This window comes from Spea bombifrons, chromosome 12 (assembly GCF_027358695.1).
Source record: "Spea bombifrons isolate aSpeBom1 chromosome 12, aSpeBom1.2.pri, whole genome shotgun sequence".
Lineage (NCBI taxonomy): Eukaryota > Metazoa > Chordata > Amphibia > Anura > Pelobatidae > Spea > Spea bombifrons.
Window position 1 is genome coordinate 34,034,837 of NC_071098.1, and position 144,179 is coordinate 34,179,015.

A 144,179-nucleotide genomic window follows, 5' to 3' on the forward strand; every position below is an offset into this window, starting at 1 on the left:
CTGGCCAAACCCCTCGAAGACATAGTCAAACGTTCCATCTGACACACTAATGACATGCTACTGAGCCACGCCCCGATAGGGGGAGAACAGGGCTGTCTCCAGAACCTGGGTATGACCGACTTAGCCGTACTTATTATATGGAAGGTGAGTGAGCCTTTATAACTGCCATACGATATATTGTTATGATGGAGGATAAAAGCAGCAGGAGAAGCCTGGAAACCTGGGTCCCCAACAATACGGATAACTCGTAAAATCACATCCCAGAACACCTGGATAAGAGGGCACGACCACCAAAGGTGCACGTAGGTGCCTGGAGCAGAACCACAACTCCAACAGAGAGGTGACACCTGCGGGAGGTAGTGATGTAATTCAGCCGGAACCTTGTACCATCGAACCAGTAGTTTAAAGGCAGATTCCTGAATTTTACTGGAAATTGACCCTTTATGCGTCAGTAAAAGAATCTTATCCCAATCCTCCGGTTCTAATGCAATTCCCAGATCCCTCTCCCACAGGCTCATATAATACGGTTTAGTATCCGCAGAGGCGAGTATCAGGGAAGCATATAGTTGTGACAAAAGATGTTGAGGTTCATCGGTAGCGACACACAACCGCTCCAGAGGGGAAAGAGACCTGGTCATGTTAGGGTCAAAGAGTAAAGGAGAGACAAAATGTTTGAGTTGATGGAAAAGAAAGCGGAGACTAAACGTAGCAGATACGGAGACGACAAGTCCTCGAGAGATCGAAGCACACCAAGGTCGACAATGTGATAAAACCGGAGTGTCCGTTGTCCAGCTGGAACAAGAGGGCGCAAGGAGTTAAGGCCCATGCCCGGAGCAAAGTCGGGGTTATCAGTCAGGGGCAGAAGCGGGCCAGGGCAGGGCACAACGGGCTGACCTCGGATTGTTCTCCGCAGAACCTTCAAAGTCGGGGCAATCAAAGGATGACCAGGCTTTAAGGGACGACGATGGCATGCGGGTAGCCAGGGGACATTGGGAAGAGGCAGCTGGAAAAATTGACTTTCGATGGACAACCACGGTTTGGGTAAAGAACGGGACCACTCCACCACTCTCCGCAAATGGGCCGCGATCCAATACAATTCAATGTCTGGGAGACCCATACCTCCCCACCTACGCGAACGAGTCAAATGGGCAAAAGCCAGCCTAGCCGGCTTACCACCCCATATATAAGTGCGGAACACTTTATGGCAGGCTTTAAAGAAGGATTTCGGCAAGTATATGGGTAAGGATTGTAGTAGATACAAAAGTTTAGGAAGGATAGTCATTTTGACTACACCCATCCTACCGAACCACGAGATGTGTGGATATGCCCACTTACGAAGGTCAGCAGCGATCGACGAGAGGAGGGGCCAATAATTCAATGAGGCGAGTTGGGAGGAGTCGGGAGAAAGATGCAATCCCAGGTATCGGATGGAGGACCACTATTTCCTATTAACCAACCATTATTCCACCCCACCTTACACTGACGAGCCCCGGCACTGTGACACTGAGGAGAAGACCCTCAATCATCCTACTAATAACGGGGGGGGGGAGATTCAGGTCACAAAATGGAGGGACCCATTTATACGGGACCTCCCAAAGTCCCCTAACCAATATCCCTTGACCCCATTATCCTCAGCCAATCTCCTCACCCAGTCAAGGCCCCGTCCACCCGGTTCCATGGGCTACAATAACACAAAGAGTTAAAGCAGAATAAAACTTTAATACGGATTTTATTCATATAAGAATTATTCCAGGATTTAACAGTAAAAGTCAGTTCAGCGCTAGCGCCCTCTGCTGGCAGAGCTGCTGATTGCACATTTCATTATAGGATATTTTCAAAAACAAATGTTAAACAATTTTAAAATGTAGCTGCCTGGGCCGATAGTCCTGTCCGTGACAGCAGCCGTGTCTCTTTATATCTGTTAATATCTGTTAATACGTCAGGATGCGATTCCCTTCACCGAGAAAGCTCAACCGTTGAGTGGGGCTTGGAATGCCTTGAAAACTGTTGACCTCTCCCAGGATGGAGTGGCCACGGGGTCTCTGAGTTTGAGTGTCCGGACCCCCTGCTTCTGTCATACATCAGGTTACCTGACTGTCTGACACCAACCGTCTGATTTCAGGGTCAGTAACCACTCTCCGTCCCAAACACTCCGGTCTCAGGGCTGCTCATTTCTTGCCAAATCCGAAAACCGCAAGTGTCCTGAAATGAATTGTGAGCTTTTCTAAAGCACGGTCGCCGAGCGCAGGCAGAGAAACGAATGATTTATTTACTAGGTTTTCCCTTCTCCGCAGTCGTTCCCTGAGTTAGTGCTCTGCGCTCTGCGTGAATATCCTGAGCTAGTACTCCACTTATATCCCGAAGTAATGCTCTGCGGACTCTCTGTAAGCACTGAAAGAGAAACCTCTGAGGACATGTATGGCAGCTTCTCTCATTGCCTCGTGGGCTCAGTGAGTGGCCCCAGGTGTTGGCTTTCATGGTTTTGTGGGCTCTTCGTGGCGTTTTTTGGTTGCAGTTGGTTGAGGGTCACGGAGGACTCTTTCCTGCCACCACCAGATAAGTGGAGCTGCAGGTGGACGCTCCGCTAGGAAGAAGAAACCTCAATAGACGCGGCACCCGCCATGAATCCTCACGTGACCTGAGCGCTGATTAGAGATTTGGTTGAAAATCCACCATGAGTTTGGAAAGAGGCTAATATCTCAGGACTAAAGGGTTAATCATTGTAGAAAAGAATAAGGTTGGACCCCTAGTAAGGTGTTCTGTGTGGGCTGGGGTTAGGGCTCTTTGCCCTGAGTGGGTGTCGAGGAACAGGGTTACCCCATCATGGTTCTTAAAGTTTATTGTGTCTCATTGGTAATGGAGGACTGGGCCGTGAACGCTCAGTAATCATCCAGGGCACAGAGACTAACGCTTCGAATCCCCCCCCCACACACACATGGAGGGGCTTTTCATTTTAGAGGACCCCAGGAATTTCCAATTCGCAGAAAGTGCGAGTTGTGGGGTTCGTGCTAACGGCTCATTGTCTATAATCATCAGATTCATTTCAATAAACCGGATTTAGTGCAGATTATAAGAAGTATTCTCAACATTTTCTATTCAACTTCAGCTTTTGCCCCAGCAGCTCCTTACTGCCCTAGTTTAAGGATCTCTGTGGGGTAGGATCTCTGTGGGGTAGGATCTCTGTGGGGTAGGATCTCTGTAGGGTAGGATCTCTGTGGGGTGGGATCTCTGTGGCGTAGGATCTCTGTGGGGTAGGATCTCTGTAGGGTGGGATCTCTGTGGGGTAGGATCTCTGTGGGGTAGGATCTCTGTGGGGTAGGATCTCTGTAGGGTAGGATCTCTGTAGGGTAGGATCTCTGTAGGGTGGGATCTCTGTGGCGTAGGATCTCTGTGGGGTAGGATCTCTGTGGGGTAGGATCTCTGTAGGGTGGGATCTCTGTGGGGTAGGATCTCTGTGGGGTAGGATCTCTGTGGGGTAGGATCTCTGTGGGGTATGTGACACAGGCATCTCTGAGGTGACGGGGCAGGTGGGTTATACATCAGGGAAATTAGGTGCCTCTCAGCTTTAGGGAGCTTTAGGTTTGGGGGCCAAATAAAACTATTTAGGGGCCCATCTCTCAAACAAGCAAACATGTATTGGATCAAAGTGGGTATCACTCGTCTCTCGCCCTGAGATCGGACCCTGTATACTCGTCTCTCGCCCTGAGATCGGACCCCGTATACTTGTCTCTCGCCCTGAGATCGGACCCCGTATACTTGTCTCTCGCCCTGAGATCGGACCCTGTATACTCGTCTCTCGCCCTGAGATTGGACCCCGTATACTTGTCTCCTCGCCCTGAGATCGGACCCCGTATACTTGTCTCTCGCCCTGAGATCGGACCCCGTATACTTGTCTCTCGCCCTGAGATCGGACCCCGTATACTTGTCTCTCGCCCTGAGATCGGACCCCGTATACTTGTCTCTCGCCCTGAGATCGGACCCCGTATACTTGTCTCTCGCCCTGAGATCGGACCCCGTATACTTGTCTCTCGCCCTGAGATGGGACCCCATATACTTGTCTCTCGCCCTGAGATCGGACCCCGTATACTTGTCTCTGGCCCTGAGATCGGACCCTGTATACTTGTCTCTCGCCCTGAGATCGGACCCCGTATACTTGTCTCTCGCCCTGAGATCGGACCCCGTGTGCTTGTCTCTCGCCCTGAGATCGGACCCCGTGTGCTTGTCTCTCGCCCTGAGATCGGACCCCGTGTGCTTGTCTCTCGCCCTGAGATCGGACCCCGTGTGCTTGTCTCTCGCCCTGAGATCGGACCCCGTATACTTGTCTCTCGCCCTGAGATCGGACCCCGTATACTTGTCTCTCGTCCTGAGATCGGACCCCGTATACTTGTCTCTCGCCCTGAGATTGGACCCCGTGTGCTTGTCTCTCGCCCTGAGATCGGACCCCGTATGCTTGTCTCTCGCCCTGAGAAGCTGTGATTATGGCGCCAGCGCCCTGTTTAGTGAGTCTTGGTCTCACGCCCTGTTTAGGAATGATGTGTGTTTATCAGACCATCGTTTAATACCCCTTCGTTATTGCTACTATCGTGTCTTAATCTCTGGTGATTTCACATTGATAAATAATGGAACCCGAATGACAATAACTCCTGACGTTTAATACAACGCAAAGTGCTTTAATGGATCCAATTATGTCATGGAGTGAATGGCTGGGATCCTTTCCAGACCGTGCCGTGTTTTCTTATTACTCCCTGGCTTCACTCGCTCTGAAAAGACCTTTTTTTGCTGTCTCGCTATGACTTTCTTCTGCACTTTCCTCCGACCCGCAGCGCAGACGGGCCGGCATCCTCGCACGCTATATACGTTACAGCCGCCCCAATGGACCGGGAGACACAAGGTCCTGGATGCTGTAATAAAAATATAGGGCCAATACAAACTTCAAATAATCGGAACAACACATAAATATGTATGTGCGTCAAAAATAGGCAGTCACTTAGATGCAAACAAAGGTGAAACATTTAATACGAACAAAAATAGAAGAAGAATATAAAAAGAAGATAACAAAAATAATACGAAACAAGTCTTACAAAACCTTGGAGAGGAATTTAGTTGATGACATCTGTCCTATGCGTTCCTGAGGATGGAGGGAGGGAGTGTTTGGGACGTGAAGAGTCCGTGGATGGCAAGTACATCTTCTCTCTACATCTCCTCCATGCATCTCTAATGCCTAACTTATATACGGTTTGGATAATGATGTCAGTCTATTGGTCTTCAAACAGCTTACTAAGGTCTTTATACGTCTAAACCCTATTTCAGGTGGTCGCTGTGCGCATGCTGTAATGCCCTTTTACAGTTGCAACTTTACCATGCATTAACAAGTTACTATCCTATCTATAGAATGCCTGTTCAGCAAATCCTTCATTCCATATTTAAGGTCAAGGAAACCCTGAAGCCCATTAATATATCTTAATGATCATTTATTTATGAACAATGGTTACATCTTTGACTATTGCCTGTACTAATAATTATATATGGTCCTTTTCTTAATTGAGGTTAGAAGAGATGTTAAATGTTTTAGAAACGTTTACAGATGCGAATGGCGCAGTTCACACGGCTGCCTCTAGGCGTCGCCAGACACAAAGGAACCTCGTTTTCTTCTTTCGGATGAGGCTCCATCGTGCTCATCTTTCTTGGCTTTTAATATAGCACCAACATAATCCGTAGTGTAGTACGACAACATGGAATGCTCGTTTCCACTGGTGTTATCTTTCACATGAGAGAGTGAAGCTGACAAAGGATGAAATCAATAAGACGCTCCACGCTGATTAATAAGCGGATCGGGGAAGGTGAAACCTGGCAAATCATTGAGCTGATCATTAGTCTGCGAGTATCACATTAACCTTCAGAGTCGGAGACGTTCCCGGCCTGAGATGAAGGTCACGAATGCAGAATGAGTATGAAGGGCAATATCCCCCACTTGAAGCAAGAACATTGGGGAGCAGTTTAACCCCGCGCATGGTGTTGTCACCAATCACCATGGTAAATATAATGTGTGTAATTGGTTGGGAATCACAGTCTGGTGACCGCGTGCCGAGGAGTAAATGGTCGTCCTTAGCGTGTTCTAGGTCTGGAATCAACTTTGTACTAAACATCCATTTGTGAAAAGGACTTGGCTAGTTTTTTGCAGAAAGCCAGTCACAATCAGGGTTTTTCCTGGTAGGGGCAATGTTTATAACTAAAGTGTAATAATAATAAAACAGTGTCCGGGGTTACGCTCATACAAAGGGTGTATTGTTTGTTATTTAACCCTCTCTAAAGGTTAAGCTAAACCGTTTTCTTTGGAAAGCTGATGGACATCTTGATTCTGCATTTGGAATTGTACAAGAAGCCAGAGCCCTAATTTGTATTCTGTGAGTGGATTTGTCTTCCCCCACAATCCAGAAAGTTGAGTATAGAAATCGAAGTTGACTTTCCTCATGCTGAGTGTAACAGAACCAGGGTGACATCCCTGGTCGTCGTTGCCGTCGTCCTCTTGCTAGTACCCAGCTACAAGATGGGTGGCCGGTCTGGTCCTCAGAGACAATATGCTTCTCTGGGAAAAATCTCCATACCGCCAAACATACAGCAGTCCAAAAGCAGGGAAAACACACACTTTATTTAGGTAACACAGGGCTTTCAGAACAGACAAAAGAAATAAAAGGACAATAACATTGATAAGCTTTCTAATTGGGTTTCTAAACAGGGAATAATGAGAAGGACGAGAGTAGAACAGGGAACCGATTATAACACTCACAGACAAACTCTGGAACCAATTAGAAGACACAAAAATGTCGGATGAAGCTTGGTCTGTCTGGGCTACTGGGCCTCACACCTGGTCTACCCTCGGACACGCAGGACTTCTTGTTCCTCCTTACTTTGAATCATCTCCAACCCAACGCTCTGAAATGTTCACAGGCCTTGCCATCTGTAATCTGTAAATGAAACCTTCTCTAGGGTCGCTGTGCAATGCCAAGGAGGTAGGGGAAAGAAGTGAACAATTTATATCATCTCCCATTGGCTGGACAAAGTGTCCATCTTTATAATATTCTAATATGGATGGACAAACATTTAACGTACACATCTGGAAGTTTAGGCCCCATGAGTGTACTTCTCTCAGGACTCCGGAACCATCCAATTCCCAGGGACAGAGGGCATGTTCCATGATGTAGCGGAGAAATGGAGGTGATTATTGCTTATGGAACTGGAATTCTGGGATACGACCTTTGACTCCCTGCTGGGTGACTTCGGTGCTGAGTCTCCTTCTACCGTTTGTGGTCACCCTGACTTTTACCTTCAAACTCAAAGGCAACAGTCGGCAGAACGCTTAAAATGAGTAAAAATCCTAAAAGCCAGCAGACAGAAAACTACAGAAACGTGGAAAAGAAGGACCCACGGATCGGAGGCCAGGAATCTGACACGCATGGATCTTCCTGAATTCCCCCTCTGCTTTGAGAGAGAAAGGTCTTTAATGTGGAACGACGACACTCGAAGAAGCTTAATCAATGAACGGCTGCATCACGCTGCACATCACGCTCACCTTCCTGCGCTCACCATATTTTTATGCATCCGAATATCCTGCGGGTGTCAGTACCGATCACATCAATCACCCCGTCATGTTTATCTTGCAGTATAGCTGCTCGTCACATCCATCAGCGGCTCTGTTTATCTCCGATCATCACCATAACTCCTGTAATCGATCAGCATGATTATTGTTCTCCGTGTCTCTCGTCCGCAGAGCGTCGCCAAGACATGTTAACAGAACCAGAACCGTTTGCACGCTCTATAGACTGGGAACGCGCAATTAACTACATGTGTGATTCCACGGCTTTCTAGCAGATTATTCGATCTTCCTAAATCCTAGCCATAAATATTACCCAAGTCATCTACTCGGTGCTCATTAACTCCAAATCAGCCAAAGGGCGGTGGGGACCTTCTTTACGTAATGAATAATCGGACATTTCTAGAATCACACCCTCTATCACCTTTCAGCCCAATTCGTGTGGTACTGTCCCCGATATATTTCTGTTAAAGTATTCTATGAAATATATTTACTTAATCAGACTTTCACTGGGAACCAGAGCCCAAAACATGTATCAGTTTAAAATATTTATATATATATGTATGTATGTATGTATATATATGTATATATATGTGTATATAGCACTTGTGGGGTGGCTGGGGGTCTGCAGAAAGGTACGTCTGAGACAGCAGGTGGCCGGAGATCACAGAAACTCATTGTACTGCAATTCAGCCGCAGTTCCCCCTTTTGTGATGGAGGTTAGAGGGTATGTGATGGCGGGCAGCTTTATATATATATATTTGTATATGAAAAAGCTGTTAATCTGATGCCCAGAAGATTCTATGCAGCGTCCAATAGTTCCACAACTACATAATAACTAGTTATATCACTAAAGTTATGTCCTAATTAAAGCACAAGGGCCCAAATAATCCTCTTGATCAGGCCACAAACACACATGTAATATCGCCATGATTTACTCAATGTCCAGATCAACATTGAATCTGGAAACACGTGGTGATGGTCTGCCTCCCCGCTCCACTGAACTCCCAGACCTCCCGATGGAGCAGATAGTGGAGAAAACTAATATTTTTTCTAAAGTTTTAGCATCAAGATCTTACCGTGAGATGTTCCATAAAATCCTGCATAGAGACCAAATGTCGCCTAAACTGTGGTTTGATATTGGATAGAAGAGTCACTCATGTAATGACTATTCGGCGCACAGGTCTCTCCTCCTTTGGTTTGTTGATTCAGATACCTGAGTGAGTGAGCTCCTGGATGCAGCCGCTGGATACTCGGGTGCGCTGCTTCTGAAGACACGTAGGTCCTCCAGCGGACTTTTGCTCACAGTGTATAAAACCCCAACAACTAGTGCTGGGAAACTGGATTGAGGCTTCCATGCCCAGGGAGGCTTAAGCAAAATCCCTTTTCATAGATGGGCCCCATTTATAGACAACCTCAATTAAGGGTCAACATCTCTATCCCACATCATACGGGTTGGTTCTCCTTACAGGTGTTAAGGGCTGACCATTGACATTGACATTAGGTGTGACCACGTACAACCTTTGCATTGCAAAGAGCAAAGGGATTCAATGTTTACGTGTTCAAGTATATTTGTATTATGTGGTGTCTCTTTGGAACCGCATTACTCTCGCCCAATGTATGCAGATGGCTTTTGCTGTTTGTGACTGAGATATCTGATGCTAAAAATCTCTTCATTCCCTCTTCAAGTAAAAATGATATTTAAAAAAGTATACGTTGTAATCGAAATCTGTAAACAAAATACTTTTCCAGTATTTGTTTACGGACTTTTTTTCCCAAAACATCTGATTATCTCCCATGGCCAAGTAAACGTAAGTCCATGCGGTGAACAGAAGTGACAGCACGTTGCTGGGAGCAGAGATTCAGCGGCGCTACAGCACTGACCTTTTTAACGCCAGCGGGACTAGCAAAGAACGAGCTCGGTCACACAGACCCCGCCATGCGCCAGCGGCACGGTCTAGTTACATGGAACTTAAAATGTCTGAGGAAAGAAGAACCCAAAATGTTAAAGAATAACAGCTGACGTTGTTCACAAGCAGCCGAGGGTAACGCCGAAGTACGAAGCGCTCGCTACGATTCCGGGTCGGGAAATAACACATTTCAGAAAGTGAGGTTTTTGACCTTTCCTCTTATTACATTCTGAGTACTTTTCTACATTCGTTAAAAATACATTATCACAAAAAGGCTGTTTCTCGCTAGATTAATAGGTTAGTAGACCTGGGACATACAAGTCAATATTTACAAGGTGCAAACAGCCTATATAAATAAGAGGTGAGTTCAGGGCCGAGGGGGCAAAAAAACACCAGGGAATGTAGCTTTGCAGGGGCAAAATGATATGTTTAGTAAAAAAAAGTTGAAATCAAAAAACCGAAACTAATTGGGAAAAAAGTCAACTGTGGGTAAGTGAAATAAATCCATTTAATGCTATCAGGTCCTTTAAATATAAAAACATACAACTCCCTGCTAGATAAGGGCATTTCAGAGCATTTCAGGGCATTTTGCTGTTAATGTAACTACCCCGGCACAGAACGCGTTTACTCAGCCGTGCCCCGGCATGCCGACAGCCAGCATGTGACGCAGGATGACGTGATCTGAGCAAATAATGTGTTTTATGGGTTAAATGATCTGTCTTTGAATTTACTTTGGTCTTTTTGTTCTTAATTAATTGTAGAAACAGCCAGCACTTCTTATCCCTCATTATCAGTCTCTATGAGTTCAGGTTAACGAACCTACAGTAACGATCAATTAGATAAAAACATCAAATGTTTCTTCTTGACCTTTTCCGCTGGAGCTGAAGATAATTAGTCCCTCGGAATCATCCTAAAAAATATTGTTACGAAAATCCCCACTTTATCCTGGGTATCGAGGCGGACGAACTGTGGGAAGGCCAGTGTGGGAGAGGCATGATGGAAGCAGGACGTTTACAGAATAATCGGTGAATGGAAATAGCCGTGCGGCTCCGAGCAAAGATGGAGTCTGCTAGTCCAATAAAATGTAGAAACTTAAAGACTACAGCAAATTAGGAAAGCCTCCTAATCCCCATCACCACGAAACAGCTAAATATGTCATACTGAAGGTTTTAGCTTTGTTAAAACAAACTTCGACAATCCCTGACAATCAAATGACACAAAAAGTTGGATGCGGAGACCACTGAGGCTCATGGGAAGGAACTTTCTGAACAACTAAATTGCGCAGAGAATTCTTCTGGATTTGGCCCTTGGATCTGATCCTGGGCTTTGCTGAATTCTATGCCGTTTGCTACGACTGATCTGTGTCACATCCCAATCTCCATGTGGCCAAGCCCTGGCACCATTCTACTTTCCGGGTGGGGAAGCTGGGTCACCATCCCAATCTCCATGTGGCCAAGCCCTGGCACCATTCTACTTTCCGTGTGGGAAGCTGGGTCACCATCCCAATCTCCATGTGTCACCCTCTCTTTCTACTGAATCTCACATTCGATGCCCCGACAAGCAGACAGTTCCACGAAAGTGGAACAGAAACCTGTTTATCTTGATTTAAGTTCAGAAATGTTCGTTTTCAGTGGAGTCTCGGTCTGTATATTTCAGAGCTGAAATTGCTCATTCGTTCATACAAAGTTTACCTTTCATTCACCTTTAAATGTGTAATATGCCTGAAGCTTGCAATCTATTACACTTCAGGCATGACCTTTACTGGATCTGCCCTTTGTCTTCCCAAGGCTAACGCAGTTCAGTCCCATAATTTTCCATGAGGACTTCGTTTTATTCCAGAGCCTGGTAACAAATGGCTGCCGGATGAGCTCATTTGTTTTACTTCAGAATAATGAAATGTTTAATAATGTAATTTCTTGAGCTATTTTCGCCTGTCCTTATTTCTTTTACTTAATTAAATCGGTAAGGACTGTGGAAAAAATATCTTATCGGCTTTCAATCAGCTGCTTCCTACTTTAGGCAATAACCCTCAGCTGACCATATCATACCAACCCCTGCGGGCTATGGTCCTTTCTAGAATGCCCTCCTTCCCTGGCTGGATGGGAGTGATAGGGTTGGGATATCGCCAGACCACAGATGGCTTGCTCCTGCTCTAGAACCCGGTGAGCTGATGACGGACTCCTCGTGATCTTTATTCATTTTATTTTTAACAATGTGTATCAGTAGTTACTTTCGGCAGGCTTTTAATTATTTTTTCTGGTGAATTTTTCAGGTTTGTGTTATTTTGTGCATTTATTCTGCCTCATTATCTTTTCTGTTTGAGGTGTCTTCGCCATCAGACAGCCTTAAATGCCAACATAATATACTATATTACAGAGCCAGATACCCTGTCCGGGGGGCATTTTTTGAATGCGTTTTTAATTATTATTAATTCTTTGAGATCCTCATTCCTATCCTAAGCTCTCCTGGAATCCTGTGCTGTGTTTGCCTGCACTGTTTCCACTAAAAGTCTATTCCGGGCATCTACTACCCTTCCTGTAGAATTGTCCCATGTTCCGTATTCCAACCTCTTCTTCTGGGCTCCTCTTTGAATGAAATTCTTCCCTCTTTAAACCCTCGACAATCCAAACGCCCAGCACCTTCACTACCAATTGAAGAGGTTTTTTTACCCTAGGATGGGGTAAAAAGGTTCAGCAGAGGCTGACATTGCCTCCGCGAGGCTGAGGGAATGTGAGGAGGCCCCATGTGACAGGCAGCCGTCCCCTCCTACCAAGCGCTGGTCCATGTGCACATGCTCATAACGAACATGCTCTTCAAACCGGCCACTTAATTACAATGCAGATGGAACCCAAGGATCAATGAATCAATGAGAACGTTGGCCACATCTGCATTCTTGGAGCCCTCGGGATGAGCGACCGCAGCAATCTCTCGAAGGGTAAATTCCTTTCTTCGTTTGGAGCCTGCTCTCTGTCTCTATGGCTTCTTCCATGTTCATATTCCTCCCTCTCGCCTCCTCTTCTCCGCTTTTATATTTTAACCCATCCACATGCTTCCTTCTCCGTATTCCGCATCCTCTTCGCTTCGGTTCTGGTTTTGTGCTCTTGGTTTTGGTGAATCACTGCTGCTGCTGCTGAAGGCTTTCTGCTTTTCGCATTAATTCCTCGCTGGCCGTTGATGTATTAGCATTCAGCTCATGTCCATCCTTCCTTTACAAATTCTCTGCACCATCAAAAGAGCTGAAAGGGCTGGAGAGGAAAGAGCTCGCCTGCAGCAGCTTCCACCTCCAGCCCTGTTTGAGATCCAGACCATGTGCTAATTAGGAAGATTTTCCTCTCTGTGTCAGAGCAGATCTCTTTGTGTCTGAGGGTGAACAATAATTAAAATAGGAAGGGAGCCCAATGTGCAACACAATTCCCCATCTCTCTGGCCGTGTCCTAAGCCTCTCTGCTTCTTCATCCTGTGAACTCTTTTCAGCCAGAAAATGAATCCTGTGAAAAGTCAAAGCTGCATCCGAAATATTGCAGAGGGAGAGCGGTGATGTTACTCCGCCGGCAGTGGGACAGCAACCTAAACCTCTATAAACGGTAAGTAGACATTCCCGTCCCGTTATAGCATGCGCAAGGTGGGCGCTCTCATATTGATGTGTTACAAGAGGGGACACAAAATGTCACTGCGTGGCTACAAGAAGGGGTAATATCTGGATGATGTCAGGAGGAGGATAATATCTGGATGATGTCAGGAGGAGGATAATATCTGGATGATGTCAGGAGGAGGATAATATCTGGATGATGTCAGGAGGAGGATAATTTCTGGATGATGTCAGGAGAAAGATGCTTCAAGCTACATTACAAAACATAACATTTATTTATATAGCGCCAGCAGATTCCTTTGCGCTTTACAATCAGTAATTTCACATCACAAACAATAACAAACTGGTACAGGTACAGGCCCTGTTCCTGCGGGCTGACAATCTAGTTGTAGCTTCTTACAACAAGCTACAAAGTCAGTCCCATCGCTTCATCTCCTGATGGAACGTGGGAGCGACTTGCTCCATGGATCTTCTCTGTGGGGTCGTGTTATGTTATTGATAATAATCCAGTTTTGGGAAGGCTGACAGTTGGGTCTGTGGAATGTCTGTTATAACGTTACACACAGGATGGGGACATGAAAGAAAGCATTGTTAAGATCTAATATTTAGCAAAATTCCAGGACATGTATTAATAAAGCAGTAAAGCATGAACAGTCCGATTTTAGGCCCGGAGATCTGCTCATAACACCCGCCTGTTACAGATCTGCCCCAGGACAAGAGAGACCGCAAACACTGTAAAACATCTGTATGACCGTTACATGTAGGCGGCCATCTTAAACTTTCGTCCAATCCAAAGCGGTCACCCAATGCCCGCATGTACCCGCTCTGGCAGTTCACTCACACTTTTACATGAATAGATTTTATCGATGGCTGTATTTATGCATTAATGCTTTCTAATTACATAAAAAAAACAAATTAATGACAACATAAAGAGTGTTGAAAAGCTGTGTAATTTTATTTGTGTAGTAGTAGTTACCGAGGCTGTAATATCCAACGCCTCGGTTTGTTAAGTGGGAGTGTGTTGTTCTAATCAGAGTTATCAGAAACGTGTCATTCCTACAGGCTCCCTAGGAGTCCTCCCATGGATGCGCATGCACAGCACAGGGTACTTCTTATCTTTTAATAGAGATACCAGCATAAGCATAGCACTTCCATTAAAAGATAAGCGCATCTGCTCTCTGCATTAAGACGTTATAAATCTAAAGAGTCCTTACCGGTCATCACTTGACCAGCGTAGACCATCTCGGCAAATAAAGGGTGTGAAAGAAATTCAGTAAACTCAATAATAAAATCATTTCATTGAATTCTAAGGGTCCGTGACCCACCTACTTCCCTCCATCCATTTCCAGACACAATCTGCTCCCCCCCAAAAAAAGATAGAAAAGAAGCATTAGAATTCTTTCTGATTGAAAATCAGCGAAAATATGAAATCTGAACACTTTGTGTTTGTCGGTGCGCTGGCGGCAGCAATGAGAACCGCAAACCAGACCAAGCTTTTCAGTCTCTAAACTGTTATTACATTAGGCCTGTTACGCGGTTAGGGTGACATGCCTGTTACACAGTTAGGGTGACATGCCTGTTACACGGTTAGGGTGACATGCCTGTTACACGGTTAGGGTGACATGCCTGTTACACGGTTAGGGTTACATACCTGTTACACGGTTAGGGTGACATGCCTGTTACACGGTTAGGGTGACATACCTGTTACACGGTTAGGGTGACATGCCTGTTAAACTGTTAGGGTTACATACCTGTTACGCGGTTAGGGTTACATACCTGTTACGCGGTTAGGGTTACATGCCTGTTACACGGTTAGGGTGACATGCCTGTTACACGGTTAGGGTTACATGCCTGTTACATGGTAAGGGTTACATACCGGTTACACAGTAAGGTTACATGTCTGTTACACGGTTAGGGTTACATGTCTGTTACACGGTTAGGGTTACATGTCTGTTACATGATTAGGATTATATGCCTTTACATGGTTAGAGTTACATGTCTGTTACATGGTTAGAGTTACATGTCTGTTACATGGTTAGAGTTACACTCATGTCACATGCTCTGACGCTGTATATACTGTCCTGACGCTGTATATACTGTCCTGACGCTGTATATAATGCTCTGACACTGTATATACTGTCCTGACACTGTATATAATGCTCTAACACTGTATATACTGTCCTGACACTGTATATAATGCTCTGACACTGTATATACTGTCCTGACACTGTGTATAATGCTCTGACACTGTATATAATGTGCTGACACTGTATATACCATCCTGACACTGTATATAATGCTCTGACACTGTATATACTGTCCTGAGACTCTATATAATACGCTGACGCTCTATATAATGCTCTGGCACTGTATATACTGTCCTGACGCTCTATATAATGCTCTGACACTGTATATACTGTCCTGACACTCTATATAATACGCTCACACTGTATGTAATGCTCTGACACTGTATATACCATCCTGACGCTCTATATAATGCTCTGACGCTGTATATAATGCTCTGACACTGTATATACCATCCTGACACTGTATTTCATGCTCTGACACTGTATATAATGTTCTGACACTGTATATACAGTCCTGACACTCTATATAATGCTCTGACACTGTATATAATGCTCTGACACTGTATATACTGCCATGACACTGTATATAATGCGCTGACACTGTATATAATGCCCTGTCACTGTATATACCACCTTGACACTCTATATAATGCCCTGACAATGCATTTATTGTCCTTATACTGTATATAATGCACTGACACTGTACATAATGCACTGATACTGTATATACTGTCCTGACACTGTATATAATGTTCTGACACTGTATATACCGTCCTGACACATTATAATGCCCTGACACTGTATATAATGCTCTGACACTGTATACAATGCGCTGACACTGTATATAACGTCCTGACACTGTATACAATGCGCTGACACTGTATATAACGTCCTGACACTGTATATAATGCTCTGACACTGTATATAATGCTCTGACACTGTATATACTGTCCTGACACTGTATATACTGTCCTGACACTCTATATAATATGCTGACACTATATATAATGCTCTGGCACTGTATATACCGTCCTGACGCTCTATATAATGCTCTGACACTGTATATACTGTCCTGACACTCTATATAATACGCTGACACTGTATGCAATGCTCTGACACTGTATATACCGTCCTGACGCTCTATATAATGATCTGACGCTGTATACAATGCGCTGACACTGTATATAACGTCCTGACACTGTATATAATGCTCTGACACTGTATATAATGCTCTGACACTGTATATACCGTCCTGACACTTTATATGCTGTCCTGACACTCTATATAATACGCTGACACTATATATAATGCTCTGGCACTGTATATACCGTCCTGACGCTCTATATAATGCTCTGACACTGTATATACTGTCCTGACACTCTATATAATATGCTGACACTGTATGCAATGCTCTGACACTGTATATACCGTCCTGACGCTCTATATAATGCTCTGACGCTATATATTCTCTCCTGACACTGTATATAATGATCTGACACTGTATATATTGTTCTGACACTGTATATACAGTCCTGACACTCTATATAATGCTCTGACACTGTATATAATGCTCTGACACTGTATATACTGCCATGACACTGTATATAATGCGCTGACACTGTATATAATGCCCTGACACTGTATATACCACCTTGACACTCTATATAATGCCCTGACAATGCATTTATTGTCCTTATACTGTATATAATGCACTGACACTGTACATAATGCACTGATACTGTATATACTGTCCTGACACTGTATATAATGTTCTGACACTGTATATACCGTCCTGACACATTATAATGCCCTGACACTGTATATAATGCGCTGACATTGTATATAATGCCCTGACACTGTATATACCACCTTGACACTCTATATAATGCCCTGACAATGCATTTATTGTCCTTATACTGTATATAATGCACTGACACTGTACATAATGCACTGATACTGTATATACTGTCTTGACACTGTATATAATGTTCTGACACTGTATATACCGTCCTGACACTGTATATAATGTTCTGACACTGTATATACCGTCCTGACACTCTATATAATGATCTGACACTGTATATACTGTCCTGATACTGGATATACCGTACTTACATGGTATATAATGCTCTGACACTGTATATAATGCTCTGACACTGTATATACTGTCCTAATACTGTATATACCGTCCTGACACTGTATATAATGCTCTGAGACTGTGTGGACTGTCCTGACACTGTATGTATTGCGCTGACACTTTTGTATACTGTCCTGACACTGTATATACTGTCCTGACACTGTATATAATGCACTGACATTGTATATACTGCCTTGACACTGTATATAATATTCTGACAATGTATATAATGCTCTGACACTGTATATACTGTCCTGATGCTCTATATAATGCTCTGACACTGTATATAATGCTCTGACACTATATATTCTGTCCTGACACTGTATATAATTTTCAGACACTATATATACCATCCTGACACTCTATATAATGATCTGACACTGTATATACTGTCCTGATACTGTATATACCGTACTTACATGGTATATAATGCTCTGAGACTATATAGTCTGTCCTGACACTGTATATAATGATCTGACACTGTATATACTGTCCTGATACTTTATACATCGTACTAACATGGTATATAATGCTCTGAGACGGCAGACTGTCCTGACACTGTATGTATTGCGCTGACACTGTATGTAATGTGCTGACACTGTATATACTGTCCTGATACTGTATATACCGTACTTACATGGTATATAATGCTCTGAGACTATATAGTCTGTCCTGACACTGTATATAATGATCTGACACTGTATATGCTGTCCTGATACTTTATACATCGTACTAACATGGTATATAATGCTCTGAGACGGCAGACTGTCCTGACACTGTATGTAATGCTTTGACACTGTATATACTGCCCTGACACATTATATAATGTGCTGCTCCTGTATATACCATCCTGACACTCTATATAATGCACTGATACTGTATATACTGTCCTGACACTGTATATAATGTCCTGACACTGTACATAATGCTCTGACACTGTATGTACTGTCCTGGCACTGTATATAATGCTCTCACACTGTATATACCGTCCTGACACTCTATACAATGCGCTGACACTGTATATACTGTCCTGACACTGTATATAATGTTCTGACACTGTATATAATGCTCTGACAATATATATTCTGTCCTGACACTGTATATAATGTTCAGACACTCTATATACTGTCCTGACATTGTATATAATACTCTGACACTGTACATACTGTCCTGACACTGTATATAATGCTCTGACACTGTATATACTGTCCTGACACTCTATATAATGCTCTGACACTGTATATACTGTCCTGACACTATATATAATGCTCTGACACTGTATATACTGTCCTGACACTCTATATAATGCTCTGACACTGTATATAATGCTCTGACGCTGTGTATAATGCACTGACACTGTATATGCCGTCCTGACACTTTATATACTGCACTGATACTGTATATACTGTCCTAATACTGTATATACCGTCCTGACACTGTATATAATGCTCTGAGACTGTGTGGACTGTCGTGACACTGTATACACTGCTCTGACTGACATGGTATATACTGCCTTGTCTGTCACAGTATTTACTGTCCTAACATTGTATATATTGCTTTGAGACACTGTATAGTGCCTTGGATTTGGGGGGGGGGGTCCCGCATGCAGGGTTAGGACTGCTCCCCATATGGTGGGGGACACTGAGGTACATACCACATAATCCCATTGTGAATTAGTAAGAGGTTCTGTCCATGGTGAAATGATTTAGTGTTTTGCACTACTTGTTATGTCCTGCTTACCCACAGACTGCGGAATATGATGGCGCCGTATAAATCAACCAATAATGTGTCCGCAAAATATGTTATCTGAGCTATAAGGATAAAAAAGAGAATCTGGCTTTGTTGTCTATTAAGAAATTGTAAGTAGAAAGCAAAAGCCCCAACAGGGGCAGTAGTATTTGCTAAGCAGCCCAGGAGTAAAGTCCATGCGGCACGGGGAAAACGGGTACAAAGGAGCAGCGTTTCCCATTGATCACCTAATTTCACTGTCAGTGAGGCGAGTGGTCCTTGATGGTGGGTTCTCCCCTATGGCCGGTAGACCGCCTTTCCGTGTATAATCTATCTGATAATGGCGGGCCACGTTATGTTATGGGTGCTTGGGGGGCTTTCTAAACCTGACCAGCCATTCAGGGCAATCGGAAGGAGTAACATGGTGGTTATTCTGCCATCATTGTGCAGTCCTTGGGCAGCTGAGCAGTGGCTGAGTATCTGCAGCCTGCATCACAAGGACCTTTCACCAGGAGCACGGAGGACAGGACACGGAGTGCTGGTGAGCAATGGTTGCCATGGATACAGCAACGAGTGCTGGGAAATTCTCGTGCAAATAAGTAGCAACAGGCAGGGTGATGACGGGGGTGAAGGGGCTGAGGCTGAAGGTTATAACATCGAATCTGCCCAATGCAGTTGCTGTGAGGTGTAACCTGGTGTCTGAGGCTGACGGTCACGGCAGCAAATTGGTCCAATGCAGCTCCTGCAAGGTGTAACCTATAATAATACTATATACTATGTGTATTATATAACATACTTTAATAATGATATACCCTGTGTATTGTATCACATACTTTAATAATACTATACACTATGTATACTATATAAAATAATGTAGTAATAATAATACTAAAACAGTGTATACTATAATACTATATACTATGTATACTATATAAAATACTGTAATAATAAAATCACTATAATAGTGTATACTATAATACTATATACTATGTATACTATATAAAATACTATAATACTATATGCTATGAATACTATGTAAAATAATATAAGAATAATAATAATAATACTATGTATACTATATACAATACTATAATAATACTATATATTATGTATACTATATATATAACTATAATAATACTATATACTATGCATACTATGTAAAATACTATAATACTATATACTATGTATACTATATAAAATACTATAACAATACTATATACTATGAATACTATGTAAAATACTATAACAATAATACTATGTATACTGTATAAAATACTATATTAATACTATATACTATGTATACTATATACAATACTATAATAATACTATATTCTATGTATACTATATAAAATACAGTAATAATAATACTATATACTAGGTATACTATGTAAAATACTATAATAATAACAACTGTATACTAAAGTACTATATTCTATGCATACTATATAAAATACTATAATAATACTATATACAATGTATACTATATAAAACACTGTAGTAGTAATAATAATTATACTATAATAGTGTATGCTATAATACTATATACTATGTATACTATATAAAATACTATAACAATACTATATACTATGTATACTATATAAAATACTGTAATGGTAATGATAATAATAATAATACTATAATAGTATATACTATAAAATACTATAATAATACTATATACTATAAAATACTATAATACTAAATGCTATGTATACTATATAAAATACTGTAATGGTAATTCTAATAATAATACTATAATAGTATATACTAAAATACTATATACTATAAAATACTATAATAATACTATATACTATAAAATAATATAATAATACTATATACTATTTATATTATGTAACATACTATAATAATAATACTGTGTATACTATATAACATACTATAATAATAATAATACTATGTATACTATATAAAATACTGTAGTAATAATAATACTATGATAGTGTATACTATAATACTATATACTGTAAAATACTATATACTATGTATATTATGTAAAATACTATAATAATAATACTATGTATACTATATAAAACACTGTAGGAATAATAATAATACTATAATAGTGTATACTATAATACTATATACTATAAAATACTATAATACTATATACTATGTATATTATGTAAAATACTATAATAATAATACTATGTATACTATATAAAATACAATAATAATAATATGTATACTATATAAAATACTATATTAATACTATATACTATATGTACTATATAAAATACTATAATAGTACTCTATACTATGTATACTATATAAAATACTGTAATAATACTATTATAGTGTATACTATAATGCTATATACTATGTATGCTATATAAAATACTATAATAATACTATATACTAGGTATACTATGTTAAATACTTTAATAATATTAACACTATAATAATGTATATTATGATACTATGTATACTATATAAAAATATTTGGCCCATGAGAGGGACCGAGTTGCTTCTGTAAAAAGCGGCTGAGAGGAAATGCTACAGTTTAGTGAATTAACTTCAGCCCCATGAAGGAGCTCTGATGGACGATAAATACAACTATTCCCCTTTGCTTCACAGTTTCCTCTCCATCACCGGAATGTTAAACTCCAATCCCTGTCCTTGGATGCCATTGTCAGTTTCGTGGCTTTTTTGTGCCCCAAAGAAATACTTTCTCTCTAGCCAATTCCTCCAGTTGTATTAAACCAACAGTAATTTTATTTATGCTTCTTTCGAGGTTGAGCGCCCACATAAACAATCTCTCTCTAATTTATATATTGAACAAAAGAGACATTCTTCATTTCCCTGAATAGACTCCATCAGCCGTGACACATGTCCGCTCCCATTTAACAGTCTTTTTATCAATTAAACTGGCTTTTCCTCCGGTCCCCATATATCCGCTGTATGGATTAGTCAGACTCACAGGTCTGTAATGCCTTGTGACCAGGGCCGGACTAGGGGATTAAATCAGCCCTGGCACTTGAAGGCCATCGGCTACGCTCTTACACGTATGTAAGCTTGTGAATCCAGCCGACAGCCACTTATTACAGGTCGGGATCTGCCGCATTAGGGTTAGCATATGAAGGTTCATTGGCGAAGTCATAGTGCACCGGCCCACTAAGCCATTGCCTGATGGCCAGTCCCGGCCTGCTTGTGATATAAAGCAGAATCCAGTAATCGTGGACACCCACAGTAATAAGCTGAAATAAAATCTACTACCAAAAGTACAACAATCACAAATAAGTTACTAAAAGGTGAATAAACTTTCCCAAAAACCTGGCTGGGAAATCTGGATCTAATGACTGGCAAACCAGAGCCATGAGTAGGAAGTAAAGTAGGTGAAAACTGATCAGTCTGACCCAGAATAATCTTGATGCATGTGCTGGGAGCAGGGTCCCGGTGGTTGCCATACCCTGAGGGTCCCTTTTTTTCTTGAAGAAGATAATGTTTGCAGACATTCATCTTCAGCGTCGGGCACGTGTGTTGATCTAAACTGAACTGTCAACCAAATAATGTGTTTTCTGCAGATTTTGGTTAACCTTCTCTATCATTTTTTAGCAGTCCAATTTCACAGGTAGGGTTCATCTGCAAACATGTCCTCACTCGCCTAATATAATTACTGACTTTTCTGTCATAGTTCTTTTTCTGGTCTATCTGGTCTATTCCAGTAAAACATTACGGGCCATAGTTTGCCAAATGTTAAAATAATGATGTCAGCACCCAGAAGTGGTTTGAATCTCCTAAAGTGGCCGATTGTAGTGGGTTCCTTGGAGAAAATTCCCCTTTATTAGGCCATGTTCTCAGTTCATGTCCTGTGTTGAGACTCTTACTGATGACCCCGTCAGCTTGGCCTCAGAAAATGTTTGGAAAGATGGCCCTGTGGCCCTGCCGATAGATGCCTTTCTTTCTTTTTTATCTCTTTGTTGCAGGAAATGTTATTTGGAGCCGTAAAGGTGCCGGCCGTCTGTCTTTGTTCACCCTGAGCGGTGAAAACGTTATTTCAATGTATAGAGAACATATTGATAACGCGCTGCCTCTATAATACTCCTCTGTGTAAGGTTTGAATTGGTTCGATGGGTGCGATTACTGGATGAGCAGAGAGGAGTATTTTTGCACCGTGAAGGATTCGGTGTAATGGGGCGAGTCTGAGCGCTCTGCCAGTAATGGGGAAGACAAATAATCACCCAGTGTTGGCTTATACTTCATGCTGTCAAAACTCTTCTGATCATAACCTTGTAGAAGATTGAGGATGAATTTCCTTCACCCAAAAGACTTCTCAATGTATAAGACTCATCCAGAAACATTCCCGCAAGTATGCACACTGAAACATGCAGGTAGGGGCAATTCCCGCTGACAGACATCCTTTTGTCCAACTTTGCGTATATATGTCCCTTGTTGGTTTTCTCGAAGAGTAGGTGTTGTCTTCCATTGCTAAATATTGAAGTCAATGTGTCGTTCCTACCATGTTCCGCCAACATTCACATCAACCTCATTTGTTGACTTCTGCTGCTCCACACGTGGACACATGTCTTCTGGGAAGCACCCGCCACAGACTATCACATAATGATGAGGAAAGCTATTGCCCTCATGGTGTAATATTTTACAGGCTCTTCCATGCCAAGGATGTCGCCCTCTGATCAGAGCAGATGCTTTCCAGACTTCTCTGTGATTTTATGATTAAAAGCGGAAGCGTCGGTTTCAAATATTTTGACAGGTGGAATCACTCATTGTTTAAAGGTAATTAGGCCTAATGCACTTTGTGTAATTTACCCTCCTGCAAGGTGTCAGCACTCCGCGAGCTCTATTATGTCAGATTATATTGGTGGTGGAATCAGGAATCGGACCAGACCTCTCTAACCATAAAAAAAATCACAAAAGACACTTTTCTAGTGTTATTTGTTTAATTGTGCCATATGTTATATATAGGAGTGTGCGTATGCACAGAGCCATAACTAGGAACCTTGCAGTACATGGGCAGGGCCGGCCCTACAATGGAGCCGAGTGGGGCAATTGCCCCAGGCGGCACTTTTGAAGGGGCGGCCCCAAGCGCTTTTTTTTTATTTATTTTTTTGAAGCGGAGGAGAGAGAGGGGCGCCGAGTGGTTTTCGCTTACCCGCTCAGCGCCCCTCTAGCTCGGTCTCGGTGCCGGCTTGTAATGCTGAGCACCGGAAGTGACGTCAATTTCCGGCGCTCAGCATTACAAGCCAAACCGGCCAGAAAAATTCTGGATTCTCCATAAAGTTATTACGGCAAAGCAGTGGATGCCAAGTGGAGATGTTTGTTGATTTGTTTGACCCTGGGGCAAAATCTTTAAAGAGTCTCATCACATATTCCAGGGTACACCTTGACAAATTATAACTTGATCAGTAAATATTGATTGTTTATTGAAATAAATACAGTATTCAATAGATTCATCTGATAACCATAACAAAAGCTAATTTTCTGCCATAAGCGTTATAACATGTAGTAAAGCTGCCCCGGAGGATTTGAAATATACTGCAACCTGCTAACTGTTTTTATCAAAAATGTATCAACCACTCACCAATAACAGCAGGAGAAACACCAAGAGAGATAACACAAGGACCAATGGAATAGTCAGATCAGGGGTCACAATACGGCTGACGGTCATCAGCTAATGGTAGTTATCCCGCCATCAGCTGTCTAGTGGCAGTCATCCCGCAATTAGCCTGTTGCCAGCTTTCTATTGGCAGCAATCCCATCGTCAGCTGTCTAATAGCACTTATCCCACCATCAGCTGTGTAAAGGCAGTCATCCCACCATCACCTGTCTAGTGGCTGTTATCCTGCCGTCACCTGTCAAGTTGTAGTTATCCCACCGTCACCAGTCTAGTGGCAGTCATCCCGTCACCAGTCTAGTGGCAGTCATCCCGTCATCAGCTGTGTAATGGCAGTCATCCCAAGGCAGCCCATAGTTATATTTTGCCATTCCTGGGGATAGATAATATATCAGAGCGATAGAATTCAGACGATGGCTTCTTACTGTGATTAATATTGATTTAATCAGCAGAATATGGTAAAACCACTGAACGTTAACAACCAGCCATGATTTACATACACATGAAAGGTATGTATGTAGTTTCTACTCAGTGAAGTCTTGCTTTGGCTGCAGACATTATCTGCCTCCTCGGCTTCATGTTATTGAAATGCAGATCTGTCCACCCTCAATGGCGATCAGTGGCAGCCATAAGCCACAACCTCAAAATCCACTCATCATTGATCTAGCAAGATCCAATTTTAGCATGGCTGCCCCAACCTGAGAGTCAAGTCTGAGGAACTGTAGGGTGGTCTAAAGGTGATCTACAGGATGCCAGCAATTTATCAGGAAAATATTTAGTAAAGGACTGGTTTCAATTTAGAGAGGTCACAGGAGGCAATCTTGGGGCATGATGGCTACGTGTCGATTTCTTCAATACTTCAGCATTTTGCTTAAATAATAATTTGACAGTCTGTGAGTTTTAGTTTATTGCTGGCGGCAGCTTCAATATGACCTGAGAGTCTCCTTTCTGCAGTTGTTGCCCCTTTAGCACATTCTGCTGCCATCTAGTGTTGAGGATGGGCTCTAACTGGTCATGGGACATGCGTGGCAAACACCCGCTGGGACATGGACCTTTGTCCGGTTCTGTATGTTTTCATCACACGCCCATCTTTTTGACAGATTGATATGCTGACCTTTAGAGCTATAGTTTACATACAGGATCTGATGCCAAGTCCATATGTTGGCATGAATGAAACCCTTAATATGTATTTTATACAAAGCTTCATCCAGATGTACGAGTCCTGCCCATGCCCAGCTATACACGTGTTCAGTCTATCCATGGGTGGTAACTCTGGGCATCCTTTTATTTGCCCTGTGATACCCTGTCAGCCCGTCTTGTTAGCTCGTTGGTCACATGAAGCACTGGGGTATATTTTATGAAGGTCATATCTCATTAGTCATCCCCGCTATGATCAATATGCCTTTAAGATTTGGGATCCAGCATTCTAGAGGTTAATATCTACATCCCAGAGCGCACTCGGCGGTTGCTAGGCAACTAGAGTTGCAGAAAGTATTACTCTGACACATATATTTATGTTAAATCACAGAGTGGAGAGAAAAGGCTTCTGCATGACGCGTCTCGTAAATATTTCTTTAAACTGTTTCCAGGGTCTGTGTCGCCGGTGAAGCCACTGGTGGGGAGGGGAATCGCGATAAAAAATAAAAAATTAGACTTGCAGAGACAGAGCAGGAATATCTTTCCATCAATACGTGAAGTGGGTCATCAAATAATCAGAACATTCACAGGTCCTGCTGTTTTGGGCCAGTTGTGGGCCAGTGGTTTCCCTCCTCACTGTATCTACTAGCTTCACATCCAGGGAGCCGCTGCTATAGCGTATCACTCCCCGGATTGTATCTCTCCTCCTTATGTAGATGATGGCTGTGCTTCCAAGGCACGGGGTACAGGGGGTCACTAGGCAAAGTAGGGTCGTGCATTCAGGATATGGCTGGGTGCTCCATGGACGATGAATAAATGTCTCAGCCGTGTGAAAGATACAAAGGGTTAGTCAAAGGCTTTATCGGATGCCCTTAGAGAGTGCGTGTAACCATGGGAATTAGAGTGAGTCTCATCAACCGACTCATATAATCCAGGATGGATGCTGCCCTAGGGTAATCTCTTGATCATAAAACATTAAATGATAACACGTGATGATGTTAGATGTTAACATATGATGACGTTAGATGATAACATAGCCATGAAATGATTTGAAATCTTTGCAATTTTCATTTAAATCCACCCAGTTCCTTCATCCAGAGCCCAGCGATGTAGGTGGAACAGGAATCATGGTCACTGTTTACGCTGCATGCAGTACGGAGGGGGATTTCATTTAACGCGCCCCCGCCGAATAGCGAGGGATATTCAGGGACGCAAAGAAACAGAGGAGGGTCTGACGTTAACCCCAGATGAATCACTCTCTCCGTGGAACGCGGTCACACCGAATAATAACCTTTTACACACACGCAGGAAACGTGAGCCTCAATACAAGAAAATCCCAATTCCATACACCGTCCCCAGAAGTCACATCCACTTTGCGTGTTTTTTCACCCTTTTTTATAACGCTAGAGTTCTATGTGACAATTCCCGTGGGTCCGAATAACATACATGTAAAATGAGTAGAGCCAACCATGGAGTATATTAAAGTAATCATTTTCTAATTATCCAGGTAATCATGGACAGAACTGCTTAAAACCCAAGCAGACCGAGCACAGCTACGACGATTCAGAAAAAGTGGTAAAGATTGGGGATGAACATACTGGAAAATCACCTTCAACATAACCCCCAGTGGAAATGACACGTTACTCTTTTGCTACAAATGAAGAAAAACTAGGTTAGCGATTTCTTAGGTTCTGTGGCGCAGGATGATAGATTAGTGATTCTATGTTTAAAATTAATGTAAGGATCTTGCTTCCGCTGCGTGGCCTAGCATCATGCGCATAGTGCAGTTCCCTATAGTTTAACGATGTTTGCAGTCCGTGGCCCCCTATATCAAGTAGGAAGAAAAAGTCTTGCTCAATGCTTTTGAGTTCTACCATGAGACTAAAGGGTTCAGTTGCTGTGGCCTGTGTCTGGAGGGCAGTAACTGGCAGCCAGGCAATATGATCTAAGATCAAAGCCATTGGGCAGCACCCATCACACCAGGATCTTTCTGGAGTGCGCACACTGTTGCTTGGTTGTACATGGAGTGTGTATGTTGAACGTTCCTCGGTGGCATAGGCATCCAGATAGGGCCAAGAGGGGGCAATTGGCCCCTCCTGGAAGTTCAAAGAGGCCAACTAGAGCAGCAGCAGGCGAGGGAGAAGCAGTAGGTTGTTTAGAGTAGGCTAACTAGCGCTTTTGTTTGATTCTGTACACCCCCTCTGTGGTTTGATCTGATATCTTCCTCTCCCTCTAGCTAGGCTCCACCCCTTTATTCTGGTAGCTGCTCCTTCACAGGCGCAGAGTCCCCACCTGGGCAGACACAGTTTGCAGGCTGCAGACACAAGGTAGTTTCAAACATGTATGGCAGCTAGAATTAGTTACAACTCCAGCTCCCATGGCTGTCAGCCAGTCTAGTATTTTAAGCATCATGTGAAAGTGAGTACAAGAGGGGTGCCAAAGGTTACTTTGTATTTCATTATGGATGGGCACTGTAGCTGCTGTGGAATGCACGTCTTGTGATTCTGACCAGTCCATTTAGTTGGCTGAACATCATGACAAATGTAATAACAGCACTTTGAGTGCCAAATGTTACCAACTGCTAGAAAACTACCAACTGTCCTGTTTTGGTTCCAACCCTTTATGTCCCATTTTTACTCCCCTCTAACTACCCTTTTTTGGAATAACGCAGAATGTAGCATTCTGCATTGTTCCAAAAAAGGGTAGTTAGAGGGGAGTAAAAATGGGACAACACAAAATTAGCTTTTCTTGACTGCCATCAACTCCCATGATGTAGGAATTATATCTGCTAACTGTAGGCCTGGAAAAGGGGCTACAATAAGTCTTCAGGACAAACACTAACTGTTGTTGACCGCATCTACAATAATACTCAGCAGCCGTATTGCTAGCTGATCTTCATGGGAATTGTAGTTATGAACTGGTGTTGTCGTGGCTGCCACACCACACGTAACTGCAGTTCCTATCATATCCAGTCATATACAATCATCTCCCTCTTCAGAAATGGGCAAGTAGTGGAAACATGGGATTTATGGGAGTGTGACAAGTCGTGGTACTGTAGGCCTTGTTAATATATGATCAGTATGTTGACTTCTAATGACGGTTTGAAGCTGTCCGCACATAAAGGGAGACTGCTCTAGAATGCGAGTTCCGTGGACTGTTTATTGCATTTCATTCTGTGTCTTTTCAGTGACATAGAAGAGATTGCCTTCATTTGACAAAGTGCGTTAGAAACAAAATGTAACCCGTGGGTTTTTTCTGTGTTTTTAGAGCTTATTCTGTTAACTGATGAGATTTGACATCAAGCCACGGAGCGGCCGGTCACAGGCGGCACGCGGTTACTCTTTACAAGTGACTTTTACTGCCAAAACCACATTAAATAGGTCAAACCTCCCTTTCCATAACAGCACAGAACAGAGGTGCTAATATCGGAATATTTAAGGCGGCCCTTGTGGCCCTCGCTGGTGGAAGGTCCCATTTTCTCTCTGAGCATTGGGACCCGAGCAATGAACATGTTAATGGCTCCAAAATAAACCTGTTAAAAGCTTTCCTGTCCCAACTTCATTTCAAATACCACATTTATGAGACACGCTGAAGCCACAATGAATAATGGAGGGGCTTTTAAATAACACAACACATCGTAAGAGTCGGGTCTGGTTATTGTCGCCCCGATTAACCATTTCGACAAACAAACCTTTCTTATGCCTCACGTCCTCAGACCTAAATTCAAGCACAAGGACAGAGGGTCTCATAGACCACCTATACAGTCTCCACTACCACCAGACAAAAGTTGGCTCCTCCGGATGCTGGGTGAGCGAACCTATAGAAAAATTCTTGTTAGAGGGATAACAGTCGGATACAACCTCAGAAAAGCCATACAACAGAACGGATTCGTACATTTATTGTAATCGGGTGTATTTTTATGTGAAATTCTAAAGTTTGGAGAGTAGAGGAAAGCTTGGTCACAATTAGAATTTGGCGGCGGCAGAAAGTTCGTTCTCATTTTCATGGGAAAAATGTCTTTGTATTCGAAATTCATTCGTCTCCATCTTCTTTTCCAACGAAATTCATCCAACATTTTCATTTTCACTGCGATGATGTCATGCGGGGGATCGTGTGTGGGACTCTATAACTATTGGCACTGCACAGAAACCCTATGTCTGTAGTAACCCCCACGGTGAGTATGACAGCAGCCTAAACTCTCCACGTGATGAAAACCACCGCAAGATCTCAGCCGCGGAAACTGCTAATTTCTACCAAATCGAGCTCTCGTCCAACTGCAATAATTCTATCTGTCCTCCAAATGTCTCAGCTTCTGCCATCAGACCCAGTATCAGCAGAACCAAGTCCTGAGCAGGTAGCAGACAGTCCATCTAGTGTATAATGTAGCGTTTATCCAGCATGAAAAACTAGTAGTTAACGTATTTTCCAAGATATCAATAATGTTGACAAAATATGATGCAAGTTCTAAAAAAGAACATTTGTTGAGTGGTGGAAAGTGATCTCAGCCAACGTGCGCTCAGCGGATGCCTCCGGTGTCGTGGCCGGATTGCAGTAATGCTAAGTTATGTGGGTGTTTATTGGAAAGGAATTAAAAGGCAGAACATGGCGTTGCTGCGCATTAATCCCTCTGCTTGTTGCTGTAAAATGGTACCACACCAGATGGGTTATCCTTGGATAATCTGATTGAATCCCACGTCTTGCTGGGCTGTGTTTATACGAGAGAGACGTGGAGTATCAGCAGAGAACTAGGCCAAGTGTATAGAGCAGTAAGTGGGGTAAGGGTTTATTTTCTTGTACAAATGACCCAGGAAACGTCTGTCTGGAAGGCCTACTGCTTCGGATCACTCCCTCTTATCCCACGAGACCTTTCTCAATGATGTAAATGATTTGTCAGATGCCTTTCTTTAGCTGCTTCTCTTGGTCTGTGGAGCCTGGTGGCTTCGTCAGGCCTGTGCAGTGGGTTATGTGGATCCGGGGCAGCTCATTGTCATTTGTAAGCCGGTCAGATGCCCCAACAGCTGAGGAAGACACTGATGCAGAGACCTTTATTAATCAAAGTGCGTGCGGGAAATGCTGCTACTGCAGGAACGTGGCTGATTTATGGAGCATTAGCTGGTGAAGATTTCCTGTTCACATATATCTTCTGCCTCCGTGTGCCACAGTCTACGTGTTCAGCCAAGAAGCCCTGAACCTCCTGCCCAGGTCTGCTCGTGGTTATCTAGAAATGCAGAGAAATAGAGAACTATTCAACTCACCTTCTTGGTGACAGAAGGTATATGGAGCAGCTTTCCATTAGGAAGGAAAAAAGGTGCGTGTGGTGCATTATAGGAGCCTTGTCGGGAAGGTTGAGTGAACATTTGAAAATGACCCCAAACTGCCCTGTAATGCAAAAGTAACACCATCAAACAACTCTGGAATGAATTGAAACTGCGGACTGCCTGACCCAGCTGCCCAACACCGTGTCGGGCTTACTAATGGCGGAAGGGAGACAAAGGCCTAATGTCAGAGCCCTTCTATGTCTGCAAACGGAGATGCCTCGGGTCTTGGTTTTACTCCCACTTCATCCCTAAGCCCCTGACTAACTGCATGAATTACTTAGACTAATGGTGTGTGACTTGGCCTGGACGCCTCTTCTTGCCGGTTTGGCTTCTTCTCTTCCTCTGGTGAAATCGTCCCGTGGCAACGCTCTTTCTCTGTCCCGAGTGCCCCCACGCAAGGCGTTAATATGAAAGTAATTAGTGTTGATGTGTGATTGATTCCAAGTAGCCAAGCCCCACAGATTCATCTCATTTGGGAAACCTGTATTGATAATTCTGTCACCTCTATGTCCTTTCCATCTTTCCTGGAAACGTCACCTGAACTGAGCAGCTGCTGGGAATGAGAGAACTCGACTGCAGTGGGTTTAACTCTAAACTATCCACTCAACTGGAGTAGGGTCAACCCCAAACTATCTTCCTGAGTGCGTTCCACGTTAGCCATAATGGGGGCCGTTACTGCTAATTATTGAATGCATTCAATCTAATTATTATTATTATCACTAATCTGGCATTTGTGCAAATTCTGCTAAGAGGTCCAGGTTCTCCGAATATTGAACACATCAAGGAAGTGTCGCTATTTAATAAAAGAGGATGTGAGATCCTGGTCTGGTCTGTCTGGACTGTGCATATTTGTTTATGAAATGTCTTCCTCTTATGAAATGATTAATCCTGCCCTTGGTTGTGTCTTCTTGTAGTTGACATTTTAGAGCGAAGCGTGTGTCTCCAGGGCCGCGGCGCCTCGTAAGGCGGGCATCATTTTTTTGTTCTGCGGCTTCAGGTGAAAGGGAGGTAGCTCATAGTGCTCAAAACAGTATTGTGAAGTGAACGGGCTAATACAATGACAATGTTAGTTTAAGGGTTAATTGTTGGAGAAAAGGTTAACGTAGACGTATGTTTATTTCGGCAAAGCAGTATCTGAAAAATGAAATGCCCCAGCCCAGCTTGGAGCGGGTAAAAGATTTCTAGATAAGCGTTAAAGAGATCATTAGGGATTGTGAGAGAAGGTCTCCGTGTCTGTGACATCGTTACTCTGCTTAACATTATGAAGAAATAACCTGCTTTGTAATTCAGCTTAAAAGATCAGAAGAGGCAAGTAACAATCTGGCATCCCCAACAACTTACCTCGGGACCATGCAGATGAGGCTCAAACATCCTCAAACCAGCACCACGAGAGAGGATCATGGACAACGACTGGGAGGAATGGAAGAGAAATCCCCAACGTTCCGCCATGTTTTATTGTATACTTTGTCATGGAATCCATTGCTGACCGGATGATCGGGGATCAGTCACAGAGAAGAACTTTCCTTCCCAGACTTGTAGCATCCCTGGGTTCTCCACGTGTCTTCTTTACACAGACGCTGCAATGTCTTCTTCCTGGCTCCTGTCCGAAGCTTTCCTGCCCCTTTACAATACATCATTGTAACGCAGCTCCCCAGGCAGCTGAGAACACGACAATAAACATTCAAATGGCAAAGATATGAATGGGAATGCGCTAACCTCCTCGGCCTCACTAGGGAGGCCCAGTTTGTGCCATTTCTTGCCACATGGGAGATGTTTGATTGTGTCCCATGGCTCCACAGAATGTATGATGTGTGATGATTAAACATGTTATGTGTAAATCCTGATGTGTATGAATGTCTAATGCAGACTATGATCCCATGATGTATGAGAAATACAGCAAGAATCATTGCTGTACCCTGGGAAACATCGCGGGTACTGATGGGCAATTCTCTACAATCAGAAGAGAAAGAGGCAGCAAATGAGACATTTCACAGCAGAGCCAGACGTGGTCTTCATCATGTAACCTGGACCGTCTGATGGGTCCCGCCATACAGGTTCATCTCATACAGTAAATTTGTGCTCTCCTTCAAACCTTCTCTTTAGTAAATAGACTGCTCGTGGACTCTCATACATACCTGTAATAGCAAGTCCATCTTTACCACCATAATCCAGTTAGTTCCAGGTAACAGGCGCTGTAATAGCTACACAGTCACACACACAAAGCTACACTACGGACACACAAAGATACATCACATAGTCACACACAAAGCTACACAGAGAAGCACAAAGCTACACTACAGACAGACACATAAAGCTACACTACACACACACACACACACACACACACACACACACAAGCTGTGTCGCCTGCACTAATGACTCTCTGTGAAATACACTACACACACAGTGTGAAACAGGTGTGAGGAGGCTGCTGGCCTCCATCCCTCTGCCGCAGGATCTCCATGACTGTGATTGGGGCTCTTGGGTATCTTAGCAACGCAAAGCTTTTTATTCTGATTCTATGTGGTCGCCAGGGCTCTTTTCATGTGTTTTCCAGTCATTTAATGCATCGCTGAGAAACTGGGGAACTACTTAGAACCCGGGATGACACAGAATAGAGAGAGTCCAGAGTGAGGATACAGAATAGAGACAGCCACTCTATTCACAGAGACATCTGAGGCAGCGATTAGTGACGGCACCAAGGTGCGGAGCTGGTCACTGACGGGAAAGGGTATTATTACAACTGTTATGATCGTTATTGCCCCATTGTCAGTGCCTTGGCTTTTCTTTAAATGGCTTTGTGTCCCAGAACGTGGGCTCGGTGGGTATAGAGGAGGCTTCCATGTTCATGAGTAAGTCGCATGTTATGGAGACTCTAAGGAGATGGTCGTCTCCTTCCTTTCCCAAAACAAAAACCTTTGCAGAGTTAATACTCAGTTCACGAATTAATACGATCCACAAGCCAAAAGTACAAAAAAAACCAGCATAAGAAGAACCCACAGAAATCCTTGTGAGACTTCTCAGTATGTCTCATACCATTTGACAAAACCTTTATGTGAAATTGTTGGTGGGGGCAGTTATCCAAAAGACCCCTCCAGTACAAATTTCAGTAATAAATCAGTAGAAATGTATGTTTAGTGTTATTTTATCGCATGCTTTTCCTCTCTCGGAGGCTCGCGTTCGCCCGGAATTGCTAGGAACGTTCGTAAATCTAGCCCCTCGTTATCACGTTTCAGTTAATGAAGGAGGAAATGGATTTATTCCATTGATCGTCCGATACTCGCACATTAGCCGCGCTCACTGGGCTGTTTGCACGGATTCAATGGTTTTTGCTCTTGTTTTTTTTTTTTAATATTTTTTTTAAACAATCCCCCTCATTAACACAACAAGTCGCCCCCAAGACATATTTTCTTGACTCTGAAGATCTTTATGGAACAGACTCACGACTGTTTACTCATTATTCTGTTGAACCTTCCAGTCTCCCGTTAATCACCTTTTGGAATTCTTTGTCCAGAATTATCTAGTTTATTTACTAATAAAAGGCTCTCTGAATCAGAATAAAGTCATTTAATGAAGGACTCTGACCCAGCCATATTTTTACATTTGGCTCAGAAACTTTTGAGTTCCTTCCCGTTAATGGCCTCATTTAACCTGGTGATCCGATATCCTTCGAACAAATTATTTCTCTGAAATCATTGGAGCAAAGTCTACTCTGCATCATTTTAGACCAAACATATTGAATAATTATCTGTCCAACAGGACTCTGGAAAAAGAGAACTCCAAGTACTAAAATATAACCTCAAATCTCTCTTTATACTTGGACTAGAAATGTAAAATTAGTGTCCCCACATAACAGCAGCATGGAAAAAGGGGATTGAAAATAGAAAGAAACTAAAATAAATGAAGAGCTCTGAAGATCTGAAAAGGATTTCTCTCATGGGAACATACTGACGGAGCGTATATATATATATATGTGTGTATATATATATATGTATTTATGTATATATATATATATATATATGTATATATATATATATATATATACGCTCCGTCAGTATGTTCCCATGAGAGAAATCCTTTTCAGATCTTCAGAGTATATATACACATACACAGTATATACAGTAAACACAATGTAATGTCTATATATAATGAGGATCCTTTATTGGTGGAGAGATAACTGGAAGAGTTTAGATTTTTGGCAGAACAGATTTTGAAAAAACAAATCGAGATTTTGTTTTTATTGGTACTATTATTTGTATTTTTTATTTTGTATTTTATAAAAAGTATTATTATTATTATCGCATTGTTATAAATGTCCTAACAGGATCACCTAAAATGCCATGTTCTCAAGCTAACTGCATTGTTTAGGTGTATTGTAATATGAATGTATGAATCTATGTATGGACATATGGTGTGTATATGTTTATATATACTGTATAAATACAGTATATAGTGGATTTATAAATATGTTTATGATTCTTACATTTATGAGGAAAGTCTAAGGGATCTCAATTTGTACAGGAAGAAGGAAGAGAGAGAGAAAGAGGGAGGATGTGTTGAGTACATTTAAATACATAAAGAGATTTAACAAAATACAAAAAGGGGAGGATAAATGGATACAGTGAGAGGATTTAAAGATGACCAAGAATAAAGACAAGACCAAGGAATGAATAAGGTTCAAGCCCTATGTTGGTCACTAAAATGGTAAACAAAAGAATGACATCTTCACCACAAACACAAGAACTAACTTTTTATTTCAGTAAGCTCAGAGTTTGATCATTTGTCTCCAATTCCTCATATACAAAACTATAAAAAATGAAATGTGGTGTTCATCAAAAAAGAACGGGATTTATTCCTAAAGACTGTTTGTTCCGGAATCTGTAATTGATGAACCCCTTGTTTTTTCTTTATGTACCCTTCGTGTCTGAGGCTGTAGAAATACTCAATGTTTTTATGGTTTTTTTTTTAAATTATTTTGCAAGTTATAGGGCAATAAGTACAATTTCAAAACCATTTTTCAAATCTGGTAATCCTGCTCCATGTCCTATTTAGGACATCTTTGAAGCCGGCCAGTACTACTTTTTGGTATTAATTTATTTTGTGTTTTCTTTTTTTAACACAAATTGTACTTCAGGTATGAATTTACAGCCTGGTATATGTCACTGTGAAACCCCCCCAATATGGGTTCAACAACATCCATGCATATTTTTGTCTGGCTGTTTGGGGGTAAAAGGTCACGTTTGGTGTGGATTTTTCAATTAAGAATTTTACCATCTGGTCATACTGCCTCCATGTCCTATTAGGGACACCTTTGAACTGGCCAATTTAAATTTATCCCTTTAAACCATGTATTTTTGAAAACTAGATACCCCATGGGTATTTCGTAAAGCAATTTCTCGAGGCTATGGCTGACCTAGACAGACACAGCTCCCCAAACACATCTATATACCAGTTCCTACGGCACAAAAATAACGCTAATTCTACATCCAAAACTATAGCAACCAAGCAAATTTTTTCTTAACATTTCAAATTTTATCAAATGTGAATTAAACAAAAATCTATTTGACGAAGAATTGAAGAAAAGCTGAGGGATTCTTCCCGCATGGATTTAGCCGCCTGACCATCCAAGGAGAGAGTGTTACCAAAGTACTTGTCCCAGTCCTGAAGGCGGATGATTATTGTCTCATTACGTATGATGAGCTGAAAACAAGTAGTGGCTTTTGAACAGCCCATATCATTAGCCCACACGCCTGTTATATTTAGCCTCTGAAAGCAGCTACAGATCCACACAGGGTCTCAAACATTGTGAGCTTCATATCCCGAGCAGCGGGGGGACGCTATGAAGTGCAAATTATTCAGGGCTCCATTACTCATGTCCCCAGCGCTGTATACAGTAATATAACCCCCAGTGATGTATACAGTAATAATAACCCCCAGCGCTGTATACAGTAATAACCCCCCAGCACTGTATACAGTAATATAACCGCCAGTGCTGTATACAGTAATAATAACCCCCAGCGCTGTATGCAGTAATATAACCCCAGCGCTGTATACAGTAATATAACCCCCCAGCGCTGTATACAGTAATATCCCCTCAGCGCTGTATACAGTAATATAACCCCCAAGCGCTGTATCCAGTAATATAATCCCCAGCACTGTATACAGTAATATACCCCCAGCGCTGTATACAGTAATATAACCCCCCAGCGCTGTATACAGTAATATAACCCCCCAGCGCTGTATACAGTAATATCCCCTCAGAGCTGTATATAGTAATAAAAACCCCAGCACTGTATACAGCAATACACACCAGCGCTGTATACAACCCCCCAGCGCTGTATACAGTAATATAACCTCTAGTGCTGTATACAGCAATATACCACAGCGCTGTATACAATAGCAAACCCCCTAGCGCTGTATAAAATAATAACCCACAGCGCTGTGTATAATAATAAACCTCCAGATTTGTATACAGTAAAAACCCCCAGCACTGTATACAGTAATATACCCTAGCGCTGTATAAAGTAATATACCCTCCAAAGCTGTATACAGTAATATAACCCCCCAGCACTGTATATAATAAACCTCCAGAGCTGCATACAGTAATATAACCCCCAGCGCTGTATACAGTAATATAACCTCCAGTGCTGTATACAGTAATATAACCCCCAGTGCTGTATACAGTAATATAACCCCAGCGCTGTATACAGTAATATAACCCCCCCAGCACTGTATACAGTAATATACCACAGCGCTGTATACAATAAAAATCCCTTAGCGCTGTATAAAGTAATAACCCACAGCACTGTAAACAGTAATATCCCCTAGCGCTGTATAAAGTAATATACCCTCCAGAGCTGTATACAGTAATATAACCCCCCAGCGCTGTATATAATAAACCTCCAGAGCTGTATACAGTAATATAACCCCCAGCACTGTATATAATAAACCTCCAGAGCTGTATACAGTAATAATAACCCCCCAACGCTGTATACAGTAATATAACCCCCCAACGCTATATACAGTAATATAACCCCCCAGCGCTGTATACAGTAATATAACCGCCCAGAGCTGTGTACAGTAATATACCATCCCAGCGCTGTATACAGTAATAAAATAATAAGTGTGATATTATTACAACAATAAAAGCTTCCGTTCATTAGTTGGTGATAAACTGTTTAACCCTCCAGCTGCTGGTATTAAGGAGCGTGCGGGAGGCCCCGCGGGACACGTATCTGAGTGGACGCTTCTTAAGAAGATTTGAAAATGTAAAGTGAAAAGGTTGCCCCCAAAGGGCTGATGCGTTCGCTGGAACAGAACGGGCTTCCATGCAGGGAACATAAAGGCTCCTCCCGGGATTCCTCCCCATTCTCTGCTTTAATGTCCCAGACGTGTACTTAATATGTTACATGTTTATCCCATAGAGTCTGCACATGTTAGTACCTGTCTCTGGATGTATGTTTCTATAGGGATTTTGCTATAATGTTCCATAGATTTTTGTGCGTCGGCTTCATATCTATAACTTGCTGGGTTCCAGGGCAATAAGTAATATACTACCAAGGCCTGGTTTTCCGGTTGGGAATAGGGAGTATTAACCCCGTTATCTCGCTCCCACGTGGGGACGGTGCTGTTATTGGTGGCCTTTACCCGGACTTTTTGTATTTACACCCCAGCTCGTTCTGGTTTGTTGGTTGTTCTTGGACTGGATTGTCTTTCAGCTCCGGGATTTTGGAATTGTGCTCTCCCTGCTCTCTGAATTACTCTGAACCACGCACAACCTAAGGGTTAATAAGTGCTTGCATGGTGGTAATTGCGGAGATATTCATCGCATGAGCCTCGGGTAAAGAACCTTTTATCTGCTTCAGCTGCCTGTATTCATCGCTGTCTGATGATCGGTGATGTTTGCTGTCGGTGTAGGGCGCGTGGCTTTATTTGGGGGGCTATTTCAGCAGCCCTGCATCACACATCTATAAGAGTTCCCTGTGTGCTGGCATACGATCGGGAGCGTTCTAGAGTTAAATGATCTGAATGCGGGGTAAAGAATTGGGTATCCCCCCACCCATCAAGGCAAAGAAAATGCATAATAATATCCTCACTGTATAACCCTCTACCACTTCTGCTGGGAGTCTGTTCCACTTTTCTACTTTCAATGCACATGGTTACTGAGTTCGCACATGATTTTTAAAGTTATTTATTATATTTGGTAAGTATTTGAGTCCCTGGGTTCCATGAACCTGAAGCGCGATCCAGTGTTACCCTGCAGAATGTATCACTTAGAAGGTTTTCTAGAAAGGTATAGAGTTCTACCGTATTAACCATAAAATGAGAGCAAGCACTTATGGTAACGATGTTACTTTTATTGGCTGACGTATAATGGATTGCAAGCTTTCAAGACTATTTCGATCTCTTCTTCAGGGATATTCTCTAAGACCCAGACCGTCTCGAAAGCTTGCAATCCGTTATGCCTCAGTCAGCCAATAACGGTATCATCTATCACCGAATGAGGCTGTCCGTAGATAATCGGCACTGTGGACCGATGACTGTTGTGGAATGATGTGCGCTTCCCACATCCATGTTCTGCCGCAGCTTTCACATACATGTCCCGACTCCTAGTCATGTAAGCGTTCCCTTTGCGTCATCGGCGTAGCGCTTGCTCCATACACGTTTGCCGTGCTTCGCTCTCCTCGTCCATCGCTGCGTGTCATCCTGGAACCTGCCTTCTTCTCCTCTCGGGTAGGAGGAGCACAGAAGCGGCTGAGGGCTTCCGCTCCGGCTCGTCTCTGCATCTTCACGTAAAACACGAACCAATCGCCGCGGCGACACCAGCCGAGGATAATCAGATAATTGGGCTTTATTTCTTCAATCAAGTGGACAGAAGACGAAGGGGACAAACGCAGCGGGGTGACGAGGAAATCGCATATCAATGGAGAGAACGGGGAGCTCTGACCCCTCCAGGCCTTTTCTGGGAGACGTCGGGGCATCATGCAGCTAAAATTATTGCACCCGATTCGCAGAGTGGGACATCTTGAGATGAAACCCCTAGACTAATCCGAGAGGCTTTTGTGGGGGTGCGGTGAGAGCCGCCGGGGCAGGTCACATAAAGCATCTTCTATTTATTTTTTTCTCGTCCATTCCGAGGCTTGGAAAAGAGGATGATGTGCGTCCCCAACAAGATGGAATCCGAGAGCTGCTGCACAGACAGACGCCTCTGACAGAAGAACAGCAAGAGGACGCCGACCGAGGAGAAGCAGAGGGAAGGATGGACGGGAAGCTCCCTGCACTGCTGTGTGACTAGAAAACATAATTACATCACAAAGGAGAAATTATTTCACTCGGAAAACAGAGCGGAGAGGAGGGGGAGCCCGGGGCGGGGAGGGGAGCGATCGCCTGCAGCCTGCAGGGCATCAGCCTGCGAGAAGGGACAAGACGCTCCTTACAGCAAAATGTCAGGGATCCTTTAGGCGACATACACCGGATGCTTTGTGGGATGGACCTGCAGCCGCATCTGTCCGCGTATCCACTACCTGTGCGCAGGCAGAGAGTCCTGTGAGAGGGAGCAGATCTGCCGCACTCAGCCGTGGGCCCTGCGGGTGTTGATGGAAAATTGCAGATTGTGATATTACTGATTTCCGTCCCTTTGCTCGCGGGCTGAGGAATTGGCGGGTCGGCCGCTCGCAGCTCCTCTATTAATCTGCGGTATAAATATATCTATTTTGTTTTTTTTGTGGACACGGAGGGGGTTTTGGTGGTGATTAAATCCCCTCGGAGATGCGGGAGAGAGGAGGAGGAGGATAAGGAGGAGGATGCGAGGCAGACCTGGAGATGGGTGAGTGGTAACCATAGAAATGGTTCCAGCGGAGCGAGCAGGCGCGGAGGCGATGGGGCAACTTTCTCCAGCCTTTGTCCATCTTTTTGCTGCATTAGAAAAGCCTTTGCCCTTTTTGTGTGAATTTGCCACAGACGTGGCCTGTGAGAGAGGAGCGTATCCTTCTGGCAGAGTGCCCCCCGCTCTGTGTGCTGCCCCAGGTTGGGCAACTAGCAAGACAGACTGACAGACCCCACAGTAAATGGCTGTCAACCCCCAATAAATGCATAAAGACGTAAACTAAACAGCAAATCAGATGAGGCTTGGTGGCAGTGCACTGCGGGGCTTCAGAGAAACCCTCACCCCCCCCCGTCTCACTGCATTTAACCCTTCACTGCCAGAAAGACCTGCACCCCCCTGTTCCACTGCATTTAACCCTTCACTGCCAGAGAGACCCTCACCCCCCTGTTCCACTGCATTTACCTATTCACTGCCAGATAAACCTGCATCCCACTACTCCACTGCATGTACCCATTTACTGCCAGAGAGACCCTCACCCCCCCTGTCCCACTGCATTTAACCCTTCACTGCCAGAGAGGCCCTCACCCCCCTGTTCCACTGCATTTACCTATTCACTGCCAGATAAACCTGCATCCCACTACTCCACTGCATGTACCCATTTACTGCCAGAGAGACCCTCACCCCCCCTGTCCCACTGCATTTAACCCTTCACTGCCAGAGAGGCCCTCACCCCCCTGTTCCACTGCATTTACCTATTCACTGCCAGATAAACCTGCATCCCACTACTCCACTGCATGTACCCATTTACTGCCAGAGAGACCCTCACCCCCCCTGTCCCACTGCATTTAACCCTTCACTGCCAGAGAGGCCCTCACCCCCCTGTTCCACTGCATTTACCTATTCACTGCCAGATAAACCTGCATCCCACTACTCCACTGCATGTACCCATTTACTGCCAGAGAGACCCTCACCCCCCTGTCCCACTGCATTTAACCCTTCACTGCCAGAGAGGCCCTCACCCCCCTGTTCTACTGCATTTAACCCTTCACTGCCAGAAAGACCTGCGCCCCCCTGTTACGCTGCATTTAACCCTTCACTACCAGAGAGACCTGCTGTCCCCAGCTCCACTGCATTTACCTATTCGCTGCCAGATAAACCTGCATCCCACTACTCCACTGCATTTAACCCTTGACTGCTAGAGACCTAAACCTCCCTGTTAAACTGCATTAACTTCTTCACTGCCAGGGAGACTAAAATCACCATGCTTTGTTGTATATAACCCATTCATCCGCTGTTAGTATGTCCAGAATTCTGAGATCTGAGTCCGTTCACTACTCATATATTATTAGTATCCTGCATTCTGTGCCATGACATCGTATGCCCCCACCTGCTCTTTGTGTATATATGTATATATATATATATATATATATATATATTTATCGCTAACATAATGTATAATACATATTTTGTATAGTGTCATTTAATGTATCATATATATATATATATTTATCTCTAACATAATGTATAATACATATTTTGTATAGTGTCATTTAATGTATCATATATATATATATTTATCTCTAACATAATGTATAATACATATTTTGTATAGTGTCATTTAATGTATCATATATATATATATATATATTTATCTCTAACATAATGTATAATACATATTTTGTATAGTGTCATTTAATGTATCATATATATATATATATATATATATATATATATATAATGTATATTGTAACTTAATATACATTTGAGAGAAAATGTTACCGCGGCACTGCAGATTGTCAGCATGCTAATTAGCATGGCTGATGCTGTGGCTTCTTTGCTGGAACCAGTATTTTAGGCCTAATTCGGATGGTGGTACATTGCAGCATGGGGGCTTCTTCTGACTTTAAGGGGGGGTTTTAAGAGTCAGGGAGGTAGTGAGTCTTACATTATCCCAAATGACTGGACCAGTAAACTATGTGTTCTGGGAAAGATTATGTTTCAGTTCCATTTAATAATGGATTAGTAAATGACGGGTTGAATACTCGTGGCAGAAGAGCTACTTGTAGTCAGTTCCACGACAGGTGGCTCAGGAATGGGCTCCATACAATAATATGAGAAACAGGCATTTCTGTCTCTTTTAACAAGGCCCCCAAGGATCAGCGGCAGGCTAGGTGTCTGCATTCACACCAAAATCCACAATGAGCCTATGGGATATTTAGTGGAATGTCAGCCACAAAGCATTTGTCCTCTCCAATGGGACACGGCTCCTCGTGGCATTAATGTGCTCGTCAGAGCAGAATACATCATTCTCAGCCCCAGGCTCTTTCTGCAGGGGGGATTTGAAGAACGTTGTACATTTTTTTACTCTAATTCTTCCTTAAAGCTCTTATTTTGGAAGCTGAGTATTGCAGGGAGAATAATAACACACATAGAGCGCAGTAGCCATCACCGCATGTGCCACGCGCTTTGGACAATATTCCCTGCGTACATCTCTTAAGTAATCTGACAAAATAAACAGTTAACCCCTCATTTAGTCGAGAAAGTTGTAATAATGCTGTCAGGGGCCACATTTCAGCTCAGTTTGACCAACTTCTGTGAGATGTTTATTTGGAGGTATGTCAGAGGTAGGAGGAGAGGTCTTGTTAGGTCACGTAGGCGTGGGGTATAATAAGATTGGTGTCAGGGTGCTATTAACGGTATAATTGGTGTCCCCTCTATGGAAAAATCCTCTTTTGTGTGCATTGTGTAATTACTTTGTCTTTAAATGAAACAGGTTCCAGGGCACTCTCCCCATGTGGGCCCCAACCCAGTGGCCCCTGCATGGTGGTCTGTGCAGCTACTGGCAGAGGCATTTCCACTAATGCTTCCACTATTTCTGCAGCTGTTGATGAGGTGTGATGGTCAGAGGCCAAGGGCACCCAAAGTAAGTCTGGGCCTAATGCAGCCACCCTTTTGCCCCATGTTAGGGCCAGACTTGCAGCCGAAACGTCTGTCACTGGCGTTATCTGTACCATGTCCGGCTCTAGGGGCCACAGCTGCCTCCTGCCTGCACCTTCGTATAAACATAGCAGCAACAACAACAAGTATTTATATATTACAGGTAGCATGTGGTGGTACCGCGGCCTGGTGGCCCCAATGGCAGGACCGGCTCTGTCTGTACTGTATGCAAAGGGTGCATTTTTCCAAAAAATGAATACTCCGGGTTCTGCCCCGTCTCCTCTGTATAAAATCCATTCAAACAGCTTGATGCATCATATTCATGTCTAATGGCAAACAGCCCCAGTACAACTCCCAGTGTGTCCAGTTTAGGACATATTGCTTCATTATACAGAGCGGCCACTAAAACTGCAAAACGCTGTCATGTGAATAGCATGCAAGAGTAATGTAGGCCTCTCATTGGGGCTGTATGGGGCCACACAGAGACATAGCTAGCTCCTTTTGCGCCCGAGGTCAGGAACGGAAAATTGTGCTCCCCACCTGTTTTTTTTTTACAGAGGTTATTTTATTTACACTGCCTTTACACATACATATACACATACACTGCCCTTACACACCCCTACCTTTACACACACATAGACCAGCTTACAAACACACATACCTACACTGCTCCTACACACACCTGACCGTACACACTGCTGTTACACACACTTACCCATACACACACCTGCCCATTAACACGCAAAAATACATACACTGCCCTTACACACACTTTACCATACACACTGCCTTTAGACACACCTGCCCATTAACACGCATATACACATACATTGCCATTACACACACCTATGCACATACATACACACATACACTTATTCTAAAGAATGTCTAATATGTGGAATGGAACTCTGTGGAGTCTGGCTACATGTGTATCATTGTCCTACAAAGAAAATTACACGGGGAACCATGCTGCAGCTCCGAAGTGTTAACATAATAGAAATGTGCTCAAAGTTCTGCTCTTACACACATCTGCCCATACAAACACACACACAGGCCCACAAACACACATATACTGTAGTGGTTAGGGAGGACGGAAGCCAAGGTCTGATTTGACAGCCCTGCAGGCTGCTGATCCAGCAGCTGTGCGCCCCCTTTTAGCTGGGCCTAAGACGAGTGCCTCTCTCGCCTCACCCTTCCTATGGCCCTGGGGCCACAGGTGGAGCCCTGAACCTGGGCATAGGAGAGTAGGGCCTGGACCAAATGGATTATCTGGTGTGTTTCACAAGGTTTCCAATCACATTTGGCTAATGCGGATGGTTCTGCATGTTATTGTCTATCAGTTATATGCACTGTTATTGTTATTAGTATTAGGATTATTACTACTATAAGTATTATCACTATTAGTATTAGTATTTGTTAGACTCCTCGTTAAGATATAGCCTTGCAATGGGTTCTTTTAGACTCGTTCAGATAATTTCTTGGAGGCTGAAAATGGTCACAGGGTTCTCATTAACCACTTTTGATATGGAAGACAGGGGCGATTTAGATACTTGGATACTTAAATGATGTCCTGAATACTTAGCATTAAGAAACTAAAGTCAGATGTTAGCGGTGGCACAGGGTGTCAGAGCTATAGAGTGTTAGCGGTGCTAAGGAGAGCATCAGAGCGATAGAGTGTTAGCGGTGCACAGGGTGTCAGAGTAATAGAGTGTTAGTGGTGCTAAGGAGAGTATCAGAGCGATAGAGTGTTAGTGGTGCTAAGGAGAGTTTCAGAGCGATAGAGTGTTAGTGGTGCTAAGGAGAGTATCAGAGCGATAGAGTGTTAGCGGTGCTAAGGAGAGTATCAGAGCGATAGAGTGTTAGCGGTGCTAAGGAGAGCATCAGAGCGATAGAGTGTTAGCGGTGCTAAGGAGAGTATCAGAGCGATAGAGTGTTAGTGGTGCTAAGGAGAGTATCAGAGCGATAGAGTGTTAGCAGTGCTAAGGAGAGTATCAGAGCGATAGAGTGTTAGTGGTGCTAAGGAGAGTATCAGAGCGATAGAGTGTTAGCGATGCTAAGGAGAGTATCAGAGCGATAGAGTGTTAGCGGTGCTAAGGAGAGCATCAGAGCGATAGAGTGTTAGCGGTGCTAAGGAGAGTATCAGAGCGAAAGAGTGTTAGCGGTGCTAAGGAGAGTATCAGAGCGATAGAGTGTTAGCGGTGCTAAGGAGAGTATCAGAGCGATAGAGTGTTAGCGGTGCTAAGGAGAGTATCAGAGCGATAGAGTGTTAGCGATGCTAAGGAGAGTATCAGAGCGATAGAGTGTTAGCGGTGCTAAGGAGAGCATCAGAGCGATAGAGTGTTAGCGGTGCTAAGGAGAGTATCAGAGCGATAGAGTGTTAGCGGTGCTAAGGAGAGTATCAGAGCGATAGAGTGTTAGCGGTGCTAAGGAGAGTATCAGAGCGATAGAGTGTTAGCGGTGCTAAGGAGAGTATCAGAGCGATAGAGTGTTAGCGGTGCTAAGGAGAGTATCAGAGCGATAGAGTGTTAGCGGTGCTAAGGAGAGTGTCAGAGTAATAGAGTGTTAGCGGTACTAAGGAGAGGGCCGGCCCTGCTTATTATATTAATATAATATTATATTCAGAAAACCAAAACTCTCCAGGGGCTTCACTCGATGAGAACCTTATTCCTACCTGCCCAGTCCACCTCAGTCCACGTGTTCACCACGAACACTAGAAATGAATGAAACATACAGACCACAGGAACACGTCAAGGTTAATTGAAGGACAATTTAACAGACAAAAGAATACTTTCCTGTACAATGTATAGATAAATTAGTCAGGTGGCCAGGTATAATGTAAAGATAAATCCGCAACCCAGCCCCTTATGATGTATCAGTGAGATACCCTGTATAATGTATTGTTAAAACAGTGATGTGGCCCCTGTATAATCTATAGTTATAGTCCTCTATAGTGTGCCGCACATTAAAGATCTGAAACCATCAGCAGGGATATTTCATATATGGGGGGGGGTAAGTTTTGTAAACCCCCCACCCCCCCCCCCCCATGTACATTTGAGTCTCGGCCTAAAGGGTTCATCTGCATCATCCCAGTTGGGGTTTTCATGAAGATGTTGGACTCCATTGAGTGGCCATTTGTGTCGCTGAATCAGTCATTTATTAGAAGAATAATGAGTTCATTTATAAAGCCGTTTCCTGCTGTTCCTAAACACATTATCGGGGCCTTTAGGGCTGTAGAACCCTGCGATCCCCTCATACCCAGCAAACATCCCGGCCTCCTAGAAAAGAGGGGCATCAAGGGAAGGAGAGAGGGACTGGACAAACTACAGTTGGACACTTCGCATGTATGCATTCTTGAACTTTTGATCAAGTAGTGTTGAATTTGATGTTTTCTGCAAGGGATTGTGTTTCTACACAAGCAGATCATTATGAAAGGAAAACAAGCTGAAAATATCTTTAATTCCTTTTTTCTACTCCCATTTCAGGGTATTCCTTCCCTTAAAGGGGTCGGTGTGAGAGCAGGAGGGGGGCAGTGAGAGCGGGAGGGGGCAGTGAGAGCAGGAGGGGGCTATAATGTGTAAGCGACAAACCCCCAAAATGTTCCAGCCTCTGGAGCTGTGAAGTGCGCGGGGAGATTTGCCACCTACACGCCTTCTCTCTGCTTCTAGATATATTTAAATGGAATAAAGGAGCCCCTGCTGCCATCTCCAACATGCCTGTATCTATGGAGATCACCATGGCAACCCACAAGTCATGCAAAAGGAAAGCGTTGCTACATATTGTCGATACCATTGCTTGATTCTGTTGCGTTACCCGCAGAATGTATGCAGCCTGCGTGTTTCCATGTCTGAAGTGTCTCCACGGACGTTGTTTTACCTTAATATTTAATTTTTACTTTAAATGTTTCTAACGTCCACAGAAGCAAATGTCTGTCCCGGACAGTGCCCCCTACAGTCCTCACGGATGCATTACACACAGTTACTAGCGTACAGGACACACACGGTGCTTGGGAGATTAGGATGACATCGTTACACTTTAACATCACAAAAGTCCATTAAAAGTCTGTCCTTTCCAGGATATCTATTTGTAGCTAGGAGGGTTTATGACATGACCTAGAATGTCAATTGATTGAGCGTGAAATGAAATAATGTTACTCGACTCACATGTCTCCTGAGTGCAGACCTGGGATTTGTCATTGAAGACATTTTGAGGGCCAAATGGCATTACGGTTTATTCAAGCGCCCGGATCTCGGACAAAACACGCCTTTCCATTTGTCTGCGTTTGGAATACATAGGGTTTGGTGTAGACACAAGCAGCGGCCGTACGATCCAATAGCCCGGGAATGAGAGGCATTTCGCTCTGACATCATTTCGCTCTGACATCACCGCGTCAGTTCTAGCTCACAATCTCAGTACTTTGCTGTGAGCATAAACTCAGCATCTAATATATAATGTGCCTGAACAGGAGACCTAAATAGTACTTATTACGCGTTAGCCAATAAAGGAATCGTCTTTACCAAACTTCCTTATTATCTTTTATTACCCAACAACACGTGTGTGTGTGTATGCCTGTGTGTGTAAGTGTATATGTGTGTGTGTGCCTGTGTGTATGTGTGTGTGCCTGTGTGTATATGTGTGTATGTGCCAGGTGTGTGTCTGTGTGTTTGTGTGCATGTATATGTGTGTGTGTGTATGTATGTGTGTGTGTATGTGTGTGTCTATGTGTGTGTGAGTGTATACGTGTTTGTGTGTATATGTGTGTCTGTGTGTGTGTATATATGTGTGTCTGTGAGTGTGTATGTGTGTGTATGTGTGTGTGTGTGTAATATATGTGTGTATGTGCGTGTATATGTATGTGTGAGTATGTATGTGTGTATATGTATTTATGTGTGTCTGTGTGTGTATATGTGTGTCTGTGAGTGTGTATGTGCGTGTATATGTCTGTGTGAGTGTGTATATGTGTATGTGTGTCTGTGAGTGTGTATGTGCGTGTATAAGTGTGTGTGTGTAATATATGTGTGTATGTGCGTGAGTGTGTGTAATATATGTGTGTTATGTGCGTGTGTGTGTGTAATATATGTGTGTATGTGCGTGAGTGTGTGTAATATATGTGTGTTATGTGCGTGAGTGTGTGTAATATATGTGTGTATGTGCGTGAGTGTGTGTAATATATGTGTGTGTTATGTGCGTGTATATGTGTGTATGTGCGTGAGTGTGTGTAATATATGTGTGTATGTGCGTGCATATGTGTGTGTGTGTAATATATGAGTGTGTGTAATATATGTGTGTTATGTGTGTGTGTGTGTGTAAAATGGCTCACCTTTTTCTATATTACTTGCGTGGCGAGGCATCATTTTGAGCTGCAGGCCTGGGCTAGAAATGTGGCGCCAGTGGATTTCTGTGATGCGTTTCATTTAATACAGGGATTTATGTCTCCGTACGTCTTTTCTAGCAGCCGAGGACAGCAGACTTGGTACGGATACGTTGTTAATTCCCTCATTAATCCCTTTGGATTATCGGTGCAATTACACTGTTTAGGTGATAGGTTTTATATTGGGCTTTGACCTTTTTTCCGGGCGACACAGATGAGATGCTCTGCTTGTGATGCCAGTAGGTTGGGCGTCAGGGGCATGGCGGGGATTACGTGATCTAGAAATGAGACGCATGAGATTAACAATTGGCATTCTTATTACCCACTGACCACTCCGACTCTGATGTACTAAACATGCCCAATAATGCCCCAATAATGCCCCATTCATCCACCTTCTGCTGAAAGAAGCAGCAAGGGCTTGTATTACGTGACGTATATCTCAAGGCTCAATGTTTCATGTGGGTTGAGTCAGGGATCTCCTTTTTTGCTGCAGGCAAAAGATGCCTTAAACCACTTTTTACAGGACAGAGAATCGTGAACTCGAAATACCCAGTAAAAACGTCATTTGGGGCAAAAGCCTATATTTTGAGCAGATGAAAGTGACTGGCGCTTCACCATCTGGTGTGGATTTAACGCGAGTCCTTGTTCTTTTTAGAGCCACCATGTTCAGTCTAAGGCAGTGGTGCGTACAGGGTCATTACTAATTAGTGCTTCAACCCCAAAGGAAACCCCAAAATATAACGTCTTCAACCCAAAAAACTTTACTTAACAAACCCACTTTCATCTATATTCCTGCATAAAATGTGCTGCAATGCAGCTGCCGACGCGTTATTATTATATTATAACACCGGATCGTAATGTGGGCCCGTAATACCGGCGTTCCATTCCAGGTCAGGGGGTTCTGCCGGTACATGTCCTGCGGAATAATATTTTGGGAGATTTTAGTCAAACTGGGCAAATGACTGTAACATATTGATGGCTTCTCGTGTGCACCTTGTGCTGTCCGTCACGGACTCCCGCAGGTCAGCCACGGACCCCCGCAGGTCAGCCACGGACTCCCGCAGGTCAGCCACGGACCCCCGCAGGTCAGCCACAGACTCCCGCATGTCAGCCACGTACACCACGAGGAATGACCTAACGATACGGAAGAGAGGAACCCTGGGATCGGCGAACTGCACTCTATTTATTCATTTTGGCCAGTGACGTATGTTTCTGTAGATATGTGGACAGACCGTAACCATGACAACCCGTAGTTTCAGGTTCCACAGTCCCTGTTATGCAGTTTTTTAAGGATCAAATGAGAACGTAAAGAAGTATCAGCCAAAGTCACTGACTGGTCGCTGGTATCCATTCTAAGTCAGAGAGGAGATCTCTTTACAGCGAAGGGACAAGTAGTATTTATTAGAGAGGACGCTCCAGTCTTAATAATGATTAATAATCTTCCGCAGGATGTATTGTTGCAGGTAAAGTGGCTGTGCCCTAGTTACATGTTCTAGTTAAGGAATCAAGCAAGCCTTTCAAGCTGATCCTTTCTGTGATCCATCTGTAACGGAGCGGTCCCAGCCGAATATATCTTTTCTGCAGTCTTTTATTGAATGGAGTTCCCAACTCCTCTTCTCAGCATACAAAGCATGCAAAAGTGATGCATTCACAGTGATATAAAATATACAGGTTACACATATAACAAAACCCCACCGCCACTTACTGATCCCTCCACGCAAGGGCAAAATAAAAGGCTTCCAAACAACATACATCCCGGCTGCTTAGTGCCGTCGCTGCCTCCGTCAGATCCCCAAATGGAGCGAAGGTGAGATTCAGTAACTGCTACAGCAGCAGCCGATACCTCAACTAGACTGCAGTACCGGCCTTAGACCCTTTCTTCATCACGCCATCCCCTCGGCGGTTACATACATGATTATATCCCTGTCCTTTTCAGCCAAAAAGTTTCAGATTAGCCCTTGGGCCAACTTTTTCCTTCTACTTAAAATAGAAAATGTTTGTGTTGCCAAATAAATCCAGTCCTTCCATAAAAGTGCCTACCACCCAGCGGATTATTTCTGAGAAGTGGAGTAAAACAAATCTAACTGTGTTCATTATCCCAGAGGAAGTTAAGAGGCTTTCTTTGCAGGAGACATGTCTTCAATCCATTATTATTAGTATTAGCTATTGGCTTGTATAGCAGCATACTGTTATCTATTGCCGTTCATGAAACGTTGATATTATTTAGCGGCAGTGACGTTGGGTAAATATGTAAATGTGCTAAAAACTGTAGAACACAGAAATGCATGAAGATGTATTCTTGTTAAACTGAGTTGTTTTTTTTTACTCTCGTTTAGATATTTGCCACTGAAAGGAAAAGGAATTTTCTGCAAGCATCCCCACTGAAGTATGAACATTGAAAATGGTTACCCCCCATTGCACCCGCCCGATGCTTGGTTTGAAGATCTTTAGAATGATTTGGAAGCAAGCTTTACTCCTCTCATGGGTCACGTCCCTGACCCTTGGTGGAACTTCTCCGACTTCGTGTCCTGCCGCCTGCATCTGTAGCAATCAGGCCAGCCGTGTTGCATGCACCCGCAGAGATCTAGTAGAGGTGCCGGATAGCATCTCAGTCAATACGCGATATCTGAATCTTCAGGAGAACATAATTCAGGTCATTAAGACAGACACCTTCAAGCACCTTCGCCACTTGGAGATTCTCCAGCTCAGCAAAAACCTGATCCGTAAGATTGAGGTGGGAGCATTTAATGGACTCCCTAACCTGAGCACTCTGGAGCTGTTTGACAACCGCTTGACCACGGTTCCTACTCAAGCATTTGAGTACCTTTCCAAGTTGAGGGAACTCTGGTTAAGGAACAATCCGATTGAAAGCATACCATCTTATGCGTTTAACAGAGTACCTTCTTTGCGTAGACTGGACTTAGGGGAACTCAAAAAGTTGGAATACATCTCAGAAGCAGCATTTGAAGGTCTTGTAAACTTAAGATATCTCAATCTCGGTATGTGCAACTTAAAGGATATTCCTAACCTTACAGCACTGGTCAGGCTGGAAGAACTGGAATTGTCTGGAAATCGTCTAGAAATGATTCGTCCTGGTTCCTTTCAAGGACTGACCAGTCTAAGAAAGCTCTGGCTGATGCATGCTCATGTCGCCACCATAGAACGTAATGCATTTGATGACTTAAAATCTTTAGAGGAACTCAATCTCTCCCACAACAACTTGATGTCCTTACCCCATGACCTTTTCACGCCACTACACCGTTTAGAGAGGGTGCACCTTAATCACAATCCTTGGCACTGTAATTGTGATGTCTTGTGGTTAAGCTGGTGGTTAAAAGAGACAGTACCCAACAATACAACTTGTTGTGCACGTTGCCATTCACCTCCAAATCTGAAAACAAGGTATATAGGGGAGCTGGATCAGAGCCATTTCACGTGCTATGCCCCAGTTATAGTGGAGCCGCCGACTGATCTCAATGTTACTGAGGGTATGGCGGCTGAGCTCAAGTGCCGAACTGGTACCTCCATGACTTCAGTAAACTGGTTGACACCAAATGGCACTCTAATGACCCATGGTTCTTATAGAGTTCGCATTTCGGTTCTTCATGATGGTACGCTAAATTTTACAAACGTAACAATGCAAGATACTGGGCAGTACACTTGTATGGTCACAAATTCAGCCGGGAATACTACAGCTTCTGCGACGCTCAACGTTTCCGCAGTTGTTGACCCGGCCACTACCGATTATACTTATTTTACTACAGTAACTGTGGAAACAATGGATTCATCTCCAGAAGAGACAAAACCTACTGAGAAGGAGCCAGGCCCAACACCAACTGTCCGCTGGGGAATAACATACTCCACTACATCCCTTACACCACGCAGTACACGATCTACAGAAAAGACCTTCACAATTCCCATCACAGATGTGACAGGGAATATCATGAAGGACCTGGATGATGTCATGAAGACTACAAAGATCATTATAGGTTGCTTTGTGGCGATTACATTCATGGCAGCAGTAATGTTGATTGCATTTTACAAGCTGCGAAAGCAACATCAGCTTCATAAGCACCATGGGCCAACACGAACTATTGAAATAATTAACGTGGAAGACGAGATACCTGCCAGCGCCCCAGGAGACAACCACATGGCCCTACCAGCTATTGAGCATGACCATCTCAACCACTACACTGCATTTAAGGCCCACTATAATAACAATACAGGAACCCTTAACTGTGCCAAAAACCCCATGCTCAATTCCATCCATGAACCCCTTTTGTTCAAGAGCAGCTCAAAGGAAAATGTGCAAGAGACACAGATCTAGGTAGATAATATAGAGAAAAGCTTGAGAAACTCAACAGACAGAATCGTTTTCACTGCAAAAACTGCATCCGGTGTACAGCTGCTCTACGCGAAAGGACTCTCTCTGGGTTAGTGCTCGACACCTTATTCAGCTTACAGTTTTGCAACAAAATACAATTAGCACTGACGTGAACTGAAGAATCTTTTGATAATTTCAATGGGATGTTTCATTCTCCGACTACCTGATGTATTACTAAAAAAAAAAAAAAAATATTAAAAAAGGTTAAAAAAACAAACAAACAAAAGCTATGAAAGAGGGAAAATGTAAAGAAAAGCGAAACAATATGTAAGGGGGGAAAGCTTATTTTGTGGTACAGCTCTTTATGTGTAAATTCTATTTCAGATCTATTTTCATCAAGGAAAGGTGTTACGGAACAGGAAAATCAATCAAGGGGTTAGCCGGGCAGAAAATTGCATTTTTTATTATTATTATTATCACTGAGGAGTTTCTGTTGAATAATTCTGGTCTGTGACAGAGACGCATCGATGAGTTCTCTGCACTTAGATCACTTTAAAAGAGGTCTTTTTTAATCTGTTCGTTGCCACGGGTGCCTGCAACGGTCAAAATAGCAAAGTGGTTCAGGCCCCACGGACTCTTAAGGAGGCCAGTCTGGGACGATGTTATTGAAACGATGACAGGTGGACGGCGTAGAGCGAGGAGACGGGGTGGAAAGGCACTCTTTTAAGCATCACCTTCTTCTGATGATTTTCTTTGGACTTTTTTTTAATAACAGAAATACCGTAAGGTGTTTTCAAGCAACCTCTGAGAAAAGACTTTATTTTCAAAGATACTGTGCCATATAACCCTTTACAAATGTGCCAATTATCTCCGGACCTTTACAGAAAAAAAGACGACTGTAAGAAAAAGGAAAAAAAGGTTTTTACTAAATATTTTAGTTTTTGGGAAAGGGGTGCAGAGGAATCTTCTGCCACCGCAGTTATTTTTCTCTGGATTTCTATCTAAAAGTGTAAGGTGTGTGAAACATGAGTTGATATGAACTTTTTCAGTTTTATTTTTGTTGTTTTTCTTTTTGAGGTACAATTTAGTTGATCTGGAAATTGATTTGGCGATTTTGAATGGGTGGAAGACAGGTAGAAAGAAGGTTATATGACACGCATGGCCTTCTAGACAGTGAAAGAGGTGTTGGGGTGACGTCGCCAAGTGTCTAAAAGAGAGAATAATAAAAAAAAAATGAAAACACCGAGTGTTTGACGATTAATGTTCAGAACGCATTGTCTGCATGTTTGGGAAATCTCCCCAGTCTCTCTGCTCCTACTGGCAGCAGTCAAAGCCAAGCGATGGAGGGAGAATGATGTCAGACGTGCATCATCATTACGTGAAATCTTACCGTGTATTAATGGCCAAGGAGTCATCGATGGACAAGTAAGTGCGCTCTCACCACTCGCTTTATGTACAGCGACACATCTGTTTCTCCAGAGCTTTGGACTGAGTGGGTTGAAAACTAGAAAACCTGTGTCCGACTCGACATTACAATTTTGGTCTTTTTCCTCTTTCCTTTTTCTCATAGTCACACATATAGCCAGCTAGTCACAAGCAGAGCCATAGTCACACATAGCCAGCTAGTCACAAGCCGAGCCATAGTCACACATAGCCAGCTAGTCACAAGCCGAGCCATAGTCACACATAGCCAGCTAGTCACAAGCCGAGCCATAGTCACACATATAGCCAGCTAGTCACAAGCCGAGCCATAGTCACACATATAGCCAGCTAGTCACAAGCAGAGCCATAGTCACACATAGCCAGCTAGTCACATGCCGAGCCATAGTCACACATAGCCAGCTAGTCACAAGCCGAGCCATAGTCACACGTAGCCAGCTAGTCACAAGCCGAGCCATAGTCACACGTAGCCAGCTAGTCACAAGCCGAGTCATAGTCACACATATAGTCAGCTAGTCACAAGCCGAGCCATAGTCACACATATAGCCAGCTAGTCACAAGCAGAGCCATAGTCACACATAGCCAGCTAGTCACATGCTAGGATGTAGTCACACGTAGCCAGCTAGTCACAAGCAGAGCCATAGTCACACATAGCCAGCTAGTCACATGCCGAGCCATAGTCTCACATAGCCATCTAGTCACAAGCCGAGCCATAGTCACACATATAGCCAGCTAGTCACAAGCAGAGCCATAGTCACACATATAGCCAGCTAGTCACATGCCGAGCCATAGTCACACATATAGCCAGCTAGTCACATGCCGAGCCATAGTCACACATATAGCCAGCTAGTCACAAGCAGAGCCATAGTCACACATAGCCAGCTAGTCACATGCCGAGCCATAGTCACACATAGCCATCTAGTCACAAGCCGAGCCATAGTCACACATAGCCAGCTAGTCACATGATAGGATGTAGTCACACGTAGCCAGCTAGTCACAAGCCGAGCCATAGTCACACATAGCCAGCTAGTCACAAGCCGAGCCATAGTCACACATAGCCAGCTAGTCACAAGCAGAGCCATAGTCACACATAGCCAGCTAGTCACAAGCCGAGCCATAGTCACACATATAGCCAGCTAGTCACATGCCGAGCCATAGTCACACATAGCCAGCTAGTCACATGCCGAGCCATAGTCACACATAGCCAGCTAGTCACATGCTAGGATATAGTCACACGTAGCCAGCTAGTCACAAGCCGAGCCATAGTCACACATAGCCAGCTAGTCACAAGCCGAGCCATAGTCACACATAGCCAGCTAGTCACATGCTAGGATGTAGTCACACACAGCTCACTAGTCACACAGACAACCTCATAGAATGTCAGAAGGAGCCCACTGAAAAGGGGGAGAATGTGCCTTATTGAAACTTTGTAACCGATTAATTTTAAAGACAATGTGAATGAAAAGGTTTGTGGTGAATACGGGTCAAACTTTATAGAATGTTGGCCACCCAGCATGCACCACGTCGGGCTCACCTAATTTAGATAATCATTCCATGATTACAGTTATGTCTCTATTTGCAATTCTAGAGGTTTGAGATTTTCCAGAGAGGTTATCAGGAGCGTTTATGAATGATCTCGCGATTCATACGTCTTACCCCATCTGTCTGGGAGTCCTTTCCCCTCCCCCGCTTCATGTCTCCTGCCTGCAGCTGCACACTCTAAATATGTGTGGCTACCTCACTATGCTCCGTTTCCATAGAAACAGCCAACCCTGCAATTTTAATTATTCAATGCAGAACAAAAAGAAAAGAAGAAGAAAAGGATCTAGAAGAATAAACTGTTTTACGGCGACGAGGCCGGTGCAGGAGGGCTCAGGACACGGGAATGATCGCCGGTCCAGGTGGCAATTCATTAGAAGGTGATAATTAATGTGAAATAGAGCGAGGACACAAAGTGTCTGTAAAGCAGATTTAGCAAGATTTGTCAGATAACCTGTGTAGTAAGTATTTATTTATTAAAGGCCAGTGATAATCTCGTAACACATAAAATGGTACTTTTTGGGATGTTAAAGTTTTTTTTTTCTTATGCCAACTATTTTACATAGATGTGTATGTGTAAGAATCTGTGAGCATGTATGTGTGAGAGGAGTGTGTTAGCATGAGTGGTGTAAAGGAGGGAGTGTGTCTGTGCGTTAGTGAGTATGAGTAGGTATGTGTGTTAATATATGTGTGTCATAGTGTATGTTGGAGGGGGCACGTGGCAATGATGGCACAAACAAGCTGTTTGGGGTGCAAAGATAGCACAGATATGCAGTTTGGAGGAAGTGACATGCTGGAGCAAAGATGGCAGGCTGTGTGGGGAGACTGATAAGCTGCTTGGGGCAAATGTGGCATTCACAAGCTGTCTAGGGGCAAAGTAGGTACTCATAAGCTGTTTGGGGGCAAAGATAGCACTCTGTGACATAGTGCTTGGTAAAGTTGGGGGCCTCAGGGGTAACTTTTGCACAGGTGCCCTGCAGTTCCTAGTTATGCCCCTGTTGACATCATATCTAGCTAAACAGTCTAAATCCAGGATCGTGCCTCCAACATCTATGAGACGAGGCACGAGGCTGACAGCCGGCACCAGCAGCTTGTTAGAGTTTTGTTTTGCTTCACTATGAAAGTCTCATCTAAACACCTTCGTATTCTTCAATGTCACAGGAACCACATACAATGTGCGGTAGTTTGGTAGAACACCGAGGCACTACAAATATTCTTGCACCAAAGTGGCCAATACTCCCGGCTAAGCCCGGAAGCACGCTATACCTCTCAGAAACTTTTGGGCCACATTGCGGAGTCCAGGTCGGCTACCTTGAGTCTAGTAGTCCTAAAATAAAGTGTGTGATACCGTTAAGTGGTCAAAGATGCAGTCACATACGTTTTAGAGGACTCAACGGTCCTGTCGTCAAATTATTTCATAGGAGTGTTTTATTTAACTGTTTAGTAAATTTACCAATTTCTTCTTTCCAACCCAATTGTCTCTCGAGTGGTGCTTTGCACCAAAAACTAGAATGTTCAGATATTTGCTGCCTTATACGTGATATCAGAGCTAATAATGACTTCAATGTCTGGACTTGTTGGGTTTGTGGGTCAGACAAACATTGTATGTGAATGAGATACTAGACTTGCCTCGAGATAAAGGCAGAGGCTATCAATATTTCTTGTTACTGTTAACCCTCTTTGGTTTATTTCCATCTATGCGAATCGTGCACATCGGCTTTTAATGTTATAAAGTTCTTTTCACTAAACTTCTGTGTTTTGAATGAAATGCATCAAATCTGCAAAATGTAGTTTTGTCATTTCTTGGGAACAGAAGATTTTTTTCCGTAATCTGCCCGGGGAGACGGGATCTCTAACAGCGTTTCTGCTCCGAGCTGGATTTGGAAAGATATGCATCTTTTATGGAGGGCGATAAAGGTGACGGTAAAGATTGGAGAAGTGCTTTAAGTCGTATCTATGACAGGGTAAGAGTTTTTATACATCGAAAAAAAAATACATGCAATGGTAATACCAACAAATAATAACAAACAAGTCAAATTGTGGTGGACAGCCATGAGTGGCTTCTCGTAAATATATATATATACAGGGGCAGGGGTGCATCCTGTCCAACTTCTTCAACCAGGGCCGGTCTCCATCGGGAAGCATTAGCCTAGCGGGCCGTGTAAAAAATGTGACCCCACAGTGATAGGGAGCGTGGCTGAAGACTGAGCATTTGACTTCTTAGTGAATAGATCCCAATGTCATTCATTACCTGTTGCATTTATTAGCCCACACTTCTGCACCATGTAAACATACACTTGAAATTGTTCTTTTCATTTGTTTAAATTGATATTTAATTTTTGGAAAATATTATGTTAACATAGATAAACTCGCCCTCCGTGACCTTTGCAAACTGTGGAGAAAGAGCAGAAAATGTTACGTTAATGAGGTAAATTGTAAATAACATTTCCAGGTAAAGAAAGGTTTGTTTGTTTCACAATTAATATGAAATGCTTTGTATAAAAACTTAACATTAATGCTAAATTTTGAATGATGAGCAGTCAATGAAATTGAAATGTCTGCAAGGTTAATATACGCTACCGAGTAAGCTGCTCCAGAAGGAAAGGAAAGTGGCGCTTCCGGTGACGCTGCTGGGTTCTGCTGGGTTCCATCTACTTGTTTTAACAGCAAACGTTTGTCCACTTTTCTCATTTGTAGGTCCCGTCACTTCGATCTCCACGTGGTGCCAGTCTGGGATGCTGGGAAAAACATTAGTCACAATGCTCATTTGAGACCTTTGAAGAGCCACGCTAAGGGCCAGTAATTCAGGGATAAATGTTTATGGCAGTGAAGACCACGAAAGGCAAAACTAGAACCCACTGCATACCCTCTTAACGTGCAGAGTTTAATGCTTCTTAAGGGTTTACCGCCGTCATCGAAAAACCCATTCGGTGCCTGCTGGGGCTAACAGTCTATTTTATATTCTATATGGATGAAATTAGGTCATGCAAGAAACCACAAGGCCCAGGAGTTGTCTGAGCGCCAACCAAACATTATGAATATGGGTGATGTCTTACCATAGAGTAGATTATATATTGTATGTAAAGTGGAGGGTGGTAACTATAATACTTGCTGGGAGTGCAACAGTTCAATATGGTAAATGTAAAAGAATATAATAAAAAATGGCATATGAAGGACAGAGAAAAGTTATCTGTTTTAACTACCAACAAAAATGATTGTATTGGTTTTGTTTTTATCGAATACATCGTTCAAGCATTCACTTGAATGTGAACTCAGAGGCTAATCACTTCAACAAAAGCCAGTTGCAGTCAGGAGTTATCAGACCTGGATCAATCAATGACATGGGATTGGAGATCAATTTTAGAGCTACTTTGACATCCAAAAACTGCCCAAACATTTTGAGTTTGCCGTTCTCAAGAAGCATCTGCCGCTCTGAACCATGCCACACATGACTACTCTCCCTAGAAGTGATCGCCAAGCCAAGAGGACTCCAAGGGCACGATTGCTTAAGGAGGTAAAAAAAAGAATCCAAGACTAACGGCTGAAGGCTTGAAGGAATCATTGGAACTGGTTAACATCTCTGTTCATAAGTCTACCATACGCAAAATATTGAACAGGCATGGAGTTGGCAGCAGGACACCGCGGAGGAAGCTGCTGCTCACCAACTTAACATCACTGTTCGCCCTGAAGTTTGCCAAATAGCACCTTGACACTCTACAACGCTACTGGGAAAATGTTTTGTGGACAGATGAAACTAAGGTTGAATTATTTGGGAAGAACATGCAACATGACGTATGGCGTATAAAGGGCACCGCATACCATCATGAAAACATCATCCCAATGGTGAAGCACATTGGAGAGAGAGCATCAGGACTTGGGGCTGCTTTGGGTGCTTAGGAATGTGGCTGAGCTCAAGCAGTTCTAAAACTGCAGAATCTAAAACTCCTCCTGGAAGGTGTGCGGGCTGATCCGCAGCTACCAGAAGCACTTGCTTGAGGTTCAACCAGTTACTAAACTCAAGGGATCACTTACTGTGAGTGTTTAATGATTATCACTGTTTGTGTTTGTTTATACGCGTGACTTAGATGTGGATCCGATCACATTTTGTGAACAATTAATTTAGAAAACCAGGTAATTCCAAAGGGTTCATTTACTATTTCTTGTCACTTGAATAAGAGAAAAACTGAACGGAGATTACGCCTCTAGGACCAGAACAGAGTTCCCACCTGTGGATAAGCAGACACCCTGCTCACTAAACAGGTTGCACCCATTACAACTTAGTCAGGCATTAGGTTTGGGCGGTTTTGATTTTAATACATATTTTTCATGTCCTCACCTTGGATCTGCCACCAAGACTCCAACCACGTTGTCAAAGCCAAGTGTATGAGCGGCCACGCAAGCTGCGGCCATCGTGTTGACATTGTTGGGTGCGAGAGCACACAGGCTACGCACCGGGCCCTCAAAGAGAATGGTTCGCTCATTTACCACTTGATTATTCTTCTCTACCAACTCGCCTACAAGCCTAAAGCTTTTGGGGTGCTTTGCCATGGTGATTTTAAGACCCTGTGAAAATATGATAATATATGGCGGACGTCAATCACTTACCTCCTGACTGATGCAAACACGGTCAACTGAAAATACTTGTTTACTGCTATTACATGCATACATAAAGGAAGTAAATATCATTGTAATATTTGCAATATGGACATTGGTCCCACAGATGTTTTTATGGGACAGCTGTGTAGTTGGTAGGACTAATATTGTGTGCTTATCGCACTAGTGTTAGGTGACGCCATTTGTAGAACAACGTATGTGAAGCTTTCCGTGGGTGTCCAGTCTGCTCTATCTTCACAGCTCTCCAGTCTCACCTCTTCCAGCCTGACAAAAGACTAAATGGGGTGACAATATCCCACACAGACTTCAGATACCTCATACATGAAACGGCTGCCTTTTCGTGGATTCTGCTTGGGACAATGGACACCTTTTGTTCCATGCCAAGATTTGCTACATTGGGTGCAACTTGACCTCCATGAGGCTTTGAGGGCAGAGGTCTGAGAATGCAGGAGGACCATCATCATCAGCCGGGCACATGCGTGGAACATTTGTAAGAAATATCCAATAACTATGGCTATGGCCCTTTTAAAAAGCATTGGACAAGGTGAGGAGAGTTCCCCTCTAAGCTGACTGCATGTCCACAAGTGAAAGTAAAACAAAGTTTGACTTCAAAACATCTAGAAGTACTGTGAGAGTGATGAACATTCTGCCGATTTAATCCTGAACTACTATTCATCCACACCGCCGCTCTTTCGCGGTAACTACCCCTGGAAGCTTCACTGTGACCTTAAGGTTTATTCGCAATAGGAATATTTTATAGGGGAGGTCAGCGAGATGCCCTGTATAACATATTATTAAATGCGTGAGATTTCTTGAAATTACACATTAGACGGGGCCATCTTGCCATTCACAATGAAGAAACTTTCCATAATATAGTGAATAAAGTAAGGGACCTAAGCAAAGTCTCTTTTTGATCAGTGCAACTGCTTTATGGGAACGTTTCTACTTGTGCACTTAGCGATAGAAATAACTTTCATTCATTACCTGTAGGGTGCCCCTTTCCGCCATTCTCTGGATATCTTCTCCTCCCCAGAAGGCCCCGCTGGGAACGTATAGTGTGTGCCCCGAACGCCCGGCCATCTCTCTCAGTTTGCTTTCTGTAGTTTGGTCAGCGAGAGCAGTGGGAGAACCAACCTGCGCGAAATACGTTAGAAACCCTTCAGACGTGTAATGCAATCGACCAACACAAGCAGCTTCCTAAAATTGAGAGTCTATGTCAGGATTCTGTCCTGACTGCAGGATTTTTGATGTCAAACCCTACTTTTGTTCTGTTTTACTTATTTTTACTCTACATGGGAATTGTCCGGTCTGACTTCCACCTGGCCTTACCTAATCAGGTAAGGCCAGGTGGAAGTCAGACCGGACAATTCCCATGTAGAGTAAAAATAAGTAAAACAGAACAAAAGTAGGGTTTGACATCAAAAATATCCTATATCTTATCCTATATCTGGGATATCTATATCCTATATCTGGACACTGCCCTGTGAATCTCGTGTCCGTCGCGTCTTACTGTGAATCTCGTGTCCGTCGCGTCTTACTGTGAATCTCGTGTCCGTCGCGTCTTATTGTGAGTCTCGTGTCCGTCGCGTCTTATTGTGAGTCTCGTGTCCGTCGCGTCTTATTGTGAGTCTCGTGTCCGTCGCGTCTTATTGTGAGTCTCGTGTCCGTCGCGTCTTATTGTGAATCTCCTGTCCGTCGCGTCTTATTGTGAGTCTCGTGTCCGTCGCGTCTTATTGTGAGTCTCGTGTCCGTCGCGTCTTATTGTGAATCTCGTGTCCGTCGCGTCTTATTGTGAGTCTCGTGTCCGTCGCGTCTTATTGTGAGTCTCGTGTCCGTCGCGTCTCGTGTCCGTCTCGTCTTATTGTGAGTCTCGTGTCCGTCGCGTCTTATTGTGAGTCTCGTGTCCGTCGCGTCTTATTGTGAGTCTCGTGTCCGTTGCGTCTTATTGTGAGTCTCGTGTCCGTTGCGTCTTATTGTGAGTCTCGTGTCCGTCGCGTCTTATTGTGAGTCTCGTGTCCGTCGCGTCTTATTGTGAGTCTCGTGTCCGTCGCGTCTTATTGTGAGTCTCGTGTCCGTCGCGTCTTATTGTGAGTCTCGTGTCCGTCGCGTCTTATTGTGAGTCTCGTGTCCGTCCCGTCTTACTGTGAGTCTCGTGTCCGTCCCGTCTTACTGTGAGTCTCGTGTCCGTCCCGTCTTATTGTGAATCTCGTGTCCGTCGCGTCTTATTGTGAGTCTCGTGTCCGTCGCGTCTTATTGTGAGTCTCGTGTCCGTCGCGTCTTATTGTGAGTCTCGTGTCCGTCCCGTCTTACTGTGAGTCTCGTGTCCGTTGCATCTTATTGTGAGTCTCGTGTCCGTCGCCTCTTATTGTGAGTCTCGTGTCCGTCGCGTCTTATTGTGAGTCTCGTGTCCGTCCCGTCTTACTGTGAGTCTCGTGTCCGTTGCATCTTATTGTGAGTCTCGTGTCCGTCGCGTCTTATTGTGAGTCTCGTGTCCGTCCCGTCTTACTGTGAGTCTCGTGTCCGTCCCGTCTTACTGTGAGTCTCGTGTCCGTCGCGTCTTATTGTGAATCTTGTGTCCGTCGCGTCTTATTGTGAGTCTCGTGTCCGTCGCCTCTTATTGTGAGTCTCGTGTCCGTCGCGTCTTATTGTGAGTCTCGTGTCCGTCCCGTCTTACTGTGAGTCTGGTGTCCGTTGCATCTTATTGTGAGTCTCGTGTCCGTCGCGTCTTATTGTGAGTCTCGTGTCCGTCGCGTCTTATTGTGAGTCTCGTGTCCGTCCCGTCTTACTGTGAGTCTCGTGTCCGTTGCATCTTATTGTGAGTCTCGTGTCCGTCGCGTCTTACTGTGAGTCTCATGTCCGTCGCGTCTTACTGTGAGTCTCGTGTCCGTCGCGTCTTACTGTGAGTCTCGTGTCCGTCCCGTCTTACTGTGAGTCTCGTGTCCGTCCCGTCTTACTGTGAGTCTCGTGTCCGTTGCATCTTATTGTGAGTCTCGTGTCCGTCGCGTCTTACTGTGAGTCTCGTGTCCGTCGCGTCTTACTGTGAGTTTCGTGTCCGTCGCGTCTTACTGTGAGTCTCGTGTCCGTCGCGTCTTACTGTGAATCTACTTGGTGCCTCCATGCGTTAGAGACTAAACCCTAATAATAAGGGTTCCAGGTGAAAAAAATGAATGTTTTTGTAAAGAACAATTCTCTGCGCTTTCCTCTGCATTATTATGCATCCATGTAAGATGGGCCTGGTCATAATATCAGTGCAAACACCGTATATTACTGCCACTAAACTCAAATGTTCTGCTAGCGGCCATTTTCTTGCACGCAGTCCGTTGTCTCTGCGTTTCACCAAACCACGCGCTTGGTGAAGTTTGGTAGACATTGTTTAAGGACAATCACCAGGAAGTCTGCGGCCCGAAGAAATCTTTCTCCGAAGTCTCTTGTTATGCACGGATCGGCCACTTCGATGATCAGATCCGCTTTGCTGAAAAGAAAACATGGTTATATCGGAGTAAATCATCTCCCGCTTGGTGTATCTTCTGCGGCCACGTGCTGGCCAGAGGGATGTATATGTGAAATATTACAGCAAAAATTACGTATTAAGGCATTCTTCATTATTAGAGGTGTAAACGTGGCTTTAAAACTATGAAACATTCAGCTAAGAAAGCAGCACAGAGTTATGTGACAGTATCGGTTTCCAGGCATGGCATATGGTTTCCGCATGTATATAAATACACATATAGGGGACAGTAATTATATTAATATACATATAGAGGGTGGTAACAGAGGCGTATCTAGGGTATGGCATCTATGGCTCGTGCCATAGGCGCCATTTGAAGGGGGCGCTAGTGAGCAGCTTTTAAAAGCCGTCTTTTTTTTTTTTTTTTTTAATATGACGTCATATTTTGGCGCTCAGCAGTGAAGCAGCGGGCACCACAGAGCAACTTTTAAATTCTGTCATTTTTTTTTTTTTGATGCGGAGGAGAGAGAGGGGCGCCTAGCAACCGCTCGGCGCCCCTCGTTCTCCCCCGCATCCAAAAAAAAAAATGACAGAATTTAAAAGCCGCTCTGTGGTGCCCGCTGCTTCACTGCTGAGCGCTGAAATATGACGTCATATCTATGTGTATCATAGATGTATAATTGTGGAAGGGCAAAGATGGCACTAGCAGGAGGTTTGAGCCTTGGGGACCAAGATGGCACAGGCAGGGTGTATATGGGACAAAGATGGCACAGGCCGGACTGTTTGGGGACAAAGTTGACTAATGCTGGGCTGTTTGGGGACAAAGATGGCAAGTCCTATGTGTGTAATCTGGGTGCTGGCCAGGTTCTATGTGGGCAGTGTGGACGCCGGGCTGGCTTTGGGGTGTGTGACCAGTGATCTATGCCTGTAGTTTACGGGGTTTTAAATATACCTTTAATGCCGTGTTTTTATGTGAATTATAATTGATCTATACCTGCAAAGCTGTTTTTTGTGTTATTCTGTAGATCCATATCTGCTGTGCTATGTTTCCATACATTATTTATGTATACCTGCAAATACAGGGTTAATATGTCTTATTCAGTTGATTAATACCTGCAATGCTGTTTCCATGTATTTAATTGATCTATACCTGCGATGCTACGTTTCATATATTAATGTATACCTGCAAATACAGGATTTGTATGTCTGATTCTGTTTATTTGATCTATACCTTCAGTGCTGAGATCACAAGTCAATTTCAATTGATCTGGGTTTGTGTGTTGATCGATACCTGCTATCGGCAGCAGGGACTAATATTTATATATATATATATGGGCAGCAGGGGCTAATATTTATATATATATATATGGGCAGCAGGGGCTAGTAAATGGGTTTTAGATATTTGGACAGGGGCGCAATTTCAGTGCTTGCCATAGGCGCTATTTTCAGTAGATACGCCTCTGGGTGGTAATTATATAAATATACAGATATGGGATGTGATTATAAATATATCTATAGGCAATTGTAATTATATAAGTGATTTACCGTATTTACCGGCGTATAACATGCACTTATTTCCCAAAACTTCAGGGCTGCAATTGTAGCTGCGTGCTATACGCTGATATGCGCGGTCCGGCACTCACATTCACTACTACACACCAGACTGCGTGGGTGATGTCACCGAAGTACCGCGAGCGTTCCGGCACTCAGACTCATTACTACACGCCAGACTGCGCGGGTGATGTCACCGAAGTACCGCGAGCGTATCATCTCATCATCGGCTGAGGGGATTATCTCCGGCAGACAGCCAGGATCTGCCACCAGGGAGAGACCGCCATTGTTTCAGTTTAATGTCAGTCCGGCCCACCCCCCGTCCCCCCCCCTCGCCCATGGTGTATTACTATGTTGTATGTTGACTACACTGAGTCTCGGCCAGTGACTGGGGAACCGGGGAAAGACTGTGAGTGCCAGGCTAAGGGAGTACAGCGGAGGTAGTCGCTCGGACTATCCGGATCCGTGACAATAATATATACATATAAGGAACAGATAATTATGTGACTATGCATCCAGGGGGTGGTAATTATAACACAGTTACCATTCATCAAAGTCAAGGAGATCTAGCAGCTGTAGATGACCGGGGACCCTCCCCTGCAAACCCTCCGCACTCCTGTTCCAGACAAAGGCCAGTTCCAGGTCATGCTTGTAACCTTCTTCTTCTATCCGCTGCACCAAATACCTACCTGTGAGCAAAAAAAAAACACAGCAGTATTAATTCATCACATTTATTTAGATAGTGCTGGCAGGTGCCGTAGCGCTGTTACAATAGAGAGAGACAAAATTACCAAAAACAGTAAAATTCACAATATACAAAATTACAAATAACTTTAACACATGTTAAGGCAGATAGAGGGCCCTGCTCCTAGGAGCTTACAATCTATTAGGAGGTAGGGGGATGTAGGGAAGTTAGTGGCTGGAGCTCTCGAAGGGTTTGTTCCGGATGCAGGTTGGGGGATAGTAAGTGAATGGATTGGCATCTCCGGACAGGTGGGTTTATGACGGGTAAGTAAAGTCACAGAGACGTTCCGGTATCGCATTATAGGCTTTGTTTTACCTCCGGTTTAGATCACGATCTGAAACAACGAATGTTAATGAACCCACCAGGATCTGGGGGAGCCGCCAGGAGCGAAGGCTCGGCTCGTGATGGGTCTGACTCTCACACCCCAGACAGTCTCACACTGACAGCAATCATCACACCCAAACACCTCTTCTACCCCAGCAGGGTAAATAAGGAAACAACCCCAACCTCCAACCAACGTTATAACGTCTTACCTATGCGACCAAAACCTACAATGCCGATTCTCCTCTTTCTTTCTCCAGACATCTTCATTTCCTTGGCTCAAGTGTTTGTTAAGCTGTGCCAGATCTTTGCCTAGAATAGAAAACATTTGAAGTACATCGATCAGCCATAACATGATGACTACCGGCCTAATATTGTGCAGGTCCCCCTTTTGCCGCCAAACAGTCCTGACCCATCAAGGCACGGACTCCACTAGACCTCTGAAGGTCCCCTGTGGTATCCGGCACCGAGATGTAAGCAGCAGGTCCTGTGAGTCCTTGTTTGTCCTGCGCATCCCACAGACACTCGATTGGATTGAGATCTGGATGTGACCGCGTTATCAGGACTGGTCAGACAGCGGCAGGTCTGTATGTAATGTAGGGGATGTGACTGCGTTATCAGGACTGGTCAGGCAGCGGCGGGTCTGTATGTAATGTAGGGGATGTGACTGCGTTATCAGGACTGGTCAGACAGCGGCGGGTCTGTATGTAATGTAGGGGATGTGACTGCGTTATCAGGACTGGTCAGACAGCGGCGGGTCTGTATGTAATGTAGGGGATGTGACTGCGTTATCAGGACTGGTCAGACAGCGGCAGGTCTGTATGTAATGTAGGGGATGTGACTGCGTTATCAGGACTGGTCAGACAGCGGCGGGTCTGTATGTAATGTAGGGGATGTGACTGCGTTATCAGGACTGGTCAGACAGCGGCAGGTCTGTATGTAATGTAGGGGATGTGACTGCGTTATCAGGACTGGTCAGACAGCGGCAGGTCTGTATGTAATGTAGGGGATGTGACTGCGTTATCAGGACTGGTCAGACAGCGGCGGGTCTGTATGTAATGTAGGGGATGTGACTGCGTTATCAGGACTGGTCAGACAGCGGCGGGTCTGTATGTAATGTAGGGGATGTGACTGCGTTATCAGGACTGGTCAGACAGCGGCGGGTCTGTATGTAATGTAGGGGATGTGACTGCGTTATCAGGACTGGCCAGACAGCGGCGGGTCTGTATGTAATGTAGGGGATGTGACTGCGTTATCAGGACTGGCAGACAGTGGCGGGTCTGTATGTAATGTAGGGGATGTGACTGCGTTATCAGGACTGGTCAGACAGCGGCGGGTCTGTATGTAATGTAGGGGATGTGACTGCGTTATCAGGACTGGTCAGACAGCGGCGGGTCTGTATGTAATGTAGGGGATGTGACTGCGTTATCAGGACTGGTCAGACAGCGGCGGGTCTGTATGTAATGTAGGGGATGTGACTGCGTTATCAGGACTGGTCAGACAGCGGCGGGCCTGTATGTAATGTAGGGGATGTGACCGCGTTATCAGGACTGGTCAGACAGCGGCAGGTCTGTATGTAATGTAGGGGATGTGACTGCGTTATCAGGACTGGTCAGACAGCGGCGGGTCTGTATGTAATGTAGGGGATGTGACTGCGTTATCAGGACTGGTCAGACAGCGCGGGTCTGTATGTAATGTAGGGGATGTGACTGCGTTATCAGGACTGGTCAGACAGCGGTGGGTCTGTATGTAATGTAGGGGATGTGACTGCGTTATCAGGACTGGTCAGACAGCGGCGGGTCTGTATGTAATGTAGGGGATGTGACTGCGTTATCAGGACTGGTCAGACAGCAGCGGGTCTGTATGTAATGTAGGGGATGTGACTGCGTTATCAGGACTGGTCAGACAGCGGCAGGTCTGTATGTAATGTAGGGGATGTGACTGCGTTATCAGGACTGGTCAGACAGCGGCGGGTCTGTATGTAATGTAGGGGATGTGACTGCGTTATCAGGACTGGTCAGACAGCGCGGGGTCTGTATGTAATGTAGGGGATGCGACCGCGTTATCAGGACTGGTCAGAGAGCGGCGGGTCTGTATGTAATGTAGGGGATGTGACTGCGGTATCAGGACTGGTCAGACAGCGGTGGGTCTGTATGTAATGTAGGGGATGTGACTGCGTTATCAGGACTGGTCAGAGAGCGGCGGGTCTGTATGTAATGTAGGGGATGTGACTGCATTATCAGGACTGGTCAGACAGCGCGGGGTCTGTATGTAATGTAGGGGATGCGACCGCGTTATCAGGACTGGTCAGAGAGCGGCGGGTCTGTATGTAATGTAGGGGATGTGACTGCGGTATCAGGACTGGTCAGACAGCGGTGGGTCTGTATGTAATGTAGGGGATGCGACCGCGTTATCAGGACTGGTCAGAGAGCGGCGGGTCTGTATGTAATGTAGGGGATGTGACTGCGGTATCAGGACTGGTCAGACAGCGGTGGGTCTGTATGTAATGTAGGGGATGTGACTGCGTTATCAGGACTGGCAGACAGTGGCGGGTCTGTATGTAATGTAGGGGATGTGACTGCGTTATCAGGACTGGTCAGACAGCGCGGGGTCTGTATGTAATGTAGGGGATGCGACCGCGTTATCAGGACTGGTCAGAGAGCGGCGGGTCTGTATGTAATGTAGGGGATGTGACTGCGGTATCAGGACTGGTCAGACAGCGGTGGGTCTGTATGTAATGTAGGGGATGTGACTGCGTTATCAGGACTGGTCAGAGAGCGGCGGGTCTGTATCTGAGTGGATATTGTGGGAGCGTTTAGTCTGGAATGGATATGTTTTGGCGCAGGAATTGTAGCCATGTAAATGTTTTTATGTAAATGTTTTTAATGTAAATGTTTTTAATGTAAATGCTGATTGATCAATCCCCTTAATCTGGCCCTGGGAGTCCTGCATTAACCCCAAAATGTGTCCCGGGACCAACTCACCGCTCAGGGAGAATCTGCCGGAGGTTTGGAGGCTTAAACTCGGGAAACGGCGGATTCTTTTGGTCTGTAAACTTTGTACTTTTAGTTAATGATTATAAGAAAACATTCAGGATGACAGCAAAGTGAATTTCCTTCTGACTACAAAACCTCTGAAAAGCATTTCATAAAAAGCACATCAAATTCCTGACACTAAAGTATTAATTAAACTAAAATAATAATAAACCAAATGAATAATACGTCAACATGACTTAAAATGCAAAGCCCAGAAAAGCAGCAAGAGTCTGAAGCATTGAGTCTGAAAGCCGAGGGGCTGTTATTCCTGTGCAGCTAAACAGCCGCTGTTACCCCATCTACACCCCGTGGGGCGTTATCCCAATGCCTTTATTACATATGAAGCCATGAAATCATTGCTGGCCTCTCGGAGAAACCCACAGAAGATCCTAACAGGCCGAGCTATTAAAGGACACAACGTCGCCATCATGGATCCCCAAAAAAGTGTAGATTCATAGAATTCACTGGCCAGGTCTTTCTTCTTTAAAAGCCGCATCAGGTCCATGGCCTTGTCCTTTATTCCAGATAGCCTTATGTCTGGCACATGAACACAAAAATTTCCTCTGGGATAACTTCTACCATCTCTGTTTCAAGGCAGTTCCATGCATCTACCACCCTCTCAGTGAATAGCTTCTTATATCAAATATAAGTCGTTGGCTCTTTTTTAATTTTAAATAATGGTCTGCTGTCCTGGTATTTCTCGTATAAAATATATTTCCCTTTATGTATTTAAATAGGTATGCAAGCGGCCTTTATCATGGCGTTTAAAGAGACCGCGTGACCGACGTACTTAATTATTATTAATTTACATAGTTTCTTGATATATATTTTTCAGCTGTTCCTTTACACAATATTGGGAGTTTTGCACCTTTAAGGACAGAAGGACCTGAATCTCATTTAGGGATGCTTGGGAGGTATGAGAATGTAGGTTGGGAGGTAAATCTTCTTTCTTCTAATCCCATATTTAATTCTAAAGTGAAGCGTTGAGACGTCACGTGTTATCCTGTGCCTCTGGATAGTAGATTCATTTCCATGTTTCAGTTGTTAAATCGTAGCACCATCTTGTGGCCGCACTCTATAACTGCAGGTGTAGTCTTCCCTCAATTGATCTGGGGTTATTGTTGTGGATGCATCATGTGATTGCAGTTACATTTTTAAAGTTAGTTAAATAAGCTGTGCCTACTTTGGTTCGGCTTTTAATCACATAAGCTGTGACTAAAAGAAAGTAACATTATCCCCGAGAAACTATTCTAGTATCTATGAATAGGGCCTAAATGATGAGGGGTAATCTATCAGTACGTGCTATTCTGTAGTGTGCCATATCATGTATTTCTCTTTTGCAGGGGGCTATCACCAAACATTCAAAAGACCATCTATGTGACAGTCCTGTTTATCCCAAAACTCCAAGTGCTTTCAATTATGTTGTCTCTTGAAGGTGTTGGGTGGGGTTGAGGTCAGGGCGTTTTGAGCCACTCCTGTCTCTCCACATTAAGTTCACCAAACCATGTCTGTATAGACCTTGCTTTGCTGGAACAGGAAAGGGCATTCCCTAAACTGGGACCACAAAGATGAAAAGCCTGAAAAGTAGCTCCCCACCCAACTTTACAGGCACTATGCATTGTAGTAGGCAGCGTTACTCTGGCATCTGCCAAACCCCCATCTATCCATCAGACTTCCAGATAGTGAAGCGTGATTTATCACTCCGGAGAACACGTTTCCACTGCTCCAGAACCCAGTGTTGCTGGCTTTACACCACTGCAGCCCACGCTTTGCATTGCGCATGGTGATCTTCGGCTTGTATTCTGTTGCTCCACCATGGAAAGTCATCTCATGAAGCTATCGGTGCATGGTGCTTGTGCTGCTTCCACAGGCAATCTGGATCTCTGACGTGAGTAATGCTATAGGGGACAGGTCGTTTTTACTGGCCACGCACTTCAGCAACCCTGCTCTGTGAGTGCGCGTGATGTACCCCTTCATTACTGAGCTGTTGTTACTAGACGCTTCCACGTCACAATAATAGCACTTAAATTGTTCCACATATAAAGACACTGAGTTCTTCAATGTGGCCCATTCTACTGCCAATGTCTATGAAGATGGCTGCCTATGGGCTTGATTTTATACTACTGTTTGCCATGGTCTAGATTTTTCCAGGTTATCAGCCAATTGGTTCTCTCAGATTCCTTCTAAAGCAGGCCTCCCACACCACTCATTCATCTTAGTCCGGCAGTGTGTAGAGCTCTACACGAATCGCGTAGAGCTCTACACGCTGCCGGATTAAGCACCGAGGACTCAGAAGCACCGGTAAGTTTGGAGGAGGGAGGGGGAGGGAGTGTTAAATGGGGGGCATAAGGCATTTCTGGAGGCAGAGTGCTCTGTGAAATACCTTTTAACCCCCTTAATGCCACTCTGCCTCCAGAAATGCCTTTTAACCCTCTATACGCCACTCTGCCTCCTGAAATGCTTTTACCTCCCTATATGCCACTCTGCCCCATAAAATGCATTTTAACCCCCTAAATGCCAGAGTGGCATATAGGGGTATAAGGCATTTCTGGAGGCAGAGTGGCACATAGGGGGTCAGAAGGCATATCATGGGGCACAGTGGCATATAGAGGGTTAAAAGGCATATCATGGGGCACAGTGGCATTTAGAGGGTTAAAAGGCATATCATGGGGCACAGTGGCATATAGGGGGTATAAGGCATTTCTGGGGCAGAGTGGCAAGCCTGGGGGCAGATGTCCATAACTGGGGGGGCAGGTTGAAAAAAAAGGAAATAAAAACAAAATATTTTTCTCAATCATATTTTACAATTGTTCACATAGTTTACATGAATTAACATTTACCGGTAAAACTTTTTTCCTATCGGGTTGTCTTATATTCAGGCTTTTTCTTTTTTTCAGAAACTAATATTCAGATTTTGGGGGGGGTCGTCTTATAATTGAGCAAATACGGTACTCTGTAAAAAGAATAAAAATCACAAAAGGCTTAAAACGGCCCCCACTGGTTGTGCCAAACTCACAGGATTATAGTAGGTTCTGCGCCTGTGAGATAACCGGGATCGTGGGAATCCGGGATCCGAGGAATCCTGGAGGTTTGCTGGAACTTTGAAAACCACCTCAAAGTTTTAAAAACCGGCCATCTGCTGAATACAAACTATTGGCAGACAGGGAATCTTCCAGAAGCTCTTTATTTACAATAGCCCATTAAAACACTTCAAGTCCAACGCGTTTCGTCATATACTTATACGTCGTAATTTGGAGTTTAATTTTAAATTGGCCAATTTTTGATATTATATCATTACATTAACATTATAAGGATGGTTAGTATTGTCCAATATATACCTGTATAATTATTTATTTATATTATCATAAACACTTTATTCGGCATACACACACATTATAAATATAAACACACATTTTTCGTATATTAATAGTAATTATATATGATATATTTGGGCCTTGCTGCCCTCTGGTGGGGATGGATGATTATTGCACCGAGAGAAGCTTCTGGTAAAAGAAATAGTGAGTGTGTTCTTCATGCAGCATACAGATTATGGAAACAATAACATCACAGGGTAAATCAGACTCCATTAAATATATATGTATTCATAGGTTGTCATGCAGTATATGGTGTAATACAGTACACGATGATGCCAAAGGATAACAAATCCTAACTTCACACCAATTAACCTGACATGTAATTACATAGTATGTCCACACGACGGCGCCAAAGTGTAACAAATTTCAACTTAATATTGTTAATGGGACCGTCATGCACACCAGTGACCAGCAGGGGTCAGCATTTTCATGACACACAAATATGATATATTTGGGCAGTTCTGCCCTCTGGTGTGGATGGATGATCATTGCACCGAGAGAAGCAGCTGGTAAATGAAATGGTGAGTGTGTTCTTTATGCAGCATACTGAATATGGAAACAATAACATCACAGGGTAAATCAGACTCCATATATGTATATAGGTTCATATGTATATATGTATATGTATACATATCATAGGTTCATTGCTGCTCTGTGGTGGGGTTGGATAATCATTGCACAGAGAGAAGCTGCTGGTTAATGGAATGCATCTGCAACAAATGCAATAAACGCCACTGCAGGTGACATGAAGGGTCCTGATGTCGGTTTATATGATTATTATCATCTTGTATTTATATAGCGCAAACACTGTATGCAGCGTTTCTTACAATGCATATATTCAAGGGGTCTGACAAGACTAGAAATGACAGACTGAGACAAACCCATACATTTGGTGGAGAGCCCTGCCCATATTACCTGCCATGGAGAAAGGTCACTTCTCTAGCGGGGTTAACTCTTAAATCCAGAGTTAAGCTCAGGATTGCCCCTGCTGTTACTCAGATTCTCAGAGTACCTCTTTATTAAGGAGTCCCACATGAACATGCACTCAGTAACACAGAAGACACCGTGACGTTGCATGATTTTTATTTTACATGAATGATTTTCTACAACATACAATACTTAGAATGTTAGCACTGAGCCCGAACAGCGACGGCGGTACAGATTTTAACAGAGGGAGCCGGGTTCGAGCGGGGATGGGCTGATTTTTGCAATGTCTCAATAGGAGGGATGGATTCGGCTCAATGTATCCGTCACATTTCTAGAGACGCGTGTAATCTGGTGTAAACCAGTGGAAGTAGTCACACTCCATGTATTGGAAGAAACTGGTCTGCCAAAGCAGCATTTGACTACCATGCTGAAACAAGAGATCCACGGAATCAACCCCTTCACTGCTGGACGGAACCCCTGCTGTATATTACTGGAGGTGGTGAGTGGGGTTGATGTGGAGATGAGTATCTGACATTCAGTTCTTCATCGACAGTTTCAGTTTAGCAAAGTCTTCAGCCAGCCTCAGCACCTCAGAGAGCCTACATTCTTTCCCGTGGCCTGCGCCGATGTGTCCTTCCCTCCTCCTTTCCCATCCATCAATTCACATACCTGCTGCACCCATTCGCTGGCCTTTAGACCCTTATCTGCCGCTTCCTGCAAATAGACACAACGCACGTTAAAGAAGCCCCAGAAAGCTCGCTGCTTGGCAAGCCCATAAGGCTAATAAATGCCTTATAGTAGAACCCGGAAAAGAGATGAGAATTCAAAGAGATGAGCCTATAACCTGAGGCACCTGACACAAACACCTAATCTTCCCGGCATCATTATCTACAGTAAAGATAATGGCTGCAGTGTTTGGCTACTGAGGGGGGGTTTAAAACAGGAGCATCCAGGTCCCCTGCATCGCTGTGGGGGTTCTGGATCTTAGTCTCATAGTCAGACCTTTATATTATAAGACGACCCCGATTTTAAGACGAGGGGTGTTTTTCAGAGCATTTGCTGTGGAAAAAACCTCGTCTCATAATCGAGCAAATACGGGTAGTTTTTTTTTAAATACAAACTGGGCCGAAAGGGTTAAACCCTGTGTTTTATGCTGTTGTGATGCAGCATCTGAGATGTTTGCCGCTCGCTTATATGTCTTTAACGATACGATTGTGTTTGCCTTGCGATGGGCCGCACGCCGCTGTGGCACACAGAGGGTTAATATTGTAGCGCTCCAGAGTTTATGTCCATGTTCTGGGGTTTGATTCGCTCGCTGGGCCACGGCGTGCCGGTTACCCTCTCATGTGTGTAAAGCTGATCGTTCCAAGTTCTTGGTGCTGATACGTTGTATGTATTGTGTATATAAGTAATAATAATAATAGTAATAACGCCGTCTGCCATTTTTGTTTGCTATGTGTTATTTAAAGCCTCCCGCACGCCCCTAGATGCCCCTCGGTTCTCTGCCATGTTCTGGACGTTCCGTGTTTAATTGCCTGGATAATTCAGACTTCGTGCAACAAATGTGATAAGGATTTGGCTCTTTATATTATAACTTTATATCTGCATATCTGCGTCTTTATATTATACCTTTATATTTGCGTCTTTATATTATAACTTTTGCATCTTTATGTTGCATCATTGAATATGTTGATTGACAATGAACCCCATTAATTTTCCGGTACCCCCTGAGACTGGGGTGAGGATGAACAGACGCCATGTTTGAAACCTTATATAGCACATACTATAGTCCAATCTTATAGCATAAAGTGCAGATATTGCCCCGTTATACATCGTTCATATAATAATGATTATTATTGCCCCTCTCCATGCTGTAGGTGCCCTGTTACAGCTCCTGTAGCTGTCCTCCGATGAATATCACGGTTTATTCACGTATTGTTACTGCGAGGTCTGCCCCCCGCAGGCTGTCAGGATCTCCTGGTAGGAATGGAGGTGGATCTTGCAGGTAGAGGGCGGCCCTGATTGATCCACCTGGGTCAGGACTGCTGGGCTGTTCAGTGATTTCCAAAGAGCTGCTTTGATGTTGCCTCTTAATCCACTCTTTCTATTAGCAAATGGAAACCCAAAAGACCCCACAAGTTTGCGTGGGGGGCTGCTGTCAATTTTCTGCCCCCCAGAAAAGCCTGTTTGGGGTGAATTGGGGAATTATCTGCTCAATCAAGCAGCAGGCCAAAGCCCTGGAATATAATATTGGTTGCAGATCGGCGGAGCTCTGGGGTCTGGATTATTACACCCAAATCTACCCCCTGGAGGGATTGTTTGGACTCCGGCTGAACTGTTACAGTAAAGAAACGGAGGGCCGGTGAGTGGCTTGTTTATAAGACAAGCATGTGGTTTTATTTATCAATAAATAGTTTTTTTGGGGTTTTTTTTACAAACTGGGCCGAAAGGGTTAAACCCTGTGTTTTATGCTGTTGTGATGCAGCATCTGAGATGTTTGCCGCTCGCTTATATGTCTTTAACGATACAATTGTGTTTGCCTGGCGATGGGCCGCACGCCGCTGTGGCACACAGAGGGTTAATATTGTAGCGCTGTTTACTCTTTGTGCAGAGTTTATGTCCATGTTCTGGGGTTTGATTCGCTCGCTGGGCCCGGCGTGCCGGTTACCCTCTCATGTGTGTAAAGCTGATCGTTCCAAGTTCTTGGTGCTGATACGTTGTATATATTGTGTATATCAGTAATAATAATAATAGTAATAACGCCGTCTGCCATTTTTGTTTGCTATGTGTTATTTAAAGCCTCCCGCACGCCCCTAGATGCCCCTCGTTTCTCTGCCATGTTCTGGACGTTCCGTGTTTAATTGCCCGGATAATTCTGACTTCGTGCAACAAATGTGATATTAATGGCTGTGGGTAGTTGGCTCGGCCACGCGTTACTTTCACTGGATGTGGCTCTTTATATCGTAACTTTATATCTGCAGATCTTCTTTGGAAGCTAAGAGGTTGATGGCAGCAGTGGGCTACAAGTTTGGGTTCTTAAGGGTTCCTATTGTTCCACCGCATACATGTTGGGTTCTAAAGCATTTATCCTGCTGGCTGTTGAGTTTGTAATGCTGTACCAGACAAACCCTACAGCTGCTGCAGATCTTCTTTGGAAGCTAAGAGGTTGATGGCGGCAGTGGGCTACAAGTCGGGTTTCTCAGGATCTGCAGCAGTTATGAGCTTTACAAAGAGGATGGTTGATGACGGACAGTTCTGCTTGAGTTTGCATGAGCTCTGAGGTCTTTATGGATACCCCACGTTGATCTCGCCGAGTGGGATTGTAGATTTCATTGCCGTAGATATCATCGGATCTATTTGCACGCAGAGGAAAGATGAGGGTTATCTAAAAGCTGGCAGCCAATCTCAATGTGTAGCCCATTTGGAGAGGTAATAAACTGTAATGCCCCTCAATAAATAGTGCTTGAGAATAACTCCCCGGGTATCATACACCAAAGACTGCATCGTACAAATGACATCGTAAGCGGCTTCCGGCTCTACGAGTCATTACGTTTGCCACACGTTATTTAGCTGAATGCTCACAGATCTTGCTAAGCTCCTATAGAAGCAGATGCGCTATGTCACTCTTCCTCGGAATCTCTCACACTGACAGCCGGCCTCCAGATCTTTCCTTTGATCCATTAGGATTCCTTTGGTCCAGTAGGTTTCTGCGTAGAAATATCTGCTAATGTTTCCAAAGGTCACTTAAAGAATAAAAATGTTACTGGGGGGAAAAAATGGTCTTAAGGAAAAAACCCGACGCGTAACATTTGAAATACCTTCTAGAACAGAACAAAACGTCTCAAATTCACTTTTTTATGCCTACGGGCAGAAAAATATATATATTTTTTTCGATGGGTGTTTTTTTAGGACTCCCCCTCAAATTTTTTATGACTTTCTGGTTTGAGGATGTGCAATAATATCAGATAATATCACTGATACACGTAAATATACGGTAATTCTGAGCGTTCTTTGTGCCCCGTCTCACGCATCGCTTAGTATATCAAAGGCTTGTTTTGGTAACTGAAATGCCCCCCCTCCCCTCCTCTCCCTTCCCATCACATCCTAGCAGACCCCTTGATGTCTCTGCCACACACACATAGAGCGGGCTGAAGGTCTCCTTCTCCACCCATAGGGGGTGCCCTAAACGCCTCCAACTTGACCAAATCTCTGGCTTTCTGCATCAAGCTGCCGTCAGCTCCAGGAGGATCGCAGATGTTGCTGGGTTTTGATACATTGTATCTTCTCGTTTCCATTGAATCCCTTTTTCCTAGCCTGCTCGGGGTGATAAGGACCCGGCTCAGGGGCTGCCTGCTCTGCATCTTCCTTTCCAGGTGGGCTCTGGTGTCTCTGGCCACCTGGACCGATGAAGGACCTAAACTCAGAAGACGTGTCTTCTCTGGGTCGGTGCAGGAGAACTGGCCCATAGGGACTAAAGTGAATGGGTTAAAAATCCCCCTGAACAGGATCAGCCCCCAGCCTTGGTGCTCCGGGGTAACAGGTCGCCAGCTGCATCTGGAGCTGCTCGGGGACAGGGGGTCTCTGTTTGAGGTCTATTTCCACCACAGGTATGCCCAGCTGTCTCTGAAGACCACCCAGGTGCTGGACAGGGAGGAGAACTCCCAGGAATGTGTTCAGGCTGGGGGCTGTGCTTCCAGCGGTGCTCCTCTCCGGGGCATACCGTCAGCGAGCTGGCCGTGCTCACCGTGCACGTGTTGGATGAGAATGATAATGCCCCCCGGAGTCTCTGCCCACGATCCGGATCAAGGGACCAACGCCAAGCTGGTGTACTTTGCCGAGCCCATCAACGACTACTTCTTCTTCATTGTCCCGAAGACCGGCCAGGTGGTCCTGGTGGGGTCCCTTCTGAAGGTCAGAAGCCCCTTAACCTGACTGTGTATGCCCGGGACCACGGCCAGCCCCCGTTCCGCCCCCCCACCCCTACAGCTGCGGATTTGCCCCAGGGCCAAGGCGTTTTCGGTGCCCAGTAAAGAGGAGGCTTCTCCGGGCTTCTTCAGGCGGAAGAGGGCATCCCCCGTGCCCCAGGCGTTCTATGCCATCTCCATAGCAGAAGACGCCGCCCTGGGCTCTGCTGTGAGCGCCCTGGAACCTGGAGAACTCAATGTCTCCTCATTCCAGCCGGTGTCCCCCGGGGACTGTGCTGTTGGGGTGAACTGGGAGACTGGCGCCGTGACCCTCTTCAGGACCCTGGACAGAGAGTCCGCTGCCAAACACTGCTGTCTCTTCAGAGTGCTGGACGGCACCGGTAAGGGGTCCATTCGGAACTCTGGGACAAAGTGCTACATGGCAAACATCACACTGGTCTCCATGGTGACTGCACTACATTTAACACCCTACTGGTCTCCATGGTGACTGCCCCACATGTAAAATCTTGCTGTGTGTTCTGCTTTTAAACAATTAATAGAGAAATCTGTGGGAGTCTATGGAGCGATCCCTGTTATAACCTGCGGTGATCAGAGCCCACGGATATGTATTGCCATGCACTCTCTCTCTGTAAGCTCTGTGAATCTGATTTAGGGGCAATGCAGGGACCTCAAAGCAGAACTCCACGATATTCTGTGATCCGAACAACATCATAAGAAACTGTCTGGATTTAAGGAGTTCCCACAGTCTGGCTTATTGGAGAAACTCGTGAGTGAGGGTCCGGCTTATTGGAGAAACTCGTGAGTGAGGGTCCGGCTTATTGGAGAAACTCGTGAGTGAGGGTCCGGCTTATTGGAGAAACTCGTGAGTGAGGGTCCTGCGTATTGGAGAAACGAGGTATTCCCCAATAATCTCCTCTCCGGTCTCCTTGGAATTGCAGCCGTGTGATCCGGACAGAGCAGGCGTCTCGGCGTAATGGCCGCTGGTTACCCTTTTTTTCTCATTCAGGGTTTTCTCATTTCATATTTCTTCCGCTTGCACAAATTCATTTATCATAAAGTCATGCCATTTTTTTTTCTTTTTTAACCTATTATCATCGATGACATGTCTGTAATTCCCGCGATTCTTTGGAGACGAGAGCGCTTTACGTTTTAAAGCCGGGCATAGAACGTCTATAACGTCTCTGCCGGGGAAAAGGTCACCTTTCGGTCTTTTTTTTTTTCATGGTGTAAAATATTACAGCCGGCGTATCAGCTTCACTCCTATAACCTAATGCTTTGTAATACATTGTGGTTCATCGGGTCTCTCCCAATGAAGGCTCGAGAGTTTGTCCCAACACGATCCATAAATGAAAGGCGACTGCATAGACTGTATTCTATAACGTCTCACAAGTGGTTTGCTGGGGCCGGCCGGACTGGGATGAGTTTTCGGCTCAGAAGACCTATAGGTTTGGTGTTGGACGAGCCTCGGGGTAGGAGGTAGCACTGAATGGTTCTATGGCAGCGTTTCTCTGCGGAGGGACTTGATTTTGTACTCTGGGGACTGTTTTACAGATACAGAACGTTTGTATCGGAGGAAGCGGCTCCCAACACCCTGGTTGCCACCGTACATGGCTTTGATCCAGATGGAGATCATGTGACTTACAACATTTTGGAAGGAAATAGAGAAGGAAACTTTATTATTGACTCCGAGAAAGGTACGTAGAGCTCTCTTTTGTAAAATACCACCGATGCTTTTTACAGATACCGGACGATTTCTTGCATATTCTGGTACCTTAAGAAGAAAATTCAGATAAAATCGAGTTCCTCCCCAGAATTCCGTCACAGTAACTATAACTTGACATTCCTAAGTAGTTGAGTAGGGGGTATCACTTAACCTGGGTTAAGGATTTGTAACAATGGGACTGATTTATCCTCAAACCATTTAACAGGAATAATCCGTCTTGGTTCTAACCTGCTTCCAAAGCATCATGGAGCCGAGTATGTTCTGTATGTGACCGCCACAGATGACAACGCTTCGGGGGGTCCTCACAGCCTCACCAGCACGACTACGGTCGTCGTGAGAGTCGATGACGTCAACCAGAACAAGCCTGTCTTCCATCAGGTACCTCATACATTAAGTCAAACTCCAGAAAACCGCTTAGGAGAATAATCCCTTACTGAACGCCAATGAACTAAAGCCGTGTTAGAACTGTCCTTGGCTCCAAGGTGTAGCCAGATCCTAAAAGAAATGTGTGGATTTAACGTTATTTCCAGTGTGCCCAGTACCGTCACCACGCCGTAGTCCTGGCGAAGCAGCCCCCAGGAACGTTTGTGCTGCAGGTGGAGGCGAAAGACGCAGACGTTGGCGTCAACGGTCAAGTGAAGTACGGGATCGTTCATCGCGAGGGCTCTCTTCCTGCATTCAGCATCCATCCGGACACAGGTGCCACCGCCTCCTATACCTTAAAGCCCTTTAAACATTGCATGGAGAGACGGGCTCAAAAGCTTATGAGAAAATGTTCTTCACGTGTTATAGCAGGAATTGCCAGTCGCAGGGTCTGTCCGCGGATTGTCTGCATATTAGTTTTCATTTAACATGCGGGCGGACAGTTTAAGGAATTGCGGCTGACAGAAGTGCCTCTGTGAAGTATTTTAATCTCCTGCCTCTCGTCTCTGCAGACTCGGCGTACGTGCGCGTTTTCATCAGCGATGTTAATGATAACCAGCCGGCCTTCGCTCAGCGCGTTTACCACGTTAACGTGCAGGAAGACCAGGACGTGGGATCCATTGCTGCCCTTGTCAGTGCCACTGATCCAGAAGAAGGTGAAATAAGTGTGACCGAGTTGTAAGAGAGTTACAGAGCTCTGCCCCCAAAGAGTTATAAATGTAGGAATGTGACCAAGGATAGTTCAACTGGGTCTAGGAATGTGACCAAGGATAGTTCAACTGATACCCCTAGACCAGGGGTTTCCACCCCTAGTTCTCAAAAGAGTAAAGAATGGTAATAAACTGATTTTTTGTACCAAGAAGAAATTGCTAATCTACATAAAGTCCATGTTACGGAAGTTTGGTGAGCAAAGGAATTATCAGTAACTAGTAATATCTCATTCCTGTGCTTATCAGTAATGCGGATCATTCATTTGACTCGACATACAAGTCATTCCGTTTAAAGGGAAGCTGTTTGGTTTGGAAGAAGCTCTCGGAATGTTTGTTTATGTTACAGGGATGAATGCAAAGATCCGCTATCAGATCACAGCTGGGAATAACGGGGGAGCCCTGGATGTAGACCCAGAAACCGGCGCTGTCTTCATTTTCCAGCCACTGAATTACGAGGAGGTGCCGGTCTATGAACTCACTGTGCTGGCGTCGGACGGGAATTGGGAAGATTATACCACGGTTATGATCAACGTGTTAAACAAAAATGATGAGGCTCCGGTTTTCTCGCAGAACGAGTACCAAGGTCACATAATGGAAGAACTGTCACACTTACCGGTTTTGGTACTGCAGGTATCCCTGTCTACACCACTTGTCTCTTGTACTTTGAACATGTTTCCAGAATTTGTTTGACTTCATCTTCCTTATAACTCTCAGAACAAGGGGGTTAGGGGTATTCTTCAAATGTTCTTGGCCAATAATAACAATACTACTGTGTTTACTCTTTGACGTATGTAAAGGTTTCTGCTGTAGACCCAGATGACCGAGAACAAGGAACCATGAAGTATTCTCTGCATGGAAGCGGAGCAGGTAATGTTTTTACCATAAATGAAAGGACAGGAGGAATATTTGCCCAAAAGCCTCTGGATCGCGAGGAACACGCTCTCTGGAGGTTTGTGGTTCTTGTCACAGATGAAGAAGGAGATGGCCTCTTTGCCGATGTGATCATTTATGTAGATTTATAAATATGAATTTTAGATTTGTACATAAAATGAATGAATAATTTAAGCATATGAGAGATCGAAACAAAGGAAAAAAATAATTAATCTCCTTGCCAAGGACAGACACGCATGCACACTCTTATGTTTTTTTTTTTTTTTTACATTTTTTAAGTAGGCTAATGACATGTAAAATATAAGAGTTGATATTTATTAGATCGCTTTAAATCTGCACAATGAGTTTACATCCGAAAATCCATCCTGGCAAACGCCGCCAAGTGAAAGTGAGCAGAAAGTGAACAGTGAACGAATGATCTTTAGCCAACGTTAATGGCTGTCAGTTATTTTCATTCCGCGGTTAACTGAGCTAAACAGGAGGGACGTATTGGAAATTAGTCCGAGTTAATTCTCCGGCAGGGCATGCTGATCGTATATTGTACAGTTCCTGACAGCAGAATGTAGGACAAATGATTAAAAATACAGATGGGCGCTGATGCGTACGTACTTATGAATGTCTTACCATTTTTTCTTGTTTAAAACAGCCGGGTGGTCAGATACCTTCTCTACTATCAAAATTTATGTACAAGAGATTGGAAGTGACGCCTTCCGCAGCTCGGTGTCTCTGAGACTCACAAGTAAGTAATAAGTCGTGCGGAGGGGTCTCAGGTAGATTCTTGTAGGACTCCGCTGGGACATTTGATGAGAAGACTGCCTGGTTTGACCATCATAGAGTTTGCACTAGATAAAGAAGTGATGTACAGGTCACCATAGCTACATATATATGTAACCATTTCCCTGGACTCCTGTACATTGTACCATAAAGACATTAAAATGATGTAGTATCCCTGCATAGGGATGGAAGGAAATGGTGGGACAGAAACTCTCTTGGCATTAAGTGACCCCTGTCCTACTCAGTGCGTGACCCCAATTCCCTTCCCTGCTCCTCTCTGGGTAAATACGTTACTATCTCTGCTTCTCAGCCACAACTTTTTAACCCGCATTTTAGGCATTACAGCAGAGGAATTCATAGAGAAGGATGAGTTTGGAGTCAGCAGACGTGACCAGCTCCAGGCCGTCCTGGCAGACATGGCAGCTGCCCATCCCAGCCATATCCACATCTTCAGTGTGGTGAACGCAGAGGATAACGCGACCGACGTGACATTTTCAGTATGCGGAGCTGCCTCCTGCCACAAACCCGAGATCTTACGGAGCTTATTGACAGCCCAGAGAGAGAAGGTATGGACAGAGTGTTTATGGCGTTATTACTGAGTAAGAATAACGTCGGCTGTCTCTTAAAATTAATGATATTACAAAACGCAGAATATTTATCAGTCTCGTGATATCTAGATGTATCCGGTTTGTCTTTCAGAGTTTTGTGGAAATAATTCCCTTGATTTTGAATCTCTGAGGGTACAGCCGGGGGTTTATTACTTTATAACAAAAGTAAAGATCTAAGAGCGATGCGTTTTAATCATCTTTATCTGCATTTGTTGTGGGAGGGAGCTGGTCCTGGGGTGCCTAATGGCCACAGAACTGGGATGGGGTCTAGATAAGTTTTTGGTGCCGTCTTAACCGAGTTTTTTTTGCATTCTTCTCAATGACAGATCCGATCAGTGCTGAAGGAAAGGAATTCCCAAGTATTCATTGATTTCTGTTCACGGATGGGCTGTTTGCAGGATGGCGGGTGCACAATCCATAGCGCAGTCAGCAGATCCCCACCTCTCATGGATGGAGGTAGCGCATCTATAGTTTCAATTCCCCAAGTTGGAAACGTGTCCTGCAGATGTCCGGTACAGAAACACTTTTACCAGAATTGTTATTCTCTGCCCCAAAACCCTTGCCTGAATGGTGGGACTTGCACGTCGACTCTCACTGGTTACAGGTAGGCAGATTCTCTGGACCATGTTCCTGTGTGACTTATCCCTTACATCACCAACTTCTTTGACACTAAAATATTTCCATTTGTCTTTCTAGGTGCCACTGTTTGACTTGGTTCCTTGGGCCACGCTCCCAGCAGACTCAGAGGTAACGGCTATGCATGTTTTCATCCTATCGGCCACTGCTCGGACCGCCATCTATCGCTGGAGTTCGTGAGCGACAGCACAGATTGGTTATTACTACACAGCAGAGCGTCAAGAGACAGTAAGAACTTCATCGCAGTTGGTGAGTATCAGGAACGGGTGTAGCGTGGAGGAGCAGCATCAACTAGAGAGCAGAGGCAGAGCACCTTTTCTCCCTTATATTTTATACTTATGTAGGGTTATTAAGTAATTATATACCCCCAGTGCATCATTTTATGTTTCTTTAGGAGGAAGATAATGGTGTATGTTTCTTTTTGTACTTTAATTGATTCAAACTGAGAAGAACTCAAGAACTAAACCACTTTTATTGAATGTCTACACTGTACAATACAGAGAATCAAATCACAAGTACAATGCAGAGAGTAACAAGTAAAGAAAAAGTAACAAGGCAAAAAGTAACAAGGCAAAAAGTAACAAGGCAAAAAGTAACAAGGCAAAAAGTAACAAGGCAAAAAGTAACAAGGCAAAAAGTAACAAGTACAGTGCAATGAATTACAAGTCACAAGGCAAGGAGTAACAAATACAATGAGTTAAAAATCAATGCAAAGAATCACAAGTACAGTGCAATGAGTTACAAATTACAAGGCATAGCGTTATAAATACAATTATGAAGTCACGAGTAACATAAAGCGAGAGTAATAGTAAATCTACATTGACAATAATCACAATTTAATTACATTCTTAGTCTGCACCGGGTCCAGCTGCACTGCTGTTAATGTGGTTTTATTTCCATTCCCAAAGAGATTACGAGCGGCCGGCTCCTTCTCATCTTCAGACAAGACCTGACCACGCTGAGGCTCGGCTTTCGAGAGCAGGAGAACGTTACAGACAGAACAGCATCAGATAGACCTGCGCCTAAAAGATAAAGTAAGTTAATCACATCGTGAGCCAGACATGTAATTAATGCAGTCACAGGAAAGCTTAAATATTCTCCTTTACTCACAGAAGTAGAATGAAGACGAATCTTTAAGAGCAGACACAGAGCTGCATTATACGCAACTAACTGACCCTCAGCTAACTCTACATGGAACATATAACCAAGACAAGTCACACCAAATACACAACGATTCGAGTCGCACACAGTCACATTTACTTAAAGGAAATGTCAACGTTGGGCAGCCAGGGAAGATGAATTACTGACTTCATTTACTTCGGTGCAAGGAGTCAGCCTGACTCTGGATCGCTGCCGCACGGTTTTGATAAATGAGACAGAGGGGATCGGAGGAAAGCTACTTACAGAGGATCGAATGAGTTGTGAAGTCCACGGAGTCATCATGCAGGACAGAAGGTATGGAGCACACGGACGGCTGGGGCTGGAGATCAGGGCTGACTTTACTGAAGTCAAAGACAATAAACTGGGATTAATGCCTAGCGGCTGCTCCACTGGGTTTGCAGTCTATGTGGATGAAAAGAAAGGAAGTGTTGAAGAGTCATGACAGTTTTTATGCATGTTTATTATCTGCAGTAGTAAAGCCCCACACCACGTGTTACTGTGACCCGTGTCTGATATGCATGCCATTCTCTGCAGGTTTTGGGAGCCGGATACCGTTCTGCAGCTCGGAGGCGTTAAGCAGTCATCTACTCGTTCCCACAATCTCCTTCCACACAAACCCTTTAATGGCAGTCTCCGCAACGTCGTTCTTAATAAGCAGGTAATGACTTTCTATCACGCAGAGCATCGCTTACCTCTTACTGCAGACGGCTGCTCTGTAGTGGACGTGGGAGCTGCGGATGGATCCGGTAAACTGGATCAGCTTCGGTACTTTGGGGGTCTCTGAGCAGAGGGATGCGGTATGACCAGATGGGTTAGCAGGATAGTCCCGGCTGGTATCATGTAGGACAGAGGTTGGTAATGATTCCTATAAGACACAAATACATTAGAAAGTTCTTTGATTAGTAATGTGTATTATTACCAATATTCACTAACATACAACTCGCAGATATGCAGCCAAACTGTGTGAGGAGCCGGGTCAATAGACATTCTAAGGGTAACAAAGGGTAACTGAACCGTGAGAACGTAACAGGTAGGTCCATATCAAAGCTTTCCACCAAGTTATCTGAGCTACTTTGTGCTGACCTGCAGAATGATATCTAATAATTTTCCTGATGCACTGTGTGTTTCCTTTAACACAGGTGTATGATCTAGCAGCCCCACTGGAGGCCATTAATAGCTCCCCAGGCTGTGCGAGGAAGGGTACAGCTTGCTCATCACCTGTACCCTGCGACTTTCCTTGCATCAGTGACCCCTGGACCCCCAGCTGTGATTGCCCACCCGCTCACCAGGACTGCAGAAAAGGTACAGGCTTGGCTTACACCAATGCGCTCAGGGGTAATAACTCTACAACATTAAAGGAGACCCAAACCTGAATGAATGGTTCCACCACCTTGCTGATATCAGAATGTCTCCCACTATAAAGTGTGTTTTATATTAAGCCAGTTAGAAGAAGTGCTATTTTTCATGCCAATATTTATGTTATATTAAAGAGACTCACCTGAACCGGGACATCTTTGTGAATGCGCAGAGTATAGTGTAGATTGGAAAATGGGGAGTCGAGGTGCGATCATCAAGGAATCCATTCGAATGTTTGTGGCCAAAGCTCTGCCAGAAAGGACTCTTCATACATCACATCTGAACGCTCTGCCACCGCCTGGTGCTCTGCTGGGCGATCATTTCTGTATCATAGTGAATAGCGTAATCCACATTATATACTCATCCTTTTGCAGATGTCCACAAACTTCTTCCATCCTGGAGGCCACATCCGGTACCTGCTCCCTCATTCTCCATCCGCAGCGGACACATTTTCAGGCAACGTTAAGAACACGCAACGCCGACAGCATCATCCTGCGTTTGTCTTCTAAGGACCGGAGCGAATCCATCCACCTGCAGGTACCAAACAGTATGAAGTCCATACCTTGACACGCGCCATGCTGCACGTTGGGTAGAGTCGCGTCCACATCTGAAGCTCCCGATTCAGAGCAGCCGGTAGATGGGACAGCTTTAGGGTCATTGTATTTCAGCCTGTAGATCATAGCAATGGTTCAGCATGACCCAGGGATCTAACAGCACCGTTTGTTTTGTCGAGGTGAGGCATGGGCTTCTAACAGTCTGCTACAATCTCGGTGATGGTCCCAACACAGTCACACTTCCCGACCATAAAATAGACACTGGAGAGTGGAATGACGTTGGCTTGGAAAGGATGCAGAACGAGTTCACGCTTCGCTTTAATGGAGGAGGGGAGCACAGAGAGATAACAGCAGCTCACGGGACCTACAAAGAAATTAAAGTCGATCCAAGAGGCGCGATTCTGGGAAGCATCAACCAGTCGGGTTATCAAGGTAAAAAAACAATAGTTACCGATAATAAGATAAGCGTTTACGCTTTCACAACAATGGGCTTCAATAAAACTGAAAGCAATTCTAGTGAATGTAAGATTAGAAGCCGTCTGTAAATCCATGGGGTATAAAGACTCTCCCTGCCCGTCATTACCTGGAATACACCATACGATGCTGAATTCTCACTGTCCCATCATGCGCTGATCTCCAATTCCTTCTGTGTAATCAGGATGCATAAAGAACGCGAGACTGAACGGCTGCCGCCTGCCCATGGAGAACACGACGGCCTCGCCGGTGTCAGTTATAAGCCGGGAAGGAGCGACCGAAGGCTGCGTCTCAGACGTCTGTAGCAGCAGCCCCTGCAGCCGCCGCTTTGTCTGCATTGATCTATGGATGAACCATGAATGCAGGTATCAAACAACGCGTGCTGGGGTCACAAGACTTCAGAAGACATTAGAGCTTTGGGAAATTACCTTGTGCTTTCTAAGCATTCCCAGTTAAGCTGCACTCCATACACCGCATTCACTCCACTCGATTGTTAAAGCACCACTCCCGTGTGTCGAGGGATAATGAGAATCTTTGTCCTGTATGAAAGAGAAAAACATTTTGAAACACTTTACATGATTTCGTTTTACTGGCTTAAAATGTATCTGATCTTCCGCTGTTATGGTAGATTTAACCCCTTCTCTCCCTGTAACTCAACAGGTGCCCCCCCGGATACCTGCTTACAGAGAACAGCACAGAGGCTCACTGCGTCTACACGGTATGTGCCAGCCACCCCTGCAAACACGGCACGTGCCACGCTCGCCAGCCCAATTCACCCACCTCTGCGCAGAGGGGTACGTCGGGAGCGGATGTCACGTCTTCAGCCCCGGACTCTGGATCAGCAATCCTTATATCATCTTGATTTGCCTCCTGACGATCATAGGTAAATTTAACACAGTCTCCCTCATTACCTCCCATGTAACCCGGGAGGGGGGGCGCTCACCGGATCGGTCATTCATTAACCCAAGGGCATTGGTTTATACAGCGCTGGAAGTCCTACCAAGGGTGGATCAGGGCAAGTTAAGATTGGTAGCAACCCTGTTATTCATGATGGATCATGAAAAAGCATTAAAATATAAAAAATATTCAGTACCTTGCATGCGTCAAGAGGATAATTCTTGTGTCTCCATTCGCAGCGCTGATCGCCGGAATTCTGTTGTGGTCTCGCTGCAAGAGGAGTAAGACCATAAACCAAAGAGTTTATCACGGATCTGGGCATAGCCAGGACCTTGAGGACACCAGAAAAAACATCTTCCATTACAACGAAGACCACATGAGTAAAGCGTTTGTGGGATACAATGTTATGTTTTTTATATGTAGTTTGTAGCAAGTTTAAGACTTTGGTCCACTCACCAGCTGCTGCTGATCCTGGAATTCTGATACAATCCGTACTCTATACGCCTTAAGCCGCTTCATACACAGCTGAAAAGTTAAAGAGATAAAGGCCTTGTGTAACGAGATGGAATGTTTTAATTACCCAAATCACACTCAAAATACATTTATGGGGGGGGGATTTTCCATTTTCTGCAGTAGTAGCTCTGACTCCGGACAGAGTAGGGAAGCCTACATCCAGCAAGCGCTTTCATGCGACAGCTTAAAGGTCTATCACGTGGAAGGAGACGGCTCCCCGGCGGGCAGCCTCAGCACGCTGGCATCATCCGGAGCCGAGGGGGACGTGGAGTAAGAGGAGGAGATGAGACAGTGGGGGCCAAAGTTTGTGACTCTCTCTAAACTCTACTCTTACACGGCCGCCGAGGATCTGCAGTGAAAGAGCGATGATCGGGAGAGACATCCTATGTTTTTGGCAGAGACTTGCGGTGATAACATTGAGGATTGTGCAGCCGAAGCAACAATGGTTTGATCCAGGAGAAGCTGCAGAAATAAAGGAGAGAAACCGGACCAAAGAGCTTACAGTCTAACCCGTGGTATCCCCTCGCTCACCTTGGGACCAAGTCCGCCGAGTCTGAAGATGTCCGGAACAGCAGCAAACAGGTCTGCAAACCTAGAGCCGGGACAAGAAGCTTGCATTAGTTCTCTAGTTACCCTTTATACCCCCCCCCGTGACTCCAATTAACTTCTAATCACCGCACCCCTATCAAAGCTTTAACGACTCCATTTAACGAGCTCCACCCGGGACTGGGATTCCATTTCCTTACGAGGGCCCAATAAGGATACAGGATTTATTTCATTTTAACATTACGGGGCTCACTCGGCCCACCCACGTGACCCCCCCCCGTTCATGCCTTACCGCCGGCATGCATTCACCTGTGCCAAAGCCCCAGCTCCCTCTTCTGTTTTCACCTTTAACGTTTGAAATAAACTCAGTAAAACGATTATTCGGCTCTTTGTCCTCAGTTTGTAGTAAAACATTGTCAGGGGCCGGCGATTAAAACAAAATATGGAGACCAGCCCAAAACCTCATGAGGCCATTTTTGCTGCACGTGGTGAGTTCCACCCCAATATTTGTTTTATATAGCGCCATCATATTTAGTAGCGCTGTACAATGGCTAGACAGGGCATAAGCCGTATGTAACATAATTTGACTTAAAACACAGGTGAGGAGGGCCCGCTTGTGTTCATAGGGGGTAAACCCTGCATTTTCAAACACATTATTTCAAATAAAAGATATATATAGAAAACCGCTTCTAACAGGATTATGGCCCACGGGAGCTCCTGTATACTGCGAAAAAGCATCTAAAAGTATGAAGTTAACCATTTAAGTGTAACCAAACTACTGAAAAACTTGTGTAAAACAAAGAAATTACTTTCACAGTATTAACAAACACGCAAATAAACTCCACAACAAACTATGCACACCCCGACCATGCGAGACACTCTGTGACTGAAAGAAACGATCTCTGCTTCTGGAGGGTAGATCTAGAGGGCTGCATTCATTTCAAAATCACAGAATTCACAAACCTTTGCCGGTCCTTCTCCAAGCTCAAGACCAGAGAATCCGCTCCACAGGACCAACACGCAGCACCAAGAAACACAAAGTTCTGGCTAGAAGACTGGAGAAACGCCCGGGTTAAATAGACTTTTGATTGATTGAGGAAATGAGGTGCAGGTGTGAGTCAGGAGCAGGCAGCCATCTTATGTCCATGGAGAGGTAAATAGTACAAAATATAGTAAAATACATGCATATAGCTGTCTCGTGGCAAAACAGCAAAAAGTCTAGTTGTCTTGTGGCGTAATGGTGATTCTATTCCTGGTAAATATATATTATTATAGCGGCTGCGCGTATATCTAAGTCTTCAGAGTAGGTGAATTTGAGTTTATCTATTATGGACGAATGCGCTTGGGATGTAGAAATAGTGAGGCAAACTATAGCATTGGGAATGCCGTTCTGCCAGTGACAGCAGACGAGAGGGATTTAGAGTAATAATTACTGATGATTAAAGGTAAGCAGACAATGCCGTAAAGCGTTGGAAAAAGCAAGCAGGGTGCTGGGTTGTATAACGAGGCGTTGGTAGCAGGAAGAGTTTCTGCCTTGTATTGTAAATTATAAATCATCCAAAATGTTATACAAGGAAACATGCTTCTCTACTTATATATTTTGTGCTGTTTCAATAGCATGAGCATCCCGCCATCGTGTACTATTCACCATACTTCAATGGGCCCATCAGGAAATACTACTTTACAGAAAGGGTAGTGGATGCATGCAATCACCTTACAGCAGAAGTGGTAGATGTTAATACAGTGAAGACATTTAAGCAAGCATGGGATAGGCATAGGGCTAAGCTAGATATAGGATAAGGCCAGATACTAAGGAAAGGATTCAGAGGTTGGGCAGACCGGATGGGCCGAATGCTTCTTATCTGCCGTCACTTTCTATGTTTAACACAGGCAGGCAGAAGGGACCCTTGCGCTCTCTCGGAAACTTTACTAAAGGAGCCAGTCGACGTTGGGTGCTCGTTGACTCTTACTATTAGGTCCCTCAACTTTGACATTGACGGCTCACTGAGTGTCACCCCGTGGCTGCAGCATGTATGTGTTATAACGGCTCGCTGAGTGTCACCCCGTGGCTGCAGCATGTATGTGTTATAACCCGAATGAGCTCATCCCTAAAAAATACTTATACTCACAAAACATAACATACACCGAGACAGATGCTCTAATGAGATTGGAACCTGTAACTTTCCGCACGGCGAGTAACGCAACTTACCTGCGCGCCACACTTCCAACGAATGGATCTGCTCGTCCGTAATACAAATACTCAAATTCGCCCAATCTGAAAACATAATTTTACGTACAGGGAGCAACGGGATTAGAACCAGGACCAACCTGCATGGGATGTAACTAACACTGCCGCTGCGCCACCCTTGCAACAGACAAAGCTGCTCGTCCGTAATACAAATACTCAAATTGGCCCCCCCCCCGAAACCATAATTCTACACACTAAGCAGTTAGACACACTAAGCAATAGGTAGTGCACCTTTTAGATTGTGTGCATTATGTTAGATGGTATAAGTATTGGTGCATCACACGCAGGCGTCATATGTTCATGGCGACGAAGAGCCTTCAATCATCCGATGGCGTAATGGTTAGGTGCACTGCCTGCCATATGTTGCGGTCCCGGTTCGATTCCCTGTAGCTCTGTGGGGAGCATCCAGCCATGTGGTGGTTTGAAGGTTCGGTGTGTTGCGTACTCGATGCTGTGGTCCCAGTCTGGTTTCCCTTGAAGGTTCGGTGTGTTGCCTACGAGATGATGCGCTGATAGCTCGCTTCTGTGTGGCTCGGTACAGCTACTGACAATGTCTCTGTGCGTACAGCGGTCTTACCCTGAAAAAAAAAACGTGCGCTGCAGTATTATTATTATTTTTTTTAGCATTTATAGAAAAAAAGCATAAAAGGTGTTGTGTACTACCGACTGGCTCTAACCTCCAATCATCCTGACCCGCACATACGCACAGCACTTTCACACACCACCGAACATACTCATACGTCTTACACACCGCACCGAACATACCCATACGCCTTACACACCGCACCGACCATACCGCACCGCAACCACTCGCCAGGCCTCACGGGGATTAGAACCAGAAACCAAACCGCTTGGTAAGTAAGTACACTTGACACCTGCGCCACCCTTGTGGCAGACTGAATTTGCTCGTCCGTAATACTTATACTCAAATTCACAGAGTCTAAAAACATAACTTAATGTCTCTAGTCGCAGGACTTCCTGGGACCCGAACCCAGAACTCACAGCACAGTGTGCGATACACGCACCACACGCGCCACCTTCGAGATGGAGAAGAGCTGCTCATCCCTAATACAAATACACAAATTCACCCACTGGAAAAACATAATGTTACAAACATCCACCCTTAAACGCAGGCCGCACAGGGATTAGAACCAGGAGCCTCACGCATGGCGAGCGATACACCTAACACACGTGCCACGCACACGGCTGGATGGCCACCCTCGTCCCATCCACATATACTCAAATTTACCTACTCCAAAAAACATAAAATCATACATTATATAGGAATCACAGAGATTAGAACCAGGGGCCAGGAGCACGGTGATGAACACAGATAAGACATGCGCCACCAGTACCATGGGGCAAAAGGGCCTTGTCTGTTATACAAATACTCAGATTCACCGACTCTGAAAACATAACATTAGTCTATATACAGGATACATGGAGAATAGAACCTGCATCCACTTGTATCGAGGGGGGGGTGGTAACACACCAAACACCTAGACCACAATCTCAACTGGGTCAGGAGGTTTGCCAGTTCCACAAATACTCTGATGTACCCGCTCTAAAAGATTAAGAATAAGATCACACAGCAGACCGGCGGGCGAGAACCAGCAGCCAACCACACGTTAGGCAATTCACTTAACCATCACGCCATTCCATTACAGGAGATGGGCGCCCACCGGCTCCACATATACTAATATCTCCCGACTCTAAAAACATTAGAAATAAAATAGACACGAAGCGAAGGGGGATAGAAGCACTATACAGTTACCTACGGGAGCAAAGTGGGTTCGAACCAGAAACCAGTCGCAGTTTAGGCGACACACCTAACCGTTACGCCACACCAAGACATGGTGTCGGCCACCCACCTGCTCTACATTTACTCATACGGACCCCCTCTAAAAACATAAGAAGAACATGCAGACGCGCTACACACGTAGATCCAGCTTTCATGGAGATTAGAACCAAAATACTTTTATATGGTTAGTAATGCATACGATGTCTGCCTGCTCCACATATAATCATATGCACCAAGTATAAAATGATACAAATACACAGATCCACTATAACAATCAACACAACCGCACCACACATTCACAGGGACTAAAATTATCATTCACAACATGAATAACGCACCCAACCTTTACGCCACCGCATGAACGGGAGCTCGCCGGCTTTGCACCACCAGGTAGTTGGAAATTTCTACACCCCACAGATATATTACACTCGCCTGCCGCCCCTACGCACATCTCCTCAGGAACAGCCAGGCTTTATACGCCAAATGGGGAGACAAAGCACATAACAGCGTTGTGGCATTGTGGTTCAGAGCGATGCCTACAAAGGACAAGGTTTCTGGTTCCATACCTAAGGGCTCTTGTACCGTGTGGTTGTGTAAATATGAACACAGCCACTCTAACCTATACACAGCTCACAAAAGTATTTTGTCTTATATTTTTAGAGCAAATATTTTTACATAGTGGCATAAAAGTCAGGTGTCTTATCGACTGTTTTATACTTTCCATGATTCCTGACTTACACAGCCACTCAAACACATACACACACACCAACACCACAATGTTTATGTGAGCTATCCCTGAACTACAGGGAGAAATGTAAAAGAGAGGTGCAGCTTAGTGAATGAGGGGAGAAAGGGACTCTGGGGATGATTATGGGGGAGAGGACCTCCCAACGTTACAGTATGGTCAGAACGATGGAAGACTGCATTAACTCTCAGTCTTCACTCAGCCAGTGTGGCAAATATTTAATTGTTTTTGGTGTGGGAGCAGAGGGAGTGATTGCATGCTAGGGAGTGTGGAAGGCCCAAGTTTTGTTACAAACATTGCACTGTTGCCGGTGTTTAATATATTACTGTATTTGTTTGCACTTGCACATAAACAATCTCTAATTAAACTATCGGTAGTTGTTTGTTACAAGATGTTTTCCTTACGTTTGTGTGGGGCGGCAGAGCCAGAGTAATCGTCTGCAGGGGGACCCGGAACATTCTAAACGTAACCTTCAAACAGGGGGCGGAACCAAACTTATATAAAGGGTAACTAGAGAACTAATGCAAGCTTCTTATTTAGACATAATACATCTTTAACCAAAACAGTGCACTGCTAATAATCTTAAACATAGCCGTACATTAACCCTAAGCTATTTTTTAGTTCTTGTCCCACATTTTTCCATTCGCATACCTGCCAACACACCCAACATTTTTGTGGACAGTCCTGCTTTTTTCCAGTTCTGTCCCATCAAATTTAGCTAAACTAGGTATACTAGTGCACGTAGGTAGGTATAGCTGTAGCACTACAACGTTAGGTAGGGTAGCACTACAACGTTAAAAAAATATAATAAAGTAAACAATATATATAACTTTAAAATAAAATTAAATAATTCATTTGTTGATGCCAGACCAGCCCCCTTCCGGCGACCAATAGAGTCGCACACACGTACCTTCACGGCGCGAACGCATCTGCTGCTGCGGCTCCGATGTGTTCTTAACCCCGTATTAACCCCTGCTACGCAGCCGGGAGAAAACGAAGATGAAACGAGCACGAAGAACGTCCGCGAATATTCGCCCGTTCCTGTCTTCTTTTCGGGTGAATATTCGTGGACATTCTTCGTGCTTGTTTCATCTTCGTTTTCTCCCGGCTGCGTAGCAGGGGTTACGAAGATTTTTTCCCCCCTGAAGACGAACACGAAGAGCTCCCTGGTGCCCAAGTCTAATCGTTATAGTGGATCTGTGTATTTGTATCATTTTATACTTGGTGCATATGATTATATGTGGAGCAGGCAGACATCGTATGCATTACTAACCATATAAAAGTATTTTGGTTCTAATCTCCATGAAAGCTGGATCTACGTGTGTAGCGCGTCTGCATGTTCTTCTTATGTTTTTAGAGGGGGTCCGTATGAGTAAATGTAGAGCAGGTGGGCGGCTGACGCCATGTCGTGGTGTGGCGTAACGGTTAGGTGTATCGCCTAAACTGCGACTGGTTTCTGGTTCGAACCCACTTTGCTCCCGTAGGTAACTGTATAGTGCTTCTAACCCCCTTCGCTTCGTGGCTAATTCGTTTCTAATGTTTTTAGAGTCGGGAGATATTAGTATATGTGGAGCCGGTGGGGGCCCATCTCCTGTAATGGAATGGCGTGATGGTTAAGTGAATTGTGTAACGTGTGGCTGGCTGCTGGTTCTCACCCGTCGGTCTGCTGTATGAGCTGATTTCTAATCTTTTAGAGCGGGTACATGAGAGTATTGTGCTGTGGAAACAGCAGCCAGTAAAGATCAATTTGCTCCGGTGGTGTAGATGTTAGGTGCGTTACCCACCACCCAAAACGCTATTGGTTCTAATCTCCGTGAAACCCGTGTTGATGTGTGCAGCGTGTCCGTGTGTTTTCTTTTAATGTGTTTAGAGGGGTATATATGAGTATATGTGGGGAAGGGGAAGATCAGGAGCTGTGCTGCAGTGTGGTGTAACGGTTAGGTGCGTCACCTACCGTTTCTCTTGTTGTTGGCTCTAACCCCCTTAACTCCTGTCGGTAACTTGATGTTGGCTTGAATGTTTTTTTTCTTAAGTGTTTAGAGTGGGGTCATAAGAGTATTTGGGGGACAATCAGTCAAGTCATAACCAGCCGCAGTGGTAGGTTAGGTGTTTGGTGCATTATCTACCATGCAGCGCTTTGTTGGCTCCAACCCCGTGATCTCAGTAAACAAACGTCTGGTGAATGTGTTTTTTTTAAATGTTTTTAGAGCGTGTGAATCTAAGTATATGTTTATCATGCCATGGTGTGGTGTAGTGGCTGCGTGTATTACCTGTAATACAACAGGTGAACTCGCTGTGTATAGTGTGGCTGTGTTATAGTGAGTGTTATAGTGCGTGCGTGTGTGACTTATTTTATATTTGGTGCATGTATGTGTATCAGGCAGCCGGCGAGCTCCCGTTCATGCGGTGGCGTAAAGGTTGGGTGCGTTATTCATGTTGTGAATGATAATTTTAGTCCCTGTGAATGTGTGGTGCGGTTGTGTTGATTGTTATAGTGGATCTGTGTATTTGTATCATTTTATACTTGGTGCATATGATTATATGTGGAGCAGGCAGACATCGTATGCATTACTAACCATATAAAAGTATTTTGGTTCTAATCTCCATGAAAGCTGGATCTACGTGTGTAGCGCGTCTGCATGTTCTTCTTATGTTTTTAGAGGGGGTCCGTATGAGTAAATGTAGAGCAGGTGGGTGGCCGACACCATGTCTTGGTGTGGCGTAACGGTTAGGTGCGTCGCCTAAACTGCGACTGGTTTCTGGTTCGAACCCACTTTGCTCCCGTAGGTAACTGTATAGTGCTTCTAACCCCCTTCGCTTCGTGGCTAATTTATTTCTAATGTTTTTAGAGTCGGGAGATATTAGTATATGTGGAGCCGGTGGGCACCCATCTCCTGTAATGGAATGGCGTGATGGTTAAGTGAATTGCCTAACGTGTGGTTGGCTGCTGGTTCTCACCCGCCGGTCTGCTGTGTGATCTTAATCTTTTAGAGCGGGTACATCAGAGTATTTGTGGAACTGGCAAACCTCCTGACCCAGTTGAGATTGTGGTCTAGGTGTTTGGTGTGTTACCACCCCCCCCTCCATACAAGTGGATGCAGGTTCTATTCTCCATGTATCCTGTATATAGACTAATGTTATGTTTTCAGAGTCGGTGAATCTGAGTATTTGTATAACAGACAAGGCCCTTTTGCCCCATGGTACTGGTGGCGCATGTCTTATCTGTGTTCATCACCGTGCTCCTGGCCCCTGGTTCTAATCTCTGTGATTCCTATATAACGTATGATTTTATGTTTTTTGGAGTAGGTAAATTTGAGTATATGTGGATGGGACGAGGGTGGCCATCCAGCCGTGTGCGTGGCACGTGTGTTAGGTGTATCGCTCGCCATGCGTGAGGCTCCTGGTTCTAATCCCTGTGCGGCCTGCGTTTAAGGGTGGATGTTTGTAACATTATGTTTTTCCAGTGGGTGAATTTGTGTATTTGTATTAGGGATGAGCAGCTCTTCTCCATCTCGAAGGTGGCGCGTGTGGTGCGTGTATCGCACACTGTGCTGTGAGTTCTGGGTTCGGTTCCCAGGAAGTCCTGCGACTAGAGACATTAAGTTATGTTTTTAGACTCTGTGAATTTGAGTATAAGTATTACGGACGAGCAAATTCAGTCTGCCGCAAGGGTGGCGCAGGTGTCAAGTGTACTTACTTACCAAGCGGTTTGGTTTCTGGCTCTAATCCCCGTGAGGCCTGGCGAGTGGTTGCGGTGCGGTATGGTCGGTGCGGTGTGTAAGGCGTATGGGTATGTTCGGTGCGGTGTGTAAGACGTATGAGTATGTTCGGTGGTGTGTGAAAGTGCTGTGCGTATGTGCGGGTCAGGATGATTGGGGGTTAGAGCCAGTCGGTAGTACACAACACCTTTTATGCTTTTTTTCTATAAATGCTAAAAAAAATAATAATAATACTGCAGCGCACGTTTTTTTTTTCAGGGTAAGACCGCTGTACGCACAGAGACATTGTCAGTAGCTGTACCGAGCCACACAGAAGCGAGCTATCAGCGCATCATCTCGTAGGCAACACACCGAACCTTCAAGGGAAACCAGACTGGGACCACAGCATCGAGTACGCAACACACCGAACCTTCAAACCACCACATGGCTGGATGCTCCCCACAGAGCTACAGGGAATCGAACCGGGACCGCAACATATGGCAGGCAGTGCACCTAACCATTACGCCATCGGATGATTGAAGGCTCTTCGTCGCCATGAACATATGACGCCTGCGTGTGATGCACCAATACTTATACCATCTAACATAATGCACACAATCTAAAAGGTGCACTACCTATTGCTTAGTGTGTCTAACTGCTTAGTGTGTAGAATTATGGTTTCGGGGGGGGGCCAATTTGAGTATTTGTATTACGGACGAGCAGCTTTGTCTGTTGCAAGGGTGGCGCAGCGGCAGTGTTAGTTACATCCCATGCAGGTTGGTCCTGGTTCTAATCCCGTTGAGCCCTGTACGTAAAATTATGTTTTCAGATTGGGCGAATTTGAGTATTTGTATTACGGACGAGCAGATCCATTCGTTGGAAGTGTGGCGCGCAGGTAAGTTGCGTTACTCGCCGTGCGGAAAGTTACAGGTTCCAATCTCATTAGAGCATCTGTCTCGGTGTATGTTATGTTTTGTGAGTATAAGTATTTTTTAGGGATGAGCTCATTCGGGTTATAACACATACATGCTGCAGCCACGGGGTGACACTCAGCGAGCCGTTATAACACATACATGCTGCAGCCACGGGGTGACACTCAGTGAGCCGTCAATGTCAAAGTTGAGGGACCTAATAGTAAGAGTCAACGAGCACCCAACGTCGACTGGCTCCTTTAGTAAAGTTTCCGAGAGAGCGCAAGGGTCCCTTCTGCCTGCCTGTGTTAAACATAGAAAGTGACGGCAGATAAGAAGCATTCGGCCCATCCGGTCTGCCCAACCTCTGAATCCTTTCCTTAGTATCTGGCCTTATCCTATATCTAGCTTAGCCCTATGCCTATCCCATGCTTGCTTAAATGTCTTCACTGTATTAACATCTACCACTTCTGCTGTAAGGTGATTGCATGCATCCACTACCCTTTCTGTAAAGTAGTATTTCCTGATGGGCCCATTGAAGTATGGTGAATAGTACACGATGGCGGGATGCTCATGCTATTGAAACAGCACAAAATATATAAGTAGAGAAGCATGTTTCCTTGTATAACATTTTGGATGATTTATAATTTACAATACAAGGCAGAAACTCTTCCTGCTACCAACAACCCAGCACCCTGCTTGCTTTTTCCAGCGCTTTACGGCATTGTCTGCTTACCTTTAATCATCAGTAATTATTACTCTAAATCCCTCTCGTCTGCTGTCACTGGCAGAACGGCATTCCCAATGCTATAGTTTGCCTCACTATTTCTACATCCCAAGCGCATTCGTCCATAATAGATAAACTCAAATTCACCTACTCTGAAGACTTAGATATACGCGCAGCCGCTATAATAATATATATTTACCAGGAATAGAATCACCATTACGCCACAAGACAACTAGACTTTTTGCTGTTTTGCCACGAGACAGCTATATGCATGTATTTTACTATATTTTGTACTATTTACCTCTCCATGGACATAAGATGGCTGCCTGCTCCTGACTCACACCTGCACCTCATTTCCTCAATCAATCAAAAGTCTATTTAACCCGGGCGTTTCTCCAGTCTTCTAGCCAGAACTTTGTGTTTCTTGGTGCTGCGTGTTGGTCCTGTGGAGCGGATTCTCTGGTCTTGAGCTTGGAGAAGGACCGGCAAAGGTTTGTGAATTCTGTGATTTTGAAATGAATGCAGCCCTCTAGATCTACCCTCCAGAAGCAGAGATCGTTTCTTTCAGTCACAGAGTGTCTCGCATGGTCGGGCTGTGCATAGTTTGTTGTGGAGTTTATTTGCGTGTTTGTTAATACTGTGAAAGTAATTTCTTTGTTTTACACAAGTTTTTCAGTAGTTTGGTTACACTTAAATGGTTAACTTCATACTTTTAGATGCTTTTTCGCAGTATACAGGAGCTCCCGTGGGCCATAATCCTGTTAGAAGCGGTTTTCTATATATATCTTTTATTTGAAATAATGTGTTTGAAAATGCAGGGTTTACCCCCTATGAACACAAGCGGGCCCTCCTCACCTGTGTTTTAAGTCAAATTATGTTACATACGGCTTATGCCCTGTCTAGCCATTGTACAGAGCTACTAAATATGATGGCGCTATATAAAACAAATATTGGGGTGGAACTCACCACGTGCAGCAAAAATGGCCTCATGAGGTTTTGGGCTGGTCTCCATATTTTGTTTTAATCGCCGGCCCCTTGCAGCATGCAAGGTACTGAATATTTTTTATATTTTAATGCTTTTTCTTGATCCATCATGAATAACAGGGTTGCTACCAGTCTTAGCTTGCCCAGTTCAGTCTCGCGTTCTTGATGCATCCTGATTACACAGAAGGCATTGGAGATCAGCGCATGATGGGACAGTGAGAATTCAGCATCGTATGGTGTATTCCAGGGAATGACGGGCAGGGAGAGTCTTTATACCCCATGGATTTACAGACGGCTTCTACTCTTACATTCACTAGAATTGCTTTCAGTTTTATTAAAGCCCATTGCTGTGAAAGTATAAACGCTTACTATCTGTAACAATTTTTTTTTTAACCTTGATAACCCGATTGGTTGCTTCCCAGAGTCACGCATCTCGAACGACTTTAATTTCTTTGTAGGTCCCGTGAGCTGCTGTCGTCTCTCTGTGCTCCCCTCCTCCATTAAAGCGAAGCGTGAACTCGTTCTGCATCCTTTCCAAGCCAACTTTGTTCCACTCTCCGAGATTGTAGGAGACTGTTAGAAGCCCATGCCTCACCTCAACAAAACAAACTGTGCCGTTGGATCCCCGGGTCATGCTGAACCATCGGGTGCTGAAGCTCCACTATGATCTACCGGCTGCTCTGAATCGGGAGCTTCAGATGTGGACGCGACTCTACCCAACGTGCAGCATGGCGCGTGTCAAGGTATGGACTTCATGCTGTGTTTGGTACCTGCAGGTGGATGGATTCGCTCCGGTCCTTAGAAGACAAACGCAGGATGATGCTGTCGGCGTTGCGTGTTCTTAAAGTTGCCTGAAAATGTCTGCTGCGGATGGAGAGAATGAGTGAGCAGGTACCGGATGTGTCCTCCAGGATGGAAGAAGTTTGTGGACATCTGCAAAAGGATGAGTATATAATGCAGATTACCTTATTCACTATGATACAGAAATGATCGCCCAGCAGAGCACCAGGCGGTGGCAGAGCGTTCAGATGTGATGTATGAAGAGTCCTTTCTGGCGGAGCTTTGGTCACAAACATTCAAATGGATTCCTTGATTGCACCGCGACTCCCCATTTTCCAATAATCTACACTATACTCTGCGCATTCACAAAGATGTTCAGGTGAGTCTCTTTAATATAACATAAATATTGGCATGAGAATGTTTTTTAATATAAAACCCATCTGTATATTGGGAGACATTGTGATATCAGCGAGGTGGTGGAACCATTAATTCAGGTTTGGGTCTCCTTTTAATGTTCTTGTAGAGTTATTACCCGTGAGCGCATCGGTGTAAGACAAGTCTGTACCTTTTCCGCAGTCCTGGTGAGCGGGTGGGCAATCACAGCTGGGGGTCCAGGGGTCACTGATGCAAGGAGAGTTGCAGGGTGCAGGTGATGAGCAAGCTGTACCCTTCCTCACACAGCCTGGGGAGCTATTAATGGCCTCCAGTGGGCTGCTAGGTAATACACCTGTGTTAAAGGAAACACACACCCCATAAAGAAAATTATTAGATATCATTCTGCCAGATCAGCACAAAGAAGCTCGGATAACTCGGTGGAAAGCTTTGATACGGACCTACCTGTTACGTTCTTATGGTTCAGTTAACCCTTGTTACCCTTAGAATGTCTATTGACCCGGCTCCTTGTGCAGTATGGCTGCATATCTGCGAGTTGTATTTTATTGCTCTTCATCGCATTTGTCAAGTGTTCGTTGAATTAAAGTTGCCAAATTCTACCACGTTCCACCAGCAGGAGCCCCCCGTCTGCTACTAAATATTGGTAATAATACACATTACTAACCAAAGAACCTTCTAATTTATTCGTCTTATAGGAATCATTACCAACCTCTGTCCTACATGATACCAGCTGGGACGATCCTGCTAACCCACCTGGTCATACCGCATCCCTCTGCTCAGAGACCCCCAAAGTACCGAAGCTGATCCAGTTTACCGGATCCATCCGCAGCTCCCACGTCCACTACAGAGCAGCCGTCTGCAGTAAGAGGTAAGCGATACTCTGCGTGATAGAAAGTCATTACCTGCTTATTAAGAACAACGTGGCGGAGACGGCCTTTAAAGGGTTTGTGCGGAAGGACATTGTGGGAACGAGTAGATGACTGCTTAATGCCTCTGAGCTGCAGAATGGCATCCGGCTCCCAAAACCTGCAGAGAATGGCATGCATATCAGACATGGGTCACAGTAACACGTGGTGTGGGCTTAACTACTGCAGATAATATTAAACATGCATAAAAATTGTCACGACTCTTCAACACCTCCTTTCTCTTAATCCATGCAGATTGCAACCAGAGTGCCGCATCTGCTAGGCATTAATCCCGGTTTATCATCTGTGACTTCAGTAAAGTCAGCCCTGATCACCAGCCCAAGCCGTCCGTGTGCTCCGTACCTTCTGTCCTGCATGATGACTCCGTGGACTTCACAACTCATTCGATCCTCTGTAAGTAGCTTTCCTCCGATCCCCTCGGTCTCATTTATCAAAACCGTGCGGCAGCGATCCAGAGTCAGGCTGACTCCCTGCACTGAAGTAAATGAAGTCAGTAATTAATCTTCCCTGACTGTCCGACGTTGACATTTCCTTTAAGTAAATGTGACTGTGTGCGACTCGGGTCGTTGTGTATTTGGTGTGACTTGTCTTGGTTATATGTTCCATGTAGAGTTAGCTGAGGGTCAGTTAGTTGAGTATAATGCAGCTCTGTGTCTGCTCTTAAAGATTTGTCTTCATTCTACTGCTGTGAGTAAAGGAGAATATTTAAGCTTTCCTGTGGCTGCATTAATTACATGTCTGGCTCATGATGTGACAATTAACTAACTTTACCTTTTATGCACAGGTCTATCCGATGCCGTTCTGTCTGTAACGTTCACCTGCTCTGGAAAGCCAAGCCTCAGCGGGGTCAGGTCTTGTCTGAAGATGAGAAGGAGCCGGCCGCTTGTAATCTCTTTGGGAATGGAAACAAAACCACGTTAACAGCAGTGCGGCTTGACCTGGAGCAAACTAAGAATGTAATTCAACTGTGATTGTCAATGTAGATTTATTATTACTTTCACTTCATGTTACTCATGACTTCATATTTGTATTTGTTACTCTATGCCTTGTCCTTTGTAACTCATTGCACTGTACTTGTTACTTTTTTACTCGTGATTTACTCGTGAATTCTTACTCATTGCATTGGACTTATGATTTGACTCTCTGTATTGTACTGTGTAGACATTCAATAAAAGTGGTTTAGTTCTCTATTTCTTCTCAGCTTGAATCTACTAAAGCACAGAAAGAAACATACGAAAATATCTTCCTAATAAAAAAAGCTCAAAAGAAAACAGTGGGGGTATATAATTATTTAATAACCATACGTAAAGTACATAATATAAGGGAGAAAAGGTGGTCTGCCTCTGCTCTCTAGTTGATGCTGCACCTTCTCGCTACGCCCTTTCCTTATACTCACCAACTGGGATGAAGTTCTTACTGTCTCTTGACGCTCTGCTGTGTAGTAGTAATCCATCTGTGCTGTCGCTTACGAACTCCAGCGATAGGATGAATCCATGCATAGCCGTTACCGTGAAATGTTCTCTGAGTCTGCTGGCAGCGTGGCCCAAGGAACGAAATCAAACAGTGGCACCTAGAAAGAAAAATGGAAATATTTTAGTTTCAAATGTAGACTGTCTGAAGTTGGTGATGAAAGGGATAAGTCACACGGGAACATGGTCCAGAGAATCTGCCTACCTGTAACCGGTGAGAGTCGACGTGCAAGTCCCACCGTTCAGGCAAGGGTTTTGGGGCAGAGAATAACAATTCTGGTAAAAGTGTTTCTGTACCGGACATCTGCAGGACACGTTTCCGACTTGGGGAATTGAAACTATAGATGCGCTACCTCCATCCACGAGAGGTGGGGATCTGCTGACTGCGCTATGGATTGTGCACCCGCCATCCTGCAAACAGCCCATCCGTGAACAGAAATCAATGAATACTTGGGAATTCCTTTCCTTCAGCACTGATCGGATCTGTCATTGAGAAGAATACAAAAAAACTCAGTTAAGACGGCACCAAAAACTTATCTAGACCCCATCCCAGTTCTGTGGCCATTAGGCACCCCAGGACCAGCTCCCTCCCACAACAAATGCAGATAAAGATGATTAAAGCGCATCGCTCTTAGATCTTTACTTTTGTTATAAAGTAATAAACCCCCGGCTGTACCCTCAGAGATTCAAAATCAAGGGAATTATTTCCACAAAACTCTGAAAGACAAACCGGATACATCTAGATATCACGAGACTGATAAATATTCTGCGTTTTGTAATATCATTAATTTTAAGAGACAGCCGACGTTATTCTTACTCAGTAATAACGCCATAAACACTCTGTCCATACCTTCTCTCTCTGGGCTGTTAATAAGCTCCGTAAGATCTCGGGTTTGTGGCAGGAGGCAGCTCCGCATACTGAAAATGTCACGCCGGTTGCGTTATCCCCTGCATTCACCACACTGAAGATGTGGATATGGCTGGGATGGGCAGCTGCCATGTCTGCCAGGACGGCCTGGAGCTGGTCACGTCTGCTGACTCCAAACTCATCCTTCTCTATGAATTCCTCTGCTGTAATGCCTAAAATGCGGGTTAAAAAGTTGTGGCTGAGAAGCAGAGATAGTAACGTATTTACCCAGAGAGGAGCAGGGAAGGGAATTGGGGTCACGCACTGAGTAGGACAGGGGTCACTTAATGCCAAGAGAGTTTCTGTCCCACCATTTCCTTCCATCCCTATGCAGGGATACTACATCATTTTAATGTCTTTATGGTACAATGTACAGGAGTCCAGGGAAATGGTTACATATATATGTAGTAGCAACAAAAGAGAGACCAATGTTCCACGTGCAAAATAACCAAAATTACAATAAATAACAATATATACTTCCCCACACTAAAAGCAGCTTCCACAACACTCTTCCTTAAAGTGTAAACGAAATCCAACAGCAAATAGTGGAGCGCATATACATGGGGGAACAAAAAGAAAATACTAATAGTGTAATACGTAAAATGAACAAAATATTAATAGTGTAATACGAAAAGAAAATATTATTAATATCATTAATAATTAATTAATATTTTGTTCATTTTACGTATTACACTATTAGTATTTTCTTTTTGTTCCCCCATGTATATGCGCTCCACTATTTACATATATATGTAGCTCTGGTGACCTGTACATCACTTCTTTATCTAGTGCAAGCTCTATGATGGTCAAACCAGGCAGTCTTCCCATCAAATGTCCCAGCGGAGTCCTACAAGAATCTACCTGAGACCCCTCCGCACGACTTATTACTTACTTGTGAGTCTCAGAGACACCGAGCTGCGGAAGGCGTCACTTCCAATCTCTTGTACATAAATTTTGATAGTAGAGAAGGTATCTGGCCACACACCGTCAGAAACCGTAATATTGAGGTTGTACGTTCCCTGCGGAGGTCTCTCGGTCATTAGGATTGTCCCGTTGTTTTGGTTCAACCAAAAATACCTACAGAAAACAAACTGTTAATGCAATGTAATCTTCTTCAGACACGCCTTCTAACTCCCACAAACACCAGACACGTCTTCTCTCTCCCTCATACACCAGACACGTCTTCTCTCTCCCTCATACACCAGACACGTCTTCTCTATCCCTCATACACCAGACACGTCTTCTCTCTCCCTCATAAACCAGACATCTCATCTCGCTCCCTCATAAACCAGACATCTCATCTCGCTCCCTCATACACCAAGGACGTTGTCTTAATCACTCATAAATCAGACATGTCTTCTCACTGCCTCTTAACCCAGACATGTCTCCTCACTCACTCATACACGTCTTCTCTCTCCCTCATCCACAAGACACGTCATCTCGCTCCCTCATACACCAGACATCTCTTCTCGCTCCCTCATACACCACACATCTCATCACTCCCTCATACACCAGACACGTCTTCTTGCTCCCTCATACACCTGACACATATGGTTGTTCACGTACATAACAGACAAGTCATCAAGCTCCAACATACACCAGACGTCTTCTTGCTCCCTCATATATCAGACATGTATTCGCCTTCTCTTATACAACAGACGCGTCTTCTCACTCCCTCATACACCTGACATGTATTCTCCCTCTCACTTACACCAGACACATCTCCTCACTCCCTCATACACCAGACACATCTCCTCACTCCCTCATACACCAGACACATCGTCTCTCTCTCTCTCATACACCAGACACATCTCCTCACTCCCTCATACACCAGACACATCTTCTCTCTTCCTCATACACCAGACACGTCTTCTCCTTCACTCATACACCAGACGTGTCTTCTATCTTCCTCCTTCAGCAGACACATCTTCTAACTTCCTCATACACCAGACACGTTGTCTCGCTCACACATACACCAGAGACGTTGTGTTTCTCCCTCATATATCAGACATGTCTTCTTACTCCCTCACACACCAGAGATGTTGTCTTCCTCCCTAATGAATCAGACATGTCTTCTCACTCCCTCATACACCAGACACATCATCTCTCTCCCTCATACACCAGAGATGTCTTCTCACTCCCTCATACACCAGACATGTCTTCTCATTCCCTCATAATCCAGACATGTCTCCTCACTCACTCATACAGACATGTCATCTTGCTCCCTCATATACCAGACACTTCAGCTCGCTCCCTCATACATCAGACATGTCTTCTTGCTCCCTCATACATCATTCTTGTCTTCTCGCTCCCTCATCCACCAAAGCTTCTCAGTTCCTCATACACCAGACACGTCTTCTGTCTCCCTCATTAACCAGCCATGTCTTCCATCTCCCTCATTAACCAGACACGTCTTCTCTCTCCTTCATTAACCAGACACTTCTGATCACTCCCTCATACACCAGAAACCACTTCTCTCTCCCTCACACACCAGACACGGCTTCTCAGTCCCTCAGTCCCAGACACGTCTGCTCGCTACCTCATACACCAGATATGTCTTGTCCCTTTCTTATACAACAGACGTCATCTCGCTCCCTCAGACACCAGACACATCTTTTATCTCAGTCATACACCAGACACGTCTTCTCGTTCCCTCATACACCAGACACTTCAGTTCACTTCCTCAAACATCAGACATGTCTTTTCGCTCCCTCTTACACCAGACACATCTTCTTGCTCTCTTATACACCAGACATGTCTTCTCCCTCTCTCATACAACAGACATGTCACCTCGATCCCTCATACACCAGACACGTGATTTTTCAGTTGATCTGTGACGCCAATGCTGTGTTTCCTTGGGATATTTATTTACTTTATACCTGAAAATACACGGTGGAGGAAAAGAGAGATGCGTCACTGTGATGGAGGGGACAGAAGAACTCAGGGGGATTGCACAGGTAGCCTGAACACTTAAAAGCCAGTCCTGGTGACACCTGAAGCTGCCATTCTCCGGTGACCGTGACCAGCAGTGACTGACTGTGTTTGACTGCGTGTGTGTATGATGATGTGATTTTGCAGAGTCTATCGCAGTCCATGCGGTGTCAAGGTAAGGGGAAAATGGTCTGGTAGGTGCAGGATTAGGTTCGGGATAAAATCCCTTCATGAGGCAGAGAGGTCAGGGTTAGGTTAAGGTGTAGATGCAGATGGCGGTCTGCTGCCGCTTTAGGCTTCATCCTTGATGGCAGCAGAGACTGGCAAGATGGCAACGGAGCCTGGGAGACAACAGCAGAGTTTGGGGACACTGACAGAAGGCAGCGGGGTGTGAGAAGACTGGCAGAAGGCTGCAGAGTCTGGTGAGCCTGGCAGAAAGCGGCGAAGACAGAAAAATGGCGGTGGAGTTTGCAGAGACAGGAAGGTGCCATCGGAGTCTGGGAGACAGCAGCGGACACTGCCAAATGGGAGTGGAGTCTGGGGGAGACTGGCAGATGGCGGGGCAGACTAGCAAATGGCAATGCAGTCTGGGGTGCTGGCAGATGGCAGTAGAGTCTGACGAGACTGGCAAAAGATGGAGTGTGGGTAAACTGGAAGATGGCATCAGAGTCCAGGGAAAAGGCAGTGGAGACTGGCAAACGGCAGTGGATTCTGATGAGACAGGAAGATGGAGATGGAGTGTGGGGAGACTGCAAGGTGGCAGCGGAGAATGGAAAACAGCAGTGGAGTCTGGCAGATGGCAGCAGAGTTTTGGAAGACTGGCAAATGGCAGCAGAGTGTGTGGGGGGGGGACTCTCAGAGTGCAGCGGAGATGAGCCAGGGATTTTCTACTCACACAGCAATGCACGCGATCAGGAGCCATAACAGTTTTGTCTTCAAAGGTCTAGCACGGTGTCTGGATCCGGGAGACCATGTGATGAAAAAGGCTTATAACACAGAAATAATACACAATGCAATGGTTAAACACATCAACACTTCCCTCTCTGGGTTGACTTTAAAGGAACACTTTAGGGCCCCACCAATAAAAATGCACATCAAAATACTTTGGGTAAGAGAATACATTTTAAATCACTTTCAAAGGAAGAAGAGAAAAAAATCTGTGCTTGCCTACTGATGAAACTATACATCATACAGGGTTGACTCACAAATTGAACTATACACCCTACTGGGCTGGCTCCTTCATTAAAATATACACTATAGAGGGCTGGTTAAACTATGTTTTAGACAGGATTGGCTCACTAATTGAAATATACATCATACAGGGTAATATTTGTGCAAAAACAATAAAAAATTCCTCTATAATTTTATAGATTGATTACTGATTGATATTTAGCAGCTGTTCTTGCCGGTGTCCAGCTGCTCCCTGTTGGGGTAGATCCAGGTTCGATGGAAAATGAATGAGGAAAAAACGGTCTAAAAAGAATTAGATTCACCAAAACATTGTGATCCGCTAGGAAACAACGAAAAATATGAAGAATATTTTACACACACGCACCTGCAACATTGTGATGTCACTCACACAACACTCCTCCCTCCTGTTGTCATGTTGATTTTGTTACATGCACTCAGCATCTTCTTAAGGGTACCACTCACTGCCCTTCACTCACACTTCACACGAAGACGCCAAATGATAAATCACAGTCACACCATTAAAGCTGACATGTAATTACATAGTATGTCCACAGGACGGCGCCAAAGTATAACAAATTCCAACTTAATATTGTAAATGGTACAGTCATGCGCACAAGTGACCAGCAGGGGTCAGCATTTTCATGACATACAGTTATATAAGATAGACGGTATTTGGGCCTTGCTGCCCTCTGGTGGGGATGGATGATCATTGCACCGAGAGAAGCTGCTGGTAAATGAAATAAATAGTGAGTGTTCATGCAGCATACAGATTATGGAAATAATGACGTCACGGGGTAAATCAGAACCCAATAAATATCAATGTATTCATAGGTTATCATGCAGTATATGGTGTAATATCATCTCTCACATGTACTTCACTCACGCTCAGTCCACATGATGATGCCAAAGGATAAAAAATCCTAACTATTGTGAACTCTCCGATTGTTTTTTTTCTTTGTGCATTTACCATCTCGCATTGTGATTTGTCCATCAACGTGTAAATCTCAATAAAAATTTCATGTTCATGCCGAGTGCGGGCGAGACTGGCGGCCGAGTCTCCCCCACGCTCGGCCGCCATTCTGAGGGAGTTTGCCAGAGAGGGAAGTGTCAATGTGTGTAACCATTGCATTGTGTATTATTTATGTGTTATCAGTATTTGGAGTCGTGTGATCTCCTTGAGTCGGACTCTGTGCTTCTACCACCTTTGGAGACAGGACTGTTATCGCTCCTGATCGCTTGCGGTTACACACATTAACACTTCCCTCTCTGGCAAACTACTTTGAAATTCATTTAATATGCATTCTCGTACCTAAAGGAAGAAGGAAAAAACTCTGCAGGCTTCCCATTACTTATATATATCTTACAGAGCTGACTCCTATATTGAACTATAAATTTAAAGTTATGTCAGAGGTTTAAATGCAATTTAAGAACGTTTTACCTGACTGCCTGAGTGGTAGATAAATGGTACAGCCTCCCAGCAGAAGTGGTAGAGGCTAATTTACACATGCATGCAAATACCGTATGTATACCGCTCCTGAAGCCGGTTTCATTATTTAAGCGGTTCTGGGGCCGCCGGTATTTATCCTGCAGCCCCTTCATGCGGCTATAGCTTGTAATAATATTTGGCGTTCATTGCATTAGTAAAGCTGCTATGTCATTATCATTTCTTATCCTATAGCGCCCTCGTGTGGACATACTCTGTGATTGCACCCCGTTTTTAAAGCGCTGCTGCACAGGGTGTAGATTTAGTGTAATCTGTGTCTAGGATGGCTTTTGTGACATTTAATGAGCAGCAATGTCCTGCATATGTTTATTTAGCTGTAATATTACCTCACATACCTGACAAGCGAAATAAAATGAGTAATCCACATATATATCATCTTGGAACACTCAGCTACGATCCGCCACGTCAAAACAACCAGATCCCGTCAGCCATCTTGGAACACCTAGTTCCGATCCGCCATATTAGAACACCGAGATCCCGTCGGCCATCTTGGAACATCTAGTTGCGATCCGCCATCTTAGAACACCCTGGTCCCGTCGGCCATCTTGGAACACCTAGTTGCGATCCGCCATTTTAGAACACCCTGATCCCGTCGGCCATCTTGGAACACCGAGATCCCGTCGGCCATCTTGGAACATCTAGTTGCGATCCGCCATCTTGGAACACAGATTATTTATAGTGTTAATGAGGTTATTAAGTGTTTGTGTATTTTATTACCTCGCACATAAATAAAACACATAGGCCCAAGTGAATTCATATTAAAGCCTTTGTGCAAAAGTAATTTGTGTGAAAAAAAGGGTTAGGGTAATTGAAATATACATCATACAGGGTAAAATTTGTGCAAAAACAATAAAAAAAATCCTCTATAGTTTTATATTTACTGATTGATATCGCGCTCAGTCGGTTCTGCTTTTTGTCCACAGGGTGGCAGCATATCACACATACAGCCTGCAGTGCCGACTTTCTGCCAGCAGAAGGCGCACATTTTTTGAGCTTTACCTTGAATACTGCGTCTGCGTGTGATTTTCAGTTGATCTGTAACGCCAATGCTGTGTTTCCTTGGGATATTTACAGACTTTATACCTGAAAATACACGGTGGAGGAAAAGAGAGATGCGTCACTGTGATGGAGGGGACAGAAGGACTCAGGGGGATTGCACAGGTAGTCTGAACACTTAAAAGCCAGTCCTGGTGACACCTGAAGCTGCCATTCTCCGGTGACCTGACCAGCAGTGACTGACTGTGTGTGACTGCGTGCGTGTATGACAATGTGATTTTGCGGAATCTATGACAGTCCATGCGGTGTCAGGGTAGCGGGAAAAGGGTCTGGTAGGACTCGGTGCAGGAATTGATTCAGGATGAGGCAGAAAGGTCAGGGTTAGGTTAAGGTGTATGTGGAAGCAGATGGTTGTTTGCTGCAGCCTTAGCCTTCTTCCTTGACAGCAGAAGAGACTGGCAGACGGAGTCAGAGAAGACAGTAGTTGAGTATGGGGAGACTGGCACAAGGCAGCAGAGTCTGGGGAGACTGGCAGATCGTAGGGGACTCTGAAGAGACCAGCAGAAGTTAGTGGAGCGTAGGGGGCTGTCAAACGGCAGCGACTCCTGGGAAACTGTTAGGCGTTAGGCGTTAGCGGAGACGAGCAAATGGCAGAGAAGTCTGGGGAGACGGCAGCAGAGCCTGGGAGACGGCAGCAGAGCCTGGGAGACTGGCTGACAGCTGAGAAGACCGGGAAATGGTAGTGGAGTCAGAGAAGACAGTAGTTGAGTCTGGGGAGACTGGCACAAGGCAGCAGAGTCTGTGGAGACTGGCAGATCGTAGGGCACTCTGAAGAGACCGGCAGAAGTTAGTGGAGTGTAGGGAGACTGAGACCGTAGCGGAGAAGGGCAAATGGCACTGGAGTCTGAAGAGACTGGCAAAAGGCAGCAGAGCGTAGGGGGCTGTCAAACGGCAGAGACTCCTAGAAAACTGTCAGGTGTCAGCGGAGACGAGCAAATGGGTCTGGGAGACGGCAGCAGGGACAGCAGAGCATGAGAGTAGAGAAATAGCTCTTAGATGACGAGACCCCGGGAAAGCAAACATGCCATGTCTGCTCAATAAAGAGCTCACCTGCTCAGTTTAACAAGGAATTTTCTAGTTACGCAGCAACGCTCGCGATCAAAAGCGATAACAGTTCTGTCTCCAATGGTCTAGGACGGTGTCTGGATCAGGGAGTCCCCACAATGACAGAGGCTGAAAACACAGAAATAATACACAATGCAATGGTTACACACATTAACACTTCCCTCTCTGGCAAACTACTTTGGAATTAATTTAATATGCATTCTCGTACCAAAAGGAAGAAGGAAAAAAACTCTGCAGGCTGCTGACTAACTATACATTAAAGTATACCACATACAGGGCAGGCTCCTTAATTGAACCATACATTTATAGTTAGGTTAGAGGTTTAAATGCACTCCCTGAGTGGTAGATAAATGGAACAGCCTCCCAGCAGCCATAGCTTGTAATAATATTTGGCATTCATTTTATTAGTAAAGCTGCTATGGCGTTGTCATTTCTTATCCGATAGCACCCTCGTGTGGACATAGTTTGTAATAATATTTGGCATTCCTTTTATTAGTAAAGTTGCTATGGCATTGTCATTTCTTATCCTATAGTGCCCTCGTGTGGACATATTGTGATTGCACCCCGTAGCTTGTGTCTCGATAGATGGCTTTTGTGACATTTAATGACCAGCAATGTCCTGCATATGTTTATTTAGCTGTTATATTATTACCTCACAGACCCGACAAGCGAAAGAAATTGAATAAACCACATATATCACCTTGGAACACTCAGCTACGATCCGCCACATGAAAACAACCAGATCCTGTCAGCCATCTTGGAACACCTAGTTGCAATACGACATCTTGGAACACCCGGATGCCGTCGGGCATCTTGGAACACCCGGATGCCGTCGGCCATCTTGGAACACCCTGTTCCCATCGGCCATCTTGGAACACCCAGTTTCTGTCGGTCATCCTGTAACATCCTGTTGCTCGCACATCTAACGTGTTTATGAAATTAAATAAAACACATAGGCCCTGGTGGATTAATATTAAAGCCCTTGTGTAGCAATGAGAATTTCCTCCATAATTTTATATTTACTAATTTATATCGCGCTCAGTCTGTTCTGCTTTTTGTCCACAGGGTGACAGCATATCCCACATACAGCCTGCGGTGCTTAATCTGTACCTCCAATGCTGTGTTTCCTTGGGTTATTTATTTACGTTATACCTGCAAATACATGGTAGAGGAAAAGAGATTTGGGTCAATGTGATGGAGGGGACAAAAGGACTGAGGGGGATGGCACAGGTAGCTTGAACACTTAAAAGCCAGTCCTGGTGACACCGGAAGCTGCCATTCTCTGGTGACCTGAACAGCAGTGACTGCGTGCATGCATGACGATGTGATTTTACAGAATCAATAACAGTCCATGCAGTGTCAGGGTAGCGGGAAAAGGGTCTGGTAGGACTAAGGTGTATGTGGTTAGGTTAAGGTGTATGTGGATGCAGAAGAGACTGGCAGACAGCAGCAGAGACTGGCAGACAGCAGAGCAGCAGCAGACTCTGGGGAGACTGGCACAAGGCAGCAGAGTCTGGGGAGACTGGCACAAGGCAGCAGAGTCTGGGGAGACTGGCAGATGGTAGGGGACTATAAAGAGACCAGCAGAACTTAGTGGAGTGTAGGGAGACTGTGAGACGGTAGCTGAGAAAGGCCGATGGCACTAGAGTCTGAAAAGACTGGCAAAAGGCAGCAGAGCGTAGGGGGCTGTCAAACGGCAGCGACTCCTGGGAAACTGTCAGGCGTCAGCGGAGACAAGCAAATGGCAGAGAAGTCTAGGGAGACGGCAGCAGAGACTGAGAGATGGCAACAGAGACTGGGGGGAGAATGGGAGATGACAGCAGAGAGTGGGAGATGACAGCAGAGAGTGGGAGATGACAGCAGAGAGTGGGGGGAGACTTGAAGATGGCAGCAGAGACTAGGGGGAGACAACGACGGCAGCAGAGACTGGGAGATGGCAGCAGAGACTAGGGGGAGACTGGGAGATGGCAGCAGAGACTAGGGGGGCTGGGAGATGGCAGCAGAGACTAGGAGGAGACTGGGAGATGGCAGCAGAGACTAGGAGGAGACTGGGAGATGGCAGCAGAGACGAGGAGGAGACTGGGAGATGGCAGCAGAGACTGGGAGATGGCAGCAGAGACTAGGAGATGGCAGCAGAGACTAGGGGGACACAGAGATGGCAGCAGGCAGCAGAGCGTAGGGGGCTGTCAAACGGCAGCGACTCCTGGGAAACTGTCAGGCGTCAGCGGAGACAAGCAAATGGCAGAGAAGTCTAGGGAGACGGCAGCAGAGGCTGGGCGGAGAGTGGGAGATGGCAGCTGAGAGTGGGAGATGGCAGCAGAGAGTGGGAGATGGCAGCAGAGAGTGGGGGGAGACTAGAAGATGGCAGCAGAGACTAGGGGGAGACAGAGACAACAGCAGAGACTGGGAGATAGCAGCAGAGACTAGGGGCAGACTGAGAAATGGCAACAGAGACTAGGGGGGACTGGAAGATGGCAGCAGAGACTAGGAGGAGACTGGGAGCAGAGACTGGGAGATGGTAGCAGAGACTGGGAGATGGCAGCAGAGACTGGGGGGAGACTAGGAGATGGCAGCAGAGACTAGGGGGACACAGAGATGGCAGCAGAGACTAGGGGGAGACTGTGAGATGGCAGCAGAGACTGGGAGATGGCAGCAGAGACTAGGGGGAGACTGGGAGATGTCAGGGGAGACTAGGGGGGCTGGGAGATGGCAGCAGAGACTAGGAGGAGACTGGGAGATGGCAGCAGAGACTAGGAGGAGACTAGGAGATGGCAGCAGAGACTAGGAGGAGACTGGGAGATGGCAGCAGAGTCTAGGAGGAGACTGGGAGATGGCAGCAGAGACTGGGAGATGGCAGCAGAGACTGGGGGGGACTAGGAGATGGCAGCAGAGACTGGGGGACACAGAGATGGCAGCAGGCAGAAGAGCGTAGGGGGCTGTCAAACGGCAGCGACTCCTGGGAAACTGTCAGGCGTCAGCGGAGACGAGCAAATGGCAGAGAAGTCTAGGGAGACGGCAGCAGAGACTGGGGGGAAAGTGGGAGATGGCAGCAGAGAGTGGGAGATGGCAGCAGAGAGTGGGAGATGGCAGCAGAGACTGGGGGGAGACTAGAAGATGGCAGCAGAGACTAGGGGGAGAATGAGAGATGGCAGCAGAGACTGGGGGGGAGACTAGGAGATGGCAGCAGAGACTAGGGGGACACAGAGATGGCAGCAGAGACTAGGGGGAGACTGTGAGATGGCAGCAGAGACTGAGAGATGGCAACAGAGACTAGGGGGAGAATGGGAGATGGCAGCAGAGAGTCGGGGGAGACAGAAACGGCAGCAGAGACTGGGAGATGGCAGCAGAGACTAGGGGGAGACTGAGAGATGGCAGCAGAGACTAGGGGGGACTGGGAGATGGCAGCAGAGACTAGGAGGAGACTGGGAGCAGAGACTGGGAGATGGTAGCAGAGACTGGGAGATGGCAGCAGAGACTGGGGGGAGACTAGGAGATGGCAGCAGAGACTAGGGGGAAACAGAGATGGCAGCAGAGACTAGGGGGAGACTGTGAGATGGCAGCAGAGACTGAGAGATGGCAACAGAGACTGAGAGATGGCAACAGAGACTGGGAGATGGCAGCAGAGACAGCAGAGCATGAGAGTAGAGAAATAGCTCTTAGTTTACAAGACCCCGGGAAAGCAAACATGCCATGTCTGCCCAATAAAGAGCTCACCTGCTTAGTTTATCCAGGAATTTTCTAGTTGCGCAGCATAGCACGCGTTCAGGAGCGATAACAGTTCTGTCTCCAATGGTCCAGCACGGTGTCTGGATCAGGGAGTCCCCAGGATGACAAAGGCTGATAACACAGAAATAATACACAATGCAATGGTTAAACACATTTACACTTCCCTCTCTGGGTTATTTTTTTAAAGGAGCAGTTTAGGGCCCCACCAATGATAATGCACATCAAAGTACTTTGGAAGTAATTTAATATGCATTCTCATTCCCAAACAAAGACGGGGAAAAGGCCGTGCTTGCCTACTGACTAAACTATTCATAATAAAGGGTTAGCGCACTTATTGAAATATACATCATACAGGGCTGGCTCGGTAATCGAACTATACCTAACATAAGTAGGGTCACAATTTCTAATCCGCCGGGGTACATAAGTCCTTTTGCAGCAGTAATTTGTGGGAAAACAATGAGAATTTCCTCTATATTTTTTATATATTTATTTCTATCACGCTCTTTGTGTGGGGAGACTGGCAGAAAGCAGCAAAGATGGACAAATGGCAGTGGAGTCTGGGGAGACAAGAAGATGGCATCAGAGAGCGGGGAGACAGGAAGATGGCATCAGAGAGCGGGGAAACAGAAGTTGAGACTGGCAAACGGCAGCAGAGTCTGAGGGGAAAGGCAAAAGGCGGCGGAGAATGGAAAATGACAGAGGAGACCGGCAGATGGCAGCAGAGTGTGGGGAGACTGGCAGTGGACGGCAGAGACGGGCAAAAGGCACCTGCTCGGTTTATCCAGAGATTTTCCTCTCACGCAGCAACGCACGCGACCAGGATCCATAACAGTTCTGTCTCCAATGGTGTAGCACAGTGCCTGGATCAGGGAGTCCCCACGATGACAAAGGCTGAGCCTGAGAACACAGAAATAATCTACAATGCAATGGTTACACACATTAACACTTCCCTCTCTGGCAAACTACTTTGGGTATGAGAATGCATATTAAATTAATTCCAAAGGAAGAAGGAAAAAAAAACTCTACAGGCTTCTGATTACTTATATATATCTTACAGGGCTGACTCCTATCAAAGTATACCACATACAGGGCAGGCTCCTTAATTGAACTATACATTTATAGTTAAGTTAGAGGTTTACCTCACTGCCTAAGTGGTAGATAAATGGAACAGCCTCCCAGCGGCCATAGCTTGTAATAATATTTGGCATTCATTTTATTAGTAAAGCTGCTATGGCGTTGTCATTTCTTATCCTATAGCGCCCTCGTGTGGACATAGTTTGTAATAATATTTGGCATTCATTTTATTAGTAAAGCTGCTATGACATTGGCATTTGTTATCCTATAGCGCCCTCGTGTGGACATATTGTGATTGCACCCCTTTTTTAAAGCGCTGCTGCACAGGGTGTAGATTTAGTGTAATCTGTGTCTAGGATGGCTTTTGTGACATTTAATGAGCAGCAATGTTCTGCATAAGTTTATTTAGCTGTTATATTATTACCTCACAGACCCGACAAGCGAAAGAAAATGAATAAACCACATATATCACCTTGGAACACTCAGCTACAATCCGCCACGTCAAAGCAACCAGATCCTCTCAGCCATCTTGAAGCACCTAGTTGCGATCTGCCACATTAAAACACCCTGATCCCGTCGGGCATCTCGGATCACCTAGTTGCGATCCGCCATCTTAGAACACCCTGATCCCGTCGGCCATCTCGGATCACCTAGTTCCCGTCGGCCATCTTGGAACACCGAGATCCCGTCGGCCATCTTGGAACACCGAGATCCCGTCGGCCATCTTGGAACACCGAGATCCCGTCGGCCATCTTGGAACACCTATAGATTATTTATAGTGCTAATTAGGTTATTAGGTGTTTGTATATTTTATTACTTCGCACATACAATTTGTTTAGAAAATTAAATAAAACACATAGGCCCCAGTGAATTCATATTAAAGCCTTTGTGCAACAGTAATTTGTGTGAAACAAAATTCATCTATAATTTTATATTTATTGATTTATAGGGTTAGGGGGTTCGGGTTAGGGGGTTAGGGCAGGCTCCTTAATTGAACTATACATTTATAGTTAGGTTAAAGGTTTAAATGCAATTTAAGAAAGTTTTACCTCACTCCCTGAGTGGTAGATAAATGGAACAGGCTCCCAGCGGCCATAGCTCATAATAATATTTGCCATTCATTTTATTAGTAAAGCTGCTATGGCGTTGTCATTTCTTATCCGATAGCACCCTCGTGTGGGCATAGTTTGTAATAATATTTGGCATTCCTTTTATTAGTAAAGTTGCTATGGCATTGTCATTTCTTATCCTATAGTGCCCTCGTGTGGACATATTGTGATTGCACCCCGTAGCTTGTGTCTCGATAGATGGCTTTTGTGACATTTAATGACCAGCAATGTCCTGCATATGTTTATTTAGCTGTTATATTATTACCTCACAGACCCGACAAGCGAAAGTAATTGAACACTCAGCTACGATCTGCCACATGAAAACCAGATCCTGTCGGCCATCTTGGAACACCCGGATGCCGTCGGCCATCTTGGAACACCCGGATGCCGTCGGCCATCTTGGAACACCCGGATGCCGTCGGCCATCTTGGAACACCCGGATGCCGTCGGCCATCTTGGAACACCCGGATGCCGTCGGCCATCTTGGAACACCCGGATGCCGTCGGCCATCTTGGAACACCCGGATGCCGTCGGCAATCATGGAACACCCTGTTCCCGTCGGCCATCTTGGAACACCCAGTTTCTGTCGGTCATCCTGTAACATCCTGTTGCTCGACCATCTAACGTGTTTTTAAAATTAAATAAAACACATAGGCCCCGGTGGATTAACATAAAAGCCCATGTGTAGCAATGAGAATTTCCTCCATAATTTTATATTTACTAATTTATATCGCGCTCAGTCTGTTCTGCTTTTTGTCCACAGGGTGACAGCATATCCCACATACAGCCTGCGGTGCTTAATCTGTACCTCCAATGCTGTGTTTCCTTGGGTTATTTATTTACATTATACCTGCAAATACATGGTAGAGGAAAAGAGATTTGGGTCACTGTGATGGAGGGGACAAAAGGACTGAGGGGGATGGCACAGGTAGCTTGAACACTTAAAAGCCAGTCCTGGTGACACCGGAAGCTGCCATTCTCTGGTGACCTGAACAGCAGTCACTGCGTGCATGCATGACGATGTGATTTTACAGAATCAATAACAGTCCATGCGGTGTCAGGGAAGCGGGAAAAGGGTCTGGTAGGACTAAGGTGTATGTGGTTAGGTTAAGGTGTATGTGGATGCAGAAGAGACTGGCAGACAGCAGCAGAGACTGGCAGACAGCAGAGCAGCAGCAGAGTCTGGGGAGACTGGCAGATGGTAGGGGACTATAAAGAGACCAGCAGAACTTAGTGGAGTGTAGGGAGACTGTGAGACGGTAGCGGAGAAAGGCCAATGGCACTAGAGTCTGAAAAGACTGGCAAAAGGCAGCAGAGCGTAGGGGGCTGTCAAACGGCAGCGACTCCTGGGAAACTGTCAGGCGTCAGCGGAGACAAGCAAATGGCAGAGAAGTCTAGGGAGACGGCAGCAGAGACTGGGAGATGGCAGCAGAGACTAGGGGGAGACTGAGAGATGGCAGCAGAGACTAGGGGGGGGTGGGAGATGGCAGCAGAGACTAGGAGGAGACTGGGAGATGGCAGCAGAGACTAGGAGGAGACTGGGAGATGGCAGCAGAGACTGGGGGGGACTAGGAGATGGCAGCAGAGACTAGGGGGACACAGAGATGGCAGCAGGCAGCAGAGCGTAGGGGGCTGTCAAACGGAAGCGACTCCTGGGAAACTGTCAGGCGTCAGCGGAGACAAGCAAATGGCAGAGAAGTCTAGGGAGACGGCAGCAGAGACTGGGGGGAGAGTGGGAGATGGCAGCGGAGAGTGGGAGATGGCAGCAGAGAGTGGGAGATGGCAGCAGAGAGTGGGGGGAGACTAGAAGATGGCAGCAGAGACTAGGGGAGACAGAGACGGCAGCAGAGACTGGGAGATGGCAGCAGAGACTAGGGGGACACAGAGATGGCAGCAGAGACTAGGAGGAGACTGTGAGATGGCAGCAGAGACTGGGAGATGGCAGCAGAGACTGGGAGATGGCAGCAGAGACTGGGAGATGTCAGGGGAGACTAGGGGGGCTGGGAGATGGCAGCAGAGACTAGGAGGAGAATGGGAGATGGCAGCAGAGACTAGGAGGAGACTGGGAGATGGCAGCAGAGACTGGGGGGGGGACTAGGAGATGGCAGCAGAGACTGGGGGACACAGAGATGGCAGCAGGCAGCAGAGCGTAGGGGGCTGTCAAACGGCAGCGACTCCTGGGAAACTGTCAGACGTCAGCGGAGACGAGCAAATGGCAGAGAAGTCTAGGGAGACGGCAGCAGAGACTGGGGGGAGAGTGGGAGATGGCAGCAGAGAGTGGGAGATGGCAGCAGAGAGTGGGGGGAGACTAGAAGATGGCAGCAGAGACTAGGGGAGACAGAGACGGCAGCAGAGACTGGGAGATGGCAGCAGAGACTAGGGGGACACAGAGATGGCAGCAGAGACTAGGAGGAGACTGTGAGATGGCAGCAGAGACTGTGAGATGGCAGCAGAGACTGGGAGATGGCAGCAGAGACTGGGAGATGGCAGCAGAGACTGGGAGATGTCAGGGGAGACTAGGGGGGCTGGGAGATGGCAGCAGAGACTAGGAGGAGAATGGGAGATGGCAGCAGAGACTAGGAGGAGACTGGGAGATGGCAGCAGAGACTGGGGGGGGGACTAGGAGATGGCAGCAGAGACTGGGGGACACAGAGATGGCAGCAGGCAGCAGAGCGTAGGGGGCTGTCAAACGGCAGCGACTCCTGGGAAACTGTCAGACGTCAGCGGAGACGAGCAAATGGCAGAGAAGTCTAGGGAGACGGCAGCAGAGACTGGGGGGAGAGTGGGAGATGGCAGCAGAGAGTGGGAGATGGCAGCAGAGAGTGGGGGGAGACTAGAAGATGGCAGCAGAGACTAGTGGGAGACAGAGACGGCAGCAGAGACTAGGGGGAGACAGATGGCAGCAGAGACTAGGAGGAGACTGGGAGCAGAGACTGGGAGATGGTAGCAGAGACTGGGAGATGGCAGCAGAGACTGGGAGATGGCAGCAGAGACTGGGGGGAGACTAGGAGATGGCAGCAGAGACTAGGGGGACACAGAGATGGCAGCAGAGACTAGGGGGACACAGAGATGGCAGCAGAGACTGTGAGATGGCAGCAGAGACTGTGAGATGGCAGCAGAGACTAGGGGGAGACTGGGAGATGGCAGCAGAGACTGGGAGATGGCAGCAGAGACTGGGGGACACAGAGATGGCAGCAGGCAGCAGAGCGTAGGGGGCTGTCAAACGGCAGCGACTCCTGGGAAACTGTCAGGCGTCAGCGGAGACAAGCAAATAGCAGAGAAGTCTAGGGAGACGGCAGCAGAGACTGGGGGGAGAGTGGGAGACGGCAGCAGAGACTGGGGGGAGACAGAGATGGCAGCAGAGACTAGGGGGGACTGGGAGATGGCAGCAGAGACTAGGAGGAGACTGGGAGCAGAGACTGGGAGATGGTAGCAGAGACTGGGAGATGGTAGCAGAGACTGGGAGATGGTAGCAGAGACTGGGAGATGGTAGCAGAGACTGGGAGATGGTAGCAGAGACTGGGGGGGAGACTAGGAGATGGCAGCAGAGACTGGGGGACACAGAGATGGCAGCAGGCAGCAGAGCGTAGGGGGCTGTCAAACGGCAGCGACTCCTGGGAAACTGTCAGGCGTCAGCGGAGACAAGCAAATGGCAGAGAAGTCTAGGGAGACGGCAGCAGAGACTGGGGGGAGAGTGGGAGACGGCAGCAGAGACTGGGGGGAGAGTGGGAGACGGCAGCAGAGACTGGGGGGGAGACAGAGATGGCAGCAGAGACTAGGGGGGACTGGGAGATGGCAGCAGAGACTAGGAGGAGACTGGGAGCAGAGACTGGGAGATGGTAGCAGAGACTGGGGGGGAGACTAGGAGATGGCAGCAGAGACTAGGGGGAGACTGTGAGAAGGCAGCAGAGACTGGGAGATGGCAGCAGAGACTGGGAGATGGCAGCAGAGACTAGGGGGAGACTGGGAGATGTCAGCGGAGACTAGGGGGAGACTGGGAGATGTCAGCAGAGACGAGGGGGAGACTGGGAGATGGAAGCAAAGACCGGGGGGAGACTGGGAGAAGGCAGCAGAGACTGGGAGATGGCAGCAGAGACTGAGAGATGGCAACAGAGACTGGGAGATGGCAACAGAGACAGCAGAGCATGAGAGTAGAGAAATAGCTCTTAGTTTACAAGACCCCGGGAAAGCAAACATGCCATGTCAGCCCAATAAAGAGCTCACCTGCTTAGTTTATCCAGGAATTTTCTAGTTACGCAGCAACGCACGCGATCAGGAGCGATAACAGTTCTGTCTCCAATGATCTAGCACGGCGTCTGGATCAGGGAGTCCCCACAATGACCAAAGCTGATTACACAGAAATAATACACAATGCAATGATTACACACATTAACACTTCCCACTCTGGGTTATTTTTTAAAGGAGCAGTTTAGTAATTTAATATGCATTCTCATTCCCAAACAAAGACGGGGAAAAGGCCGTGCTTGCCTACTGACTAAACTATTCATAATACAGGGTTAGCGCACTAATTGAAATATACATCATACAGGGCTGGCTCGGTAATCGAACTACACCTAACATAAGTAGGGTCACAATTACTAATTCGCCGGGGTACATAAGTCCTTTTGCAGCAGTAATTTGTGGGAAAACAATGAGAATTTCCTCTATATTTTTTATATATTTATTTCTATCACGCTCTTTGTGTGGGGAGACTGGCAGAAAGCAGCAAAGATGGACAAATGGCAGTGGAGTCTGGGGAGACAAGAAGATGGCATCAGAGAGCGGGGAGACAGGAAGATGGCATCAGAGAGCGGGGAAACAGCAGTTGAGACTGGCAAACGGCAGCGGAGTCTGAGGAGAAAGGCAAAAGGCGGCGGAGAAAAGAAAATGACAGAGGAGACCGGCAGACGGCAGCAGAGTGTGGGGAGACTGGCAGTGGACGGCAGAGACGGGCAAAAGGCACCTGCTCGGTTTATCCAGAGATTTTCCTCTCACGCAGCAACGCACGCGACCAGGATCCATAACAGTTCTGTCTCCAATGGTGTGGCACAGTGCCTGGATCAGGGAGTCCCCACGATGACAAAGGCTGAGAACACAGAAATAATCTACAATGCAATGGTTACACACATTAACACTTCCCTCTCTGGCAAACTACTTTGGGTATGAGAATGCATATTAAATTAATTCCAAAGGAAGAAGGAAAAAAAACTCTACAGGCTTCTGATTACTTATATATATCTTACAGGGCTGACTCCTATCAAAGTATACCACATACAGGGCAGGCTCCTTAATTGAACTATACATTTATAGTTAAGTTAGAGGTTTACCTCACTGCCTAAGTGGTAGATAAATGGAACAGCCTCCCAGCGGCCATAACTTGTAATAATATTTGGCATTCATTTTATTAGTAAAGCTGCTATGGCGTTGTCATTTCTTATCCTATAGCGCCCTCGTGTGGACATAGTTTGTAATAATATTTGGCATTCATTTTATTAGTAAAGCTGCTATGACATTGGCATTTGTTATCCTATAGCGCCCTCGTGTGGACATATTGTGATTGCACCCCGTTTTTAAAGCGCTGCTGCACAGGGTGTAGATTTAGTGTAATCTGTGTCTAGGATGGCTTTTGTGACATTTAATGAGCAGCAATGTTCTGCATAAGTTTATTTAGCTGTTATATTATTACCTCACAGACCCAACAAGCGAAAGAAAATGAATAAACCACATATATCACCTTGGAACACTCAGCTACGATCCGCCACGTCAAAGCAACCAGATCCTCTCAGCCATCTTGAAGCACCTAGTTGCGACCTGCACTATTAGAACACCCTGATCCCGTCGGGCATCTCGGATCACCTAGTTGCGATCCGCCATCCTGAAACACCCTGATCCCGTCGGCCATCTCGGATCACCTAGTTCCCGTCTGCCATCTTGGAACACCGAGATCTCGTCGGCCATCTTGGAACACCGAGATCCCGTCGGCCATCTTGGAACACCGAGATCCCGTCGGCCATCTTGGAACACCGAGATCCCGTCGGCCATCTTGGAACACCAAGATCCCGTCGGCCATCTTGGAACACCGAGATCCCGTCGGCCATCTTGGAACACCGAGATCCCGTCGGCCATCTTGGAACACCGAGATCCCGTCGGCCATCTTGGAACACCGAGATCCCGTCGGCCATCTTGGAACACCTATAGATTATTTATAGTGCTAATTAGGTTATTAGGTGTTTGTATATTTTATTACTTCGCACATACAATTTGTTTAGAAAATTAAATAAAACACATAGGCCCCAGTGAATTCATATTAAAGCCTTTGTGCAACAGTAATTTGTGTGAAAAAAAATTCATCTATAATTTTATATTTATTGATTTATAGGCTTAGGGGGTTAGGGTTAGGTGGTTAGGGTTAGGGGGTTAGGGCAGGCTCCTTAATTGAACTATACATTTATAGTTAGGTTAGAGGTTTAAATGCAATTTAAGAAAGTTTTACCTCACTCCCTGAGTGGTAGATAAATGGAACAGCCTCCCAGCGGCCATAGCTCGTAATAATATTTGGCATTCATTTTATAAGTAAAGCTGCTATGGCGTTGTCATTTCTTATCCGATAGCACCCTCGTGTGGGCATAGTTTGTAATAATATTTGGCATTCCTTTTATTAGTAAAGTTGCTATGGCATTGTCATTTTTTATCCTATAGTGCCCTCGTGTGGACATATTGTGATTGCACCCCGTAGCTTGTGTCTCGATAGATGGCTTTTGTGACATTTAATGACCAGCAATGTCCTACATATGTTTATTTAGCTGTTATATTATTACCTCACAGACCCGACAAGCGAAAGTAATTGAATAAACCACATATATCACCTTGGAACACTCAGCTACGAAACGCCACATGAAAACAACCAGATCCTGTCAGCCATCTTGGAACACCCTGTTCCCGTCGGCCATCTTGGAACACCCAGTTTCTGTCGGTCATCCTGTAACATCCTGTTGCTCGACCATCTAACGTGTTTATAAAATTAAATAAAACACATAGGCCCTGGTGGATTAATATTAAAGCCCTTGTGTAGCAATGATGATTTCTTCCATAATTTTATATTTACTAATTTATATCGCGCTCAGTCTGTTCTGCTTTTTGTCCACAGGGTGACAGCATATCCCACATACAGCCTGCGGTGCTTAATCTGTACCTCCAATGCTGTGTTTCCTTGGGTTATTTATTTACGTTATACCTGCAAATACATGGTAGAGGAAAAGAGATTTGGGTCACTGTGATGGAGGGGACAAAAGGACTGAGGGGGATGGCACAGGTAGCTTGAACACTTAAAAGCCAGTCCTGGTGACACCGGAAGCTGCCATTCTCTGGTGACCTGAACAGCAGTGACTGCGTGCATGCATGACGATGTGATTTTACAGAATCAATAACAGTCCATGCAGTGTCAGGGTAGCGGGAAAAGGGTCTGGTAGGACTAAGGTGTATGTGGTTAGGTTAAGGTGTATGTGGATGCAGAAGAGACTGGCAGACAGCAGAGCAGCAGCAGACTCTGGGGAGACTGGCACAAGGCAGCAGAGTCTGGGGAGACTGGTAGATGGTAGGGGACTATAAAGAGACCAGCAGAACTAAGTGGAGTGTAGGGAGACTGTGAGACGGTAGCGGAGAAAGGCCAATGGCACTAGAGTCTGAAAAGACTGGCAAAAGGCAGCAGAGAGTAGGGGGCTGTCAAACGGCAGCGACTCCTGGGAAACTGTCAGGCGTCAGCGGAGACAAGCAAATGGCAGAGAAGTCTAGGGAGACGGCAGCAGAGACTGAGAGATGGCAACAGAGACTGGGGAGAGAATGGGAGATGGCAGCAGAGAGTGGGGGGAGACTAGAAGATGGCAGCAGAGACTAGGGGGAGACAAAGACGGCAGCAGAGACTGGGAGATGGCAGCAGAGACTAGGGGGAGACTGAGAGATGGCAGCAGAGACTAGGGGGGCTGGGAGATGGCAGCAGAGACTAGGAGGAGACTGGGAGATGGCAGCAGAGACTAGGAGGAGACTGGGAGATGGCAGCAGAGACTAGGAGGAGACTGGGGGATGGCAGCAGAGACAGGGAGATGACAGCACAGACTGGGGGGGGACTAGGAGATGGCAGCAGAGACTAGGGGGACACAGAGATGGCAGCAGGCAGCAGAGCGTAGGGGGCTGTCAAACGGCAGCGACTCCTGGGAAACTGTCAGGCGTCAGCGGAGACAAGCAAATGGCAGAGAAGTCTAGGGAGACGGCAGCAGAGACTGGGGGGAGAGTGGGAGATGGCAGCGGAGAGTGGGAGATGGCAGCAGAGACTAGGGGGAGACTGAGAGATGGCAGCAGAGACTAGGGGGGACTGGGAGATGGCAGCAGAGACTAGGAGGAGACTGGGAGCAGAGACTGGGAGATGGTAGCAGAGACTGGGGGGAGACTAGGAGATGGTAGCAGAGACTGGGGGGGAGACTAGGAGATGGCAGCAGAGACTAGGGGGACACAGAGATGGCAGCAGAGACTAGGGGGAGACTGTGAGATGGCAGCAGAGACTGTGAGATGGCAGCAGAGACTAGGGGGAGACTGGGAGATGGCAGCAGAGACTGGGAGATGGCAGCAGAGACTAGGGGGAGACTGGCAGATGTCAGGGGAGACTAGGGGGGGCTGGGAGATGGCAGCAGAGACTAGGAGGAGACTGGGAGATGGCAGCAGAGACTAGGAGGAGACTGGGAGATGGCAGCAGAGACGGGGGGGACTAGGAGATGGCAGCAGAGACTGGGGGACACAGAGATGGCAGCAGGCAGCAGAGCGTAGGGGGCTGTCAAACGGCAGGGACTCCTGGGAAACTGTCAGGCGTCAGCGGAGACAAGCAAATGGCAGAGAAGTCTAGGGAGACGGCAGCAGAGACTGGGGGGAGAGTGGGAGATGGCAGCGGAGAGTGGGAGATGGCCGCAGAGACTAGGGGAGACTGAGAGATGGCAGCAGAGACTAGGGGGGACTGGGAGATGGCAGCAGAGACTAGGAGGAGACTGGGAGCAGAGACTGGGAGATGGTAGCAGAGACTGGGGGGGAGACTAGGAGATGGTAGCAGAGACTGGGGGGGAGACTAGGAGATGGCAGCAGAGACTAGGGGGACACAGAGATGGCAGCAGAGACTAGGGGGAGACTGTGAGATGGCAGCAGAGACTGGGAGATGGCAGCAGAGACTAGGGGGAGACTGGGAGATGGCAGCAGAGACTGGGAGATGGCAGCAGAGACTAGGGGGAGACTGGCAGATGTCAGGGGAGACTAGGGGGGCTGGGAGATGGCAGCAGAGACTAGGAGGAGACTGGGAGATGGCAGCAGAGACTAGGAGGAGACTAGGAGATGGCAGCAGAGACTAGGAGGAGACTGGGAGATGGCAGCAGAGACATTGGGGGGGGTACTAGGAGATGGCAGCAGAGACTGGGGGACGCAGAGATGGCAGCAGGCAGCAGAGCGTAGGGGGCTGTCAAACGGCAGCGACTCCTGGGAAACTGTCAGGCGTCAGCGGAGACGAGCAAATGGCAGAGAAGTCTAGGGAGACGGCAGCAGAGACTGGGGGGAGAGTGGGAGATGGCAGCAGAGAGTGGGAGATGGCAGCAGAGAGTGGGAGATGGCAGCAGAGAGTGGGGGGAGACTAGAAGATGGCAGCAGAGAGTGGGGGGAGACTAGAAGATGGCAGCAGAGACTAGGGGGAGACAGAGACGGCAGCAGAGACTGGGAGATGGCAGCAGAGACTAGGGGGAGACTGGGAGCAGAGACTGGGAGATGGTAGCAGAGACTGGGAGATGGTAGCAGAGACTGGGAGATGGTAGCAGAGACTGGGAGATGGTAGCAGAGACTGGGAGATGGTAGCAGAGACTGGGAGATGGTAGCAGAGACTGGGAGATGGTAGCAGAGACTGGGAGATGGTAGCAGAGACTGGGAGATGGCAGCAGAGACTGGGGGGGGACTAGGAGATGGCAGCAGAGACTAGGGGGACACAGAGATGGCAGCAGAGACTAGGGGGAGACTGTGAGATGGCAGCAGAGACTGGGAGATGGCAGCAGAGACTAGGGGGAGACTGGGAGATGGCAGCAGAGACTAGGGGGAGACTGGGAGATGGCAGCAGAGACTAGGGGGAGACTGGGAGATGTCAGCAGAGACGAGGGGGAGACTGGGAGATGGCAGCAGAGACGAGGGGGAGACTGGGAGATGGCAGCAGAGACTGAGAGATGGCAGCAGAGACTGAGAGATGGCAGCAGAGACTGAGAGATGGCAGCAGAGACTGAGAGATGGCAACAGAGACTGAGAGATGCCAACAGAGACTGAGAGATGGCAGCAGAGACAGCAGAGCATGAGAGTAGAGAAATAGCTCTTAGTTTACAAGACCCCGGGAAAGCAAACATGCCATGTCTACCCAATAAAGAGCTCACCTGCTTAGTTTATCCAGGAATTTTCTAGTTGCGCAGCAACGCACGCGATCAGGAGCGATAACAGTTCTGTCTCCAATGGTCCAGCACGGTGTCTGGATCAGGGAGTCCCCACAATGACCAAAGCTGATAACACAGAAATAATACACAATGCAATGGTTAAACACATTAACACTTCCCTCTCTGGGTTATTTTTTAAAGGAGCAGTTTAGGGCCCCACCAATGATAATGCACATCAAAGTACTTTGGAAGTAATTTAATATGCATTCTCATTCCCAAACAAAGACGGGGAAAAGGTCGTGCTTGCCTACTGACTAAACTATTCATAATACAGGGTTAGCGCACTAATTGAAATATACATCATACAGGGCTGGCTCGGTAATCGAACTATACCTAACATAAGTAGGGTCACAATTACTAATCCGCCGGGGTACATAAGTCCTTTTGCAGCAGTAATTTGTGGGAAAACAATGAGAATTTCCTCTATATTTTTTATATATTTATTTCTATCACGCTCTTTGTGTGGGGAGACTGGCAGAAAGCAGCAAAGATGGACAAATGGCAGTGGAGTCTGGGGAGACAAGAAGATGGCATCAGAGAGCGGAGAGACAGGAAGATGGCATCAGAGAGCGGGGAAACAGCAGTTGAGACTGGCAAACGGCAGCGGAGTCTGGGGAGAAAGGCAAAAGGCGGCAGAGAATGGAAAATGACAGAGGAGACCGGCAGACGGCAGCAGAGTGTGGGGAGACTGGCAGTGGACGGCAGAGACGGGCAAATGGCACCTGCTCGGTTTATCCAGAGATTTTCCTCTCACGCAGCAACGCACGCGACCAGGATCCATAACAGTTCTGTCTCCAATGGTCTAGCACGGTGTCTGGATCAGGGAGTCCCCACGATGACAAAGGCTGAGAACACAGAAATAATCCACAATGCAATGGTTACACACATTAACACTTCCCTCTCTGGCATACTACTTTGGGTACGAGAATGCATATTAAATTAATTCCAAAGGAAGAAGGAAAAAAACTCTACAGGCTTCTGATTACTTATATATATCTTACAAGGCTGACTCCTATCAAAGTATACCACATACAGGGCAGGCTCCTTAATTGAACTATACATTTATAGTTAAGTTAGAGGTTTACCTCACTGCCTAAGTGGTAGATAAATGGAACAGCCTCCCAGCGGCCATAGCTTGTAATAATATTTGGCATTCATTTTATTAGTAAAGCTGCTATGACATTGGCATTTGTTATCCTATAGCGCCCTCGTGTGGACATATTGTGATTGCACCCCGTTTTTAAAGCGCTGATGCACAGGGTGTAGATTTAGTGTAATCTGTGTCTAGGATGGCTTTTGTGACATTTAATGAGCAGCAATGTCCTGCATAAGCTTATTTAGCTGTTATATTATTACCTCACAGACCCGACAAGCGAAAGAAAATGAATAAACCACATATATCACCTTGGAACACTCAGCTACGATCCGCCACGTCAAAGCAACCAGATCCTCTCAGCCATCTTGAAGCACGTAGTTGCGATCTGCCACATTAGAACACCCTGATCCCGTCGGGCATCTCGGATCACCTAGTTGCGATCCGCCATCTTAGAACACCCTGATCCCGTCGGCCATCTCGGATCACCTAGTTCCCGTCGGCCATCTTGGAACACCGAGATCCCGTCGGCCATCTTGGAACACCGAGATCCCGTCGGCCATCTTGGAACACCGAGATCCCGTCGGCCATCTTAGAACACCCTTACCCCGTCGGCCATCTTGGATCACCTAGTTGCGATCGGCCATCTTAGAACACCCTGATCCCGTCGGCCATCTTGGAACACCTATAGATTATTTATAGTGCTAATTAGGTTATCAGGTGTTTGTATATTTTATTACTTCGCACATACAATTTGTTTAGAAAATTAAATAAAACACATAGGCCCCAGTGAATTCATATTAAAGCCTTTGTGCAACAGTAATTTGTGTGAAAAAAAAATAATCTATAATAGGGTTAGGGTTAGGGTTAGGGTTAGGGTTAGGGTTAGGGTTAGGGGTTAGGGTTAGGGTTAGGGTTAGGGTTAGGGTTAGGGTTAGGGTTAGGGTTAGGGTTAGAGGGTTAGGGTTAGGGTTAGGGTTAGGGTTAGGGTTAGGGTTAGGGTTAGGGTTAGGGTTAGGGTTAGGGTTAGGGTTAGGGTTAGGGTTAGGGTTAGGGTTAGGGTTAGGGTTAGGGTTAGGGTTAGGGTTAGGGTTAGGGTTAGGGTTAGGGTTAGGGTTAGGGTTAGGGTTAGGGTTAGGGTTAGGGTTAGGGTTAGGGTTAGGGTTAGGGTTAGGGTTAGGGTTAGGGTTAGGGTTAGGGTTAGGGTTAGGGTTAGGGTTAGGGTTAGGGTTAGGGTTAGGGTTAGGGTTAGGGTTAGGGTTAGGGTTAGGGTTAGGGTTAGGGTTAGGGTTAGGGTTAGGGTTAGGGTTAGGGTTAGGGTTAGGGTTAGGGTTAGGGTTAGGGTTAGGGTTAGGGTTAGGGTTAGGGTTAGGGTTAGGGTTAGGGTTAGGGTTAGGGTTAGGGTTAGGGTTAGGGTTAGGGTTAGGGTTAGGGTTAGGGTTAGGGTTAGGGTTAGGGTTAGGGTTAGGGTTAGGGTTAGGGTTAGGGTTAGGGTTAGGGTTAGGGTTAGGGTTAGGGTTAGGGTTAGGGTTAGGGTTAGGGTTAGGGTTAGGGTTAGGGTTAGGGTTAGGGTTAGGGTTAGGGTTAGGGTTAGGGTTAGGGTTAGGGTTAGGGTTAGGGTTAGGGTTAGGGTTAGGGTTAGGGTTAGGGTTAGGGTTAGGGTTAGGGTTAGGGTTAGGGTTAGGGTTAGGGTTAGGGTTAGGGTTAGGGTTAGGGTTAGGGTTAGGGTTAGGGTTAGGGTTAGGGTTAGGGTTAGGGTTAGGGTTAGGGTTAGGGTTAGGGTTAGGGTTAGGGTTAGGGTTAGGGTTAGGGTTAGGGTTAGGGTTAGGGTTAGGGTTAGGGTTAGGGTTAGGGTTAGGGTTAGGGTTAGGGTTAGGGTTAGGGTTAGGGTTAGGGTTAGGGTTAGGGTTAGGGTTAGGGTTAGGGTTAGGGTTAGGGTTAGGGTTAGGGTTAGGGTTAGGGTTAGGGTTAGGGTTAGGGTTAGGGTTAGGGTTAGGGTTAGGGTTAGGGTTAGGGTTAGGGTTAGGGTTAGGGTTAGGGTTAGGGTTAGGGTTAGGGTTAGGGTTAGGGTTAGGGTTAGGGTTAGGGTTAGGGTTAGGGTTAGGGTTAGGGTTAGGGTTAGGGTTAGGGTTAGGGTTAGGGTTAGGGTTAGGGTTAGGGTTAGGGTTAGGGTTAGGGTTAGGGTTAGGGTTAGGGTTAGGGTTAGGGTTAGGGTTAGGGTTAGGGTTAGGGTTAGGGTTAGGGTTAGGGTTAGGGTTAGGGTTAGGGTTAGGGTTAGGGTTAGGGTTAGGGTTAGGGTTGTTAGGGTTAGGGTTAGGGTTAGGGTTAGGGTTAGGGTTAGGGTTAGGGTTAGGGTTAGGGTTAGGGTTAGGGTTAGGGTTAGGGTTAGGGTTAGGGTTAGGGTTAGGGTTAGGGTTAGGGTTAGGGTTAGGGTTAGGGTTAGGGTTAGGGTTAGGGTTAGGGTTAGGGTTAGGGTTAGGGTTAGGGTTAGGGTTAGGGTTAGGGTTAGGGTTAGGGTTAGGGTTAGGGTTAGGGTTAGGGTTAGGGTTAGGGTTAGGGTTAGGGTTAGGGTTAGGGTTAGGGTTAGGGTTAGGGTTAGGGTTAGGGTTAGGGTTAGGGTTAGGGTTAGGGTTAGGGTTAGGGTTAGGGTTAGGGTTAGGGTTAGGGTTAGGGTTAGGGTTAGGGTTAGGGTTAGGGTTAGGGTTAGGGTTAGGGTTAGGGTTAGGGTTAGGGTTAGGGTTAGGGTTAGGGTTAGGGTTAGGGTTAGGGTTAGGGTTAGGGTTAGGGTTAGGGTTAGGGTTAGGGTTAGGGTTAGGGTTAGGGTTAGGGTTAGGGTTAGGGTTAGGGTTAGGGTTAGGGTTAGGGTTAGGGTTAGGGTTAGGGTTAGGGTTAGGGTTAGGGTTAGGGTTAGGGTTAGGGTTAGGGTTAGGGTTAGGGTTAGGGTTAGGGTTAGGGTTAGGGTTAGGGTTAGGGTTAGGGTTAGGGTTAGGGTTAGGGTTAGGGTTAGGGTTAGGGTTAGGGTTAGGGTTAGGGTTAGGGTTAGGGTTAGGGTTAGGGTTAGGGTTAGGGTTAGGGTTAGGGTTAGGGTTAGGGTTAGGGTTAGGGTTAGGGTTAGGGTTAGGGTTAGGGTTAGGGTTAGGGTTAGGGTTAGGGTTAGGGTTAGGGTTAGGGTTAGGGTTAGGGTTAGGGTTAGGGTTAGGGTTAGGGTTAGGGTTAGGGTTAGGGTTAGGGTTAGGGTTAGGGTTAGGGTTAGGGTTAGGGTTAGGGTTAGGGTTAGGGTTAGGGTTAGGGTTAGGGTTAGGGTTAGGGTTAGGGTTAGGGTTGGGTTGGTTAGGGTTGGGTTAGGGTTTGGGTTAGGGTTAGGGTTAGGGTTAGGGTTAGGGTTAGGGTTAGGGTTGGGTTTGGGTTGGGTGGTTAGGGGTTTGGGTTAGGGTTAGGTTTGGGTTGGTTTGGGTTTGTGGTTAGGGTTTGGGTTAGGGTTAGGGGTGGGTAGGGTTAGGGTTAGGGTTAGGGTTAGGGTTTAGGGTTGAGGTGGTTAGGGTTAGGGTTAGGGTTAGGGTTAGGGTTAGGGTTAGGGTTAGGGTTAGGGTTAGGGTTAGGGTTAGGGTTAGGGTTAGGGTTAGGGTTAGGGTTAGGGTTAGGGTTAGGGTTAGGGTTAGGGTTAGGGTTAGGGTTAGGGTTAGGGTTAGGGTTAGGGTTAGGGTTAGGGTTAGGGTTAGGGTTAGGGTTAGGGTTAGGGTTAGGGTTAGGGTTAGGGTTAGGGTTAGGGTTAGGGTTAGGGTTAGGGTTAGGGTTAGGGTTAGGGTTAGGGTTAGGGTTAGGGTTAGGGTTAGGGTTAGGGTTAGGGTTAGGGTTAGGGTTAGGGTTAGGGTTAGGGTTAGGGTTAGGGTTAGGGTTAGGGTTAGGGTTAGGGTTAGGGTTAGGGTTAGGGTTAGGGTTAGGGTTAGGGTTAGGGTTAGGGTTAGGGTTAGGGTTAGGGTTAGGGTTAGGGTTAGGGTTAGGGTTAGGGTTAGGGTTAGGGTTAGGGTTAGGGTTAGGGTTAGGGTTAGGGTTAGGGTTAGGGTTAGGGTTAGGGTTAGGGTTAGGGTTAGGGTTAGGGTTAGGGTTAGGGTTAGGGTTAGGGTTAGGGTTAGGGTTAGGGTTAGGGTTAGGGTTAGGGTAGGGTTAGGGTTAGGGTTAGGGTTAGGGTTAGGGTTAGGGTTAGGGTTAGGGTTAGGGTTAGGGTTAGGGTTAGGGTTAGGGTTAGGGTTAGGGTTAGGGTTAGGGTTAGGGTTAGGGTTAGGGTTAGGGTTAGGGTTAGGGTTAGGGTTAGGGTTAGGGTTAGGGTTAGGGTTAGGGTTAGGGTTAGGGTTAGGGTTAGGGTTAGGGTTAGGGTTAGGGTTAGGGTTAGGGTTAGGGTTAGGGTTAGGGTTAGGGTTAGGGTTAGGGTTAGGGTTAGGGTTAGGGTTAGGGTTAGGGTTAGGGTTAGGGTTAGGGTTAGGGTTAGGGTTAGGGTTAGGGTTAGGGTTAGGGTTAGGGTTAGGGTTAGGGTTAGGGTTAGGGTTAGGGTTAGGGTTAGGGTTAGGGTTAGGGTTAGGGTTAGGGTTAGGGTTAGGGTTAGGGTTAGGGTTAGGGTTAGGGTTAGGGTTAGGGTTAGGGTTAGGGTTAGGGTTAGGGTTAGGGTTAGGGTTAGGGTTAGGGTTAGGGTTAGGGTTAGGGTTAGGGTTAGGGTTAGGGTTAGGGTTAGGGTTAGGGTTAGGGTTAGGGTTAGGGTTAGGGTTAGGGTTAGGGTTAGGGTTAGGGTTAGGGTTAGGGTTAGGGTTAGGGTTAGGGTTAGGGTTAGGGTTAGGGTTAGGGTTAGGGTTAGGGTTAGGGTTAGGGTTAGGGTTAGGGTTAGGGTTAGGGTTAGGGTTAGGGTTAGGGTTAGGGTTAGGGTTAGGGTTAGGGTTAGGGTTAGGGTTAGGGTTAGGGTTAGGGTTAGGGTTAGGGTTAGGGTTAGGGTTAGGGTTAGGGTTAGGGTTAGGGTTAGGGTTAGGGTTAGGGTTAGGGTTAGGGTTAGGGTTAGGGTTAGGGTTAGGGTTAGGGTTAGGGTTAGGGTTAGGGTTAGGGTTAGGGTTAGGGTTAGGGTTAGGGTTAGGGTTAGGGTTAGGGTTAGGGTTAGGGTTAGGGTTAGGGTTAGGGTTAGGGTTAGGGTTAGGGTTAGGGTTAGGGTTAGGGTTAGGGTTAGGGTTAGGGTTAGGGTTAGGGTTAGGGTTAGGGTTAGGGTTAGGGTTAGGGTTAGGGTTAGGGTTAGGGTTAGGGTTAGGGTTAGGGTTAGGGTTAGGGTTAGGGTTAGGGTTAGGGTTAGGGTTAGGGTTAGGGTTAGGGTTAGGGTTAGGGTTAGGGTTAGGGTTAGGGTTAGGGTTAGGGTTAGGGTTAGGGTTAGGGTTAGGGTTAGGGTTAGGGTTAGGGTTAGGGTTAGGGTTAGGGTTAGGGTTAGGGTTAGGGTTAGGGTTAGGGTTAGGGTTAGGGTTAGGGTTAGGGTTAGGGTTAGGGTTAGGGTTAGGGTTAGGGTTAGGGTTAGGGTTAGGGTTAGGGTTAGGGTTAGGGTTAGGGTTAGGGTTAGGGTTAGGGTTAGGGTTAGGGTTAGGGTTAGGGTTAGGGTTAGGGTTAGGGTTAGGGTTAGGGTTAGGGTTAGGGTTAGGGTTAGGGTTAGGGTTAGGGTTAGGGTTAGGGTTAGGGTTAGGGTTAGGGTTAGGGTTAGGGTTAGGGTTAGGGTTAGGGTTAGGGTTAGGGTTAGGGTTAGGGTTAGGGTTAGGGTTAGGGTTAGGGTTAGGGTTAGGGTTAGGGTTAGGGTTAGGGTTAGGGTTAGGGTTAGGGTTAGGGTTAGGGTTAGGGTTAGGGTTAGGGTTAGGGTTAGGGTTAGGGTTAGGGTTAGGGTTAGGGTTAGGGTTAGGGTTAGGGTTAGGGTTAGGGTTAGGGTTAGGGTTAGGGTTAGGGTTAGGGTTAGGGTTAGGGTTAGGGTTAGGGTTAGGGTTAGGGTTAGGGTTAGGGTTAGGGTTAGGGTTAGGGTTAGGGTTAGGGTTAGGGTTAGGGTTAGGGTTAGGGTTAGGGTTAGGGTTAGGGTTAGGGTTAGGGTTAGGGTTAGGGTTAGGGTTAGGGTTAGGGTTAGGGTTAGGGTTAGGGTTAGGGTTAGGGTTAGGGTTAGGGTTAGGGTTAGGGTTAGGGTTAGGGTTAGGGTTAGGGTTAGGGTTAGGGTTAGGGTTAGGGTTAGGGTTAGGGTTAGGGTTAGGGTTAGGGTTAGGGTTAGGGTTAGGGTTAGGGTTAGGGTTAGGGTTAGGGTTAGGGTTAGGGTTAGGGTTAGGGTTAGGGTTAGGGTTAGGGTTAGGGTTAGGGTTAGGGTTAGGGTTAGGGTTAGGGTTAGGGTTAGGGTTAGGGTTAGGGTTAGGGTTAGGGTTAGGGTTAGGGTTAGGGTTAGGGTTAGGGTTAGGGTTAGGGTTAGGGTTAGGGTTAGGGTTAGGGTTAGGGTTAGGGTTAGGGTTAGGGTTAGGGTTAGGGTTAGGGTTAGGGTTAGGGTTAGGGTTAGGGTTAGGGTTAGGGTTAGGGTTAGGGTTAGGGTTAGGGTTAGGGTTAGGGTTAGGGTTAGGGTTAGGGTTAGGGTTAGGGTTAGGGTTAGGGTTAGGGTTAGGGTTAGGGTTAGGGTTAGGGTTAGGGTTAGGGTTAGGGTTAGGGTTAGGGTTAGGGTTAGGGTTAGGGTTAGGGTTAGGGTTAGGGTTAGGGTTAGGGTTAGGGTTAGGGTTAGGGTTAGGGTTAGGGTTAGGGTTAGGGTTAGGGTTAGGGTTAGGGTTAGGGTTAGGGTTAGGGTTAGGGTTAGGGTTAGGGTTAGGGTTAGGGTTAGGGTTAGGGTTAGGGTTAGGGTTAGGGTTAGGGTTAGGGTTAGGGTTAGGGTTAGGGTTAGGGTTAGGGTTAGGGTTAGGGTTAGGGTTAGGGTTAGGGTTAGGGTTAGGGTTAGGGTTAGGGTTAGGGTTAGGGTTAGGGTTAGGGTTAGGGTTAGGGTTAGGGTTAGGGTTAGGGTTAGGGTTAGGGTTAGGGTTAGGGTTAGGGTTAGGGTTAGGGTTAGGGTTAGGGTTAGGGTTAGGGTTAGGGTTAGGGTTAGGGTTAGGGTTAGGGTTAGGGTTAGGGTTAGGGTTAGGGTTAGGGTTAGGGTTAGGGTTAGGGTTAGGGTTAGGGTTAGGGTTAGGGTTAGGGTTAGGGTTAGGGTTAGGGTTAGGGTTAGGGTTAGGGTTAGGGTTAGGGTTAGGGTTAGGGTTAGGGTTAGGGTTAGGGTTAGGGTTAGGGTTAGGGTTAGGGTTAGGGTTAGGGTTAGGGTTAGGGTTAGGGTTAGGGTTAGGGTTAGGGTTAGGGTTAGGGTTAGGGTTAGGGTTAGGGTTAGGGTTAGGGTTAGGGTTAGGGTTAGGGTTAGGGTTAGGGTTAGGGTTAGGGTTAGGGTTAGGGTTAGGGTTAGGGTTAGGGTTAGGGTTAGGGTTAGGGTTAGGGTTAGGGTTAGGGTTAGGGTTAGGGTTAGGGTTAGGGTTAGGGTTAGGGTTAGGGTTAGGGTTAGGGTTAGGGTTAGGGTTAGGGTTAGGGTTAGGGTTAGGGTTAGGGTTAGGGTTAGGGTTAGGGTTAGGGTTAGGGTTAGGGTTAGGGTTAGGGTTAGGGTTAGGGTTAGGGTTAGGGTTAGGGTTAGGGTTAGGGTTAGGGTTAGGGTTAGGGTTAGGGTTAGGGTTAGGGTTAGGGTTAGGGTTAGGGTTAGGGTTAGGGTTAGGGTTAGGGTTAGGGTTAGGGTTAGGGTTAGGGTTAGGGTTAGGGTTAGGGTTAGGGTTAGGGTTAGGGTTAGGGTTAGGGTTAGGGTTAGGGTTAGGGTTAGGGTTAGGGTTAGGGTTAGGGTTAGGGTTAGGGTTAGGGTTAGGGTTAGGGTTAGGGTTAGGGTTAGGGTTAGGGTTAGGGTTAGGGTTAGGGTTAGGGTTAGGGTTAGGGTTAGGGTTAGGGTTAGGGTTAGGGTTAGGGTTAGGGTTAGGGTTAGGGTTAGGGTTAGGGTTAGGGTTAGGGTTAGGGTTAGGGTTAGGGTTAGGGTTAGGGTTAGGGTTAGGGTTAGGGTTAGGGTTAGGGTTAGGGTTAGGGTTAGGGTTAGGGTTAGGGTTAGGGTTAGGGTTAGGGTTAGGGTTAGGGTTAGGGTTAGGGTTAGGGTTAGGGTTAGGGTTAGGGTTAGGGTTAGGGTTAGGGTTAGGGTTAGGGTTAGGGTTAGGGTTAGGGTTAGGGTTAGGGTTAGGGTTAGGGTTAGGGTTAGGGTTAGGGTTAGGGTTAGGGTTAGGGTTAGGGTTAGGGTTAGGGTTAGGGTTAGGGTTAGGGTTAGGGTTAGGGTTAGGGTTAGGGTTAGGGTTAGGGTTAGGGTTAGGGTTAGGGTTAGGGTTAGGGTTAGGGTTAGGGTTAGGGTTAGGGTTAGGGTTAGGGTTAGGGTTAGGGTTAGGGTTAGGGTTAGGGTTAGGGTTAGGGTTAGGGTTAGGGTTAGGGTTAGGGTTAGGGTTAGGGTTAGGGTTAGGGTTAGGGTTAGGGTTAGGGTTAGGGTTAGGGTTAGGGTTAGGGTTAGGGTTAGGGTTAGGGTTAGGGTTAGGGTTAGGGTTAGGGTTAGGGTTAGGGTTAGGGTTAGGGTTAGGGTTAGGGTTAGGGTTAGGGTTAGGGTTAGGGTTAGGGTTAGGGTTAGGGTTAGGGTTAGGGTTAGGGTTAGGGTTAGGGTTAGGGTTAGGGTTAGGGTTAGGGTTAGGGTTAGGGTTAGGGTTAGGGTTAGGGTTAGGGTTAGGGTTAGGGTTAGGGTTAGGGTTAGGGTTAGGGTTAGGGTTAGGGTTAGGGTTAGGGTTAGGGTTAGGGTTAGGGTTAGGGTTAGGGTTAGGGTTAGGGTTAGGGTTAGGGTTAGGGTTAGGGTTAGGGTTAGGGTTAGGGTTAGGGTTAGGGTTAGGGTTAGGGTTAGGGTTAGGGTTAGGGTTAGGGTTAGGGTTAGGGTTAGGGTTAGGGTTAGGGTTAGGGTTAGGGTTAGGGTTAGGGTTAGGGTTAGGGTTAGGGTTAGGGTTAGGGTTAGGGTTAGGGTTAGGGTTAGGGTTAGGGTTAGGGTTAGGGTTAGGGTTAGGGTTAGGGTTAGGGTTAGGGTTAGGGTTAGGGTTAGGGTTAGGGTTAGGGTTAGGGTTAGGGTTAGGGTTAGGGTTAGGGTTAGGGTTAGGGTTAGGGTTAGGGTTAGGGTTAGGGTTAGGGTTAGGGTTAGGGTTAGGGTTAGGGTTAGGGTTAGGGTTAGGGTTAGGGTTAGGGTTAGGGTTAGGGTTAGGGTTAGGGTTAGGGTTAGGGTTAGGGTTAGGGTTAGGGTTAGGGTTAGGGTTAGGGTTAGGGTTAGGGTTAGGGTTAGGGTTAGGGTTAGGGTTAGGGTTAGGGTTAGGGTTAGGGTTAGGGTTAGGGTTAGGGTTAGGGTTAGGGTTAGGGTTAGGGTTAGGGTTAGGGTTAGGGTTAGGGTTAGGGTTAGGGTTAGGGTTAGGGTTAGGGTTAGGGTTAGGGTTAGGGTTAGGGTTAGGGTTAGGGTTAGGGTTAGGGTTAGGGTTAGGGTTAGGGTTAGGGTTAGGGTTAGGGTTAGGGTTAGGGTTAGGGTTAGGGTTAGGGTTAGGGTTAGGGTTAGGGTTAGGGTTAGGGTTAGGGTTAGGGTTAGGGTTAGGGTTAGGGTTAGGGTTAGGGTTAGGGTTAGGGTTAGGGTTAGGGTTAGGGTTAGGGTTAGGGTTAGGGTTAGGGTTAGGGTTAGGGTTAGGGTTAGGGTTAGGGTTAGGGTTAGGGTTAGGGTTAGGGTTAGGGTTAGGGTTAGGGTTAGGGTTAGGGTTAGGGTTAGGGTTAGGGTTAGGGTTAGGGTTAGGGTTAGGGTTAGGGTTAGGGTTAGGGTTAGGGTTAGGGTTAGGGTTAGGGTTAGGGTTAGGGTTAGGGTTAGGGTTAGGGTTAGGGTTAGGGTTAGGGTTAGGGTTAGGGTTAGGGTTAGGGTTAGGGTTAGGGTTAGGGTTAGGGTTAGGGTTAGGGTTAGGGTTAGGGTTAGGGTTAGGGTTAGGGTTAGGGTTAGGGTTAGGGTTAGGGTTAGGGTTAGGGTTAGGGTTAGGGTTAGGGTTAGGGTTAGGGTTAGGGTTAGGGTTAGGGTTAGGGTTAGGGTTAGGGTTAGGGTTAGGGTTAGGGTTAGGGTTAGGGTTAGGGTTAGGGTTAGGGTTAGGGTTAGGGTTAGGGTTAGGGTTAGGGTTAGGGTTAGGGTTAGGGTTAGGGTTAGGGTTAGGGTTAGGGTTAGGGTTAGGGTTAGGGTTAGGGTTAGGGTTAGGGTTAGGGTTAGGGTTAGGGTTAGGGTTAGGGTTAGGGTTAGGGTTAGGGTTAGGGTTAGGGTTAGGGTTAGGGTTAGGGTTAGGGTTAGGGTTAGGGTTAGGGTTAGGGTTAGGGTTAGGGTTAGGGTTAGGGTTAGGGTTAGGGTTAGGGTTAGGGTTAGGGTTAGGGTTAGGGTTAGGGTTAGGGTTAGGGTTAGGGTTAGGGTTAGGGTTAGGGTTAGGGTTAGGGTTAGGGTTAGGGTTAGGGTTAGGGTTAGGGTTAGGGTTAGGGTTAGGGTTAGGGTTAGGGTTAGGGTTAGGGTTAGGGTTAGGGTTAGGGTTAGGGTTAGGGTTAGGGTTAGGGTTAGGGTTAGGGTTAGGGTTAGGGTTAGGGTTAGGGTTAGGGTTAGGGTTAGGGTTAGGGTTAGGGTTAGGGTTAGGGTTAGGGTTAGGGTTAGGGTTAGGGTTAGGGTTAGGGTTAGGGTTAGGGTTAGGGTTAGGGTTAGGGTTAGGGTTAGGGTTAGGGTTAGGGTTAGGGTTAGGGTTAGGGTTAGGGTTAGGGTTAGGGTTAGGGTTAGGGTTAGGGTTAGGGTTAGGGTTAGGGTTAGGGTTAGGGTTAGGGTTAGGGTTAGGGTTAGGGTTAGGGTTAGGGTTAGGGTTAGGGTTAGGGTTAGGGTTAGGGTTAGGGTTAGGGTTAGGGTTAGGGTTAGGGTTAGGGTTAGGGTTAGGGTTAGGGTTAGGGTTAGGGTTAGGGTTAGGGTTAGGGTTAGGGTTAGGGTTAGGGTTAGGGTTAGGGTTAGGGTTAGGGTTAGGGTTAGGGTTAGGGTTAGGGTTAGGGTTAGGGTTAGGGTTAGGGTTAGGGTTAGGGTTAGGGTTAGGGTTAGGGTTAGGGTTAGGGTTAGGGTTAGGGTTAGGGTTAGGGTTAGGGTTAGGGTTAGGGTTAGGGTTAGGGTTAGGGTTAGGGTTAGGGTTAGGGTTAGGGTTAGGGTTAGGGTTAGGGTTAGGGTTAGGGTTAGGGTTAGGGTTAGGGTTAGGGTTAGGGTTAGGGTTAGGGTTAGGGTTAGGGTTAGGGTTAGGGTTAGGGTTAGGGTTAGGGTTAGGGTTAGGGTTAGGGTTAGGGTTAGGGTTAGGGTTAGGGTTAGGGTTAGGGTTAGGGTTAGGGTTAGGGTTAGGGTTAGGGTTAGGGTTAGGGTTAGGGTTAGGGTTAGGGTTAGGGTTAGGGTTAGGGTTAGGGTTAGGGTTAGGGTTAGGGTTAGGGTTAGGGTTAGGGTTAGGGTTAGGGTTAGGGTTAGGGTTAGGGTTAGGGTTAGGGTTAGGGTTAGGGTTAGGGTTAGGGTTAGGGTTAGGGTTAGGGTTAGGGTTAGGGTTAGGGTTAGGGTTAGGGTTAGGGTTAGGGTTAGGGTTAGGGTTAGGGTTAGGGTTAGGGTTAGGGTTAGGGTTAGGGTTAGGGTTAGGGTTAGGGTTAGGGTTAGGGTTAGGGTTAGGGTTAGGGTTAGGGTTAGGGTTAGGGTTAGGGTTAGGGTTAGGGTTAGGGTTAGGGTTAGGGTTAGGGTTAGGGTTAGGGTTAGGGTTAGGGTTAGGGTTAGGGTTAGGGTTAGGGTTAGGGTTAGGGTTAGGGTTAGGGTTAGGGTTAGGGTTAGGGTTAGGGTTAGGGTTAGGGTTAGGGTTAGGGTTAGGGTTAGGGTTAGGGTTAGGGTTAGGGTTAGGGTTAGGGTTAGGGTTAGGGTTAGGGTTAGGGTTAGGGTTAGGGTTAGGGTTAGGGTTAGGGTTAGGGTTAGGGTTAGGGTTAGGGTTAGGGTTAGGGTTAGGGTTAGGGTTAGGGTTAGGGTTAGGGTTAGGGTTAGGGTTAGGGTTAGGGTTAGGGTTAGGGTTAGGGTTAGGGTTAGGGTTAGGGTTAGGGTTAGGGTTAGGGTTAGGGTTAGGGTTAGGGTTAGGGTTAGGGTTAGGGTTAGGGTTAGGGTTAGGGTTAGGGTTAGGGTTAGGGTTAGGGTTAGGGTTAGGGTTAGGGTTAGGGTTAGGGTTAGGGTTAGGGTTAGGGTTAGGGTTCAGGGTTAGGGTTAGGGTTAGGGTTAGGGTTAGGGTTAGGGTTAGGGTTAGGGTTAGGGTTAGGGTTAGGGTTAGGGTTAGGGTTAGGGTTAGGGTTAGGGTTAGGGTTAGGGTTAGGGTTAGGGTTAGGGTTAGGGTTAGGGTTAGGGTTAGGGTTAGGGTTAGGGTTAGGGTTAGGGTTAGGGTTAGGGTTAGGGTTAGGGTTAGGGTTAGGGTTAGGGTTAGGGTTAGGGTTAGGGTTAGGGTTAGGGTTAGGGTTAGGGTTAGGGTTAGG

General features: G+C 45.7%; 3 protein-coding genes and 3 long non-coding RNA genes across 8 annotated transcripts; 3 read left to right on the plus strand and 3 right to left on the minus strand.

Annotated features, from left to right (window-relative positions):
* The first annotated feature begins 12,330 nt into the window (after positions 1–12,330).
* On the plus strand, positions 12,331–54,779 carry LRRC4B (leucine rich repeat containing 4B). Of its 3 annotated transcripts, XM_053451739.1 has the most exons (3): positions 12,331–12,436; positions 12,976–13,085; positions 51,549–54,779. In XM_053451739.1, the coding sequence occupies exon 3, from the start codon at positions 51,614–51,616 to the stop codon at positions 53,537–53,539; it is 1,926 nt and encodes a 641-aa protein (XP_053307714.1). In that variant the 5' UTR covers positions 12,331–12,436; positions 12,976–13,085; positions 51,549–51,613; the 3' UTR covers positions 53,540–54,779. The 3 variants fall into 3 exon arrangements, with proteins under 3 accessions (XP_053307714.1, XP_053307715.1, XP_053307713.1); XM_053451740.1 differs by lacking the exon at positions 12,331–12,436 and having other exon boundaries at positions 12,697–13,085; XM_053451738.1 differs by lacking the exons at positions 12,331–12,436; positions 12,976–13,085 and adding an exon at positions 39,860–40,907.
* Positions 54,780–58,818: 4,039 nt separating this feature from the next.
* Positions 58,819–67,491, minus strand: ASPDH (aspartate dehydrogenase domain containing). The gene is made up of 7 exons (XM_053452260.1): positions 67,407–67,491; positions 66,673–66,817; positions 64,517–64,601; positions 62,114–62,263; positions 60,852–61,078; positions 59,096–59,253; positions 58,819–58,907 (listed from the first exon to the last, which is right to left on the minus strand). Exons 1-7 carry the CDS (start codon positions 67,462–67,464, stop codon positions 58,870–58,872), a joined length of 861 nt encoding a protein of 286 aa, XP_053308235.1. The 5' UTR covers positions 67,465–67,491; the 3' UTR covers positions 58,819–58,869.
* Positions 67,492–75,186: 7,695 nt separating this feature from the next.
* On the minus strand, positions 75,187–75,419 carry LOC128470045 (uncharacterized). Its single transcript, XR_008346013.1, has 2 exons — positions 75,375–75,419; positions 75,187–75,244 (listed from the first exon to the last, which is right to left on the minus strand). It is a non-coding gene; the product is annotated as an uncharacterized LOC128470045 (long non-coding RNA).
* Positions 75,420–80,755: 5,336 nt separating this feature from the next.
* LOC128469815 (uncharacterized) lies at positions 80,756–81,864 on the plus strand. Its single transcript, XR_008345997.1, has 4 exons — positions 80,756–80,924; positions 81,007–81,149; positions 81,384–81,556; positions 81,709–81,864. It is a non-coding gene; the product is annotated as an uncharacterized LOC128469815 (long non-coding RNA).
* Positions 81,865–86,020: 4,156 nt separating this feature from the next.
* Positions 86,021–88,383, minus strand: LOC128470456 (uncharacterized). Its single transcript, XR_008346033.1, has 4 exons — positions 87,880–88,383; positions 87,074–87,246; positions 86,625–86,783; positions 86,021–86,242 (listed from the first exon to the last, which is right to left on the minus strand). It is a non-coding gene; the product is annotated as an uncharacterized LOC128470456 (long non-coding RNA).
* Positions 88,384–88,427: 44 nt separating this feature from the next.
* Positions 88,428–89,221, plus strand: LOC128469782 (protocadherin Fat 1-like). Its single transcript, XM_053451575.1, has 2 exons — positions 88,428–88,723; positions 88,950–89,221. The coding sequence occupies exons 1-2, from the start codon at positions 88,432–88,434 to the stop codon at positions 89,219–89,221; spliced, it is 564 nt and encodes a 187-aa protein (XP_053307550.1). The 5' UTR covers positions 88,428–88,431.
* The last annotated feature ends 54,958 nt before the right edge of the window (positions 89,222–144,179 follow it).

Bases quoted from the DNA above. Each gene is read 5' to 3' on its own strand.
- LOC128469782 (XM_053451575.1), top strand. From the start codon at position 88,432: ATGACCCAGGGATCTAACAGCACCGTTTGTTTTGTCGAGGTGAGGCAT. The intron at 88,724-88,949 runs GTAAAAAAACAA...CTGTGTAATCAG, and splicing joins CAACCAGTCGGGTTATCAAG to GATGCATAAAGAACGCGAGA.
- LRRC4B (XM_053451739.1), top strand. From the start codon at position 51,614: ATGGTTACCCCCCATTGCACCCGCCCGATGCTTGGTTTGAAGATCTTT.
- ASPDH (XM_053452260.1), bottom strand. From the start codon at position 67,464: ATGAAGATGTCTGGAGAAAGAAAGAGGAGAATCGGCATTGTAGGTTTT. The intron at 62,264-64,516 runs GTGATTGTCCTT...TATTTCGCGCAG, and splicing joins TTCGGGCCGCAGACTTCCTG to GTTGGTTCTCCCACTGCTCT. The intron at 58,908-59,095 runs GTAGCGTATATT...CTTTCTCCACAG, and splicing joins CTTCTGGAGCAGCTTACTCG to TTTGCAAAGGTCACGGAGGG.